Source organism: Garra rufa, chromosome 22, assembly GCF_049309525.1.
Source record: "Garra rufa chromosome 22, GarRuf1.0, whole genome shotgun sequence".
Classification (NCBI taxonomy): Eukaryota; Metazoa; Chordata; class Actinopteri; order Cypriniformes; family Cyprinidae; genus Garra; species Garra rufa.
Window position 1 is genome coordinate 21,175,473 of NC_133382.1, and position 125,200 is coordinate 21,300,672.

Consider the following 125,200-nt stretch of genomic DNA (forward strand, 5'->3'; position numbering starts at 1 on the left):
TCGTCTTATTATCTTTTGGAAGAAGCCTGTGTCATTTCTGGTCAAAAAAAACCTTGCTGGTTGAATAAAAGTAACTTTAAGTCAGAATTTGCCAGGAGTATGAATACTTTCGGGCTTGACTGTACCTTAAAAGAACTTATTCCATGGAATGTCAGGATACTGGATTCTGATTGGCTGGCAGGTGTGCAGTAAAACCGTTTAATGCACAGGTAGTTCCAAGTCAGTTTAATCACCGTTCTATATTAATGCGCTGCTTTAATTGATGCGCGCAAACGCAGAGAGAGAGAGAGAGACAGAGAGAGAGAGATCGGAGATCGCATTGTGCTGCGCACATACATAAACTTCTTGTCAGCACTTCCCCGCGATTCTTATTGTTAAAATATCCTAGATACTGGATCGCTACATTATATTCCTCAGCAATGAGGTGGTTAAACTGCGGTTTTTGAATGAATTCGTTGTTTGTAGAGAGAGACGCGCAGACGCACAGCAATGCACGCAGGTACGCACTCACACACCCACACACACACACACACACACACAAACACATAACTGTCATCTCTACCTCTCTCTCGGCCGATGGATAATTTACTGAAACCAATGCTAGAATTCATTCAAATAAATGTGATCTTACCGCACTATTTCATCTCTGTGTCTGATTTGAAGCGGGCAGAATGCTTCGCGGAGGCATTAGCCTCCACGTCATGCATTTAAAATCCTTTAATGCACGGCAAACCGTTGATTATCCCTTACATACTTAACTGTCAAGTGAATGTAATGTTTTTTGGACACTTAATTGCATGTTAATTGCAATTCTATCATGACAATTCTCTGAAAATGTTCACATGGTAATGGATTTGACAATGTTGATGTATTTGGTTTTGGCGGAATAGATCTAAACTGCTGCTGTTGGTTATTGCTGTTGTAGATTATTGCTGCTGCTGCTGCTGCTGCAAATCAAGTACAGGAACTTGCTACAACCACCACATGCTGATACGGTTCTGTGAGAATTTAAGACATACTGCTGCTGCACAAATAGCATATGTAATACTCTGTAGCGGATCTATACAGGTGGAGCTGGGGAGGTGAAGGGTTTCTGAGGAACTCTAAAAGCGAGCTGTGAAATACTCTGTTAACCAATACATTATATAATTACAGTTAATTTTAAATTACGTGTAATCAACAGAGCTTTAGGGGGTGTTTGGACAACACCTTTTTTTATTTTGGCTCTCTTTTTTTTAAGTTTTTGAAAATTACATGTTATCATCTTTGTGTAAAATACAAAAATGCAAGTAATATTCTAACTGATCTCATGATGAAAATGTACCAGTGGGAAATTTTTTCACAAGATGCGAAATACGTACCAATAAGTACATATCACTGCAGTTTCCAACAGAAATGTCCACTAGAGGCAATAAAACAGCAAGTACTTGTAATCGTTTTCGTATACAGTGCTCATATATATTTATTTGTATACGTGATTACAGCTCCATATGTTTCGCTTTTCGGATGAAACAAGCTTGCTCGGTAGCTCAGCGGGCACGGAATTGGACTTAGGTTGCAGAATCCTTGAGAAGGAATCCTTTGAAAAACATGAATCATGATGAAAGAGCTGAAAGATGAGAGATCGGAAAACTAGCTAAAGCGCCATTCAATGGACATTTCAAGTCAGAACTGCAGTGACACGTACAAAACCAACGTTACATAACATGTACCATATGTACGTTCATCTGTTCTGGGAAAAAAATCCGAACACTCTTTAAGCGCCACTCGGTGGACGACATTTCACAATCGAATATGTCACAGAACATATATGGCGGTATGTATTTTATATCTTTTTCCACAGTTATGTTTTCGTCATGAGATCAGGTTGTAATTGCCAAAACTTTAGGGAGTGTTTACACAACACCGTTTTTTAACTAAAAATGGAAAACTTTGTATGTGTTTTGCATAGTTGTGCATTTCCATTGAAACGTGTAGCAATTTGTAATTACACATTTGTAATGATGAGGTGCATCTGAACATATTAAAAACAAATTAAAGTAATATCAAATAACACACTACAAAATAAAAATCAAGTAATTTATATATAGTCAACACATCATAAATACACTTCTGTAAAAAGTATGACAAAAGATGATTAAAAAAAATGAATTACAAAACAATGATTGAGAAAATACTTTAAAGGGATAGTATACACAAAAATGAAAATCTGATGTTTATCTGCTTACCCCAGGGCATCCAAGATGTAGGTGACTTTGTTTCTACAGTAGAACACAAACAAAGATTTTTAACTCAAACTGTTGCAGTCATATAATGGCAGTCAATGGGACCCATGGCTTTGAGAGTCAATAAAACATACACAGACATGCAAACATGCAAGAAACTGAACACTATTTATACAATTTTTTACCTCTGATCCACCGCAATGTCCAACTGTCCTGAGTGCATTCAAAGCAGCCGGCGCATGACGAAAAGCAAGCCACCATAACTTTAGTCAATCAGGCTCAAAAGTTGGGAGTCGGTGAAAAGTCAACACGCTTGGATGAGTCTGCGCAAGCAAATGTAAAAAAATGTAAAAAAGAAAAGTAAAAAAAAAAATATATATATATATATATATATATATATACATATATATAAATACTGTTCAGTTTCTTGCACAGTCTGATTGTTTGGTGTCTTAAAGTACCGTCATGAGCCTCAGGGTTTAATTTGGCTTTGTCTGTGTATGTTTTTTTGACTCTCAAAGACATGGGTCTCAATGACTGCCATTATATGACTGACAAAGTGCAATGCTTTGGGTTAAAAATCTTTGTTTGTGTTCTACTGAAGAAACAAAGTCACCTACATTTTGGATGCCCTGGGGGTAAGCAGATAAACATCAAATTTTCATTTTTGGGTGAACTATACCATTATACCATTATACCATTATGCCATTATTACAAAGTGCATCTTATCATCTGCACACAGTTTTTAAAAGTATTCTATATTGATTGAAGTATACCACAATTGCACAAACGCACATTCTATACAACAAAGTGTGGGAAGGCTGAACCCCTACAGTAAAACATTGGTTTATTCCACCATTGTGCTCTAATCAGCAAAACTGTGGGGGTTTTCTGTTCGTCATGGTAGTTACTTGTCACACAGCATGGTGTGACCACAGCAAGAAAGAAAAGACAGACTGTGCGTCGTCAACCTTATTTTATGCCAGCCTATTTGAAATACATCTTAAGACTTTGGGTCATGATTAACAGCCTTGACTGGGTGGTCATTCATGTCACGTTGTGACACTCTAGACTGACATGTGAAATTGAAATAGCATGGCACAAACCCACAAGCTGAAAGTCAAGGGTTGAGATTGACTGTAAAGGCATAATAGCACAGTGAACTCCTATCGACTCCATTCAGTCCACTAGAGACGAGATAAACAATAGGACGTCATGTTTCTCATGTAGAGGAGTTCAGAATGCTGCCTTATCAAGAGACAGCAGGTAACCCAATTATGCAGCGCATGTTGTGTGTAACTCGACACATGCGTTTGACCGGGCACAGAGCCCAAAGTCACAGGGCATAATCTCATTACAGCAGCACACTGGTGACAACAATATTCTCATTTAAGGTCCAACATAAACAGATGATCTTTGAATGTTTTGCAAACATTGTTAATAGGAGGCAAACAACTTCAATATGGACAAGAGATGGAAAACTGACAGTGTAGAATTATGTCTGTCATAGAGTTAATTAAAAGTAATTAACAACCGATTAATCAACTTTTTGATTTATTGTATACTTTGTGTATTTCTGATTTAGTCTTTCGGATTTTAGTATTTAATGATTTACAAATGTTGTAACAACTGTTGAATAGACTAAATCCTTAAATCTAATTTAATAAAGTCCCTATTAAAAATAAAAATTAAAGTTTATTATGACGACACTATAAAGTCATTGAAGTCATTGAAGCTGCAGCTTAAATCGGTCGCTTGTTCACAGAGTTGCGAATGGCGCGTAGTTCACTATATAGGAGATAGGGAACAATTCAGACTTAAATGTGTAAATATGCTTTTCATTGGGGCGACAGAAGTCTTCGCACTGTGTGACTCGAACTGTGGCAGTACATTGGTGCAGACCACAAAACTTATCAGACCTATTTGAATTCTACACTGAATGCTATATTTTAAAGTGATATTAATGAGATTGTGGCTGCCATATGCATTCAAATGTGGCTTTAACGAGCTCAACGGCTCTGGCCCACACTGTGATATAAACAAAACTCTATTGGCTATTTATTAAAGGGGCAGGACTGCTTGATTTATCCTGCCCTGTATTCCTGTTTCAGTTGAAATTACGTCAACACATAAAATAATGCTTTAAAGGTCCACTAAAGTGCCTTGAAATGCAGTGTTATTTTATGTGGCTTTTTAAAACAGCCAATAGCATTTAATTTATATATGCTCGGGCCAGAGCCGTCAAGCTCTGTAAAGCCGCATTTGAAAGCTTATGACAGCCACAGTCAAAAGCATATTTACACTGTCTGAATCGTTCCCTTCAACGTTTATTTATAGTGTAGGAGGCGGGACAGATTGGACAGAAAGAATGCTGAGAAGCTGAAGTACAGGTTGATGTCATCAAAATCGTTGACGCATATTGGCAGAAGTGAGAGAGTGTAAATTTTGAATGCTTATATCCTGTAAATGTGAATTTTGTTGTTGTTTTGGAGCACACTAGCTCATAGATAACCTTAAGGCTAACATATTCATACTAAATGCCAAAAAAAATTTTTTGATTTCATGGGGACTTTAAGTAATCAAGACAACTGGTTCCAGCCAATCACAGAGAGGAGTTTAGAGAGATTTAGGGAAGAAAAAGAAACAAATCCCACTTTGACACGGGTGAGATTACAGAAAAAAATATGATTATAACTTGAATATCTTCTAAAAGACTATATCAACAGAGCATGTTGAAAAACAATGTGAACAAATGTGCATTTAAACAAAAACAAATAAAGGAATAGAGATAGAAATACCAGAAAGATTTCACAAGATTAAGACAGGCTGATTTTTCCCAAATGTGTTAACATGCTTGTGTGACACCCCTGGCTCCTTGAATAAGGCAAATTATTTCAGCATGAACTCATTAGTAATCCTAATCATTCATATGAAATGTGGATCTAGCTCATGTACATTTCAACATTTATGCATAGACACTGTAACATATTGATAGCACTTAAAGTGATAGTTCACCCAAAAATGAAAATTCTGCCATGAATTACTTACTGTAATGTCGTTCCAAACCCGCAAGACCTTTGTTTATCTGCGGAACACAAATTAAGATATTTTTGATGAAATCTGAAAGCTTTCTGAACCTGCATAAACAACAACACAACTGGCACGTTCAAGGCCCAGACAGGCGGTAAGGACTAGGGCTGCCCCCTAATAGTCAGCTAACTGTTAGTGGACGAGAAGAGGCTTGGTCGACCAAAATTTTATTAGTCGCTTAGTTGCAGAAAAAAAAATTCCACAGGAAGTAACGAAGTCACGCAGTCTTTGAAGGACATATCTGTAATGGCTGGTCTAAACCTGGTCTTACGGCTGGACATCTAAACGCTCACCTATCATTCATCGACCTCAAATATGGCTTATCATCTAAAATATGTAAGTAGTAGCAACTTTACATGGTCACTCAATCTAATGTTAACATGGAAAAACGTGCGCTAATGAAGTGTTTGTGCGGAGTGTGGAACCTGAATAGAAGTGCGCTCGCTGCATGACAGATGGAGGCGCTGTCATTAGAGATAAAAGTAATACATCTTTCAAATCTGTAAAGACTCTACATTTATTTGTGTGTGCTCAGAATAACAACAAAATGCTGCGCGTTTGTAAAATAATGAAAGCAAACCACATGCGCTTTCTGCTGTCTCGGTCTCTGTGAACTTAAGCACAAAACTTGTATACTTGCCTTACAGACATGAAAAATATATCTATAGAGAGTGAAATGTCTACTTTTAAATGAACCAATCCAAATAGAAAACAAATGTTCTCAGATTATGTAATTCATATGAAACATGCATACAGGTGCATCACTACGACAGAGATGACAAGTCAGTGTTGCCGAAAGCAAAGAAAGCACTAGTTTAGCAATAAATTGCTAAAACGTTAAAACCCTTGCTGTTTTTCCCTGACACATTTATAATTATTAAATCCGCTGGCGCACTGTGGCCATCTTTTTTTGCGTACACTTGAGCGCTTATTGGGCTATATAGACAATTAAAGACATTATTATTATGATTTGGTTCATTAATAAACGAGCGACTAATAGTGGACTAATGCTTAAAATGAACGACTACTAGCCAACTAGAAAAAACTTTAATTGAGGGCAGCCCTACACTCTTAAAAATAAAGGTGCTTTAAAAGGTTCTTCACAGCAATGCCATAGAACCATTTTTGGTTCCGCAAAGAACCATTCAGTCAAAGGTTCTTTAAATAACCATCTCTTTCTTACCTTTTTATAATCTGAAGAACATTCTTTTTTGCCACAAAGAACCTTTTGTGAATCAGAAAGGCTCTTCAGATGTTAAAGGTTCTTGATGGAACCATTTAGACAAAAAAGATTCTTCTATGGCACAGTGAAGCATCTTTATTTTTAGGAAGGACATCGTTAAAATAGTCCATGTGACATCAGTGGTTCAACCTCAATTTTATGAAGCTACGAGAATTTGTGCTCAATTTGTGCTCAAAGAAAACAAAAATAACTTTATTCAACTTATGTGTCTAATAAATAGGCTAATAAAAACATTTTTTCCCCAGGTACTCTAGAGTATACTGCATACTCTCCATTGCAGGGCTACTTTAGGTTACAACAGCATTGAAGTTGAACAGATTCCGCAAAATATTATATATGTAGTGATCAAGCAGTGACTGAATGCATTTGGGGGAGTCTGCAGACCAGACTTTATCAGAGACTATCATTTGCAGTGCGTTCGCTAAGTCTAACGGATGGCGTTTTGGTACAAGTTTAAGCTGATAAAATTAAATTTGTGTGTTTTTCCTGGAAGGAGCTGCATGTCGGAGGCAAGAGGTCAGCATGGGGTTGCATTAATGGATGTGCTTGTGTTTTCAGTACCATCTCCACTTTCATCAGCACTGCAGCACTTTACATAAACAACTCAGTAAATGTATTACACCTAATGTAGACACCATAAAGACAGAGAGTCACATTTTCTTCATCAGTGAGAAGAAAATAAATGTTTTCTGTTCATAATGTTATAAGTTCTGGTATGACGAAATAGCTAGTGGTGGAGTCTATTGAAATGTGTACATCATGTCATGTATTTAAAGCTATAGTTCACCAAAATGAAAATTCTGTCTTTAATTACTTACCTCTCGTCTTCCCAAATCTGTAAGACTGTTCATCTTCGAAACACAATTAAGCTATTTTTTGATGCAATCCGAGATCTTTCTGACCCTGCATAGACAGCAACGCAACTACTACATTCAAGGCCCTGAAAGATAGTAAAGACATTGTTAAAATAGTCCATGTGACATTAGTGGTTCAACCGTAATATTATGAAGCTATAAGAATACTTTTGTGTGCAAAGAAAACAAAAATAACGACTCATTCAACAATTTCTTCTTCTTCGTCAGTATTAAAATGTAAAACATTTAATTACTATTACAAAGTGCACTTAAAAGTGTACTTATGTGTGTTAAGAAACAGTCACGAAAGTTTACTACCTTTAAGTACACTTAAATGGCTTTTAACAGTATTTCATCAATGAATGAGCTGAGGAAGAGTGTTTAGACCCTCCTCATGAAACAAATTTGACTGCAGCAAATCAATAAGATGTAGACGGAGTCTAGAGGGAGGCAATAAAGAGGTCTGCGGTCAGGCCAAGTTCTCGTAAGACCAGGGCAATGAAAGAAGCACTATGCTGCTACTGAAGAACGGAGGAACAGAAAAAGAGCTAAAAGAAGTGATGGGGGGGCTGGAGGAATATTTACTGAAATCTACTTGGCTCCAGCTCCGTAATAATTCAACTCAACAAAGACAAATGCAAAACAACATCCAACAAAAGAAAATGGCTGCCAAGAGAACAAAAAAACAGAGACTTAAGAACAAATATATGCAGTGGGGAAAGACAAAGGGACACAATAAATAAACTGGATGAAAATATAAAAGACAGAAAGAGAAAGAGAGATTATTTGTTTATCTTTTGGCAAAGAACTGGTGCAGATAGATGTGGGATTCCAGAGGCACTAGTCTCACGAGGACGAGATGAGAATCTGCGGTTAAACACTTCACGGGGATGTTCTGTTTGTTATCAAAACCAGAACAAATACATGCTATTATGTGATAGTTTGAGGAATCTCTGGTTGTCATGTCAGATTGACTTTGGATGTGCTTCAAGTCCAAATTAGAGCACTATTTTGAACATTTCTTGAATGACCAGGCCCAAAATTCCCCTCAGTTACTCAACACCATCATCGATCATGACCTGTACAATAAGCATTGTACCATAAACACATGCCACTGACGCTCTACATCACGGTAATCCGGCACCGTCCTAAATGTAGCTTGAATCGTCTCCAAGATCAAGGCTGAGATATCCCTCAGCTTAAAGTACATTCGCTCAAATCAAAGACAGCCAGTGTTCGCTGCTTTGTCTTGCCTTCTTTCATTCTCTCTCTCACTCATCCCGCTAAATGAAGAACATATGTCCCCACCCCCCGCCCCGTCCCTCACGGAATAAAACTTTCTCTGCATGCCTTCATTACTTCCTCTTCTTCATCAGCCTCGCAGTCCATTCCCTCTCCACGCTTTCTGATCTGTTCATTCCTCTATGCTTTGATGCTACAGTAAAATCTAGAGAGAGGGAAAAATAGAGAAAGTTATGATCATGAGAGCAGTTGCTTCAGTTAATACTGCTTCTACGATTTCATTTTTAATTGCTACTTTAACAGTTTACTCTGCACTGCTACTTATTTGACTTTATTTCACACTGCTGATATTGTTATTACTGCTTATTTAATCACACAATACGCAATTTCTCATTTTACACGGCTATGCCTTTGTCTGTACAAGTGGATGGATTTGTCATGCCAATAATTTACACTGAATTGAAATAAAAATTGAAAGCGTGAGAGAGGGAGACAGAGAGACATCAGATAGCAGTGTTCTCATTATCAGGATGATTAGCTGCTCTGGAACAGTAACACAAAGGTACATCAGGAGATGTGAAACACTCAATCACTCACTCACTCACTCCTATAAATAAAGAGCTGAGCTGCACTCCTCATTAGCCAGAATACAGCTTACTGCAGTTCCTTGAGCTTGGTAATATAACACATGCATATAACAATATAACACAAAAATAAAATAGAACACAGAACTTCGACAATAAACCCATTGTTTTGTAAACACATACATGAGTGATTCTTCAGTTGATAAAGGTGATAATGGCCTTGAACATTTTTTTTATCCTCCTAAGCTTTTCGAAAAACTATCACACTCTGGTTGTTTGCGGCAATTATTGACTGGGGACAGATAAAACATTCATTTTCATAGGAGTAACAATAAAATTAGGATTTTAAGTCATTTAGATCTCATCTAAATCTTATTTATGTATAAATTTTCAGCTTTTTATTGTAATTGTATGTGTACATTTCACCGCCATTTGCATTAGCAAATTCACAAAGGTTTGGAACTTTAAAACAGTAAAAATCTATACTTTTATAAGATGAAAACACAAAGAAATCATCTGGGATCTGAGAAATCTGAGAAATCATCATGTATTTGGGCCAGATTGCTTTGTTTGTTTCATTTTTGTGTGTATATTTCACAATAATTTGCAGTTTAGTTTTGTTTTTTTTCTCAATTTTATGTGTATATTTCACCACCATTTGTATAAGCAAATACACAAAGGTTTAGAACTTCAAAACAGTAAAAATCTACACTTTTATAAGCTGAAAACACAAAGAAATCACCTGAGATCAGAGAAATCATTATGTACTTGTGCCAGATTGCATTTAGGATTTTAAGTCATTCAGATCTTATTTAAATCTTATGTATCAGTTTTCAGTTTATTGTTTTTTTTTTGTTTTTTGTTTTTTTTTGTTTGTTTTTGTTTTTCAATTCTATGTGTATATTTCACCATCATTTATAAGCAAATGCACAAAGGTTTGGAACTTTAAAACAGTAAAAATGTATGTTTTTTGAGGAAAACATTTCAGGATTTCTCTCCATATAGTGGACTTTAATGGTGCCTGTGAGTTTAAAATGCAGTTTAAATCCAGCTTCAAAGGGCTCTAAACAATCCCAGCCAAGGAATAAAGGTCTTATCTAGTGAAACAATCACAATTTTTATACTTTTTAACCTCAAATGCTGGTCTTGTCTAGCTCTGCGTGTACTCTGTATATTCCGGTTTAAAACAGTTAGGGTAAGTCGAAAACTCATCTAATTTTCTCCTCCAACTTCAAAATCACCCTACATCGCCTGTTTTACCTTTTTGTAAAGAGCATTTGATCTTCTTTGCATGTTCACATTGTAAACACTGGGTCGGAATTTCTGCAGCAATGTAGGATGATTTTGAAGTTGGAGGAGAAAATGAAATGGGTTTTTCGACCTACCCTAACTGTCTTATCAAATAAATAAATAAAAGTAATAAAATAAAATTGAATTAACTTACATAAAATGAATATAAAGTTTTAACTAATTCCAATAAAGTTATTGTTAAGTAATTATTTGGTAACAAAAAATTAAATTAATTCAGGAGACTGAAAAACTATTACAATCTGTTTTTTTTTTTATAACTTTTTCATTAAAATCATTGTAGTGGACAGAAAAGTTTTTCTAATTTAAGAATTGCCCACAAAATGATGATTCATGAGTTACTGGAACCACTATGATAGAATAATAATACAGTTAACAAGCCAGAAAACTGCAAGCATTAAAAAAAAAAAAAAAAAACACTCTGACGCATTTTGTTCACATTGTTGTGGCACTACTCACCCCCTGTGCAGCTCCTAAACGAAGAAAGCATGTGATGCTTTGCCGTTCTTATGGCAACCAGTGAGCAATAAAGGAAGCTGGAGAGAGGTCAAAGCAGAGTCAGACTGTCAGCTCTTCATCTTTTCTCTTCCCCTCGGGTCACGCTGTGACAACACTGATCTGACGGCAGAAAAAACACTCGGAGGTGTATAAAGCAAGTCTCTATGGGTTTCTCTTAGAAAAGCACCTGGATGTGTTTGCTTTAAAGCTTATTAGGTCAGAAACTGCTTGAATTATGTGTTCGATTTGTAACAGGGGTCCTGGACAGTCAGGGCCCTTAGGACAGCATGGGGCCATTCTGAAGCAACAATGTATTTAAAAAAGAGACTAATTTACAAAGTTTAATAAAAATGATTGAACAAGAAAACTAATATCTCATTATTGCATGTCAAATTTATCAGTACATCATATAACTAAACCAATAAGAAATAAAATAAAATTTAAATAAAGTTAACGCACACACTGACACAGCTAAGCCACTATTTTGCACATCTGACATAAAAAAAAATAATGTTTTATTAACAAAATATACACTACCAGTCAAAAGTTTTTGAACAGTAAGATTTTAAATGTTTTTAAAGAAGTCTCTTCGGCTCACAAAGCCTGTATTTATTTGATCCAAAGTACAGCAAAAACAGTACAATTTTGAAATATTTTTACTATTTTAAATAACTGTTTTTGATTTGAATATATTTTAAAATGTAATTTATTCCTGTGATTTCAAAACTGGATTTTAGCATTTTTACTCCAGTCATATGATCCTCCAGAAACCATTCTAATATTCTGGTTTGCTGCTCAAAAAACATGTATTATTATTATTATTATGATGAAAACAGCTGAGTAGAATTTTTTTCAGGTTTCTTTGATGAATAGAAAGTTCAAAAGAACAGCATTTTCTGAACTAGAATTTTTTTGTAACATTATAAATGTCTTTATCGTCACTTTCAATCAATTTAAAGCATCCATGCTAAATAAAAGTATTCATTTCTATAATTTCTTTCCCTAAAAAAATTAAGCTTTTAGTGTATAATGTTACAAAAGTTTTTTTTTTTTTTTTTTTCAGATAAATGCTGATCTTTGGATCTTATGAATTCATCAAAGAAACCTGAAAAAAAATGTATTCAACTGTTTTAAATATTGATAATAACAATAATAATAAATGTTTTTGAACAGCAAATCAGCATGACTTCTAGAGGATCGTGTGAGACTGAAGACTGGAGTTGTGATGCTGAAACTTTAGCTTTGATCACAGGAATAAATTAAAATTTAAAATATATTTAAATAGAAAGCAGTTCTTTTAAATAATAAAAATATTTCACAATATAACTGCTTTTACTGTACTTTGGATCAAATAAATACAGGCTTGCTGAGCAGAAGAGACTTCTTTAAAAAAATCAAAAATCTTACTGTTCAAAAACTTTTGACTGGTAGTGTAATTAAACACACAAAGCATTATTTTATATCTACTGTATAAAAGAGAAATGAGTTGCCAATTTCTGAAAAGGTCTGTCCATATATCAATAACTGTGCCAATAACTGTAGTTAATTAAAATTCATTTGTATTTGTTGCAAGAATTCAACTGGCAACTGATGGAAAACACTCCTGCTGTGATGAAAGACTTAAATTATAGATCAATTATGTAAATCAAGAAAGATTTTTTCTTTGTAATGGGAACAGATTCACAAACCACATACGAATGCAGAATGTCTGATGCACAAAAGAGAAAACAGCCTCTTTTTGTCCTCTGAATCAAAATTAACCTACTAATCTAAGAGCTCAGGGAAAAGAGTCTCTCATAAAGCCATGCTGAAGAGGGATTTTACAATCAGATCAATGATGCACTGCAGTTTTCCAGCCTAATATCTGCAAAGAGAGGAGAATATCAGGCCAAGAGCACAACCTGGAGCTCATTTTTGGCAGTTTACCTGAGGTAAAAGTGCAGCTCGGAAGAACACAGAACATTCAATCAAATGAAAACAGTGGGAGTGGGGTTGGGAAGGGTCTTCGTCCCATCAGTGGCTTGTCACCCTGCGTTCATCTTGTTAATGAACACAGGCAGAGACCAAAAAGAGCACATTCAAGACTTTGATGGAAGGATTAATGTTTAGAGATGAAGGGAGAGGGAAGAAAGGATAGAGGGAGCGAGGGAGAGAGAGAGAGAGAGGGAGATAACACAGTGCCAGCAGCGCATTGGGGCAGATTACTGAGGTATATGCGGTTCACGCAAATTCATAAAGCTAATATCAAAGCAACAGCTGCAGGAGATTCTCCCAGGCTGAGGGGAGAGAACATGTCAGGACAGAAGCTAAAAGCAAAAAGATAAATGTAATCATCTTAATGGCAACTAGAGGAGAGTATCATCGTCAGGAAAGTCAGGAAAGGTTGGTGTGATACACACATCCGCCATTTCCACCTCACTCACATGCTGAAATAATAATTTCCTGAGTAGCTCTTGGTGCTGCCTTGGGGGCTAATATTTTATACAGGAACTATCTAAAAACTCTAAATGAGTTCTGGGCCTCCCTCAGATTACTTTTCAAAAACATGTTAAAAAATGCAAAAACCTTCAAAGAGCCACATGGAGTGAGCACCAAAGTGACTTCCTCCCCTTATTTCAAAATCACTGTGATGATGGAGCAAAGGACTGGAATAATTAAGGCCTTGTCCTGGTCCCCTGACTAAACTATACATGCACTGGTCAGCCTGCACTTCTAAAATAGCAAATTCACATCCAAAATTCATCATAAGTCTGTTGAATCAGGCGCATTGCATAACTTGTATGAGACATGAGTTTTTAAAGGGATTCTGTCATCGTTTGACATTGGATGCCCATTCTTCACTATGGAGGACCAAACCTGCAGAAATTAAAAATAAATAAATAAATGAATAAATAAACAAATAACAGGAAAATAAATAAAGAAATAAATAACTTGAAATATATATTTAAAAACAATATATATTTAAAATATATATTTATAAAATATATTTAAATATATTTAAAAAATATTAAAAACTAAATAAATATATTTAAAAAATATATTTAAATTTATTTAAAAAAAGAAATAAGTAACTTGAAATATATATTTAAAAACAATATATATTTAAAAAATATATTTATAAAATATATTTAAATATATTTAAAAAATAAATATATTTAATAAATATTTTCTGTATTTATTTTAACTTTTTTTAATTAATTTTAACTTTGATCTACTTATTCTTTCATTTATTTTTATATTTATTTAATTATTTTATTTAGTATTTATTAGTTTATCTTCTATTTATTTATTTTTCTTTCATATTTTTTTATTAACTTATTTCTTTTTACTTTGCCGTGTGCAACATAGAAAAAATGGAGGCAGTCCTCGCAGAGCTCTGGTGAATCATTGGTTGAGAGCTCATACAGAAGCGTCCGATCAAACTAACGATAGAGATCACAAGTTTGTGGGATCAACTGGAGAGTTCTGAGATGTTTTCACAGATTCCCATTATTATGTTGAATTATTTTTTATAGCTACTAGAATTAGAGTTAATGGCTTCTCGGTGGAGGTGGATTGTGTTCATTTTGTATTCACAGAGAAGATACTGACTTCCAAAAGCATTGTGAGCATACGTTTATCGTAAACCAGTTGCACCAAAAGTCTCTATGGTCTACTCAGACTTACAATGCCTTCTGGAAACGCGGCTCACTGGCAGCTGATGTTAAAGCTTTATTCGCAAGTTTAGGAACCATCTCTAAAGTTAAACACGACATTGGTATACACATTTCTAACTTCAGTAGCATTTGAAGAGAATGACTTACAGTCACAAAACCACCTGTAAAGTGTTCATGTACAAGTCAGGTATATTTAGTATTTAGATATGACTTGACATATCCCAAATCTAACATGCATACCAAAACGTGTATACCAATATGTTGTATGTAAATTTAGAGATGGTCCCTAAACCTGTGAATATGAAAGTACCCGTTTTACTTCGCCAAAAACAGCTCTGTTCACAACAAGTCATTTTGGTGCATCTCTTTTTAAATGTTAATGAGCTCTTCTCACCCCGCCATTTTTTCCCTATTTGGTGGCGTGCTCCCATCAAAAACAAAACTAATCCACTGCAAACTCAGTGGCTCCGATGTCAGATGAAAATACTAGACTCTTTTGTTTACTTTTACATCCAACTACAAAACACCTGCATTGCTTACGAGACATTGTTGTCGCTAGTTAGAGACGCTAATAGTTGAGACTATTTAGGCTTTTTAGCAATTAAAAAGAAAGAAGTGAATAAATTGTTCTCATTGTAGGGCAGTTGTGTCCACAAACTGCTAAGACACATTACTGTATATCCAAACACCAAGTAAACAGTGAATTTTGCATCTGATGTACCATTTAAAATATCTTTATGTTCTACAGAATACAGAAACCCATACAAGTATAGAATGACATGAGGGTGAGTAAATGATGACAGAATTTTTTATTTCTGGGTAAATTATGCCTTTGTTTAAAGACAGAACTCTGTTTTTTTTTTTTTTTTACCTGATCTCATGATGAAAATATACCTGAGGTTTTTTTCACAAGAAGCAAAATACATACCTCCATTCCATGAAATATTTGAAGTAAAATGTGCACTGAGTGGTGCTAAAAGAGCGTACATTTTTTCCCCCGGAACAGATGAACGTACATATAGTATGTTTTATGTGACGTTGGTTTTCTATGTGCGCAGTTCTGACTTGAATTGTCTGTTGAGTGGCGCTATAACTCTAATGCTCTGTGACGTTTTAAAATAATGTACCATCTACATCTAAACCTACCCGATAGTATGAACAAAAGCGAATGTGATGTAAAAACGTAATCACAAGCATGCCGTTTTAGCTTGTTTCTCTCATCTTTCAGCTCTTTCATCGTGAGTCATGTTTTTCACGGGATTCGTATCCAAGGATTCCACATCCTAAGTCCAAATCCGTGCCCGCTGAGCTATCGAGCAAGCTTGTGTCTGGAAACATATGGAGCTGTAATCATAACTGTGTACGAAAACGATTACAAGTGCTCGCTGTTTTACATCATTAGTGTTCATTTCTGTTGGAAACTGCAATGATATGTACTTACTGGTATGTATTTCGCGTCTTGTGAAAAAAGTTTAAATGATTTCAAATCCTTTATGAATATCAGAAAAACAAATATCTTAAATCATGATTTATAATATCTTAAATTAAAAAAGTACGATATGACCCCTTTAGGTGTTAATTATTGGACCTAAAACCTCCGCATGTAATAACCTAAAACACAATCTATTACTCAATGACTGCTCTGTCAATTCGTCGTCATCAGTCAGGAACCTAGGTGTGCTATTCGATAGCAATCTTTCCTTCGAAAGCCACATTTCTAGCATTTGCAAAACCGCATTTTTTCATCTAAAAAATATATCGAAATTACGACCTATGCTCACGATGTCAAATGCAGAAACGTTAATCCATGCATTCATGACCTCAAGGATAGATTATTGTAATGCTTTATTGGGTGGTTGTTCTACATGCTTAATAAACAAACTCCAGCTGGTCCAAAATGCAGCAGCTAGAGTTCTTACTAGAACCAGAAAGTATGACCATATTAGCCCGGTTCTGTCAACACTGCACTGGCTCCCAATTAAACATTGTATAGATTTCAAAATCTTGCTAATAACTTATAAAGCCCTGAATGGTTTAGCTCCTCAGTACTTGAGCGAGCTCTTATCATATTATAGTCCCTCACGTCCGCTGCGTTCTCAAAATTCCGGCAATTTGATAGTACCTAGAATATCAAAATCAACTGCGGGCAGCAGATCTTTTTCACATTTAGCGCCCAAACTCTGTAACAATCTACCTAACACTGTTCAGGAGGCAGACAGTCAGTTTAAATCTAGATTAAAGACCCATTTCTTTAACCTGGCCTACACTTAATACATTTCATAATCCAAATCCGTTAAAGGATTGTTAGGCTGCATTATTTAGGTCAACCGGAACCAGGGACACTTCTTATAACACCTGATGTACTCGTTGCATCAGAAGAAGAATGGCATCTACGCTAATATTAGTATCTTTCCTTCTTATTCCGAGGTCACCGTAGCCACCTGTATCCAGATCAGACGGTCACTGCAGTCTCCCGGGTCTAGTCCGTACCCATCAGCACCCAGAGATATCCTCTACAGCCCTAAATGTCAGCAGAGACCACATCAAAGACAGATCATCAGTGAAGACCTCATCACCTGAGAAGGGTCTGGCTGCAGACATGCACCTCCACTGTCAGACCTGCACTCTCAGACCTGCACTCTCAGTCACCCAAACTTCCTCTGCAGGTGACGTCACTTGCAATCGACACCTGCACACTACGGTACCTGCTACGTCACTTGCAATTGACACAAAAAAAACGGAAATAAGTTTCCAGTCGTTCGTTCGCGTTGCCAAAGACGCTGTATTGAAGCGGTTATATAGTTTAAACTAAAGTACCCGTTGTTAGTAAAGACGCTGCTGTTAAATGGTTTAAAGTACTTTAGTAGTATAACCAGACAGAAACTTTGCCCCCAGTTATTTTTTGCTGCTTGTTTATCATAGGAGTATAATGTTGTACTTTATCATTCAAGTAGGCTACAACTATATTACATTACCAAACTATAACATTAACAAAAATTAAGCAGATGATATTTTTAATTTTAGTTTTTTTTTTATTGTAAGCTAGTTACAAAGAGACAGACTATTTACTATTATTTGGAAAACTAGCAATAGTTTTATAAAAAAGTAATATAAAAATAAGTAAAAGCTTAAAACACTTCCATAACAAACAAAAACAGAACAGAAAGAATGCAAAGAGGCAAATTATGTATTTTCTTTTATTTCTGCAAAGAAGCACATTATGCTATTCCTTCCTTTTCAGTTTGACAGAATACTTTCAGATTCATAACATCAACTACATGTTCAAGGAAAAAGTCCATGTCCTTCATCGCAGTAAAGATAAAGCTGAAAGGTTCCAGAGCAACAAGTCTGTCCTCTGAAAATTCAGCCTTCTGTAATTTGTCCCTGGCCTCATCAACATCTTCATCCTCCATGCAGAGTACTTTGGGCAGCTGAACAGAACCAAGCAGCACACTTGGCTGTTACAAACATATATATGTATACGTAGATACCCCATTGGCCCGCTCCAAGCACGTAGATGCGTCCGCCATATTACAGCGGTCCACTTGACGTCATTCACCATACTGTAGGTTTGCAGACCAACGGCTGTGAAGGACTGTTATATTTCGAATATTCAGTGATTACTATGGTGATTTACCTAGATCTATGGGTGAATGACGTCAAGTGGACCGCAGCAAAATGGCGGACGGCTTATGTATAAAGGCCCATAGAAACAGTCGCTAATGAGGCATCTACATATATATCAACGGTTCCAAACACCACTTGCTGGCTTTATTTAAATCTCCCATCAGTTGATTCTCTAAAATAACACAAAGAACAAGAGAGATACAAATGTAAGATACCAAAAACATTAATTCAGTATTGTGCAAAAAAGAAACAATTACTTGTGACCAGTCCTGTAACAAAATAATGTACCTCTTGTGATGATTCCATCAGTACACCTATACTTGCATCATCTGCCTAAGAGCAGGATAGAAGAAACCAGTTATACACACACATACATATATTTATAATATATAAAATGTCACTCAAATGAAGTAATCTGAATTGAGAAGAGTAGGAGCAGAACAAAACATCAAATGTGGTGCTTTACAATGTTTCATACTACCTGTTTTGCTAATAAAAACACCACATTTAATTGTCTCATTCTACTTATAATATCAGTAACACAACAATCACTTCCACTAAACTATACAGTAGTTTACGTGTAAGCTATATAATTAACTTACGAAAGCATATATACCATTCTGTTCAGTAGTTTAGCTTACTTTAGCTGTATTTAAGTCAGTGACGGAGTGGTTGACTAATTAGGCTATACAGCTTAGGGCTGCACGATTTCAGCAAAAATCATAATCACGATTATTTTGGTCAATATTGTAATCACGATTATTTAAACGATTATGACAGGGTCCAAAACTTTCTATAGTAATTAATTTAAATACAGCGAAAAAGATACCAAAAAATAAAATAAAAATAAAAATAACAGTGCTTAAAAAAATACTGAATACTTTTATGCAAGTCTAAAGTAGTCTAACAATACTACAGAAATTAAATGTAATTATTTAAATGTAAAATAAAACAGCATCTTCACTGTAATAGTTAAACATGCTTTGTTTCTTATTAAAACTACAAACGTCCTTCATTCAAAAGCAGTGACTGATTTTTCTTTTTGTATTTTTAAGTTTTATTCATATTAAACACAGACAGCAGAAGGAATCTTATGTGTTGCGCTTAACCACACGGACACAATATACTGTTACACACGTATTTTTATTCTCAACTGTTTATGGTCATTTAAGACATAACTGACAAGCGTTTACATGAATAATCAACAAGCGCCTCATTTTCAAATATTTTTGCGTGTATTTGACCGTTTAGGCGCGCACCTGGGTTAAAATATAACTTTACAAGTCCATGTTCGGCTCCGTCTTTGAGCGCATTCAAAAAACACCGCAACTTTTCCTACGCGCTATTAAAAACATAACATCAAAGAAACATGAATAAATCAAGCATGTCCCGTTTTATGAAGGTCACGTTACATGATTTTGCTGTTTTGCATGTGAAATTAGGCTTTTATGGAAGAGCGAAAGCGCACCACTGGAAAGGGGGTGGAGTGGGGAACAATAATCGTTTCATCTCGATTACTGCATTTTCATGATCGTTTGAAGCAGAAATCGAAATCGAATTTCGATTAATTGCACAGCCCTAGCTAATGCAACTTTTTAAACACAACCAGTGAGCAGCGAACACGTTGGCAAACATAATTTTGTATATCAGAATACAATCTAATAAAACGTATAATAAACACACACAGATACACATATGTACTTACAGCAATGATTCTTGAAAGAATTCAGAAGTTATTCTCAATCAAACACGTCTAGGGTGACCAGATGAGACTGGTTGAAATTCGGGACCGGGGGGGGGGGGGGGGGGGTTGCGGGGTAATGAATAATAAAGATAATGAATTTCAAACGAAAGTGACTGAACCAATCATGTTTTTATTAATATAAGTAGCCTAACTTTAGTTAAGTTGCGTTAGGCTATTTTTATACTTCAAACTGAAGTTAATGAAGCAATCATATTTTTATTAACAAGTACATATGCATATAAATTGATATAGCCTAATACGTAGGCTACAGAAGTATTATTTTGAACACGGTGCCTTCTTAAAGAAGGACGAGACCAACTTGTTGGTCTGTACTGTCGCGGTGTTGGTACAGTGTAATTTGCTGCTAGCAACATCTTAATTTTTATCGTTAAAAAATAAACAGTTATACTGTAAATGCAGTTAGATAACGTGAGAAACACCGTAATAGCGACCATAACCAGATACTAATTGTCATATTTTTACGTTTTTAGTTTTTCTGCAATCTTTCTCTCACTGTGGGAGATTGAATGAGTTTCAGTAAAGACTGCATTCAAGAAATACGATAAAAAAAAAATGTATGCTGAATGCAATTCGTTGCCTTGTGTTTTTTAAACACTATTTTCCTCTTTTCTATTATGTCAAATGCCATTTTTGCTTGCCTTTTATAATATTCAGTTATGTTGTATATTTGAATATCATAAAATAACACGAATAAATTACTTTTTTCTTATTTAACATTAAATCGTTAAATCAAAACATATAAAAAAAGAGTGTTTGATCATGTCCAAATACACATTCCAATATATTTTACCTTAAATATCAAACTAACTGTAATATAAATACTATATTAGAAAATGTTATCTTTTAAATGGTCAGGATCATTATTGCACATATTATTTAGTACAAAAAAAGCCTCCTCAAATATTAACTAAATAGAACTGAACTATATATTACAATTATTTAATTGAATAAAAGTTACGTGTTTGGTCACATTTGACTGCCAAAAAGTATGAGAACATATTAATTATGTCTCTTTATCACTGCCCAGAATAAAATGCGATTGTAAAGCGTATTCAGAGAAGTTATCAATACACAATCAATGCACATTATGTGTTAATAATTACTCGAAATTGATGCAAATATAGTAAAACTGCTGTCTATCCTACTTAAACCCATTCAAACACATTGGAGCGCGGAGTTGTTTGGAACTATTGGGCGCTCCACGAACCACGTGACCGCGCGGCGGCGAGATCAGAGCGTGTCGTAGCTCTCTTTCTCTATGGCTCTGGGTATATCTAAAAAAACAAAACAAAAAACAAGATGCTGCAGCCAATGAGCAGCCGGCGGATGACTCAACCTCGCTCCACGGACAGTTTTTTATGTTTTATCAGACAATAACTATTTAAGATATTGCTTCAGCATAATTTTCGGGACAATTAGAGCGGGATTCGGGATTCGGGACAGCAGCTTAGATTTCGGGACTGTCCCGAATTTTTCGGGACGTCTGGTCACCCTAAACACGTCCCACTAGCACTACACGCAGATTGCAAATAGCGCAGGTACCGTAGACTGCAGGTGTCGATTGCAAGTGACGTCACCTGCAGAGGAAGTTTGGGTGACTGAGAGTGCAGGTCTGAGAGTGCAGGTCTGACAGTGGAGGTGCATGTCTGCAGCCAGACCCTATTGCATCACCTAGATGCCATCGACGCAAGACAGCGAAAACCAGATGAGTCCTCTCCAATCTGATTTTGTGGCAACTTGGAACTCTTGCATCTACATTAATATTAGTCTGTTTGTTTCTTATTCCCAGGTCACCATAGCCACCAGATCCAGTCCGTATCCAGATCAGATGGTCACTGCAGTCCCCCGGATCCAGTCCAAACCTAGAGCAGATGGTGGATCAACACCTACAGCCGAATGTCAGCGGATAACGTGTCAACTAGATGAGCCCCAGAGACAGATCATCAAGAAAGAACTCCTACCCTTAACGGCCACCGGCACAAGGCCATGGGAACCAGATGAGTCCTCCCCAATTTGACTTTGTTGCAATATGGAACTCTTGCATAATTATTGACATTTTATTTTATTATTTTAATACTGTAAGGTTGCTTTGACACAACTTGTATTGTAAAAAGCGCTGTATAAATAATCTAGACTTGACTTGACTTGACCCTTTAAACCATCCATCTTTTATCAAGACAGTTCAGAGCTTTTCTCAAAGCCTTTTGAGCATGCCTAGTAACTTCTGCCCATCGGTACCATTATATGTCACTGTCACATATGTAGGACTGAGGGAGGAAAAGAGGGAGAGGGGTAGCTGTAATTTAAAGCATTAAATATGAATCATGGATGGTATTACAGGAACCAGCATGGCTCTTGGCCAGACCCTCCCTCATCCACCTGCAAGGACACGACACAAAAAGGTGCCATGTCCTCAGGATAGAAGACAATAAATTAAAAAAATGAGTGATATAGGGAGAAAGAGGTGGAGGAACGGTGTGCTGCATTCGATGTAGCATGAACTGATGTACTGAGAAGCTGAATGCAGAAGTATAGGAGAGGTTGCTTCAAGACAACACAGATGAAATGCCATTAGGTGCAGTAATGAGAAAAAAATAGGGGCGGCTAGGCAGAAACAAATAAGGAAAGGTACAAAGGGAGATAAAGTTAAAAAGAGAGGAAGAGAAATGATACTTGAGCACCAAATCAGCATATTAGACTGATTTCTGAATCATGTGACACTGAAGAATGGAATAATGGTTGCTGAAAACCAGTGTCGGGCAGTAGCGTCGCTACAAGTAGTGACGCTACTAGCTTAACTACATTTTTCAGTAGCGTGGTGGTAGCGTCGCTGTTTTCTGAATCAAATAGCTTTTCAGTAGCTAAGCTATTATTTTGATCAAGTAGCGCGGTAGCGTCAACAAAAGCTACAAGCTATATATTTTTCTATACTTTAAGCTCAAATCGTAAATATAACTGCTACGGATCACTGATCCTGGGTCAGTAAGCGACGCCACCGCCACTAAACCTCGTGACACCATTGGCTCCTCAAACTGTCAGTCAAACCGTATTAATCCTTCCGCCTCTCTCGTGAATGAAGTGCGGCGCGCAGTTTGAAGCATCTCAGCGTGTTTGCAGACTTGAGGTAAATAAAGAAGTGTTGATTGAAAAGTACATGTTTTCTGTATTTATAATACAGCACTGTATTTATAAAGGCTAATGGGTTTTTTTTTTTTTTGCATTCGAGGAGATGAGAAAAGTGTGTCTTAGTTTAGCATTTGTTGTCGACACAACCAAATTGCTTATGTGAAGCGCTGAATCTTTATATTTTAGCTAAATGTCAGAAAAAACTGAGCTCCCACATAGCAACAGAAAACTGTATAATCTGCAATGCAAAACGTAGTATTAGAACTAGTGATGGGCGCCTTGATTTTTGTCTTTGAAGCAGGCTAGTGCTCTGGGAAGATCTCAAACCTGGAGTACGAGATGGGGAGTGGGTGGGAGCGGGTGTCAAATTCATGGCGAAAGGCAAAATGTTTCGGTTCAGTCTTAGCAAAAACAAACAAATTATAATAATCTTTGCTAATATTCGTGATACTTCAAACTGCTTTGGACTTTGCAGTATCAAATTATGCCTTTACTATGACCAAAATGACAGAATATGCCATTCAGCTGTTTGATCGCGCCGGTGTCTTACGCACACACTATCACTGCAGCTGTTCATTTGAAAAATAAAACACAGTCACCCAAAAGTTACACTAGTCAATTTAAATAGTGTGTATTACATGCAGTTCAGCGTGACCACCGGTCCTGTGGCACATTTTTGCTCATCATGATATTTTCCGTCTACGTGCATGAAGTATAAAGCAATTTCGCTTCAAATAAATTGCAGAAATGGATCATTTGTATTTGTGGCAAAAGAGGTAGTCTATATAAACCCAACTTTACTTTCAGTTTCGCATTTAATTTGTTTTGGATTGTTTAGGCAAATTTATTTATTTATTTCATCATTGTTCTGTTCTGAATAAGGTTAAAGTTATAGGATTTGTTGTGGAGTGAGGGAAATAATTTACAATAAATTTACAATAGAATTTAGCTTTGCTTCCCAGATAGTAACAGGGTCTGGGCCAAATCTGGCTTACATTCCACACTTGCCTTTTATTCACAGTCTTGACTGCAAATGTTTGTGATTTGTTTTTATTTTTGTATTTGTTATGTACTATAGATTCTGACAATTAAAAAAAAAACAGGCTCCTGTATTCATGAAATCAGTCACTATCGGCAGTAAATTAGAGTGCTGTTTTTGTGTGTCATATTTTATTAGCTATATACAGCAAATCTACAGCGCTTCCATTAGGCTATTTTTTACGAAGCTGTCAACACTGTAAACTCTGACAACATGCAATCAGTTGACGAACACCCATTCATATATAGACTTATGTTATTCAATAATATGTATAAAATTATTTTATTTACAAATTTCATGTTTTCCCTGTTTTATTTGTTTAATATTCTGAAACTGGTGCCATTGTTTTTTTGTTTTTTGTTTTTTCAAGAAAGAATTCAACCCCCCATAAATGAGATAAATCCAGCCCTGTACATGATACTGATTTTTGTTGCCAAATTGGTTTGGAAGAGTGGTTGAATAAACAATTAAACTGAACTTGTATGACTGACAATTTAATTGATCACTGAGAGAGCATTGACTTGGTATGATGTTGGTTCAACAGAAAAATGACATTTTAAAAAATAGCTTAGATGTAGTGAACTACTTTTGCCATGATGCTGTAGCTTAGCTTGCTACATTACCCAAGGCTGTAGCTTTAGTGTAGTTAAGCTTCATTTAATGAAGAGTAACTGTTAGCTTAGCTCACTACATTTTCCAAGTAGCTTGCCCATCACTGCTGAAAACAAATAGCATATTTTATCCAATACATATATGATAGGAACCTAAATATGTAATAAACAGTAGGAACTACAAATTTTCATGCATTCAAACACATACTCAGATGAACTTCTTAGAGTCATAACATCACTAGAAAGGTAATGGTCCGAAGACTGCATAACAGTCTGGGCTCCACGACTCCTCTTATCTCCCTAGCCATTTATAGACACATCAAAGCGTCCAATGGCAATACCTTGAGGTCGCCAAACTGCTGATAACCCTTGCAAAAATGCAATGGAACATTAGACATCACCTGAATTGCAAATTAAATAGCGGATTTACATTCTGCAGATTAAGTTGCCTGTTGCTGTGGGCAAAGATAAATCACTGATAAAATATGACTTATGCAGCATTCATGAGATGCATCGACACAGCATGCTCGCAAGGTTCTGGGTGAGGGATACTTAAAAACCGCACATGTGCAAGACAGAATCAGATAAAATACTAATGAACAAAATCAGCATAGTTTAAATGTGAGTTTTTTTAGTTTTCCTCCAAATTTGTAAGCAAAGACTATAAAGAAAGCCATTTACAGTGCAAGTTCCATTAATAGTGTAAATGCTGTGACCCTGTGATGCTTTCAGAGCATTGCTATTTGTTTGAGTGGCCTACATGTGTCAAATTCTATGGCCATTCAACCAATGGTGTAAGTTTAGGGTGGGACTACCTATTCGATGGCACAGAAAATGCATCTTTAATGTGTTCACTGTGTCCTAAAATGTTTGGATCCACCTAAAGTGGTTTGCAACAGGTTTGCAGGGGCTCTAAATGGATTTCAAGGTGCTTCCCTTTTACTATTTTTTGCCTACTTTTGACCTACATGTCATCTCTGTGATTTCCACTGCAATCACCTTAAATGATGGCTGTGCTAAGAGCCTTGAGGTGAACTAGAAACCAAGCATGAAACTGTGCATCTATGCGTCATCTGTCAATCCCACCTATCTTTCACACACACACACACACACACACACACACACATGTTGGGTTTACATGTTTTATGGGGACATTCCATAGGCGTAATGGTTTTTATACTGTACAAACCGTACTTTCTATCGCCCTACACCTACCCTACACCTAAACCTAGCCCTCACAGGAGATTGTGCACACTTTTACTTCGTCAAAAAAACTCATTGTGCATGATTTATAAGCCTGTTTCCTCATGGGGACCTGAGAAATGTCCCCACAAGGTCAAAATCTACTGGTATTCCTATCCTTGTGGGGACATTTGGTCCCCACAACGTGATGAATACCAGGTGCACACATACACACACACACACACACACACACACACACACGTTCATAGCTCTTTTTGAAAGCCCTGAGGGTACATCTCTCTGAGTACCTGACACAGACAGCATGGATCGACTTTGAAGTCATCTAAAAAATTTACACACAACACCAGTGCCTTTACAAAAATGTTTTTTGACATGTGACATGATGTCTTCAACTTAGCTTAAATTTAAATAAAGTTATAAAGTGCTTTTCATCGTGCAGAATATTTTAACTGTGTTTTCATGATAAAAGGGTCTAAAACAACATTAGACACCATTGACTTCTTACTGTATGGACAAGAAAATTATTATTATTGTTATTATTGAGTTTATTTCAAAAGGGACCATGTACAATTTTAACATAAATGTTTCCATTTCATGCATTGTACCGAATTTAGCCAATGGCTAATTTTCATTCGCAGTCCCCTGGCAGGTAAACATAGGCAAACAACATAAAACACCATACACATACAAATACATTAATACTTATACATCTTCTATCAGGGCCACAAAGAACAATATAATGACATTCCGTTAAAAAGACAGTGTCAATGTTTACAGAGTTGAGTTGATTTTAAATAAGATTTCAGTTTAAGTTTAAAAATATCAGTTGACGTGCACATCCTTATGTCTTCTGGTAGAGTATTCCAGTGAGTAATAGCTTTCACAGAGAAAGACGATAATCCAAAGGCAGAGTGACGAAAAGGAACAACACAATCACTAATAGAAGATCTAGTAGATCTTACCAAGTGTGTAGAACGAAAATGCACAAAATCACTTAGTATGGAGGGGGCCAGACCATTTAGAATTTTATACACCATACACAAATTTGAGAAAAGTCTAAAGTTATCAAAACTCAAGAAGTTGTATTTCTCCAGATCCCTACAGTGATGATGTTGGTTATGCTTTTTATCTAAATTTTTTAGAGTCTGTTTATAAAGAGATTTAAAGGGAATCATCTTTATAGTTCTTTTCTCATTAAGACATATTTTTCTTGTTAAAATTACATCTTTTCTTGTAATACTGAGATGTTATGTTTTTTAAAATAACATTTTTCTTGTTAAAACAGCATATTTTCTCGTAGTAACATGGTTATGACGTTAATTTAAAGCATTAAATATGAATACATTTACACAACTTTTCTTGTTATAACCAGATGTTATGTAGTTTAATTGACCTATTTTCTTCTTAAAACTGCATCTTTTCTCATAATAATGAGATGTTGTCATTAAAACGACATTTTTTCTCGTTAAAACGACATCTTTTCTCATAATAACAAGATGTTATGTCATTAAAACGACATAATTGTGACCCGATCCAGCAAAATGAGTCACAGTGACCCAAATTTTAAAATTGAGATTTTGGTATCAGTGGAAAGAGGAGACCACTTTAAAATTGTATCCTATTTAAAGTCATACCTTGAATGGTTTTAAAGATATACCCATTTAAGTTATGGTCCTCTGCTCTCTTTTTCCAGTTGAAAACCTGTTTTTTGTTGATATCTTTCAAAATCCATTGCATTTAAAGGGATAAACTATTTATTTTACAGTTTAATTTGACCAAAGTCACAGAGAGAAAGCGTGCCTGTCATCAAATGACAGAAAACACGGCTCTCCATCGTTGAGTTTACAACCTTTACAGCAAAAGGCACTTATTTTGGCTAACTCGTCATCTCGATCCACTCTTTTCTCGGAAGGACTCAACTATGGATCAGCAAAGTAACCAATCAGAACACCAAAACAACCACATAGCTACATGCTAAAAACCACATAAAACAACTTAGTAACCACAAGCAGAACTGACTTTTGCACTGGCAAATGTGAATCTTACTTTCTTCAGAAAATGTAAAAATCTAGTTTTCTATTTAGCACAAGATGCTTTATACTGGATACACAATAGATTCATGTCAGTCATCAGAACTCAAACTCACTATTTGCTAAACATATTATGCGCCACCGAGGGAGTCATCACATTCAATTTCAAGCTACTGGAAGGACGTTTCCAAATCCACTGTGGCTACTGAGGTCACTGAAGACTAATCAAGCCCTGAGAACTCTTGTGAGAACCTTTCATCTGTTTGATTAATCATTCATGTTAAGTGTTTAGTGAGCATCTCTTTCTTTGTGCTGTGGCTTATACCTTATGTCCCCGGGGCTCATAAAACACCCCTCATAATACCATTGCACACACTCACACATATCACTTACTCCTCTGAGTGCAGACAGCACTTCCTCATGAATACTGCTCTCAGATTGAGCCTTTCAGATTTTCAATAATGAACTAGTGTTCATCAATAATACTCTTAGTTTAGTCTTAGTCATAGTGTCACATGCTCAGCTGGGACAGATGTGAAATTATGAAGGTTTTCAAAATGCACAAAAGCTTGTGTGATATTTTTGTGTGGCTGTTTACTGATGCAGAATGTGTGAACCCATGCATGTCCACTGATTGGAGCATGAGTAGGCGCTTTCAATTCATTCTCTATGGGAGATGAGCATCAGGCTTGGGAAAGCGAAGGATTGACAGCGGTGCACAGCAGAAAAAATTGCTGAACTTCATGCAAATGAGAAGCAAGAGTGCCAAACAACAGTCAATCACTGAGGCGAAGGCAAGCCAAGTTGGTGACGTCTGTCATGAGCATTTCAAAATCTGGTGCTGAAAGTGCTGGAGTTTCTGGTCGATTGAATTTAAATCAGATCTAATCAAAATCGTAAAGGGATAGTTCACCCAAAAATAACATTTCTGTCATTATTTACTCACCCTTATGTAGTTCCAAACCTGTAAGACTTTCATTCATCTTTGGAAGACCAATGAAGATGTTTTTAATTAAATCTGGGACATTTCTGTTCATTGAAAGCCTATGCAACTACCACCTGACACATCAAAACAAATCCATATGAAATACAACAAATGTTCTGAAGTAACTGTCAGAAAAGTTAGGCTTTTATTCACATATAAACATTAAACAACGCACATATCATTTATAGCAGACAGAAGCTTGTTCTCATGTGTCAAGCAAGTATGGTTGAGGTTCTGTTTATGTTTGCTGACCAATGCAAATCTGTGAATAAAAGTTTTATTAAATCTGTTCATCATATAAAGCTATCAAGTTTTTTCAGAAAATGTGGAATTAACCACTCATTTCATATGGATAAGTTTTATGATTTCTTTATGAACGTTGAAGCATCAAAGTGGCAGTTGCGCATCTTCATTTGTACTCCAAAGATGAACAAAAGTTTTACAGGTTTGGAACGACATGAGGGTGAGTAAATAATGACAGAATTTTTGGGTGAACTATTTATTTAAACTAAACTGTTTTAGGATTTAGAAAAAAAATCTAATTAACATTACAGTGTAATATGAATCAGATTCTGTGATATTTCTAGTTCACTAATTAAACCTGCGATGAAACTGAAGTAGTGTACGATCTTTTCTTCGATGTTGTGATGTACATCAGATGTACAACAAATTATCGAAAAGTAAAAAAAGTGGTTTGTGGGAGGGGGGTCTTGGTTCTATCAGTCACTTGTTGATTGGATGGAGGCAGATCTAAATGCAAGTTTGCAGCTGACTAAACTCATACATTTCTATGTTTGCATCACATAACTAAATCCAAATATATGGCTTTCTGACATGGTAAACTTGCTCGGTAGCTCACCTGGTACAGCACTGTAATTGTAATATAGAGCTTGACCACAAGTCCTTTGAAACACGAATCATGATTAGGAAAAAAGCTCAAAGACTTGTAGAAGCAAGCTAAAATGGCATGGTTGCTTCAGAAAATATATATATATTTTTTTTTTTAAGATTAAGTTTTTGGCATTTTTGCCTTTTATTTATAGGACAGTAGTGAGACAGGAAACGAAGTGGGAAAGAGAGGAGGGACGGGATCGGGAAAGGTCTGCGAGCCGGGACTTGAACACGAGACTCCTGAAGCGCAACAGCGCTACATGTTGACGCACTGCCCACGATGCTATCGGTGCTGATAGCTTGTATTTGAACACAATAGATCAGTGATTCTCACTTCCAGTCCTCACAACCTCACCTCTCTGCACATTTTGTATGTTTCTCTTATCATTTCAGAGTTTTGTTCCATTTGACCGTAAGTGCCGTGTGAATTGAGAAACCCAGAAATGTGAGAAATAGGGTTGGGCATCGTTTTGATTTGAACGATTCTGATTCCGATTCCGATTCTTCCTTTCGATTTCGGTTCTTTTCGATTCTCAATTCCGATTCTTTGTGGGCTGAGTCAAAACATGTCACAGGCTCATTTGATTTCACAGAGGATAATTTTGTTTTGATTCAATATGAGTTTTAGTTTTAGGAGCTGCAGCCCATGTAGGAGAAAATTAGGAATGCCTCTGCACCAGCCCAAAAACAGATTTATATATGCAGAACTTGCACCCTGGTCTGGACTCTCTGTGCATGACGAGACAGTGGACCTGCGCAGCACGTCAAACAGGCTACACCCCTTAATTTGTACATCATGCAGGCGTAGGTGTTTCGTTATATTCGTAGTGCATCCTCCCGTGCAAGATATCATTTTGTCACATGTGTTGCATGTAAAAACACAGGAAGAGCGCGCTCTCGCTGAACGCAATTTAGTCCATCGCTCTTTTACTTTGTGGATAGTAATTTTGAGTCGTTTGTTCCGCGGTTGTCCACAGCCTATCGTTAAACATGTCTATCGCATTTGTGGCACGAAAATTTTCGCGCAATCGTGCTGCTTGTATGAGGAGGTTTGCAAGGTACCAGCTGAAGTGCAGCAAGGACTTTGCAGCTTTGATTATGGACTATAAAAACGCTGATTACCTCGCAAAAACGCGACATCACGCGTCCTGTTCCGTGCTCCAGCACGGTTAGCGCTCACACTGCATGCTAACCGCGCCCGAGTCCAACTTTACCGTCCCACCTCTTCCAAGCGGGCCAGGGCCGGCTAAACGAGCCACGCCCGGGCACGGCTCGGAGCACTCACACTAGTCAAACGAACCGCGCTTTGGTGGTCAAACGCACTTGGGCACGGTTCAAACTGCCTAGTGTGAGTATACCCTTAGGGTGTACTCACACTAGGCACGGTTGCTGTGAACCGGGCTCGAGTGCGATTGTCCCCCCTCCCCACTCCTCCTCTGGCCTGCACTCACATAGGGTTTCAGCATTCGTGCCGGAGCACGTTTACGTCATTATGTTGCGATGGTTTCAGGAAGAGCAACGCTCTCGCTAAACGTGAAATAGTTTACTTTGTAGATAATTATTTTAAATCATTTGGTCCGCGTGGGTCCACAGCCCTCTCACAGCCTATTATTAAACAGGTCTTTCGCCTTTGTGGCACGAAAATTTTCACGCAATCGTGCTGTTCGTATGAGGAGGTTTTTAATTACCAGTTGAAGTGCAGCAAGGACTTTGCAGCTTTGATTATGGACTATAAAAACGCTGATTACCTCGCAAAAACGCGACATCACGCGTCCTGTTCCGTGCTCCAGCACAGTTAGCGCTCACACTGCATGCGAACCGCGCCCGAGTCCAACTGAACCGTGCTCTGGCCCACCTCTTCCAAGCGGGCCAGGGCCGGCTAAACGAGCCGCGCCCGGGCACGGTTCGGAGCACTCACACTAGTCAAACGAACCGCGCTTTGGTGGTCAAACGCACTCGGGCACGGTTCAAACTGCCTAGTGTGAGTACACCCTTAATGTGAAATAAAGCCACACTTTTGAGTGCCGCTTACCGTGCTCCATAGCTGCAACTGAACAAGCGCGCGGCAAGCATTTCCAGAAATACGGTGGCCACAATGGAAACCAAAACTTGCGTGTTTGGAACCGATGATCGGAATCGAAAACAAATTTTATAAACGATTCCAATGGCATCGTTATTTTTTAAACGGTTCCAAGTTGGAACCGGTTCTCGATGCCCAACCCTAGTGAGAAAGGTCCACTGGAGAAAGTGTCACCTTGGATCACGTGCACCTTGATAACCAATCACATTACAGATTTGACATCACTGAGTTGTGTGACACTCAATCGTCATTTACAGATACCTTAGGAATGAATGGGAAGTGCCGTAAGCTGAATTCCACCTGCCGTTCTAGTAACTTTACTGGTGATTTGAATCAGGTATGTTAAAGGGTTACTCCACCCCAAAATGAAAATCACTTACCCCCATGTTGTTCCAAACCTGTAAAAGCTTAATTCGTCGTTGGAACACAATCTAAGATATTTTGGATGAAAACTGGGAGATTCTAACTGTCCCATTGACTGGCAGGTAAATACCACTGTCAAGGCCCAGAAAAGTATGAAAGACCTCATCAAAATAGTCCATCTACCATCAGTGGTTCAATCACTTTCCAAAAGGATACTTTCCAAAATGGCACTACGATGACGTGACTAATTGTTAAATAAAGTCTTTATTTTTGTTTTCTGTGCATACAAAAAGTATTATTGTAGCTTTGTAAAATTATGGTTGAACCACTGATGGCAGATTAACTATTTTGATGACGTCTTTCATACTTTTCTGGGCCTTGACAGTAGTATTTACCTAGTAGTCAATGGGACAGCCACAAAGCTCCTGTTTTTCATCCAAAATGTCTTAAATTGTGTTCCAAAGACGAAAGAAGCTTTTACGGGATTGGAACGACATGGGAGTAAGTGATTAATGACAAAACTTTAATTTTGACGTGGAGTAACCCGTTAAATAAGAGAGACATGCAAAATATGCAGAGCTGGGGGTCACAGGACTGGAATTGAGAACCATTGCAATAGAGAATTAACCTTTTAGCCCCACTAACCAGACATTTATTTTCTGAAATGCTGTGATACATACAACAAAGTAATAAAACAAAAATAAAACAATAAAAAAAAAACACATGCCACGCACTGGACATTTCACTCTGAAATTGTCTCAAAATGTGCAAGAAGCAATGTAATATTTTGCAGAAATATCATGTTTTTCTAATGAGCCTGGGTTGGTTGTTTCAATGAAAGATTGCATTGGATTGCATTTTGATAATAAAATATAAAATATTATCACCTTTTTCCACTGAAGCACAAATGCCCTTTGAATCATTCTCAAATCATACTGGAGAACATGATCATCAGGTTCAAAACACTGAATAAATAAAAAGCAAACATACAAAATATGTGAAATTCATTGTAAAAATCAAATCAAAATAAAAGCCATGACATTAGAGGAAGGTATCATGAACATCAAATTCCCAGGCTACGTCTACATTAATTTATAAACAAGGATAAATTTAAAAATGCGGTTTTCATTTCAAATTGCTCTCTCGGCTACATCTACATTAATCCGGATACATTTAAAAATGGTATTGTCGCTTTAAAATGCTCACCATCCACACTAGCGTTTTCCAAAAGTTTCTCATCCACCTTGAAATGTCAAAAAATGTTGAATTCGCTTTACTGCACATGCGTACAGCCTCAAAAAAAGTTCACTGAGATGATACAGACGGAACAGACATGATACATTTTAATGCAATTCTTCTGGCAGGACAATTTTATTTATGAAAATATCTCACCATTCATTGACGCGTCCAGGTTACACTCACTCCCGTTTGCAAGTCTGGTCTAAAACACAACTGCCCTCATGTTTTGACACAAAAAGCAATTTTCGGTCACCTTTGCAGGACTGATATGAAGAGTGTAGAAAGTAACATATCTGTAGCAATAGTACGAAAGTGAACAGAACAGAACAAGCACAATACAGGGACAAACATAGATATCTATTGGTACAATATGTGTCACATGACTAAACATGAGTCATCATTTTTAAAAGCCTCCATTTTCACAGTCCACACAACAATGTTTTCAAATTTATCCACTTTGGAGAGCGTTTTCAAAAAGCTCAGTTTTACTTCATAAAAACCCTGTCTCAGTGTGGATGGAAGGCCACTAGTTTACATGCAATTCTTCTGGTAGGATCGAAAATATCTCATCATTCACTGACGCATCCAGATTGCGCTCACTCACTGTTATATGTTTGAGCTAAAACACAGCTGCCCTCATGCTTTGCTGCAGGAATACCACATAACAGGCACAATACCAGTATAAGCATGGATATCTCTTGGTATAACATGCGCCATCGTTTTCAAAAGCCTTTATTTTCAAAGTCCACACTACAACCCAAAAACGGCATTTTCATATTTATCCACTTTCAAGAGCATTTTCTATTCAATAAAGCTCATTTTTCCTTGACAAAAACACTGAGAGAAAAAGGTGCATTTTCAAAAGAAAACAGATTAGTGTGCACTACACAAGATCACTGAATAAAAAAGGACTGGGGAGCTTCTATTTCATGAACAAATGGACATCAAATGAATGGTTTAACCTAACAAAGCCAACCCAGAATTAAGATCATTCTCTCATTCTGTCAAACTGTTTCGCTTAGTACTGCAAATTCTCAATTTATCTTTAGAGTACGACATTACGATCTGACAGCGCCCTTTGAGAAATGCTCATAAGCTTTTAAAATCCCAGACCTAAGTCTGCCAGCTACCCTTCTCAAATACAGGGGCAGTGCCATGTCAGTGTGGATTCTGCCATGCAAATGGCACCACTTATATGAAGAGAGGGCTGTTAATGAGTCTGGAGATGAGGAACAATTTTGCGTGAACAGCTAATCGATGTAAGCCCTTGTGAGCATTACTTTTCAGCACTCATTTGAGAAGCACTTCTCTCTCGAGGCAGGTGCCCTCCGAAGCAAATGAGGAAAGAGCCCCCTAAAGTCTGACACACAGCCACACACATACGCACCTCCCGTCCACAGCCCTAATATGAGCTATCCATCCTCCTCTATGCCCTATGAAATATGCCTGTAAATTACCACTAATGGGACCGCAAATGCAAGCTAGGCTCCGACTGTCAGGGTGATGCATGCAGGAAGAACAGACGGACGACCCCTCTTATGACTTAGGGCTGCTCCTGTGGAGTTTTGTTGCAGGTATTGAATACCTTCATGCAAAGTCATTAACTTAGCTCTACTAATAGCGCACAGAACACAGTTTCCCTGTCACCACAGTTGGGAAAGCTGTTACATTCAAAAACTACCCATCTACACAGTTCGTTACCAAGTTAAAGAGGTATATATAATTTTTTAAAATACGAATGTCAGAAGATGCAATATTATTTACTCAAAGAAAATATCTTTATTAAAGGGATAGTTCACCCAAAAATTAAAATTACCCCATAATTTACTCACTCTCACGCCCTCCTAAGTATATATGATGTTCTTCTTTCAGACGAAAACAGTGGGAGTTATATTAAAAAATGTCCTGGTGCTTCAAAGCTTTATAATGGCAGTGAACAGCTGTTGATATTCAAAAGTTCAATAGAAGTCCAATAAAGTGCATCCATCCATCATAAAAAGTACATCCATAAAAAATTGCTCAACACAGCTCTGGGGGGTTTATAAAAGCTTATACTACAGGGCCGTTCAATACTTAAATCTGATTGGCTGACGAGCGTTCTAAGGGGCCGTTCACATGAAGCGTCTTTTGCGCGCGCAAGTTCGTTATTTCAAATGGAGACGCGCGGCTTGCGCGCGCATATTGGAAGCGACGCGCACGAGGTGCGACGCGCTCGTTTTTTCCAGGCACGTCCGCGCCGCATCGATTTAAAAACATCTCAACTTTTCAGAATGTCGCAAGCGCACCGCAGGTCATGTGACATGAACTAACCAATCAGCTTCCTCACGTTTTTCCGTTACATTGAAACCTCAGCAGAAACATGGAGGAGCAGCTCATCATTGTGGTCCAGGGATTTCCTGAACTTTATGATTTGTCAAGCCCCCATTATTTTGACGCTAATAGAAGAAACAATGCATGGAGACGCATAGGCTTGGAGCTAGAGCGCAGCTGATGGTTGCTTAGAAACGGCAGACGCTTCCGGAGCGCAAGCGACCGAGCGCTTTGTTGATAAGGAAGAAAGCGGCGCGCCTAGCGTTTTCCACGCGTTTTTAGGTGCGACATGTGAACGGCCCCTTAGGTGTGCATTATTTTTCAGGAAAAAACACAGCGAACATAGCTCCAGGCAGCTCTTGACCGCATTAAGCCCTGTTCACACTACAAGTGACATGCAGTGACAAAGCAATGTAACCCCATTCATTTCAATGTAGAGCTGGCGATTTCCGGCAACCAGAGCGACAGAGGCCGTTGGTGACGCGACAAAGTTCAGAATCCTTCAACTTTCTGCAAATGAAGCCAATAGGAAAGAAGGCAGTAGAGCTCATGTGATCATTCTCCTCTCAGTCGATTTAATTTATATTATATTTAGTCTTTTGCCTCCAAAATGATTGTATTCAGCAGCAGGAAACCTGATTTGCTGTCAAAGCAACTACTGTAGTACTACCCACTAGAAACCTCATCGCCAGCCTCTGGCGACAAAAGTCGCTGCTAGTGTGAACGCAGCTTTACATGTCTATATCACTTCGCCACATGATTTCAGTTGTTTCAAAGGTCCTAAAACAGCAAAATAACCAAAACCCACAATGACACTTTCCAAACAAATAAATACAGTAAACAGTATGATAAAAACAACAGATTATTGTCATGTTTTTGCCACAAAATGACGTTTTATTATGTAATAAATAAAGCACATACTGACATTTCTCACAAGAGAGGCAACAACGGCATGATCCTGAAGAAAATGAACTTAAAGTTTCTCTATTAGTAGAGACTGCTGCTGTCGATCACTTTTAAGAGAAGCACAGACTGAGTTCATTCTCTCTCGCCCTCTCTCTTTGTGCCTGCCTGTCGGTCGGTCTGACTAAACTTCATTATTAACTGCATTAGTTTGCTATCAATGGCTCAAGTGCCGTTACTAGGTCAAAAATGACATTTTGGAACTAGCAACGAAGGCGTTGGATGAGCTGTGAAAGAAATTAATATTACTCACATAGCGTTTTAAGGAAAAAAAATGGATGAATGTCTTAAAATATATCATCTGATCGATGTCTTGAGATGTGGTAACCGCAGTATAAGCGGAATAATTGATTTCGGTTTGTTGAATTCTTAGAAATTCTAAGAATTCAGCGGCCCTTTGTCAATTATTTCTTACTTATGCCTACATCATCCGCTGGAATGCCACTCTCTCGTACACGTGTGTACAGTTAACGGAAGATAGATATTACAGTTTATAAAGTTTTAAATATGAATTTAAACATTTCTAACAAAAACACATTGATTTACTTTAGGAGGCCTTTATTAACCCCCGGAGCCATGTGGAGCATTTTTTATGGATGGATATACTTTATTGTACCTCTGGACAACTGAATATCAACAGCCATTCACTGCTATTATAAAGCTTGGAAGAGCCAAGACAGCTTTTAATACAACTCGGACTGCATTTGTCTGTAAGAAGAAAGTCTTTTTTTCATCAATTACAGTGAGTTTTAAACTTCAATTGGTAAGTTTTTACTAGAACACTAAAACTAAACTATTAAATGAGTGTAATTCAGTTAAAATCATAGTGACAAACAGGGTTGTTTAAATAATTTTACTCCAAAAAATAAAAAAAACATATTTGTTGCATAAGATTTTTTTTTTTTTTTACGTGAATCATTTGAACAAATCAATTGCTTCAAATTGGGCTTTGATGTGCTATGAACTCTAAATCCATTAATTCAGTTCAAAACCCAATTCATTGATTGTTTTTTTTAACTAAATAGTTCATATGAAAGACAGAATAATCATATAATCAACAGACAGAAAGAATAGCGATTGGAAAATTGACATTAGGTGCTACTGTAAGTAAGTAACATTTATAAATGAATGACCTGAAAGCTACTAAACTCACTTAGTAGTGAACTGAACATAGGAAGCCGAAGCGATACCAAGTTGTGACATGAATTCATTCTGCCTTGTAAACTATAATCAACTAATGTAGTGCATCATTAGGTCTTCTACAATTTTGTAACAGCTATTAGCAACAAATTGAGAGCCTTAGTACACTGAGGCATATTAGTCACCCTCCAAGCAGAGACAAAGTATTTCTCCTGCTTAATGAGACGTGGCGGGCTGCCTATCTTTTCCATTGTTGCACATATAGACACCTAATGCATTGCACTGGCATCAGCTGATCTGAGATGGTTGAGATCTTATGGGAGACGGGGGAGGTTCATGTAACAGAGCATGCTGTGCTAATACAGGCCTGTTTGCACTGTATGATCTGCCATTCCTGAGCAAACACTGTCATTGTTCCTTAGCTCTGTATAAAGGGAGCCATCTGGAACCGTATTTGGAGCAACGGTCACGTGACTCCAATATCTAACAATCCTCACACTGACAGACATCATATCTGAACCTAGAGTAAAGGTGAGATTGAAGTCTTAGTCAAAACACCTTCTATAGTTCTCTCAAATTGAACGGCAAATAGATTTTCAGCAAAATGATGGGCAGATTGGTAAACGCAAGAGTGGATTTGTAGCTACAGCTCACTCCACTCGAGTCATCAGAGGCTGCTGGGTAATTCTGGTTAAGCATGAAATCAGACATGCAGTGGTGCATGGAAATGGAGTAAAAACACATTGTATAACTGTGCTGCTCACAGCGCATGATGTGCTGCTTCTCTAGAGACAGCCCATATAACACATCACTATCTCTATGTCTCTCGGTCCCACATAGCCTACTTCACCTTTTCATATGCCACCCTGGAGATGAAATAATGAAATTCTCTAATGTGCAGATGTAAAGGCATGAAGGGCATTAGAAGTGCCATGTTAACCCCAATAAAAAGCCCTGTGATCACCAGGTTTCCATTTGGGAGAGACAGCTTCATGTGCGCCAGAACCATTTCACAAATCACCCTTTGATTTTAATGAACGACTCACTGAAATCCCACAGCCCACATTCACCTTTACTTCAGCAGTACAAAGACTGTTTTAAGGCCTGTTACAATTGAAAAACCAACACAAATACTTATGAAAAATTGAATCAAACAGGCTTTTGATCAGGATGTGTCAAATTCATAGGCGGAGGGTAAGGCAAATCAATTAACTACAAACATCAAAAGCCTGACTTTTAGGCGAGTACCAGATATGGGTGTCATGTAGGTTAATACAATATGTTTAATATGACTAAATGTGTATTTAACATGATCACAGTTTTAAAAAAACACTGTAAGCTGGAGCCTGATCTCATGATGAAAACATACCTGTGGGAATGTCTTCTCAAGTTGCGAAATACATACTGCCATGTACATTTAGTGAAATACTCAATGTGAAATGTCCACTGAGTGGGACTAAAAGAGTGTTTGTTTTTTTCCCTGGAACAGAAAAAAACGTACATATGGTACGTTTTATTTGACGCTGGTTTTGCATGTTTCATCGAAAGTTCCGAAAAAGTGGCATGTCCAAAATTATTCATACTGTTCTCAATAATAAATAGAAAAGCCTTTATTGGCTATTACAGCAGTCAAACGCTTCCTATAATTGCTGACCAGCTTTTTGCATGTCTCCACTGGTATTTTTGCCCATTCATCTTTAGCGATGAGCTCCATCTCTTTCAGGTTGGAGGGTCTCCTTGCCATCACCCTGATCTTTAGCTCCCTCCACAGATTCTCAATTGGATTTAAGTCAGGACTCTGGCTTGGCCACTGCAAAACGTTAATGTTTTTGTCTGCTAACCATTTCTTCACCACTTTTGTCATTGTCGTGCTAAAATGTCCACTGGTGCCCAAGGCCAAGTTTCTCTGCAGACTGCCTGATGTTGTTGTTGAGAATTTTGATGTATTAGGTTCCCTGGTCCACCAGCTGAAAAACACCCCCAACCACCATGTTTGACAGTGGGGATGGTGTTCTTAGTGTTGAAGGCTTCTCCTTTTTTATGCCAAATGAAGGCTACATCATTGTGGCCAAACAAATCAGTTTTTGTTTCATCTCACCATAAAACAGAAGACCAGAAGTCTTCTTCTTTGTCCAGATGAGCATTTGCAAAGGCCAAGCAGGCTTTTGTGTGCCTTATCTGGAGAAGAGGTGTACTCCTTGGTCTGCATCTGTGGAACCCAGCCGTGTGCCGTGTCCGTTGGACTGTCTGCCTTGAGATGTTGCCACCAGCAGAGCCCAGATTCATCAGGATGGGCTTGGTGGTGTTTTTTTTTTTTTTTTTACTTACCTCTCTCACTATCCTCCTGGCCAGCACAGGTGTCACTTTTGGCTTCTGACCACGTCCTCTGAGATTTTTCACAGTGCGGAACGTCTTGTATTTTTTAATAATACTTTGCACTGTAGCCACTGGAACTTCTAAACATTTAGATATGGTCTTATAGCCCTTTCCTGACTTGTGAGCAGCCACAATGCGCAGCCGCAGGTCCCCAGTGAGCTCCTTTGTCTTAGCCATGACTGTCCACAAACCAACAGCAGACAGCTTCTGTTTTTCACCTGTTGAGTTGATTCCCAATGAATCAGGGTAATTAGGATGCTTTAGAACAGCTCGGACTATTTGGAATGGTATAGAACTTTGGATTTTCCCATAGACTGTGACAGTTTGGAAAGGGTATGAATAATTTTGGACATGCCACTTTTTGTTCAAACGTAAAGAAAAGCTGAGAAATATTTTTTTCCACAATGATGCCTCTTGTACATCGTCTTATTATCTTTTGGGAGAAGCCTTTGTCATTTCCGGTCAAAAAAAAACTTGCTGGTTGAATAAAAGTAACTTTAACTATATGGTATGAATAATTTCAGGTTTGACTGTACATACATACAACATAAAAACGTCAACATTATCATAACTTCGATCTATCGCAAGTTTAAGCACTCTCAAAAAAACAAAACTATACTAATAATCACTGAAGCTGTCTACATTGGGAAATCAATTTCTTACTTACATTGTACATACATCTCCGCTTTGTTGTTTATTATGACAGAATTTGTGAGGACTCATCTCAACGTCTCTGATTGGCCACTGTATTCCTAAGCTCAACAGAATCATGTGTGATTCGAAAAATAATAAATATGGAGCAACATGAGCAGATCAGAATTTAATGCTGCAATCAACACTTTCCATTTATTTTCACTTTGTTAGCAACAGGCGTAATAGATTTTATTTAATTGTGCAAGGGCATTTTTCACCCAAGTTCCCTTTACACATGCTCCACCTACAGTGGAATTTATAAGCAATTGATTCAATTTTTAAACAGATGCAAGCATTTCATGACACACATTAGCAATGTTTACACAAGTAGTAAAATATTTTATAACACAGAACAGTGGTAATTTATCTAATGGGTTAGTGAAACTCAGTCAGAATATATTGAAGTAGAGACTTCGACTCTAAAGGACTTTCTTTACCCGATTCAGTAAAGCAAAACGGGAATCAATTGGACCTACTGGCAGGGGTGAAACACACAAGACACGTCCCGGTATTGAAAACCCGTGCCTGTCATGCTTGTCTCATTCCAACGCTAAAAGCCTTGAAAATCAATCTAACTGTAAGTGAAGCTAATTGTGATCTCCTAAAGAGAGTACTACAGTCTTCCCTGAGAGTGATTATCAAGAGAACATGCAGTGAACATGTGTTTTAATTGCCTGTCTATACATGCGTGAATAAGGAGTTTGAGTTCACCGGGGGTACATAAGAGTACATTTTTCAAAAGAAAGACAACAATCAGCGGCAATTACCTTGAGAATCAATAAGTCAAAATGATCACTCTTAATTACCTGCCTTCAGCTCAAGATACTGGGATAGACTCCCTGCAACCCTATACAAACAGTAGGACAAACGGTCTGGAGAAAGCATTAGCTTAAAAAGGACACTGGATGCAAAATTCACTTTTACATGGAGTTTGCATATAAATGTGTCTTAGCAGTGTGTGGACACAACCACCCTACAGTGATAAACATCTAATCACTAGTTTTTTAATCCCCAAAAAACCTAAAAAATCTCAGTTATCAAGCTGTTTAATTTTTTAGCGCAATGTGGTGTCATATTGCTCAGGACGCCTTAATTTGTTTATGTCTGTGCAAATCATTTTACTCCAGACTGCTTTCTGAACGAGGGATATTTCAAGGCAGGTTTTGCTAAAAAGTTAAAACTCAAGGATGGATCAGTAACCCTTGTTCGTGATTCAGCTGCACCTCCAGAAGAAGTAAGTCTCACACTTTATATCTTTTATGATTATTTGCAAATTGCTTTTTCTCTTCCATGAAAGAGAGGGGTGGGGTGAACAGAGCTATTTAGCATTTAAAGAGCCATGCACCGAAACAGGTCACTGTGAACAGAGCTGTCTTTGACTAGGTAAAAAGGGTGCTGTTTTACACAATAAAAAAACGGAGGAATTTTAACCAAAGCATGTTGCAGCAATTTCATGAAGACCTTAAAGAATCATACCAATTTGTGGAAAATACAATCCAAATTCAATGTCCCCTTTAAAATACAATAAAACCATTTGTGTTTACTGCTTGAAAATGGATGTGGTAATACAATTAAATGCACATAAAATTAAAATGTATTAAAATAATAATAAAAAACATACTACTTCAAAATAACAGAACTCCACCAAGGACAAAAAGAGACCGTAAAGGAATAGTGAACATTTTCTGAAAAACACTTACCCACAGGCCATCCAAGATGTAGATGAGTTTGTTTCTTCATTGAAAGACATTTTCCTTGCATTGGATTCTCTGCAATAAATGTGTGCTGTCAGAATGAGAGTCCAAACAGCTAATAAAAACATAAGAATAATTCACAAGCAATCCACACGATCAGTTATCATCTTTTGAAACAAAAAGCTGTATGAAACGAATCCATTCAAGCAGTTTTAATGTTAAACTGTCACTTCTGGCCATAATAATCCATCCCGTGTTGTCCTCTCACATCAAAATCCACCGTAATATTTGTTTAAAACTGTTGTGGGGACTGTTTTCGCTTGAAATAATGCGTGATCTGTATCTAGTTTTCTTCAGACGAGATGACTTCTTTCATTTTATATTTACTGTCCTACTTATATAAATCAATTAATTAACAAAAAAATTTAATTTAGTCCAACTACATTAGGCACACCACAGTGCTACATAAACAAGCATACTGTGTGGGTGGGTGGGTGCTGAAGATTTAAAGTGGAAGTCTGCATTATCTCCTCTAATGGGCAGTGCCATTATTTATGACAAAGTGATTCTAAGCAGTCTGATTAAGCATTTGAGATGTCTGATAAACGTTTGACATGCTAATCCCTCGTGCTTGGGATGTAAATTTGCCCTTAATGTGTGCTTAATCAGAGCTCCTAATTGACTTATTTTTGCAGGGACTTACGCTTAATCCTGTAATAGTTTCTGTGAAAACACATCTTGGTTGCAAAACAGATGCACTATTAAAAAGTCTTTGAATGTTCATACATGACATGATTAATGTCTCATAATATAAAGTTATTAAAAGTAAACTTCAACATTTGTGCCAGTGATGACAACTGATATTAATGATATCCCTCAGATATTAAACAAATTCATCTTTGCCGTCTTTTTTTATTTAACCACCTGTCAAGCTTCACTGTGGTTAGCCTGAGGTAAAATGTGGTCAGTTGAGAGCTGCGAATAAAAGTCTAACTTGCGTAAAAAAACAGGTGTGCTTACATTTGAAGAAGTTATCAGGCCAACCGTATTAGGTGAAAACAGGCTGTGAAAAACATCCGCATCCAGCTAAATTTAGCTGTACAAAACAGCTTGTTTTGCTGCTTGATATAGCAAATTAGTCTGTCTTACCATATTATTTTAATGTATTATAGGCTTACTTCCACATTAAAGAAAAAAGGGGGATAGCCTATATCAATTATGGAAATTGGAAGATTTACCACTCATTTGTGACAACTGATGCCATGACTGCGTTTTTTGATAAACTGTGTAAAATAGATTATACAATGCAACAAGAGTGTTGAATGTTTTCATGTGGAGTTTCAATAACTCAACAGAGACAGAGAGTTAAACTGTGGTTTATATCTTAAGGTTTTAGATCTAGTCACTGTACAGAGCTGCTCCCATCAGAATATTGTCTTTTGTCAGTAGCACTGCTCACACAAAAATTACTTTCAAACAAAGCAGCATTCTGCTGGTCAGCGCAGTGTTTTTGCATGATCAGCTTTAAATGCACTTTAGCTCTGGATTTTATCTATAAAATGAATACAGTAACAGTAAAAAAAAAAAAAAGGTAGACACCATCACCCTGATATTTATTTTACCCACTCTGGCTATAGTTTATTACTAAAATAGGAAATTTATGTGCTATTTGTTCACATAGTTGTGGCTAAAATAGGCTACTGTATGTAAACAGTAAACAGAAATATGGAAGCCCATTTCTGCCACTGAATAAAAAATTTTAAAAAGATAACTGCAACTTTTTATCTCACAATTCTCAAACATTATTCTGATGTTTTCTCTCAAATGTGAGATAAAACTCACAAATGTGATTAATAAAGTCAACATTCTGAGACATAAACGAATTCTGAGAAATTAAGTCTGAATTTCAAGATATAAACTGGCAATTCTGACTTTGTAAGAATTGCATGATATAAACTCCTAATTGCCAGTTATAAAGACAGAATTATAAAATAAAAAATGCAATTCTGAGAAAAAAAAAGTCTTGAAGAATTGCAAGATATAAAAAAAATTGAGAAAAAAATATAGCTGCAAGCAGCGACTACTGGGGTTCAAGCACTTAAGGCATTTAAGCACATATGAAAAAACACATTACATATTATTTAGTAACCCTGTAACCACCTAAATCAATAATATGCTGTTTTAAATGTTTATGACAGTTATAGCGAAAGCTGTGGTCCGATGTCCATAAAACTTTGCATGCTTGTTTAGAATCACATGTGCTCACCAGGTTTTGTGAAGTTTTGAATTTTTAACCTTGTTCTAATAAGTGCTCATTTCATCTGCCAATGGCGGCAATGTTTTTCGAGTTACGCAAATGTACTTATAGACACTTGTGACTTTGAGACAAGAGCGTACCTTGCGTACCAATTCTCACATCGATAGGACAAAAGGTTGCATTGTTATGGCCATTTTTATGTTTTTTCTCTTATAGCGCCACCAAGTGGCCGAACTCTGTGACCTTTTCATGTGACCTCAGATTCAGCTCTTTTATATGCTTTTTGAGTTTGGCGAAGACATCTCATTACATTCAAAAATTATAGCCATTTTAGTAAAAGCAGCCCTGCCCCTTTCAAACGTTTTGGCGTTCCTTTGCGATGGAGAGTTGAAAATTCAACTTTTTTTGATAATTACTGATATTCACTCTCCAGAGAATCTTCCTGCACTAGTTTGGTTCCAATCGGGACTAGTTCACAAAAGTAGGTTTTTCAAAAAATGCAAAATACCCCAACATTTAGCCAAGGACTCCAACGACATTAGACACTTGAGCCTGCGATGAACGGTTTAGGAGTTGTGACTGATTTCATACTTTTGATCGCTGTACCGCCCTCGTCAGGCCGAATGGGGCAAGCCTTGGGGATGTTGTAGACTGTGGGAGTACTACCATCCCTCAAAGTTTCAAGTCTCTATGACTTACGGTTTGGTTTGCCCGATTACTGAGAGTTCTTCCCTACATTAAAACCAAGTTTTTAGGCCTTTCTCTATAGCAGTGCTTGTCCTCTCCATCAGACAGATCCTGGAGGAACCATTTTTTCATGTTTAATGCACCTAATCAGGGGCAACTCTATTTATATCTATAATTCAGTGCAACCTCCTCTTTAGAAGTTCTATTTTTTGGGTCCTGGGACGTGACCGTGATGTCCGAGTCTCCTGTGTGCCCTTACACACCGGGGGACACAATCCTCACATAGTCCTCATTTGTTGGGTTATTTAAATATGTGTAAATGTAATCCCCCTACCCAAGGTTCGGCTTCAGGGAAAAAAGCACTTCTACGCAAACACAAACAACTATAAGACACCACAGAGCATCTATATTTCACATCCTGAGCTTTGAAAGCTGATTTTTGTAATAAGCATGCACTTTCTTTCAAAGTTTCCTTTAAATCACAGAGATCACGTTTCCGTAGGAAGAGGAGTAACTTCAAGTGCCAACGCACTGTAGAGGAAAGTGAGGAATATTTTAAAACCCATGGGGTTCCCCGTGTTCCCAGTGCACAGATTTAAGCTATGTTCCCATCCAGCTGACTGAACTGATGGGTAGAACCTGACAGAGAGAGAGTTAGACGGAAAGAATGAAAGAAAGTCAAGGACATAGAGGATTTCAGGACAGAATAAAAGACAGAATGAAAGCTGTGGGTGGCAAAAGATAAAGCAGCCTTTGTGTATTTTCAAATGAAAGATCACAGAGGCTTGTGTTAGCCTCGATACGTTTCAAAATGTTAAATAGTAAACCGAGGTGACAAAATATCACTGTTAACAACAGCAATGAATTAAACATACTAAAACAAAATTCATTATGTCTGCTAAATATCTCGTCTAAAATAAAATAAATAAATGAGTCTTTACCCACAGGCAAATTCTATTTTTAGGTGGCAAATGCCACTTTGGATTAGCGTCAATTTGTGGCATGTACTGCCCCCTGCTGACTGAAACACACACTATACTATAAAACAAGTGTATTGAGCAGGAGACTTCAGCATTTTTTAAACAAGGACCCCTTGGTGAAGATGGAGCAGAGACCCCGTTACATATTTTATAAAACTGAGTGTTGCATAAATGGTACCATAATAAAGAGACAGTTCAGCAGTTCAGAAATTAAAATTCTGTCATTTACTCACCCATGTTCCTTTTTGCTGTTGAGCACCAAAGAAGGTATTTTGAATGAAGTAGGTAACCAAACAGTTACTAGTAGCCATTGACTTTCACAGTACTTTTTTTTTCTCTCATATGGAAGTCAGTGGGCTACTGTCAACTGTTTGGTCACCAACATTTTTCAATAAGAATGTGCCTGAATAGTGAATCAATATAGAGGGTTTGCACTCATGGTTAATGTAATACTGAATACGTTGTTCTGCTAGTTTATGCTGTCCAAACATGTGGAAGCTGCTAAATCATATAGAGAAGGACTTACTAAGCAGGAAAGGGCACAACATTTTGCAAACTGAAGTTAATAGGTGCTAAAGATATGTACGAGCAGTATTAATTAAGACACTAGCATAATATTTCACCTAATGCTACCTGACTGGAAATGATCAGAACAAACATGAGTACTGTCAAGATTTTTCCCCTGGAAATCTTGGTTCAGTTTGGCCAAGCACAAACGCCTTTTGTTCCTCAGTTGTTTGCACTCTTCTCCTTGATATGTTATAACTTTTGGCAGTCAGGCCTACTCCAAATTTTTTCCTGTTCCAACCAATTAAGTGACCAATAAAGTGATAATAATTGACAAATCCCAAATCATTAAAATAATTTTCAGCAGCAATAATCAGCTAAATATGCCAGTTTCCTAAAGTTCAGTGGCATTGTTTACATTCGTTGCCGCCAATATTGCACCACTGACTTTAAAATGTGTGGTACTGCCTCTCCTTAGTATAGACCTACACAGAGTTTTAATGTCATGCATAATAACAGCTGCTCTTGATTTACACAATTTACACTGTAATTACCCAAAGATATAATTGCAAGAAAAAAGCTTTGAAATATATTATTTCACCCTATCTCGTATTTATTCTCTTTAGGGGTTTCATAGTACACTTAATTTCCTTTCCAAACAGGTATTTGGATTTAGGTACATCCCAATTTTTCAGAGTAGGCTATCTTCTTTTGTGTTCAACAAAAACAGATTAAATGATGACAGAATTTAAATTTTTAGGTGAACTATTGACATACAATATTTGAAAATCTAAGGGTGCAAAAAAAATAAAAAATCTAAATACTGAGAAAATCGCCTTTAAATTTGTCAAAATTAAGCTCTTACTATTAATATTCAGATAGAGAAAGAAGGAAAAATCTTAACAATGCTCGAAACATGACTATGCCCAGATAATTCTGTCTCCATTGAATAGTTATCACTAAATGAACTTGTAAAAATGTAACACATAGCAGTAGCTGCGCTGACATCTAGTGGTCAACTCAGGTGTTTCAGATGTTTGCACATTATGCCAGCATGCTAAAAAGGATAAACAAAAATATTTTATTTTCAAATTCACTTTTATTTTCTGAACAGCTGCTATTTTAACATGTACCACATTCTGAGGAAAGTCTGTAAAAATTTGTTAATGTGAAAGAATTTTCTGCATTGATATTTCACAGGCATTTTACCCGTATTTTAAATTATGCATTGCATTGTATTTCAGGGTTGAAAGAAATGTCTGTAATCTTAACGGATAATATCCTGGCAGAAAAAAATACCAGCACCTTTTCCATTTTTACAGATTTTTTTTCTCCATACAGTGCAGTACAAATCAAAACTTCCTTCTGGTTAAAATGTAAATACTATCACTACTGTAATTACCGATACACCTGCTCTCAGTATCCGTGTTATCGTGTTTCACCATAAAATCAAACAATGGTTACCTACTCCATTTACACTACTATTCAAAAGTTTGGGGGCAGTTCAAGACTGGCTGCTTAAAACCCAGCCTTACCATCCCAGGAATAGACTACATTTTAAAATAAATAAAAACAAAAATGACTAGTTTTAAATTGTACTAATATTACTTTTACTGTATTTTTAATCTTTTAAAAACCTTACCAATGCAAACCTTTGAAAAGCAGTGTCTGTCTACAAATACTTCATACCACATTAATTGATTCTCTCTGTATTCACTACCAGTCAAAAGTTTTAAACAGTAAGATTTTTAATGTTTTTAAAGAAGTCTCTTCTGCTCACCAAGCTTGCATTTATGTGATTCAAATGTACAGCAAACAACAGAATATTTGTATTTAAAATTTGTATTTGTATTTAAAAAAAAACAGTTTTCTATTTGAATATATTTTAAAATGTAATTCATTCCTTTGATTTCAAAGTGAATTTTTTAGCATCATTACTCCAGTCACATGATCCTTCAGAAATCATTCTAATATTCTGATTTGCTGCTCAAGAACAATTAATATTATTATTATTATGTTGAAAACAGCTGAGTAGAAAAATCTTACAGTTCAAAAACTTTTGACTGGTAGTGTATAAAAGAAATTTCCATAAGTGTGCTAAATATTTTAACCTGCTCCAGGCTATAATTTGATGAACAGTCAGCTTTGTGTGCTACATTAATGTGACTTGGTCCTGTTGCCGATAGCCCTTTGTGCAAATACAAATATCATTGTATAACCTTAAATGCTACAGGTGCACACCTTTCAGGGCACAAAACCATGTTATACTGCATTTAAACACAAAACACATACCATCTGGGATGTCATACAAAATGAACAAAGATAAAAAGACCAGTAAACCACTGTTAAATGTGTGTAGAAGGAAGAAAACACCTCACATTTGGAACAGTCTTGCTCATTGTGGAGACAGACGTGTTGACAGGGTGATAGACAGCTTACACAGGCTGCAGCTAGTAATGGAGAACTTACACTGACACACGAGGCCTCACTCTCGCCCATTCTGACCTACTCTCACCCAGTCAATGTTTAAAAAGTTGCTGGCTTTGGGTAACAGCCCAAAGAGCATGGCCTTGGCTCACATTGCACACTGGAATACTAGCATGGTTCTTTCATGGTGCTTTTGTCCCTGTCTTTAAGGTACATTTTGTCATTTGTTAAACTAGAGTAAATCATCTTTGAAATGCCAGGTTCCTGGCTTGGTCTATGTTGAAGCTTTGGATCATCCAAAAATGAAAATTCTGCCATCATTTACTCACCCTCATGTCATTCCAAACCTGTATGACTTTTTTTTCTACATTAAAAACATTAAAGTTAATTGGGTCCAATGTTGTTATAAACAAAAAAAGTTGAAACACTCCTCAAAATATAATATATTGTGATTCACTTAAAAAAAAAATCTGCTTTGGAGCTGCCATGAAGGTTAATAAATGATTGAATTTCTATTTTTGCCTTTACTATCCCTTTAAATGTCTGCTTTCATTCATCTGGCTCATTGTAAAATGTCAGGTAGAGTTCATTCATTCATTTCTGCGCATTGTTTCACATTAACTAATGAATACGCTTCATCGGTCGCAGGATAAGATTATCCCTGCTGTTTAACCTTGCACAGCATCCCACCGTGCAGCTAGTGAATTGCTGATGGAGTTGCCTCACTGCTGCTGTCAGTCACAATCACTGTGAATGTAAAGAGGAGAAACTGCCAAATAGAGATGGCAGAACAGTACTACACTTGACAATTTGTCCAAGCGGCTCTGCTGCATCTAAAAGACATCGTACTATGCGAGAAAGAAAGGCTCTGATATTGCTCAGCATGAACCCTGACTTCCGCATCCTGGCAGCTGATAAGGCCAGATGCAGCACAGTACGCATCACCTCAGATTACCACACCACAACAACTTTTCAAGCCAGAGGTCTTGTTCTTACAGTTCCCAAACATAAAGATTCAATGCTTGCAGTATTAAAGGATTGGTTCACTTCCAAAATAAAAACTCCATGTCATCCAAGATGTTCATGTCTTTTTTTTTAGTCAAAAAGAAAGATTTCGAGGAAAACATTCCAGGATTTTTCTCCACATACTGAACTTTGGGGATCAAGTTGAAGGTCCAAATGGTAGTTTTAATGCAGCTTCAAAAGGCTCTACACAATCTCTACACTTACTAGAACCAAAAAGTATGACCATATTAGCCCGGTTCTGTCAACACTGCACTGGCTCCCTAACTACGGTAATATTGCTCTGTTTTGTTCTTATTCCGAGGTCACCATAGCCGCCAGATCCAGTCTGTATCAAGATCAGATGGTCACCGCAGTCCCCCGGATCCAGTCTGTACCCAGCCTAGATGGTGGATCAATAGAGACGACCTCTACAGCCCTGAATGTTAGCAGAGACCAAATCAACTAGATGAGCCCCAGAGATGGATCATCAGTAAAGAACTCGTATATGGCCGTTGGTGCAAGACCATGGGAACCAGATGAGTCCTTTGCAAATCTGACTTTGCTGCAACATAGACTTTTACACTGTAAAGTTGCTTCGACACAACCCGTATTGTTAAAAGCGCTGTATAAATAAAGGTGATTGATTGACAATCTAGTCAAGAAATAAGGGTATGATTGACCATTTTCTAAAAAAAAAAAAAAAAAAAAAAAAAAAAATGTATATACTTTTTAACCACAAATGCTCATCTTGCACTAGCTCTGCAATGTGCGTCTACAACTTAAAGCATTAAAGGATAACTATTGCCAAAATGCAACCTGGGCTGTTTTTTTTACTGTAAATGAGACAAACTTACATCTAAAAGCATAATTACAACAAACGAGCCATTTTTGAGATTGACCGTGATTTAGTTTTGTGGTCAATGGCCGGTGAATGGGAATACTAGGGGCACAAATTTGAGCGCATCAAAATCGATATTTTTACAACACTAAGAAGGCTCGACACACCATGAAACTTTGCTCGAAGTATCGCCTGGGTCTCTACACATGAACTCGAGCATTAAGAACATTGTGTACACAGAGTTTACTAAAAAGAAGGTTTTTGAACAACTCACTTTCACTGTTTGAGTTTCCGCTCGCCGTCTTGCCAGTCAAGAGGTGTCCATCTCCGATCGCGAGGATGGATAACTCCTAAAGCATATTTCCATATAAATGCATGGCTAATTCATTGTTTTGTCGCAAGTGAAAAACAATATTAACCTTCTAGTTGTAAAAAGAGCCTCATATAAGCCTAATATTTCGTCCTATGGAGTCCATTCATTCGCATTCGGAGATCGACACTTCTTGACTGGCAAGATGGCTGCGAGCGGAAACCCAAACAGTGTAAGTGAGTTGTTCAAAACCTTTTTTTTAGTAAACTCTGTGTACACAAACAATGTTCTCAATGCTCGAGTTCATGTGTAGAGACCCAGGCGATACTTTGAGCAAAGTTTCATGGTGTGTCGAGCCTTCTTAGTGTTATAAAAATATCGATTTTGAAGCACTTAAATTTATGCCCCTAGTATTCCCATTCACCGGCCATTGAAAACAAAACGAAATCACAGTCAATCTCAAAAACGGCTCGTTTGTCGTAATTATGCTTTTAGATATATGTTTGTCTCTTTTACAGTAAAAAAAAAAAACAGGCCAGGTTGCGTTTTGGCAATAGTTATCCTTTAAGTTATCACGTTGGAAAGGTCACGTGTGGTAAGTTAGTTGTGTACTCTGGTTCAAAAAGGCATGGTACAGAGAAAAACTCCATCTCATTTTCTCCTCTAACTTCAAAAATCGTGAACAATATCGTTGTTTTACCTTTTTAAAAGGCATTTGACCGTCTTTACACGTTTGTTTTGTAAAAATGTGTCTGTATTTCCGCCTATACGTGACCTTTCCAACATGATAACGTGATGCAAAGTCCAGCTAGTGCACATTTAATTTTTTTTTTTTTTTTTTAAAAATTGACAGATCGTTTCATTAGATAAGACCCTTATTCCTTGGCTGGGATTGTGTAGAGCCCTTTGAAGCTACACTGAAACTGCATTTTCGACCTTTAACCCCCATTGAAGGCCACCATTTGGAGAAAAATCCTGCCATGTTTTCCTCAAAAACCATAATTTCTTTTTGACTGAAGAAAGAAAGACAAGAACATCTTCGGCGACATGGGCAACATCTTGGTATGAGTTAATTATCAGGAAATTTGTATCCTGGAAGTGAACTAATCCTTTAACTAAAAGACTAGGCATGGTTATATATCAGTGTAAATGTAGCTAATACAGCATGGGCCAAAATTTTATTTCAGGGAACATACCATTAGTGACAACTGATGAAACCAGCTGAATGAGAGACACAACATCTGCAAATTATGAGAAATGAAGCCCCGCTGATAAACAAATGATCAACAGTAAAAATCATTTTCACATAGTATTAGCCCTGGCAATCATGCACGATTGCGAAATGTACCCTGTCAACACCTCAATTATGAAGCAATCATCGACTGTAATAAAGCTATTTGCAAAACACAGTTTATGTTGCAAATACTGATCATGTCAACAATCTGTCACAAAATGCTGAAAACACATAATATGACTTGCAAAGCAAACTAAGATAAGTACAAATATAGATCAAGGTCAACTGATCTGCTAAAAAGGCGTTGCTCCACGTCGGCAGAATTACTGGTTTCACAATCCATACCATTGAAGAGAGAGCAGCAATAAAACAAAGTCAAACTAAGCATATATGAGACACCAATATAATAAACTGCTGCTAAGAATGACAATGAAATGCTGTATAAGATAATAAACAAGCAATGTCATTTTCAAAGCAACCTTTTTTTTTTCGCTTGGTAAGTACTAGGAATATCTGTAGGGTTAGTCACAGACCATACATCATTCCAATATAACTTTTTGGTACAAAAATTAAGACAATAGAAATTATGCTCATAGTACTGTCATGCAAAATGCAAATCACAGGGCCCGTCATCAGTCAATACTGTTTAAAGACAAAATGCAGTAACAACATATGTTAGATTCACCTTGCAGAATGTGCAAAATGTTAATTATTTTACCAAAATAAGAGAGATTGTACAAAATGCATGTTATGTTTTATTTAGTACTGACCTGGATAAGATATTTTACATTAAAGATGGTTACCTACAGTCCACAAGAGAAAATATAAAGTTGAATTTATAAAAATGATGCTGTTCAAAAGTTTACATACTGTGTTGTTACCTGAATGATCCACAGCTGTGTTTTTTGTTTAGTAATAGTTGTTCATGAGTCCCTTGTTTGTCCTGAACAGCTAAATTGCCTGCTCTTCTTCTGAAAAATCCTTCCGGTCCCACAAATTCTTTGGTTTTCAGCATTTGAACCCTTCCCAACAATGACTGTATGATTTTGAGATCCATCTTTTCACACTAAGGACAACTGAGGGACTCATATGCAACTATTACAGAAGGTTCAAACGCTCACTGATGCTTCAAAAGGAAACACATGCATTAAGAGCCAGGGGTGTAAATCTTTGAACAGAGGGAAAATGTGTACAATTTTTTTATTTTGGTTAAATATATATTTTTTCCATTTAGTACTGCCTTTCAGAAGCTACAGAAGATACTTACATGTTTCCCAGAAGACAAAATAAGTAAAATTTACCCTGATCTTCAAATTATGATCATGTTTCCTTCTGAAGCATCAGTGGGTGTTTGAACCTTCTGTAATAGTTGCATTCAAATTCACAAAAATGCTAAAAAAAAAAAAAAAAAAAAAAAAAAAAAAAAAACTAAGAATTTATAGGACCGGAAAGATTTTTCTGAAGAACAGCAGGCAGTTTAACTGTTCAGGACAAACAAGGGACTTGTGAACAAGTATCACTAAACAAAACAGAAAAAAACAGCTGTGGATCATTTAGGTAACAAGAATCAAGCGTATGTAAACTTTTGAATGAGGTCATTTCTCTTGTGGACTATATGTAAACATCTTTTATGTGAAATTCTTATTCAGGACAGTACTAAATAAAAAATTAACATGCATTTTGTATAATCCCTTTTACTTTGGTAAAATCATTAACATTTTGCAAGGTGTATGTACACTTGACCTCAACTGTATTTGGTCAAAACTAAAATCAGATATTTTAGATCATGATCAAAATCAAGTTTGCTTTAAATTGCTCATTTAAAAAAAAAAAATCTGTTTCAGTTACTGCCTTTTTGAGACAATGATATGCACTTAGACATCTTATTCACATTCACACAGAAATATTCTGTACCTTAACAAACTGCATTAACATTTAATCTATTATCACTCAGACCTAGATATGAAATGCAAGAGCTGTGCACAAGAGTCCAACAAAATTACGGTCCAAAGGTCACATGCACAGTTAAACTGCAGTTTTTCTCTTGGCGAAAAAACTTTTCCAGTCCAATATTCCCTTGCAACTGTTCTCCCCATCTGAAGCCACTCTTACAGGTTTTTAATTACCATGCATCCGATTTGGTTATTCAATATTAAGTGCATGTTATAAAAGAGTGACTGTTAGGGTTCTGGAAAAAACACTAGATACTGTATGTAGCAATGGAACCGACATATGACATATAAAACATTTTAACAGGTTGAGCATATATAAAAATTCAACTAGTTGTGTTTTAAATCTAAAAATATGAAATACAGGTCTGGCAAAAGTTATCAGGACAGGGTGACATTGTCCAATTATGGGATTGAAGCCAGTCTTTTGCACCTGGGCTAAAAATAGCCTTGTACACTTTCTTCAGAAAACAAGTACCTTTTTCTCTTTCTAAACACCCTGTGCTGAACATAGGGGCGTGCTGACTCAGGCCCCCTAAACAGTTAAGAGAGATGATGAACCAGCCTATTTTGACCCATCTGATTCATCGCATCAATGCAGCAATTCTGCCAAAGTGACTGAAATCCAACACACGGGTCCAAATGACATACATAATGCTGTCTTAGCATCTCCAGAGACCCTCTTTTGCTGCATTCTGCTGGTGGTTCTACAAACGTGTTTGTTTCTACTAAATGTTATACAAAAAACATCAATAAAAGTGATACCGTAGCAGATTTTTTCGGCCACTTTGACCGCTAAGCAGCAGAGCAACTTCCCCCTTTTTTATTTCCACAGGGTAAGTGGCCACACATCCTCTTGTGCTGAAGATCAAAGCCTCGTCAGTACTTATTAATTCCAAAGAGACGGACCCCGTGGAACTGAGGCAGTTTGGGGATAAGCACGGTGAGCAGCGAAATGGTGTTGATGATGAAGTGAACCCTGTCATACTTTGTATAGAAACTGGTCAGGAAATACCTGTGGAGGGGAAGGACAAGGACAAGATCAAGTCAGATAGCAACATGAGATGCACAGATGCAGAGACGCCACAGAAGTTGCTCAAGCAAGCCCAGCATGAGACTGCATCTAATGGAAACACAGGATGTGGTTTCCTCATGCTGCAACAGAATGCTTTTCATACATGTATATAAAAAGATGATTATAATTAATATAAAATGAGAACATTTCTTAATGTACATTTCTAGTATGGTGCAGAAAGAACAGTTTATCTACAATATATAATATAATACAATATATTTATTTAATGAAAATCCTTTTTTTATACAACTCCAGGCTATTAGATAATGTTATTACAAAGCTCTCTGGAATACTTGATTCTGATTGGTCAGCCGCAACATTCTCAAGGTTTGTTATTCCCCAATAACAACTGTTTTCAGCAGTAATGGCAAATAACATACAGCTCATCCGGGTTTTTGAGGCCGAAGCTTTGCTTCAAGTCTTTCATATTACTCTCTCACACTCTCTCTCGTTTCATTCAAACGCAACTGTCATCATCTTGAACCTCAGTTAGAGACTGTATTTACTGCAAAATGAAACCAGCGGACTTCAGTATTAATAGTAGGCCTGTGGTAATATTGTAGAAGTGTTTGTCTCATTGCCAGAATGATTGTTTTGTAGGATGTAACGGATTTTACATAATGAACAGATACACTGTAAAACTTTTCCCTGTAAATTTACAGTATAATACTGGTAGCTTCGTTGCCAGCCACATTCTGTTTTTTTACAGAAGCACAACTGTAAACTACATATACAGTATCATGCTGTAATTTAATTTTTGTTTACAGAGTGTACTGACATAATTTTACAATATTACGTTACTTTTGCGTTAAATTGCATCAGGGCTGGGCTTGCTTGTTTGTTTTTAATTTAAAAAAAAGTTCTATTTTTTTGGAAAATTTTCACAACAAAAGTGAAATCAATAAGCCTCAGGCTGAAGGAAATGTAAATTCACAACTATACAATAGAGGCAATCAATAAATAGGAAAACAAAGTAACTGGCGCTACTTATTTTAAAAAGTAATGCATTACCTTACCAGTTAAAGTAAGGGGAAAACTTATTTGATCCCCTGCTGATTTTGTACATTTGCCCACTGACATAGAAATGATCAGTCTATAATTTCAATGGTCTATTTAAACAGTGGGAGACAGAATAACAACAAAACAATCCAGAAAATTGCATTTCGAAAAAAAGATATAAACTGATTTGCATTTTAATGAGTGAAAAACATGACTTAGTACTTGGTGGAAAAACCCTTGTTGGCTGTCAGACATTTTTTTGTAATTGGCCACCAGGTTTGCACACATCTCAGGAGGGATTTTATCCCACTCCTCTTTGCAGATCCTCTCTAAGTCATTAAGGTTTTGAGGCTGACGTTTGGCAATTGGATTAAGGTCTGGAGACTGGCTAGGCCACTTCAGGATCTTAATGTGCTTCTTCTTGAGCCACTCCTTTGTTGCCTTGGCCATGTATTTTGGGTCACTGTCATGCTGGAATACCCATCAACAACACATTTTCAATGGTTCTCAACCAAGATTTGACCGTACATGGCCCGTCCATAGTCCCTTTGATGCGGTGTAATTGTCCTGTCCCCTCAGAAGAAAAACTTTCCCTCAAAGCTTTCCACCTCCATGTTTTATGATGCCGTTCTTGGGGTAATAGGCAGCATTCCTCCTCCTCCAAATATAGCGAGTTGAGATGATGCCAAAGACCTCAAAAAATTTGTTCTCCTCAGAATCATTCAAATGTTCATTGGCAAACTTCAGACGGGCCTGTACATGTGCTTTCTTGAGCAGGGGGACCTTGCGGGTGCTGCAGAATTTCAGTCCTTCATGGCGTAGTGTGTTACCAATTGTTTTCTTGGTGAATATGGTCTGAGCTGCCTTGAGATCATTGACAAGATCCTCTCATTTAGTTCTGGACTGATTCCTCACTGTTCTCATGATCATTAAAATTGTACGAGGTGAGATCTTGCATTGAGCCCCAGACCGAAGGAGGTTGACATTTATTTTGTGTTTTTTCCATTTGCAAATAATCGCATCACCTGTTGTCACCTTCTCACCAAGCTGCTTGGTGATGTTCTAGAAGCCCATTCTAGCCTTGTGTAGCCTTGTCCCTGACATCCCTGGACAGCTCTTTGGTCTTGGCCATGGTGGAAAGTTTGGAATCTGATTGATTAATTGTTTCTGTGGACAGGTGTCTTTTATACCGGTAACAAGCTGAGATTAGGAGCACTCCCTTTAAGAAAGTGCTCCTATTCTCAGCTCATTACCTGTATAAAAGTGACTTGGGAGAAAGACATCTTGCCAACTGATAGGGGATTTAATTTGCATTTTTGTATTTTAATGATTAAAATAAGTATTTTAATCATTAAAATACAAAAATGCAAATCAACTTTTTTTTGTTTGTTTGTTTGTTTGGTTGTTATTCTGTCACTCACTGTTTAAATAAACCTACCATTAAAATTATAGGCTGATCATTTCTTTGTCAGTGGGCAAACGTACAAAATCAGCAGGGAATCAAATAATTTTTTCCTCACTGTACATTATAGATGCTTTTGTTTTGAGCTGGAATACATTGAAATGTTAATATTAAATGGAAAAACAAACTTGCTTTGGCAACTAATTTAAATTAGTAACTAATTAAAAGAAAAATAGAAAAGATGGCAAAATTTTGTTAGAAATATTAATAAACACTATAATAGTATATAAATAATAATAAAACAACACTGCTACTATGTAATGCCCACTTTTCACCACCCATGTCTCAAATGATCCCAGCTGAAAACAAATTTGTTTATTTCAACTGCCCTCTCAGACTGGTCAGGCTGGTCTGTTGGCTGTTTTTAGAGGGGTTTAAAGTTATTTTCTGTTGCTGGTCAGGCTGAACGACCATCTAAACTTAAACAAGCTAAGACCAGCAAACTAGGCTGGTTTCAGCAGGTTTTGTCAACAGGGAAGTCTCTCTCACTTTTTTTTTTGTCAAATATCTTGTGTCACTCTGAAATACATCGAATGGGTTTACAATAAAGCTAAGCACATTTTAAAATAAAAATTAAAGGTTTTTGAGTTCCTGTTTCATTTTACCAGTAAGAACAGCAATAAAATCAAGATAAATCCTCATCCCTCACTGTGACTGACAGATATACCCTTCCTAATATGAGAGAAGAAGACACAAGACAGAACAAAACAGTAGAGCAATGACCTGACTGACTGACTGACTAACTGTTTCTAAATCCGGCTCTCCTTGCCAGCAGACACCACAGGAAGTCAGCATCACTGCCTCTTGTTCATGGTCATGCAGAGCAAGCTGTGAAAGCCTTCCCAGTGCGTGTGCAGCACACAACTAAAAGGGACAAATTAGCGTGACAGGCAGAATGAAGCTTCTAACAGCACAGAGTAAAGGCAAACACTCTTACAGTATAATAGGGGTGATGGTGAGAAACTTTCGAGAGGCGGTGAACTGGACCCCATAGTCCATCTGTTCCCAGTGGGTCAGAAGCCGGGCCTTTCCTTGATCCGGAGTCTCGAACGGCGTTCCTTTTACCGTGTGTAGGAAGATATACATGCACTAAGGCAGAAAAGACAGTCACAGAACATCATGACCTTTGGTACAATTCTTCATAGCTCTATCAGCAGATGTTGTGAAACTCTTAGGACAACAGCAAGAGCTGATCCGTTTTGGGAGCAGGACGACTAAGAAAGGCGATACAGGAGGGCTCTGTTAGTCCAACACGGGCTGAAATTACAGAACCTGGAGTCAGCAACTGAACGGGCCAAAATTCAGCAAGAAAAATGTTGCCGTTTCAGAGTTTCTGCAGCTGGGGACTGTCACAAAACAAATGATTATTTTAAGCGTCTGCGTCTTATGAAGTTCTTAAGAAAGCATCTAAGCTACGTTTACACTATGAAACTACCACAATGGTTTTCTATTGGCAGACTGTGAGCCAAAACGGGTTGCAGATCTGTTACGGTTTGTGACAGCAGGAAATAACAATGCTACTGTTTACACTGTAGTCAAGGCCTGTTCACACCAAGATCTATTATTATAAAGCTATCTATAACAGTAACTATTTTAGCATTCACATTAATGCATGATAATGTTACATTTTTTTAATTAGTTATGTCACCTACCACTCTAAATGCTAAAGTCAGGTGGATTCTGGCTGGCTGTCAATGTCTTTATTGTTCATTAGCAGGAAGAAAAATTAAAGCGATTCAAAATATATTATATTATTCCTCTGTGTCATTATCATTATAGCTGTGGACTTCGCTATTCTCACAGAATTTTAAAAGTTAATCAAAACTTATAGTTATCATGAACAAAGAGCATAGGCCTTTATGAAAGCAAAACACACTACAAGTCAAAAGTTTTTGAACAGTAAGATTTTTAATGTTTTTTTAAAGAAGTCTCTTCTGCTCACCAAGCCTGCATTTTTTTGATCCAAAGTACAGCAAAAGCAGTAAAATTGTGAAATATTTTTACTATTTAAAATAACTGCTTTCTATTTAAATATTTTTTTAAATGTAATTTATTTCTGTGATCAAAGCTAAATTTTCAGCATCATTACTCCAGACTTCAGTGTCACATAATTCTTCAAAAATCATTCTAATATGCTGATTTGCTGATCAACAAATATTTATTATTATTATTATTATTATTATTATTATTATTAATAGTATTTAAAACAGTTGAGTCCATTTTTCAGCATTCTTTGATGAACAGAAAGATCCAAAGATCAGCATTTATCAAAAAAAAAAAAGCTTTTGAAACAATAATTCTACATACATATATTATTATTTTTTTGGAAAAGAAATTATAGAAATCAATAGTTTTGTTTGGCAAAGATGATTTAATTGATCAGAAATTATGATAAGACATTTATAATGTTACAAAACATTTCTATTTCAGATAAATGCTGTTCTTCTGAACTTTCTATTCATCAAGGAAACCTGAAAAAATTCTAATCAGCTGTTTTTAATATAATCATAATAATAAATGTTTTTTTGAGCAGCAAATCAGAATATTAGAATGATTTCTGAAGGATCATGTGACACTGAAGACTGGAGTAATGAGGCTAAAAATTCAGTCGAAATCACAGGAATAAATTACATTTTTAAACAGATTCAAAAATAAAGCAGCTGTTTTAAATCTTCCAAAAAGTTTTGCTGTACTTTGGATCAAATAAATGAAGAGACTTCTTTAAAAAAAAAAAAAAACATTAAAAATCTTTTGACTGTCAGTGTATATATGTGACCCTGGACCACAAAACCAGTCTTAAGTCGCTGGGGTATATTTGTAGCAATAGCCAAAAATACATTGTATGGGTCAAAATTATTGATTTTTCTTTTATGTCAAAAATCATTAGGAAATTAAGTAAAGATCATGTTACATTAAGATTTTTTGTAAAATTCCTACTGTAGACCTATCAAAATGTAATTTTTGATTAGTAATATGCATTGTTAAGAACTTAATTTGGACAACTTTAAAGGTGATTTTCTCAGTATTTTGAGTTTTTTGCACCCTTAGATTCCAGATTTTCAAATAGATGTATCTCGACCAAATATTGTCCTATCCTAACAAACCATACATCAATAGAAAGCTTATTTATTGAGCTTTCATATGATGTATATATCTCAGTTTTGTAAAAAATTTTACCTTATGACTGGTTTTGTGGTCCAGGGTCACATATGAATAACCAACTTGTAAACAGCAGGACAAACGCTTCACACATCTTTTGCTGGATGTACATATTAAAAAATATTATAAATTCAAAATACAAAGTCACTAGTCTAATTAGATAAATGGCAAACCATAAACAAGCTACATTAAAAGTATATAAAATAGTATTGAAAACTTATATAAAAGTATATCCAAACTATATAAAAATAGATTTACTTGTAGTGCAGACAGACGGTTTGAGCACAATTTGTTCTGTATAATGAATTACTGCATGAAACCATAGACATTTTCCTATTCAGTCAATATCCCATGTTGAGCCTATGAAGTTCAGTCATTTTAAATATATATTTAGAGCTTGATTTAAGGATAATTTTGGTAGTTTTTTTATTCTAAACAATTTTGGTACTGTGTTTGATCACTTAATTTAGCAAAACAACAACCACTAACCTAAATACGTAATATGGTGAACTACATTTATATTAGCACATGCACTTTCTAGCCTGATGTCATTTAGCAGCTCTTACCAAGTTGTGGATGAGGTTGGTGAGGGTCCAGACCACAGGCACGCTGACGAAGGGTATGCTGAGCAATATGATGTGTAGGAGGCCGATGCCAAGCACATAGGAGAGCCATATACCCCTGCTGTTCATCACTCGTGTGTTTGGGTTAACCTCACTGTGCGCCGTACCCACGTTCATCCTCTCTGAACTATTGCGCACTTACTGTCAGACACAAGAAACACGTGTAAATGAACATATGGATATGAAATTGCATTACGTTCACTGACATTAAGACGCATGGACTATAAAAAGTCCTAAAACAAAATCTAAAGATAAGCATCAGTATGCAGAGTGTGGAGATTCAACACAACTTCTGAAACTGCTCAATTGTTGTTATTTAAAATAATAAGCGGGACGCAGCATGGGTCACTTACTGTACACTATTGCGCAAGATAGAGTCTTCACGAATCACGCAGAAACTTCACAGCAAGTACTTACGAAAAAATAACAGCGCTATTTCCCCGTTTCGTGAACGTTATCGGTATATCTTCCGTTCTGGAGCCCTTATGTCATGCAGCCTTGCCGTTTTAAGAAACTTGACACGTCTGTTTATTTCATCATGTTTGCTTTGAAGCACTTTGTTCCTGTGCAAACAGATGGTGACAACACAGCAAGACTTCATCGTTTCACGTCATCATTTTTCAGAACTCACCTTTAGAAAGATGGAAATGTATTCATCGGGATTACCGCTGATTGGATGATATGAGTCACGTGGAGGATGTAGTCCAATCAGGGTTCGATGCGTTGATAATTTGCTGAAAAGGCTCACGCCCCCTTTAACGTCACAGAAAGTGCTAGTGAGAGAGATTAGACGATTATGCAAAAATACTGAGATTTGTGGGTATGGTAGTTTATTTAAACGAAATATTTATACTGTAGCAGTCCCAAATGTCTGTTTTTGTAATCAAGCTGAGCTGAGCTGAACTGTAACGTAATTTCACAACAACACTAGATACTTTGCATTCCGTTATTAAGGTTGCAATGCGTTCTTTGTATTAGTTCACCAAATGAAAACTCTGTCATCACTGACTCTCCCTTTTGTTGTTTCAAAACTGCATGACTCATTTTCTTCTCTCAGACACTAAATGATAACTTAGACAGAATGTTAGAAACTGAGTCACCATACAAGTTCACATTTTATAGTCTTTAACATTCTTCTTGATTTAAAGACATAAAGAAGTTGATATGAATAATTATGAGGATGAGTAAATAGTCGCAGGATTTTTATTTTCCTCAACTGTCTCTTTAAGTACAATTGCAATCGAAATTATTCAACCCCCCAGTGACTGCAATACTTTACAAACACAAGCTTTTGGGAAGATGCAGGACTTTATAAAATTTGCATCTATAACAGATTACTGGTAAATTAAAAGTGATAATGTCAATATATAATGTAATGTTTTTGAGTTATAGGATTTTTTAATAACACAACTATGTCATAATTATTCAACCCCTGTTCAACATTGCTGTTTTTTAGTCAGTTATTTTTTATGGTGGGGAACAAAATTGTCTTAAAACACAATAAAGCCTTTAGAAACACTATTTAAAAACAGAATGAGCTTGAGCTGTTACACATACATACAGTTAGTCCATGCATGTGCTGAAGTTGAGTAGCAAATATGGTAAAGTCAACAGAGCTCTCACAAAAGCTGTAGAGAAGAAATTTTTTATTATATTATAAAGTCTAAGGCTGAATGAAGATTCTCAAGACATTTAAAAGTTCCTAGACAATGCTGGCAGCATTATTCTTTAGTTTAAAGTGTGTTTTACCAGAAAACCTTTGAGGGTGTTGAACAAAAAAGCACAATATCATAAAATGTTTGAACAGAGAAACTGAGAAAAACCTGCAATGTACAGCCAAAGACTTGCAAGATGACCCAATGAAAGGAGGAAAAACATTTCAATGCAGAGTATAAGATGAACACAAGACAAGTATGGCCTTCATGTTGAGGCATCTTGCCAAATACCACTCTTGACCAAGAAGAACAAAAAGACCGACTTGAACATCCTAAAATTCATTTGGATAGACCTGTGGAGTTCTGCAAGAATGTTTCATAGAGAGATCTGACCAAACTGGAACTTTTTGGACCCATTGATCAGCAGTATGTCTAGTGCAAAAAAAGGCAAAACTTGTAAGCAGAAGAACACTGTCAGAGTTCTACCACAACCAGATCCACCAACCACGCCCACTGAAGTCACGTACACACGATCACAATCTCCTGACTTCTAGCGCACCTGATTTCAATTACCTCACCCCTTTAAATACCCGGACTGGTTCACTCCTCGTTGTCTGATCTACAGATCACATCCATGCGATCGCACGCTCTTGTTCCCACAGAGTTGGACTCTATGCCTGCTGTTTATCCTGTTGGATCGATTCAACTGAACACTGCCACTATTCAGATAAGCATACTTACAACGATATCTGCAACTGTCTTCTTACCAAACCTGTTAATAAACTTTCAACTTACATTTTATACTTACCTCCGTCTCTGTCTCCGTGTATGCTGTGACAGAAGATCAGAACTACAAAATAATGGACAACGAGGAATCACCCGCACCTAATCAGCTCATCGAACTCATCAAAGCCTTCAAAGCGGCGTTCACAACATCTCTCCCACCGCCATCTGCCTCAGGAAGTCCCATGGCTTTACCCAACACGTTTTCAGGTGAAGCGGCTGAGTGTAGCGGTTTTCTTCTTCAAATCCAACTGTACATCAAGATGCAACCACAACAATTCCCCACGGAGGAGTCTAAGGTAGCATTTATCATCTCATTACTTACCGGAAAGGCATTACAATGGGCCAAATCCATATGGAAGGCCAACACACCCTTAATTCAATCCTTTGAACAATTTACATGTCATTTTTCTGAGGTTTTCAGTACCACTACCGATACTCTCACCGTCTCTGATCAGCTGTTCCGACTACAACAAGGTTCTTCTTCCATCCATGAATACACTCTGCATTTCCGCACGCTGGCGGCGGCTAGTGGCTGGAACGAGACATCACTGCTGGGTGCCTATCATTATGGTCTCAATCCTGACATCCGCGTCGCCATGGCCATCTATGATGATAACATTGGATTGGAGACTTTCTTACAACGAGCCACACGGGTATCCCAGCGCCTAGCCGCCTGCCAGCACTCCGAAACCGCTCCTCAGCCCGCTGTGGTGGCAGCTTGCTCTCCAGTACCAGAACCCATGCAACTCGACACCACACGCCTCTCCTGGTCTGAACGCCAACGTCGCCTAAGGGATAAGCTTTGCCTATACTGTGGGAAAGTTGGCCATCTCTTACTCACCTGTCCCGTCAGACCCCCACGTCCAGTGGTGAGTACCATACAATCGGATATTGAAACTGCTCATCTGACACTCTTACCTGTTCAACTGCATACCGCTGATTAAGTTCTCTGTGTATCTGTTCTGGTTGACTCAGGCTCTTCGGGAAACTTCATCTCACAAGAATGCATAGATATCCTTCATCTACAACGTCGCCGCCATAACCCTGAACTATCAGTTAAAACCATCCAGGGAAAACCACTTGGACGTGGACGGATCCGGTTTTCATCACCATTCATCACTCTTCAAGTAGGATTATTTCATCAAGAACGGATCAAATTTCTGGTACTGGAGAACTCCACTGTGGACATCATTCTCGGTCGCCCTTGGCTACATCGTCACCATCCTGAACTCCGCTGGGATCCATGTGACATCATCAGGTGGAGTAACCACTGCCAGAAGAATTGTTTTACCAGAATACCAAACCCCGTTAGTGCTCCTCTCACCATCACAGCTACCAGGATTGAAAGTCCAGAATCAGTAAGCAGTGTGGAAATCCCAGCGGAGTATCAAGATTACGAGGACGTTTTCAGTAAGCAAGCTGCCACCCAACTTCCTCCTCACCGGCCATGGGACTGTGCTATCGACCTGCTACCTGGTGCTCAACTACCTAAAGGACGTATCTATCCCTTGTCCAACCCGGAGCGCCAGGCGATGGAGGAGTACATCCAGGAAGCATTGAAGCAAGGATTCATCCGTCAATCCACCTCACCAGCTGCTTCTAGCTTCTTCTTCGTGGGTAAGAAGGATGGAGGTCTCCGTCCCTGTATTGACTATCGTCTGCTTAATTCACACAGATCATCCAACAACCATACCCTCTTCCACTCGTACCTGCCACCCTCGAGGAACTCCGTGGGGCTCACATCTTCTCTAAGCTGGACCTGCGGAGTGCTTACAACCTCGTTCGTATTCGTGCGGGAGACGAGTAGAAAACAGCGTTTATAACACCTGCTGGCCACTACGAATATCTGGTTATGCCGTATGGTTTGTCCATCAGTCCCTCTGTCTTCCAAACGTTTATGAACGAGGTGTTCCGGGAATTTCTCCATAAGTTTGTAGTCTATATTGACGACATTTTGATCTATTCGCGGAACCAGGCCGAACATCGCCAGCACGTCCGTCAGGTCCTCCAGGTGCTCAGGCAACATCAACTCTACCTTAAGCTGGAGAAGTGTGAGTTCCACCAGAACAACATCCAGTTCCTAGGCTACAACATCAGTCCCGAGGGTGTGCAGATGAATCACGATAAGGTGCAGTCCATTCTGACATGGCCCAAACCCAGTACAGTCAAGGAACTCCAACGATTCCTGGGATTCTCAAACTTCTACCGCCGGTTTATCAAGGATTACAGCATCATTTCTGCACCCTTGACCTCCCTCCTTCGTGGTCGACCGAAACACCTGGTCTGGAACAACTCTGCCCACGAAGCCTTCCATCAGCTACAGAAGATCTTCAGCACTGCTCCACTAATCCATCATCCCAACCCGGATCTGCCATTTGTGGTAGAGGTAGATGCATCCACCATCGTCGTCGGAGCAGTGCTGTCACAAGCAGCTGGTGAGTCCACTCTGCTCCATCCCTGTGCTTATTATTTCAGAAAACTGTCTCCGGCGGAGCAAAACTATGATGTAGGAAATCGAGAGTTGCTTGCCATCAAACTCGCCTTGGAGGAGTGGCGCCACTGGCTGGAAGGGGCTAACCATCCGTTTACCATCATCACGGACCATAAAAACCTCCAGTACCTGCGAGAAGCTAAACGCCTCAACCCTCGCCAGGCCAGAAGGGCGCTATTCTTCACCCGTTTCCAGTTCAAAATCACCTACCGCCCCGGATCCAAGAACATACCGGCAGATGCGTTATCCCGACAATTCTCTCAGGATACAACCATGGAACCCGATAACATCATCCCCACGGATCTCATTGTTAGCCCCATCCAGTGGGACATCGACACCTGGATCCAAGAAGCCACCCTCCAAGAGCCTGCTCCGCCGGAGTGTCCAGAAGGTAAGATCTACGTGCCCAGCTCCCAGCGTCAACACCTTCTGGACACAGTTCATCAATCTCCGGGCTCTGGACACCCAGGTAGCAGGCGGACCCTCTCGCTCATTCAATCTCGGTACTGGTGGTCCAGTATGACTCGGGATGTCATCAGGTACGTCCAAGGTTGCTCAGTCTGTGCCACTTCTAACACTCCACGTCATCTGCCCACAGGAAAGCTGGTACCACTACCCATCCCGCAGAGACCCTGGTCCCACCTCGGGGTTGACTTCGTGACAGACCTACCCAACTCAGAAGGAAATACCTGCGTGCTGGTTGTAGTGGATCGTTTCTCTAAATCCTGCAAATTCATCCCCTTGGCAGGCCTCCCCACGGCTATGAACACCGCTGAGTTACTCTTCCAGCACGTGTTCCGTCACTTTGGTCTCCCCGAAGAGATTGTGTCGGACCGGGGTCCACAATTCATCTCTCATGTCTGGAAGGCCTTTTTCAAATCACTTGGTGTGTCTGTTCATCTCTCCTCAGGATACCACCCTCAGACCAACGGCCAGACTGAGAGAAAGATCCAGGAACTTGGACGTTACCTCCGGTCATACTGTTCTGCTGACCAACACAGCTGGAGCAGGTTCCTCCCGTGGGCCGAGTATGCACAAAACTCCTTACGTCAGGATACTACTGGATTGACCCCCTTTCAGTGCATACTCGGTTTTCAGCCACTGCTGTTTCCCTGGACGGAGGAACCCACGGATGTTCCAGCTGTCGACTACTGGTTCCGAGAGAGGTTTGGTTCCCAGATTTAATTCTCATTGAAAATATTTGGTTGAATTTGAAGAAAGCAGTAGCAATGTGAAACTAAAGATTATCAGTGGTCTAAAAGCTTTTTCGGGCGAGGAATGGGCCAAGATTGCAGTAGAGAGGTGACAGAAGCTTCTAAATACTTTCAAGCAGTGTTTATTGCTAGTTTTAAAGAATAAAAGATTCTGCACCAGGTTTTACTTTTGGGGTTGAATAATTTTGAACATGAACATTTAGAGCCAACTTAATTTTCTTTCATTAGTCATCAACTTACATTCTTAAAATTACTCAAATGTGTATGAATAAACTTTCTCTACTAGTGTACTGATGCCTTTGTTGAATTGTTTTCACAAAATTTTGTTCTCTGCAGCAAAACGTCTTGCAGGTCAAGGGGGTTGAATAATTTCGATTGCAACTGTACATCATATATTGCATTGCTTAACTATTTAAGATTAAACATGTGAGATTGATCAGTAAAGTGTCGGGAAGGGTATGGGATTAAATTATTATGTGTCAGGTTTTATATTCAGGGGTAATTCATAAATTATTTTTTTAATTTCTAATGTGTACGGGAAAATGTAATTTCATAGGTGTTTCTGGGTTTATTGCTATTAAAACAAACAGATTTTTTCTTCCTAACTTTTTTAGTTTGTTTTATGAAGGTTATGATCGGGTCACATTGGAAAGCTTTCATGACTTATTTTTGTAGTTTTTTTATTATTATTATTATTATTATTATTCATGTAAAGAGTTTACTCATTGTTTGAGAATATTTTCTAAATATTAAATATATATATATATATATATATATATATATATATATATATATATATATATATATATATATAAATGTAAATATATAAATATAAAATACATTTTTTTTATATAAATATAAAATATATATATATATATATATATATATATAAAAATGTAATATTAAATATATAAAATTTAATATTAAATATTTAAATATATAAAATTTAATATTAAATATTTAAATAGCTGGGTAGAATTTTTTTTAAGGTCAATAGAAAGTTAGGAAGAACAGCATTTATCTGAAATAGAAATCTTTTTTATCATTATAAATGTCTTTATCATCACTTTTGATTAATTTAAAGCATCCTTGCTAAATAAAAGCATTAATTTCTAGAATTTCATTCCTAAAAAGGCTTTTTATTTCAGATAAATGCTGATCTTTGGATCTTTCTATTCATCAAAGAAACCTGAAAAAAAAGTACTCAGCTGTACTCAACATTTTAAAATAAATAAAAATAAAAAAACAGTTATTTTAAACAGTAAAAATACTTTTAAAATGTTACTGTTTTTGCTGATAGATAAATAAATGCAGGCTTGGTGAGCAGAAGAGACTTCTTTAAAAAAAATCTTAGTGTTTAAAAAACTTTTGACTGGTAGTGTATATGAAAATAATTTATATCATTTCATTTTTATAAACTATGACTGATTTGTGAAGGTTAATTTAATTTGAAAACAGAATATTTTTGTCATGTATGATTACAATTTAATCTCTAATTTTGTAAAACCATCAATAAAAGTGTGCACTTCAGTATAGGGACCAATTCTCACTATTAACTAGTTGCTTATTAGCATGCCTATTATAAACATACTGGCTGTTTATTAGTACTTATAAAGCAGTTATTACACATGACCATATTCTACGTCCCTAATCCAATAACTAAACTTAACCACTACCTTACAAACTATTAATAACCAGCAAATTAAGAGGTTATTTGAGGAAAAAGTCATAGTTAATGGTTTGTTAATAGCGTGAATTGGACCCAAATAATAATAGTGGCCCTCTATAATATGTTCATTATTTTCAGAAGACAAAAAAGACAGACATCTGCTTTTAGACATAGTTACAAATTATCATTTTAAGGTCAAATGATGTTTTTCTAAAGCTTAAGATGTTACCACATCTCAGTCACCTAAAACAAGACAAACACTATGAAAAACTGAGGATGTTCTACAGTTGTTGCATAATTTAAAAGCTACTAGATTGACTTAAAACTGCTATATTTGAAGAACTTGTACCAAGTATCTTCATGTAGTCATCTTATTACTGTGATAGTCTTGTGATATGACCCCTTCCTCTTTCATGTTGCATAATGTGAAGCTAATGCTATAAGGGCACTAATAGGCTGTAGGGCCACTAATAGGCTTCTAAAAGAAGCTATTTAGTCTCTGGGCCAAAGATGTGTGAAATATCAGCTCTGCTACACAAACTCTGTCATTTTGCCCTGTAGGAACTGAAACCTGAGCCATGTGTCTGAATGACGTGGGAGCGCCTTCACTGATGATTAAACCGTAGCAAACGCACACAACTTCAAAGCACTGTGGTCTTCACTCCCTTGCTGTTACAATGCTCTTGGCGGGGAGCTACTACATTTTAAAAGCTGTTAAATTATATCTTGGAGCTCAGAACATGCTACTCTGATATTCTTTAACAATGCAACCCTTAGGCCCGAAGATTTATGTTTCGCAACGTGATGTGATTCCTTCAGCTGGATCTGAGCCTGTTGGAAGCTAAAGACAAGATTACATTTAGACTCCTATAGAATTGCAGCAGCATTGTGTCTTTCTGTCCCCCGAGGGACACATGCTTGTGACATTAATTAACCTTTAAATGATGACTTTATGCAGAGTAAATCGCTGCAGATGAGATCAAATTGCCATTTTGTTGAAAAAAAAAAGGCTAAACTGTGGCTATTTTCATTTTGTAATTCACTTATACTTTTAACAGATGCTGCTTTGAGGTTTTTGACAACTAGAATGAGTCTATGAAATTCATAAAGTGTATAGAAGCATGAAGCTTCCATAATTACTACTGTTCGTTTTACGGAAGACAACCGCTCAGGGAATATATAAGAGATTATACAAGACGAAAGTTACGCTGACTGTTCATGTTCTTACACACGTACGCATATTTGCCCCAGAGGTTTTTAACTAGAATTTGGAACATTCCTCAGCTGCATGCCTAAAATATTTCAAGCCAATCTCAACCTATTCCTGCTTTTAAAAACACGTTAGCATGCAGATTCCACTTTTCCCAAATAAATGTAACAAGATATTGAGGTTTAAGAAGCACAGCAGTTTCAACTCATTGTAATGAAATTATGTATGATACAACAAATGCTAATAAGACATGTAAGACGATCTGCAGTCTCTACATAGAGAATAATTTTAACAGCAATTTCTTAGATAAGTGTGTGACAGTACTGAGGGTAACCAGAAGATGTCAGTATGAACACATTGTTTATGTTTTTGTCTCACTAGAATAGATCGTTTATACTCACTGAATTGAGTCAGGTTTAATTTTGACTACATACTACATCCTTACTATATTCTACAGCTTTAATGTTTACTGCTTTATAAAAACTCATGCGTTTATTTTGTGTTGTTAGCAAATACATGTACCTTATATATTTTGAATTGTATATTTAAGTGATGAATTAGTACAAAAACAGGTTTGGGGATCCGTTGTAAAAAAGAGTAACTTGTACAGTAGTTAATGGCTGTCACCATGGACGTCAACACTTCCAAAAAACGTCCAAAAATAGGGTACAACAGTTTGTCACTGGGAAAGTTGCCTCAAAATGACCTTATTCACCACTAAATCATTCATAGTAATACTCTAAGGCAGTAATATGCACCTCAGGGCAGTGGTTATGAATCCTAGTCCTGAGAATCCCCAGCACTTCATTTTGGATGTCTCTCCAGGGGTGTCCAAACTCAGTTCTGGAGGGTCATTGTCCAGCAGAGTTTAGCTCCAAATTGCCTCAACATACTGGCCTGGAAGTTTCTAGAATCTAGTATGCCTAGTAAGACCTTGCTTAGCTGGTTCAGGTGTGTTTAATTAGGTCTGGAGCTAAATTTTGCAGGACAACAGCCCTCCAGGACCAAGTTTGGACCAAGTTACACGCTGTTGTACCCCTAAATTAGGGGTGTCAAACTGAGTTCTTGGAGGGACACTGTCCTGCAGAATTTAGCTCTAACCCCAATTAAACACACCTGATCCAGGTAATTAAGGTCTACCCTGTTAAAAAAAAAAAAGCATATGCTGGTTAGGTATATTTTGAAGCATGGCTGCTGGTTTGAGATGGTTTAAGCTGCTCCTTCGCTGGTCATGAGCTGGTTTAAGCTGGTCCTAAACCAGTCCTAAGCAACTAGCTCCTGCTCAGGACCATCTTAAACCAGCAGCCATGCTTCAAAACATACCTAACCAGCATATGCTGGTTTTTTCAACAAAGTAAAGGATTACTAGAAACTTGGAGCTGCACTCTGCAGAACAGTGGACCTCAAGGAGCAGAGTTTGACAAATGCGCCCGAAAAATACCTTTTTTTCTGACAGTAAAGGATTCTAATAAACCTCAAATTAAGAAGGATCTCACCATGGTTTCTTAATACTCAAGTGACAGTAGCTAGACATCTTAATGGGATAACGAATGAAAATACTGTCAGAATGTACTCACCCTTTTGACGTTCAAAACCTAATACTTCTATCCACCTTATAAGTGTCGGGCTTCCTGTGTCATCCGCTTCCAGTTGTTCTTAGCTGTGCAAAACAGCTCGTTTGGCTTCTTGATACCATATTGTTTTAATGTATTGTCTTAATTATGAACACAACGGTTTGTACAAACAGTTTTACCATTTACTGCACTTTGTTATTCTTCTTGCTATTTCCCTACAGAGGCTTATGAACCGGAAGTCTCACGCATTACCAGAAACAGCTTGCTTCCTCATTGAAAAATAAGGTAGACAGACAACAAGACAAAAACACACCATAAAAGAACCATAACAGCAGTTCATACAAACCATGCACTAAATTTCAAGTCTTCTAAAAAAATATATGATAGCTCTGTGTCAGAAATAGACTGAAATTTAAGAGGCAATGATATTTGCCATTGTTGGTGAAAAATTTGGAATTACATGTGCCATCTGAATCTACATAAATGCAAGAGCTACAGAATTTTTTTTTTCTGATATTAAACTACTGAATGGCTTCGGAATACTGAAACATATGGATTACTTTTATGCATTTGATGTTTATGATGTTGTGCTTTTTGGTGTATAAGACTAAGTAAATTACAGAATCTTAAATTTTAAGTTAATTATCCCTTATTATCAGATGAAAGCAGTCAAACATCTTAAAGGAATGGTTTACGTAAAATTGGAAATTCATTATTTACTCAACCTCATGTTGTTCATCTTTATTAAACAAATTAAGGTATTTTTTATTAGATTTCTGTCCCTCCAATTCCCTCCAAAGAGGTCCATTCTACCAAAACACTGATGTTTCAAAAAGTTTGAAGCTGCATAAAGACTTAATATAGGCTTTCATTCATACATAATGACCAGCACACATGTATAGCACATTAAATATGGTACACATGGATGCTGAACCATACTTGCTTGATGCACAAGAACAACCCTTTCAACCAACCATTTAAAGGGATAGTTCAGCCAAAAATGAAAATTCTGTCATTAATTACTCACCTTCATGTCGTTCCAAACCCATTAAAAACCATTGTTCATCTTTGGAACACAAGTTGAGATATTTTGTATGAAATCCGAGAGCTTTCTGACCCTGCATAGCAACCAAACTACCATGTTCAAGGCCCAGAGTTCTGTGACATATTGCGTTGCTGTCTATGCAGGGTCAGAAAGCTCTTGGATTCCATTCAAAATATCCTAATTCGTGTTCCGAAGATGAATGAAGGTCTTACGGATTTGGAACGACATGAAGGTAAGTACTTAATGACAGATTTTTCACTTTTAGGTGAACTAACCCTTTAAGAAAGCATGGTAAGAACCTTTTTTCAGTCTGAGGTATATTTGAATCCTGTGAAAACTTAGCTAAAAGACATTTTAAGACTGACATAGACAAACCTTCCATCCCCAAATGTCATATTTAACACATACAAGTGACATTATTTCCACTTCCCTTTTTCAAAATAAAATCCATTCATTCAAAACTCTAATATCATCATCTGGGGCCTGGGGTTTGGACTGTCACACTCTGAAAATAAATACGGTCTACGCTTCTCGCGTCTGATTTGATATTTGCTTAAGAATGCGTGCCAGGCGTCGTGCTTTGCAAGGATAACAGTACCCCGAAATATGCAATATGCCCTGGTAATGTATTCATTTTGGAGCTTCAATAACCCTGAGTCAAGAATAATTTCAAACCTGAGAGAAGAGGAAGAGAGGGCTTGTGACCCAAGCCGGTCTAATGATAGCCACACTGGAAAAAGCTAAAGTACTGACACTCCATTATTGTCCTATAGAGGAAGCTGAGGATTAGAACACCAAAGAATTTCAATAAAAGAAGTGTCTGTTGTGGGGCCGAGGGTCCTGGGGGGCTGCGGAGCTTTAGGCATTGTCCTGGAGGGTGATTGAGAGCGAGAGGAGGGGAGAGGAGAAGCATTGTGCAGGGACCGAGCCTTTCTAAAGGTGGTTATTAGGAGAGAAATGGCGTGGGGGTGGCTGTTGACTCTTCATCTTGTGTGAACAAAGTATCTGGCATATAGCTCTCTCTCTCGCGGCTTTCGCTTTACGACGGCCATGAATACTCTCGGCGGGCTCGCCCAGACCTGCGCGAAGGCTTATTGTCCGGCTTAAGTGCGGTTTAATTAAGCAAGCTCTGTGTCCTGAGAGAAGAGAGGCGCTTTAAAGTGCCCGAGTCCTGCGGAGATGCCGGGGATGATGCGTGGTATCAGGACTATTGAAGGGGAAAGTGTTTGCTGCTCTAATGAAAAAGGTTTGTTTGGGGGGGATGAGCGGGGAGGGCGGGAGGAGTGTCTCGGCTTTGTCCCCAGCTTACAAAGTAGGGACAAAAGCAGTGATATTATACAAATGCACCCATTTCCAGGACATGATGCGGGGACGGGGGCCCGGAGACGGGTCGGACTGCTCCATCTCAGCCCTGTTGGCACCTTACAAAATGATTTTTTCCCCCCACCACAAAGATACGCATTCTAGTTAAATCCCGAGAGCAGGGGCTTCTGGGTACCGCAAATTTGGGGGTTGCGGACTTAAGCGGATTTTCTCTGCAACTGTAAGAACAAGCTAATTCCTCAGACCTCCTTTATCTCTAACATGGTAATAACAAACAATGAAATGCTGAAGAGAAAGGGCCAAAGGAAGAGGAGGGTGGAGAGACGCAGACACAAAAGAACGAGAGATGGAGGGAATGAAAGAGAGGAGAGACATGTGTGAGGAGAGGGTGGGCTTGGGCGTGTTAAGAAACTTTCTCACTCTAGTGTTAAGTGTGAACGCTCCGCTAATCCAGGTTTTATTGCTTGCCTGTGTCCGGCCACACTGTCCGGATTGAGTGAGTGTGTGTGTGTGTGTGTGTGTGTGAGAGGGATAGTGGGGGTGTACACATGTCCCTCTTTGAGGGAAAGCCTGAGAAAGAGCCGGACCTGGTTACGGCCGTTTTCGGGTCGCCTTAGAAACCCGCACCACAGGGGTCCTCTGTGTATGTCTCTGCAGTCCCTACGCATGCTGCTAGCAAACACATACGGATAAAGCTAACGTTAAAGGTGCGGTCGCATTAGCGACTTTCGGTGAACGTTCGCAGGCAAAACAGGTACATAATGAAGAAGAAAGTCACTTTCCAATCAAGCATTTCTTTATGTTGGTCGAATCGAAAATTTACAGAACGCCATCCTTCCATCTTCCATCGACTCACAGGAAGCCAAAAGGGTCTCTTTCCCAGATTATAGGGGCTACTTTGTGGGTGTGTAGGGTGATGTATTAGCCTAGCCCTAATAAAAAGCAGGAGTGTCCACAAACATGACTTAATGAGGGAGGATGAGAGACTCCTGACCCAGAGGTCAAAGCTCCAGGCGAGTCTCTTTATTCCCATTGATCTGCTAGTGCACTTCATTTCCATGCTCTAGGGCCCACTTCAGTAAATTCATTAAGTGCGATTGATACGAGAATCAAGACTTCCTCCGAAGCACAATGGCTATGCTAGGAGGGAACGGTCTTGTTTGTACTGTAGCTGTGTCAAGCATCTCTGGCTTTTGTCCTGGCTTCACACCGTTGCGGTGCACGCTGGGGTTCGAGTCCTTGAGATTCTAATCGTAAGCTCATTTCCAGCCGGTCCGTTGTGTCGCGGCCTTACGGCCTTGACCTGGGAAATGTGGTTTCGCTGTTGTCGAGATGCCGACCACAGACCGTTCCTCGCCTCCGCTCGTAAATTACGCTCTGATCAGGTTTTCCCAGCCAATCCTGGCGAGCAGATCCGCGTCTGTCACTCTTTAAGAATGCAGAATCAAACCGCTGATCTAGGCAAAATGCAGCTGATGGAAAGCAGATCTTTTTCTCGATGTCGGGAACGCAACACATGCTAAACGTCTATGTAACCTGCGGTCTAACAGGTTCATATCTAATCAGATCAGGGATGGAGCATCCTGTTAGATGCAGTTTATGTCAGAATGACCCCTTCGAAGTGCAGTTGCAGCACAGCTCTGACCCTTTTGATGTGGGAGAATAAAGGCAAAGAACGGGGCAATGGAAATATGACCTCCAGACCACGGTCAGAGCTGTCAGTGTCTCTCTTCAGCTCCTGTGGTGGCTGCGCACAGTCCATGTCCCTGCTGTGAGTGAGACAGATAGATGCACTAGCAGATAAACAGAAACACAGGCGTCTGTCCTTGATCGCTGGATTCGAGGAGAGTTTTATCCAACCACAGCCAGGCAAGAGAATACCGGACAATAACACAAATTAAGCATTCCTGGAAAGAGGTGGGCACTTATGTGAAAATGTTTTTTTGATTGTGAACTGGAATTTGAAGTGAATTGGCCATCTATCTATGAAGTCCTATTAACCAACTCTAAAGCTTTTAAAACTTTTTAAAACTTTTAAAGAAACTATTTTTAAGTCACTTCACAGTTTAAATTTGAATTTAATCCTGCTTTGTTACATTTGCATTCTAACTCTCAATTCTCTCTTCAAAATTCGGATTTATTCTTAGTTTTGAGTGGAAATCCACACATTTGAATGCAATATTTACCCAAGTCTCCAGTATTTATACCTGAAACCATTGTAAGTTCAACTCTGTCCCGGCATTTTAGATCAGCCTAAAACAGAGGCTATATATGCATTGTCATCTTTTAGTGCTGTCTCTTTCTCAGTGGCGTCTGCCCTCATCCCATCCGAATGACAATAGTGTTTATGTAAAATGTGCTGCCTTTGGGCCACTGGGGCACAGAACACTGCATGCCTGGCCCTGCCACACCACCTTTTACGGCTTTTTATTGTGTTCCCTTTGTGTCCCATCGTCACAAGGGGAGGACGCGGCCATCAAAATTCTCCAAGACAAAATTCTTCCTAACGTGTGAATGCATGTGCACGCACACGCATCCGGAACAATTAGTTCGGGGCACGGCGTGCTAAAATACGGAGGCGACGTTCCCCGATGCCGTCAGCAGGCCCCGACTCTGGAACAGCTGGGTTTCCTTGATGTTAATACAGACAATGTAGATCTTAATAAGACAAATCTACCTCTCCGAAACTCAGTGGTGACACCCTTTCATTCTTATTCCCTCCCAGCCTCCTCTCTCTCTCTCTCTTTCTCTTTCTCTCCCTCTGTCTCTTTCTTTCTTTGCTACATTACCAGGGGGTGGTGCATGATTGACAGATGGGCAGGAATAATAATTTTTTTTTTTGCGTAACCTAAGGCCATGCTCTGTGATTGGCTTGCCAGCTGACATCTCCAAACCTCGCTTGTCGTTTTTTTCCCCTCTCTCTCTCACTCTCTCTCTCTCTAATATTGGCCCTGATGATCCTAAGGGGAAAAAAGTGGGGAGAGAAAAAGATATGTACCTTAGGGAAGAACCTCAGTGAGAGGGAGGGAATCAGAGGACGAGTAGGAGCGTGTGTGCGAGTGTGTGAAAGAGACACTTACTCTCCTAACTACTGGGACACACACACTTTCCTCACCCAACTCAAAGAAGCAGCAAACCCTGGAGAATTTTTTATTTTTACTTTTTTTTTTTGCCTTCATTTAAACCCCAATATTGCTAATTATTCTCTTAAGCATCCGTCTGCTGGGACTTAATTTTCAGCCCCTCTCTAGGAATTCTATGTACTGATCAATAGACATTTTCCATCCACACAAGACATACCTCATGGATTTGTACCTGGTTGGATATCTCATGTGCATGTGGTTGTCCAGCTCTCGGGTGCTTGGAGGCTATCCCATCTGGTGGTGAGTAGCAATGATCCCCACTTTCTGCATCACTTTCTCCAGTAGCACTGGGGGAGAATGGTGGTCAGTGATAATTTTTCAGAGGGCAGTAAATACAGAACACTTTCAGTTGACTGCGTGGAAAAAAGCTTCTCGGCTCAGTCCAAAGAATCTTAACCTCAGCCACTGGAGGGATGGAAAAGGCTAGCCTGTCTTTTTCCTCGCTGCCGCGTTTCGCCCGGCTCCATTTATTGTCAATGTTCGAACGAGGCTGTTTTTGAGGCTCCGAGTGTTGTGAAATAGATGCAGTGTGTTTGTCAGAGATAAGGTTAGGTTAAGGTGTCAGCCAGCAGCCTGCTGGATGGGGTATATTGTTGTCTTCGCTAATAGCCTCAGCACTCCAGCCGTGTTGGGAGTGTTAATTGGGGCATTAGTGTGGATGTCCCTTGGCTTGGGTCTCAATAAATTCATTGGGGTTTAACCCTAAGTATCATTACACCATAAACCTGACGTAGCATTGAACATTTATTTTTCTCTGAGTAAATGTGTATTTGTGATTTTCAAAATTTTGATTTGCTATACTAGGGATTCTCCAAATTACTGACTGTACAAATAAGAGCTTATTTGAGGTATATTTGTAGCAATAGCCAAAAATACATTTTATGGGTCAAAATTATCAATTTTTTTTCTGTGCCAAAAATCATTAGGATATTAAGTAAAGATTATGTTCCATGAAGATATTTTGTAAATGTCCTACTGTAAATATATCAAAACTTAATTTTTGATTAGTAATATGCATTACTAAGAACTTCATCTGGACAACTTTAAAGGCGATTATTTAGATTTTTTTTTTTTTTTTGGCACTCTAAGATTCCCAATATATATTCCAAATATTGTCCTATCCTAACAAAACATATATAATTTGAAAGCTTATTTATTTAGCTTTTCAGATAATGTATAATCTAAATTTAAAAAAAAAAATTGACCCTTATGACTTTTTTGTGGTCCAGGGTCACATTTTGCAGCATAATTAATCCTAAGTATATTGAAATGGGCCGCTAAACAGTTAAGGCAATAAAAATCAAGACAGGTTGAGTTTAGCCAATCTAAACAAATTAAATAATTAACTACTTTAATCTCACTAAAATATATTACAATTTTGAATAATATAACAAATACATGTAACATATAATTTAAAATGTTAACATACATGAAAGTTTTCCCATTTGTTCAAATTCTGTTATTCCGATTTGACTACTGTTAAAGCACTTATGTTCATTAGATTTCGCTCCATTCTGCAGAGATCATATTTACCTCCGACTGGTGCTGATATGTCATAGTTCCACTAATTACCCCATCCTCAAAATGCCACTGACCTCACAGGGTTCTCTTGTAACATGAGTCTTTTTGCGAAAATATTTGTGTAGGCGTACGACAAAAGCCCCCCTGGCTCATGATACAATACTTGTCAGAACTAATGTGCTTTAGTAGTCCCAGTTAGCATGTGGTCCCCGCTGCACTCTCGTTCCAAACCACCAGCATCTTCTGGTTTCGTTTATGAAGCGAGAGTTGCCAAACATGCAGTCGCACTCATAGACTTACACACACAAAGGCCACGGGGCTGAGGCATTATTATTTGCGTGGCTTTAGTCGTAGGTTGACATTTAGTGAACTGACAAAGAGCAAACGAGTCTTGAGTCATTGACCCGCAGCTGTTTTCTCTGACAACGGTGTAATATTCACCCACTGACAATGCATAACCTAATGGATTGGGATAAATTTAAAGTGGAGGGGAGAGAAAACGAGAGCGTGAGAAAGAAAGTGATACGAAAACATACATGGCTGCAGGTTAATGGTTCGATGCGTCATCATTTCTCATCTTCTACCTGAAGGAGTCCGAATGGCATCAGTGACCCTGCGATCATAAAAAATAACAAAAATAGGTGATTAGAAAACAACATGTATGTAGCAGGTGAAATAGACGATGATGATGAAGCAAATTGTGCTGTTATGTCTACACTCATCTCAAATTAAATGAAAAAAGTGATCTCATTTGTGACCCTGGACCACAAAACCAGTCTTAAGTAGCACAGGTATATTTGTAGCAATAGCCAAAACTACATTGTATGGGTCAAAATGATTGATTTTATGCCAAAAATCATTAGGATATAAAGTAAAGATTATGTTCCATGAAGATATTTTGTAAATTTCCTACCGTAAATATATCAAAACTTAATTTTTGATTAGTAATATGTGACCCTGGATCACAAAACCAGTCATAAGGGTAATTTCACTGATGTATGGATTGTTAAGATTTGGCCAAGATACAACTTTTTGAAAATCTGGAATCTGAAAATATTGAGAAAATCGCCTTTAAAGTTGTTCATATGAAGTTTACTAATCAAAATTTAAGTTTGGAATTATTTACAGTAGTACTTAATATGCTAATATTTTTTGCCATACAATGTATTTTTGGCTATTGCTACAAATGTAGTGCTACTTAAGACTGGTTTTGTGGTCCAGTGTCACATATGCATTGCAAAGAATTTCATTTGGACAACTTTAAAGGCAATATTCTCAGTATTTGGATTTTTTTGCACCCTCAGATTTCAGATTTTCAAATAGTTGTATCTCAGCCATATATTATTCTTCCCTAACAATATATAAATCTCAATTTTAAAAGATTGACCCTTATGACTGGTTTTGTGGTCCAGGGTCAAAAATAATAATGTGACTGAATGAAACTGACTTAAATAATAAATAAATAATAATAAAGGCTATAACAGAAAAGAATATAACAAATAGTAACAATAGTGTGTTTTCAGTTGTTTTAAATAACTAAATCAAATGTATTTGTGTCTTATATTGAGAATTTAATTCATCCTAGTCGATCCTCTCCTTTTAATCCCTTCACATCTGAATGGGCTTTAAATCTATGACGAACAGTGTTGCAATAATCAGGCCGATTTCTTCTCTAATCTGTTTCAACAGCTTACCAGGCCGCTAATATCTGACTTTATCCTCTCAAGATGAACTAATTAAGCTCGGTCTTAAGTAGTGAGAGCTCTTGAAAGCAATCAGCCTGTCTAGCTTTGTTCGATTTCACATGCATTACAGATGACGAGCAAGCTGAGACACAATCAGCAGTCACTCCGAATACCAGACAGAAAGGAACAAGGTATTTGTGGCTTCTTCCCACAACAGCACCGCAAAGCCACCATCCGTTCGGATCCAGCTGGCTGTTTCCACCACCGTTCATCTGTTATCTATCAAAACTTCAGCTCGGTTACAACACAACAGCTCAGAAGAGGCCTGACCTCAGATGATCAAGTCACGACTTGACCTGGAAACACTTTTCAGTAGCTTTTATTATCTGGAGTACCTGTCAAAACATTGGAAACTGTTTAAACCCATATACACTATTAAATATTAGAGATGTTATTAGAGAATGGTTACTGGAATTAAATTAAATAAATATTGCCTGAGAAGTCAATCAAATTTGGCATTCTGTGCACAGCCAACCTTTATAAGTACAAGCTAAAAAATGAGCTAAACTTGGTCATGCTAAGCTGCTCTTTTTGTTATCCCAACAATGTGGCTCGCAGTTAAGGATATATAGGCTTTTATTCTTATGTTCTCAATAGGAAAGAGCTCTTTCAGACGGAAACGTGCACAAACACTTAACGTAAAACTCTAATTCTGAATTGATTAAAATTCGGAAAACTCTTTTTCGGAGAGAATAGGCATGAAGGAGACAGCATCGGGAGGCCGGTAAGCATTCTGACCTGCTCTGGTCTCCTGCTGGCTTCAATGGGACTTGACTCATCTCTGCGAGAGAGGAATGTCATTATACACCCTTCATACCAAACCCCCCCTGCATGTCAGCCGGTGTCACTGCTTTAATGATACCGCAAGAAAATCCACCAGCTGCAATTCAGTGTGAAAAGATCAAGGATGTTCGGGGATAATGGGGGCCACTTAGGAAAAGGAGGGTGAAACAGATAGCCTGGTCAGAAGAGTATTAGTTTTCAGTGTATTGGTTCAGTATCAGTTGCAAACCAATCAATTGTATAGTTGGGATGATTTTGGTACACTGGAAAAAAGTAGTGGTTACTTTAACAATTCATTTTATAAACAATAAGTATAAATAAAACTGAACATATGCTCCAAAAATCTATTTTACTTACTACTTTAAATCAGTTTTTGTTTTTGACTTGTGGGCTCCGCCTACCATGAAATCTCATTGGTCCAAAATTCCAACCTGATCTCATGACGAAAACATAACTGTTGGAACTTTTTCGCAAGACATGAAATACGTACCACCATGTACGTTTCATTTAAAATGTCCAATGAGTGGGGCTAAAAGTGTTTTTTCCTCAGAACAGATGAACGCACATACACTGTAAAAAGTTTTCAACAGATTTAACTTAAAAACCTAAGTTCAGCAGTTGCCTTAAGTTTTTAAGTTAAATCCGCTTAAAACTACAAGTCATTTTAACTTATTACAATACAAATTAGTTGATTTAACTTGTGAGTTTAAATGACTTAACTTGATTTAACTTAACATTTTAAGGCAGCTGCTAAACTGAAGTTTTTACGTTGAAACTGGTGAAAACTTTTTAGTGTATGGTACGTTTTATGGGACGTTGGTTTTCACCGCAGTTCTGACTTGAAATGTCCGTTGAGTGGTGCTTTAACTCTAATGCACTGTGACGTTTTAAAATAACGTAGCATCTGTACTACACCTAAACCTACCTGATAGTATGAACAAAAGCGAATGTGATGTAAAAACGCAATCGCAAGCATGCCGTTTTAGCTTGTTTTTCAATCTCTTTCAGCTCTTTCATTGTGAGGCATGTTTTTTACTCAAGGATTCCGCATCCTAAGTCAAATTCCGTGCCAGCAGAGCTAATGAGTAAGCTTTTATTGTCCAGAAAGGGAAACATATAGAGCTGTAATCATAACTGTGTACGACAACGATTACAAGTGCTTGCTGTTTTACAGTTTCTAGTGTTTATTTCTGTTGAAAAATGCAGTGATATGTACTTATTGGTACATATTTTGCGTCTTGCAAAAAAGTTCTCATAGGTACGTTTTCGTCATGAGATCAGGTAGTGAAATCTCCACATAATTGTTTATTAAAGGGATAGTTCATCCAAAAATTAAAATTCTGTTATTGTCCAAACCTGTAAGACCTGTAAATTCATCTTCAGAACACAAATTTAGATATTTTTGTTTATGAGAGCACCAAGACATATGCGACTTTTGTTGCATCAAAGACTGACACGGAAAAGAAGAAATTGTTGTTATTTTGCACACAAAAAGTATTCTCGTAGCTTCATAACATTACGGTTGAACCACTGATGTCATATGGACTATTTTTATGATGCGTTGCTGTCTATGCAGGGTCAGAAAGCTCTCGGATTTCATCGAAAATATCTTAATTTGTGTTCTGAAGATGACAGAAGGTCTTACGGGTTTGAAACAACATGAGGGTTGTGAATTAATTACAGAATTTTCATTTTTGGGTAAACTATGGCTTTAAGTAGGCCTACTAACTATAACTTCTGATTGCCTGAGATTTTGTCACAGTGCAGTTTCGCATTCAGTCTAGAATGATTATTTGCTTGTTAGGACACAGAGGAAGGTTTAATACTCCAGTGTTTTGTCTGACTGGCACAAAGGTGCCTTATTGAATAAACTGGATTAAACAGAAGAATGCACAGTTACCCTCATTCAGGGTCCGATGATGAATAGGTACAGACTACACCTGTGCTCTCTGGATCATCCAGACAACCTGAGGTTATCTTTGAAGTCATCCTATCACACACACACTTTAAATAGTGACAGTGGATGAAACAGAGATGGCTGGTGTGTATCTAAAAAGAGTAAGAGAAAAAAGTCGGTTTATTTAAAGGGACAGTTCACTCAAACAAGAAAATTGTGTTATCATTTACTCACTCTCATGTCGTTCCAAATGACTTTCCTTTTTCCATAGAAGTGAAAGAATTTCTAAAACCTGAATCATTCAGACCAGTCTTGTGAATTGAATGAACAGATTCACTAACAAGATCTGATAAAAAAAAAGAAGGACTGGTTTGCTAAGCGTAATTCTCTCATTAAAGGTAAATCTGTGAAGTTTTAGAAGAAAAGCTACAAAATATTAATTATTTTCAAACACTGTAATAGCAATAAAAGTACAGTGTACACTGCACCATCTGTAGTTACCACATTTTGACATTTGGCTAATGTTTGGTCAGGCTTCCGAATGGAATTGGAAAAACCATTTTGGCTCTAGTGAAAACCAAACTTCTACGTCCATCTCAGTTCTCTCAGAAGGGCTTTAGGGAGTTGTGTAATACAGCACAATTTTAATCAAAAGTGTCAGGTCACTTACGTAGGGACTGCCGGCGCAGTCAAAGCTCTTTGACAGCTCCACTAGTCGAACAGTGACAGGCAGCAGCTCCCGCAGACAGAGCCACGGAGCCGTAACGTCACAGTAGTTTCCGTACTACAGCACCAGGCCAACAGTTTCAAGATTTAGGTCTAGGACAGAGCTAATGACAACAGAACTCATCATACTGTCCTTACGTCACTTGGAGCCTTGCAAAAATAGTAGCACCAAATATAAAACTCATTCCCCTGCTGGAAAATCAAGTATGGTAGTATTTTTGGCATGTGGTATCTGGTTTAGGCTTGTCATTAACCAGCTACTAGCTGATGTAACTGGCTTCAGGAAGTCTAGCTGAATTACCAGTAAGAAACCAGCTATTATGTTTCATAACACCAGCTTAAGACTGATTTTCAGGGCAATTTGGAGTGTGATATATTACACACACAAAATAACAATCTAAGCAGTTTTCCCAAATTATAAACTATAATCAACAGTACTAAATAATGAAGTCTTAACTAATAAATCTATGTCATTGTAAAATAATGTGTGTATTTTTTATATATATACACTACCAGTCAAAAGTTTTTGAACAGTAAGAATTTTAATGTTTTTTTTTAAAGAAGTCTCTTCTGCTCACCAAACCTGCATTTATTTGATCCAAAGTACAGCAAAAACTGTATTTTTTTTTTATTTGGTGCTCAGTCTTAAGTAGCATGGGGTATATTTGTAGCAAAGTTTGCATGGGTCAAAATTATCAGATATTATTGGACATTATTAGGATATTAAGCAAAGATCGTGTTCCATGAAGATATTTAGTAAATTTCCTACCTTAAATATATTAAAATGTAATTTTTGATTAGTATAATGCATTGCTAAGAACTTCATTTGGACAACTTTAAAGGCGATTTTCTCAATATTTAGATTTTTTTGCTCCCTCAGATTTCCAGATTTTCAAATAGTTGTATCTAGGGCCATATATTGTCTTATTCTAACAAACCATACCGTAATGGAAAGCTTATTTATTCACTTTTTATTTTATTTTATTACCTTTATGACTGGTTTTGTGGTCAAGGGACACATTTAATATTATTACTATGTTGAAAACAGCAGAGTAGAATTTTTTCAGGTTTCTTTGATGAATAGAAAGAAGAACATAACTTATCTTAAATATAAATCTTTTGTAACATTATAAATGCCTTTATCATCACTTTTAAACTTTTAAAGCAATCTCGTTAAATAAAGGTATTAATTTCTATAAGCTCTTTGCCAAAAAAAGTGTGTCAATATTGTATAATGTTACAAAAGCTTTTTATTTTAGGCATAGCTGATCTTTGGATCTTTCTATTCATTAAAGACTCCTGAAAAAAAGGTACTCAACTGTTTCAAATATTGATAATAATAATAATAATAATAATAAATGTTTCTTGAACAGAAAATCAGCATATTAGAATGATTTCTGAAGGATCAAGTGACAAGACTGTAGATATGATGCTAAAAATTTACCTTTGTTCGCAGGAATAAATTACATTTTTAAATATATTAAAAGCAGTTATTTTCAATAATAAAAATATTTCACAATATTACTGCTTCTGCTGTATTTTGGATCAAATAAATGCAGGCTTGATGAGATGATGAGAATTCTTAAAAAACAAAACAAAAAAAAAACATTAAAAATTTTACTGTTCAAAAACTTTTGACTAGCTTATTTTTCATGAAAATCCAGAGTTTTAGTCCTAACCGCATTTTAGGAACTAACCAAACTATCCAACTTGCCAAACCAAGCTGTAAACACATTATCCTCTGAGTAATATTCAATAGGCTACAACATGACAAAGAATATAAGCTTTATTAACAATAATGAAAAACATATCTAAAAAGTAAACTTTTAGCCATAGAGGAACTAAACTAAGTAAATGTCCATACTGAGAATGCTGGCCTAGATCTACTGTCTGGTCTCAATGACTTTAATATGGTTGCAACTACTACCTCTTGTCCTTTCAGTATGCTTCTTAAGCTAGGTAGCTAGCTAGCATTTGCATCTTGCATTTGATTCTGCCCACAAAATGTGCTGAAAACCATTTCTCACATTGAAATAAACAACATATTTTGGAACTACAGTTATTTCAGTCGTTATATCAGTGTGTGGGCACCTCCCACGAAAAATTCACAGAAAGCAGACACCCACAATGCACTAATCAATGACACATTTGGAGCAATGCGTTGTTGATTAGAATATGAATACTCTAGTGTAACTTCTTTCACTAGCAAGGGTACATGGGGTGTCATCAGGAACAGAACTGAGAGAACTGAGAGAGAAAAACAGGTTTGAACATTTTTCATGGATTCTGACTTTTATCTGATAAGCCCAGAGCGTTTGAAATGCCAGTCAAAAGTGTGGCGGGAAAAAACCTGAACTGTTGACGGAGCTTGTGTTCCTGTTCTGACAGAATGACTGGGGAAAAGCCCCATCCTCAGGCTAACAATCCTCTCTCGCTCTCTCCCAAAGTTGGTGGAAAATAAGCTCAAGTCATAATAAGGCAACTGACCAAAATTAAAGCAGCATATAATTAAACTGAAATGGATACAACTTGGAATGTTTGATAAAATTCCAAATATGATTTTGAAAATTCAAGTGATGCTTTCCATAAATACTGTAATGTACCACAAGACTCTGAAATGGAGAACATACTGTATTGCCTAGTGGGAAATTGTAAATTAATCAACTGTAGACCTGACATTTAAATTGGAGGCGTTTGTTCAATTGCGCAAATGTTCCATCATTCAATAGAGGAATTGATCATGACAAGGTGATTCTCTCTCTAATCCCTTTCTCCCTGGTTCTCTCTTTCTCTCTGAACCTCTTCTCAGTCATGCAGCCTAAGGCACACATGCTTTCCATACATTTGACACAAAAAGGTGTGTGTTATTTTCCAAAAATCTCTTAATACGTCAAGTATGAGTTGAGGGAAACCTAACAGTACAAAGATCTTTAAGCAGGCTGTCGATCTTGACCAACATTTGGGATTTGAATAAACCATGACTTTAATCCCTTTGCTGAGATGTCAAAGTTGTGACGGAGCGCACGCTGCTCAGACAGGCATGGGTGCATTATGGGAGTGCACTAAGTGCTAAAGTGTGATGAGACATGAGAGTACTTGATAAAGCTTTATATTTGAATGAGCGGCCTAAATGTTAAGATCTCTGGTTTAACGCACACCTCGGTGTATCTCCAAGCAGCTTTCAAATAAAGCAGAAGCTGGCCAGGAATGTGTGGTGAATGTTCCCTGACCTGTCTGGGGCCTGGGGTAGCAGGCCAAAGCTGTGGCCTTGTAATGAACTCAAACACAGCTTTAACAAGGCATCAACCTCAAAAGCTCCAGGGTTCGGATGTCACAAACTCACAAGTTCAAAGAGTTTCTTATTTCTTCTGCCTCTGGACAAAAACAGAACACTCAGCAGTGTGGTCATAGACAGGTGCCTCATCTCCAAAACTTTTTGGGAGAATTCATGAGAGCTGAAACAGTTGGAGAGTGATATTAAAATATGCTTTGTCTAGGGTTGTTTTATTTGGAGGGCAAGCCAAAACAGTAGCTTGAAGAGATCTTGCTAAGATAAAAATTATGATAGCATTTACTCACCCATGTCATTTTAAACATGTAGGACTCTGTTCCATACGTCTTTCATCTCTGAAACAGAAAAGGAGAAATTCTGGAAAAAAATGTACAAAATTAGACTTTACTTCATTTGCCCCCTGTATTTGACTTATTCCAAGACCATACTACTGTATGTTGTCTTTAATGTCAAATACTTAAATTATACATGTAAAAAAACAGGAGCTCATAGGGCTGCAATATTATGACAAAAATCATTATTGTAGATTATTGCTCTTTATATTGTAATAATGATTATTAATATTGATATAGAAAACAATATAAAACATTTTTGTTTCATCACATTCTGGCTTTACAAACATGTCCGTCCATGACGTTAGCCAAGTCTAGCCCAAGTTATGTACAAACTCCTGTTACAATCACTGAAGCTACGAAATTAATCTTTTTTTACATCTGTATCTGCAATTTTTTGTTGTTTATAATGAGGGAATTTGCGAATGTACGCACTCAACAACAGCTCCGGAGTTTTCAGCGCTGATCTAACTAATTACGAAAATGATTGGTGCATTTTCAGCGCTGACTAATCTAAGCGCCTCTGACTGTAATTGCAAGTTCAACAGAAACGCGTTTGACTGGTTATAAGGCTCAATGCTGCACAAAACGATCTAAATGTAATTTTGCGAATTGACACTTTTCATTCATTTTCTTACTTCATTTTAATTGCAACAGCCACAATACATTGTTTAATTGTGGGCTTTTTTTGCTCTTTTGTCTTGAATTTACGGAGCAGTTTTGTTCATTTTGTTGATTCATAAACGATCTGATTGGTGCATTTTCTTGACTAATCTAAGCACTTCTGATTGGTGCGTTTTCAGCACTGACTAATCTAAGCGCATCTGATTGGTGCACTTGATTGGTGCGTTTTCAGCGCTGACTAATCTAAGCGCATCTGATTGGTGCGTTTTCAGCACTGACTAATCTAAGCGCATCTGATTGGTGCATTTTCAGTGCTGACTAATCTAAGCGCATCTGATTGGTGCGTTTTCAGCATTGACTAATCTAAGCGCATCTGATTGGTGCATTTGATTGGTGCATTTTCAGTGCTGACTAATCTAAGCGCATCTGATTGGTGCGTTTTCAGCACTGACTAATCTAAGCGCATCTGATTGGTGCATTTGAGTGGTGCATTTTCAGTGCTGACTAATCTAAGCGCATCTGATTGGTGCGTTTTCAGCGCTGACTAATCTAAGCGCATCTGATTGGTGCATTTTCAGCGCTGACTAATCTAAGCGCATCTGATTGGTGCATTTTCAGCGCTGACTAATCTAAGCGCATCTGATTGGTGCGTTTTCAGCACTGACTAATCTAAGCGCATCTGATTGGTGCATTTGATTGGTGCATTTTCAGTGCTGACTAATCTAAGCGCATCTGATTGGTGCGTTTTCAGCACTGACTAATCTAAGCGCATCTGATTGGTGCATTTGATTGGTGCATTTTCAGTGCTGACTAATCTAAGCGCATCTGATTGGTGCGTTTTCAGCGCTGACTAATCTAAGCGCATCTGATTGGTGCGTTTTCAGCACTGACTAATCTAAGCGCATCTGATTGGTGCATTTTCAGCGCTGACTAATCTAAGCGCATCTGATTGGTGCATTTTCAGCGCTGACTAATCTAAGCGCATCTGATTGGTGCGTTTTCAGCACTGACTAATCTAAGCGCATCTGATTGGTGCATTTGATTGGTGCATTTTCAGTGCTGACTAATCTAAGCGCATCTGATTGGTGCGTTTTCAGCGCTGACTAATCTAAGCGCATCTGATTGGTGCATTTTCAGTGCTGACTATTCTAAGCACATCTGATTGGTGCGTTTTCAGCACTGATTAATCTAAGCGCATCTGATTGGTGCGTTTTCAGCACTGACTAATCTAAGCGCATCTGATTGGTGCGTTTTCAGCACTGACTAATCTAAGCTCATTTGATTGGCGCCTTTTCAGCGTTGACTAATCTAAGCACTTTTTATTGGTGCGTTTTCAGTGCTGACTAATCTAAGCACTTCTGATTGGTGCGTTTTCAGCGCTGACTAATCTAAGCGCATCTGATTGGTGCGTTTTCAGCGCTGACTAATCTAAGCGCATCTGATTGGTGCGTTTTCAGCGCTGACTAATCTAAGCGCATCTGATTGGCGCATTTTCAGTGCTGACTAATCTAAGCACTTCTGATTGGTGCGTTTTCAGCGCTGACTAATCTAAGCGCATCTGATTGGTGCGTTTTCAGCGCTGACTAATCTAAGCGCATCTGATTGGTGCGTTTTCAGCGCTGACTAATCTAAGCGCATCTGATTGGTGCATTTTCAGTGCTGACTAATCTAAGCGCATCTGATTGGTGCGTTTTCAGCACTGACTAATCTAAGCGCATCTGATTGGTGCATTTTCAGCGCTGACTAATATAAGCGCATCTGATTGGCGCCTTTTCAGCGTTGACTAATGTTAGCACTTTTTATTGGTGCGTTTTCAGTGCTGACTAATCTAAGCGCATCTGATTGGTGCGTTTTCAGTGCTGACTAATCTAAGCGCATCTGATTGGTGCGTTTTCAGTGCTGACTAATCTAAGCGCATCTGATTGGTGCGTTTTCAGTGCTGACTAATCTAAGCGCATCTGATTGGTGCATTTTCAGTGCTGACTAATCTAAGCGCATCTGATTGGTGCGTTTTCAGCGCTGACTAATCTAAGCGCATCTGATTGGTGCCTTTTCAGCGTTGACTAATGTTAGCACTTTTTATTGGTGCGTTTTCAGTGCTGACTAATCTAAGCGCATCTGATTGGTGCGTTTTCAGCGCTGACTAGTCTAAGCGCATCTGATTGGTGCATTTTCAGTGCTGACTAATCTAAGCGCATCTGATTGGTGCGTTTTCAGCGCTGACTAATCTAAGCGCATCTGATTGGTGCCTTTTCAGCGTTGACTAATGTTAGCACTTTTTATTGGTGCGTTTTCAGTGCTGACTAATCTAAGCGCATCTGATTGGTGCGTTTTCAGCGCTGACTAATCTAAGCGCATCTGATTGGCGCCTTTTCAGCGTTGACTAATGTTAGCACTTTTTATTGGTGCGTTTTCAGTGCTGACTAATCTAAGCGCATCTGATTGGTGCGTTTTCAGCGCTGACTAATTTAAGCGCATCTGATTGGTGCGTTTTCAGTGCTGACTAATCTAAGCGCATCTGATTGGTGCGTTTTCAGTGCTGACTAATCTAAGCGCATCTGATTGGTGCATTTTCAGTGCTGACTAATCTAAGCGCATCTGATTGGTGCGTTTTCAGCGCTGACTAATCTAAGCGCATCTGATTGGTGCCTTTTCAGCGTTGACTAATGTTAGCACTTTTTATTGGTGCGTTTTCAGTGCTGACTAATCTAAGCGCATCTGATTGGTGCGTTTTCAGCGCTGACTAGTCTAAGCGCATCTGATTGGCGCCTTTTCAGCGTTGACTAATGTTAGCACTTTTTATTGGTGCGTTTTCAGCGCTGACTAATCTAAGCGCATCTGATTGGCGCCTTTTCAACGTTGACTAATGTTAGCACTTTTTATTGGTGCGTTTTCAGTGCTGACTAATCTAAGCGCATCTGATTGGTGCGTTTTCAGTGCTGACTAAACTAAGCGCATCTGATTGGTGCGTTTTCAGTGCTGACTAAACTTAGCGCATCTGATTGGTGCGTTTTCAGTGCTGACTAATCTAAGCGCATCTGATTGGTGCATTTTCAGTGCTGACTAATCTAAGCGCATCTGATTGGTGCGTTTTCAGCGCTGACTAATCTAAGCGCATCTGATTGGTGCCTTTTCAGCGTTGACAAATGTTAGCACTTTTTATTGGTGCGTTTTCAGTGCTGACTAATCTAAGCGCATCTGATTGGCGCCTTTTCAGCGTTGACTAATGTTAGCACTTTTTATTGGTGCGTTTTCAGTGCTGACTAATCTAAGCGCATCTGATTGGTGAGTTTTCAGCGCTGACTAATTTAAGCGCATCTGATTGGTGCGTTTTCAGCGCTGACTAATCTAAGCGCATCTGATTGGTGCGTTTTCAGCGCTGACTAATGTTAGCACTTTTTATTGGTGCGTTTTCAGTGCTGACTAATCTAAGCGCATCTGATTGGTGCCTTTTCAGCGCTGACTAATGTTAGCACTTTTTATTGGTGCGTTTTCAGTGCTGACTAATCTAAGCGCATCTGATTGGCGCTTTTTCAGCGCTGACTCAATGCTGCACAAAACAGTGAGTAAAATGCAGTGTGAGCTATCTAAATGTAATTTCGCAAACTGACACTTTTCATTCATTTTCATATTTCAGTTTAATTGCGACAGCCGCAATACATTGTTTAATTGTGCAGGGGCATTTTTTGCCCCTTTGTCTTGAATTTATGGAGCAGTTTTGTTGATTTCTAGTTAATTTCCAACCCTGTATGTGCTATATAAATCTTTAGAGGACTTTTATGTAAGTCTGTCACCACATTACTTGAGTTCTTAAAAATCAAATCAGTCAGATTCATGAACGATCTGATTGGTGCGTTTTCTTGACTAATCTAAGCGCATCTGATTGGCGCGTTTTCAGCGCTACCTAATCTAGCACTTTTGATTGGCGCGTTTTCAGCGTTAACTAATCTAAGCGCTTCTGATTGGCGCGTTTTCAGCGCAGACTAATCAAAGCGCATCTGTTTGGCGCCTTTTTAGCAATGACTAATCTAAGCACTTTTGATTGGTGCATATTCAGTGCTGACTAATCTAAGCACTTCTGATTGGCGCCTTTTCAGCAATGATTAATTTAAGAGCATCTGATTGGTGCGTTTTCAGCGCTGACTAATCTAAGCGCATCTGATTGGTGCGTTTTCAGCGCTGACTAATGTTAGCACTTTTTATTGGTGCGTTTTCAGTGCTGACTAATCTAAGCGCATCTGATTGGTGCGTTTTCAGTGCTGACTAATCTAAGCGCATCTGATTGGTGCATTTTCAGTGCTGACTAATCTAAGCGCATCTGATTGGTGCGTTTTCAGCGCTGACTAATCTAAGCGCATCTGATTGGTGCCTTTTCAGCGTTGACTAATGTTAGCACTTTTTATTGGTGCGTTTTCAGTGCTGACTAATCTAAGCGCATCTGATTGGTGCGTTTTCAGCGCTGACTAGTCTAAGCGCATCTGATTGGCGCCTTTTCAGCGTTGACTAATGTTAGCACTTTTTATTGGTGCGTTTTCAGCGCTGACTAATCTAAGCGCATCTGATTGGTGCGTTTTCAGTGCTGACTAATCTAAGCGCATCTGATTGGTGCGTTTTCAACGTTGACTAATGTTAGCACTTTTTATTGGTGCGTTTTCAGTGCTGACTAATCTAAGCACATCTGATTGGTGCGTTTTCAGTGCTGACTAATCTAAGCGCATCTGATTGGTGCGTTTTCAGTGCTGACTAATCTAAGCGCATCTGATTGGTGCATTTTCAGTGCTGACTAATCTAAGCGCATCTGATTGGTGCATTTTCAGTGGTGACTAATCTAAGCGCATCTGATTGGTGCGTTTTCAGCGCTGACTAATCTAAGCGCATCTGATTGGCGCCTTTTCAGCGTTGACTAATGTTAGCACTTTTTATTGGTGCGTTTTCAGTGCTGACTAATCTAAGCGCATCTGATTGGTGCGTTTTCAGCGCTGACTAGTCTAAGCGCATCTGATTGGCGCCTTTTCAGCGTTGACTAATGTTAGCACTTTTTATTGGTGCGTTTTCAGCGCTGACTAATCTAAGCGCATCTGATTGGTGCGTTTTCAGTGCTGACTAATCTAAGCGCATCTGATTGGCGCCTTTTCAACGTTGACTAATGTTAGCACTTTTTATTGGTGCGTTTTCAGTGCTGACTAATCTTAGCGCATCTGATTGGTGCGTTTTCAGTGCTGACTAATCTAAGCGCATCTGATTGGTGCGTTTTCAGTGCTGACTAATCTAAGCGCATCTGATTGGTGCATTTTCAGTGCTGACTAATCTAAGCGCATCTGATTGGTGCATTTTCAGTGCTGACTAATCTAAGCGCATCTGATTGGTGCGTTTTCAGCGCTGACTAATCTAAGCGCATCTGATTGGCGCCTTTTCAGCGTTGACTAATGTTAGCACTTTTTATTGGTGCGTTTTCAGTGCTGACTAATCTAAGCGCATCTGATTGGTGCGTTTTCAGCGCTGACTAATTTAAGCGCATCTGATTGGTGCGTTTTCAGCGCTGACTAATCTAAGCGCATCTGATTGGTGCGTTTTCAGCGCTGACTAATGTTAGCACTTTTTATTGGTGCGTTTTCAGTGCTGACTAATCTAAGCGCATCTGATTGGTGCGTTTTCAGCGCTGACTAATGTTAGCACTTTTTATTGGTGCGTTTTCAGTGCTGACTAATCTAAGCGCATCTGATTGGCGCTTTTTCAGCGCTGACTCAATGCTGCACAAAACAGTGAGTAAAATGCAGTGTGAGCTATCTAAATGTAATTTCGCAAACTGACACTTTTCATTCATTTTCATATTTCAGTGTAATTGCGACAGCCGCAATACATTGTTTAATTGTGCAGGGGCATTTTTTGCCCCTTTGTCTTGAATTTATGGAGCAGTTTTGTTGATTTCTAGTTAATTTCCAACCCTGTATGTGCTATATAAATCTTTAGAGGATTTTTATGTAAGTCTGTCACCACATTACTTGAGTTCTTAAAAATCAAATCAGTCAGATTCATGAACGATCTGATTGGTGCGTTTTCTTGACTAATCTAAGCGCATCTGATTGGCGCGTTTTCAGCGCTACCTAATCTAGCACTTTTGATTGGCGCGTTTTCAGCGTTAACTAATCTAAGCACTTCTGATTGGCGCGTTTTCAGCGCAGACTAATCAAAGCGCATCTGTTTGGCGCCTTTTTAGCAATGACTAATCTAAGCACTTTTGATTGGTGCGTATTCAGTGCTGACTAATCTAAGCACTTCTGATTGGCGCCTTTTCAGCAATGATTAATTTAAGAGCTTCTGATTGGCGCCTTTTCAGCGCTGACTCAATGCTGCACAAAACAGTGAGTAAGATGCAGTGTGAGCTATCTAAATGTAATTTTGCGAACTGACACTTTTCATATTTCATTTTCATATTTCAGTTTAATTGCGACAGCCGCAATACATTGCTTAATTGTGCAGGGGCATTTTTTGCCCCTTTGTCTTAAATTTATGGAGCAGTTTTGTTGATTTCTAGTTAATTTCCAACCCTGTATGTGCTATATAAATCTTTAGAGGACTTTTATGTAAGTCTGTCACCACATTACTTGAGTTCTTAAAAATCAAATCAGTCAGATTCATGAACAATCTGATTGGTGCGTTTTCTTGACTAATCTAAGCGCATCTGATTTGCACGTTTTTAGCGCTGACTAATCTAAGCTCCTCTGATTGGTACATTTTTAGCACTGACTAATCTAAGCACATCTGATTGGCGCATTTTCAGAGCTGACTAATCTAAGCTCCACTGATTGGCACATTTTCAGTGCTGACTAATCTAATCTCATTTGATTGGTGCGTTTTTGGCGCTGACTAATCTAAGCGCTTCTGTTTGGCGTCTTTTCAGAACTAACTAATCTAATGGCTTCTTATTGGCGTCTTTTCAGCGCTAAGTAATCCAAGTGCTTCTGATTGGCGTCTTTTCAGCGCTAACTAATGTAAGTGCTTCTGATTGGCAATGCAAGTGCAACAGAAACGCATTTGATTGAGAGATCTGAATGTAATTTTGCGAACTGACACTTTTCATTCATTTTCATTTTTCATTTTCATATTTCAGTTTAATTGCGACAGCCACAATACATTGTTTAACTGTGCAGGGGCAATTTTTGCCCCTTTGTCTTGAATTTATGGATCAGTTAATGGAGCAGTTTTGTTGCTTTCCAGTTAATTTCCGACCCTGTATGTGCTATATACATCTTTAGAGAACTTTTATGTAAGTCTGTCACATTACTTAGTGAGTTCTTAAAAATCTAATTCATGAACGATTCATTTAGACCTGCTTTGTTAACTGGATCGACTGATTAACTGAAAACATTCATTACAAAAGAAAGCTTCATTTATGAATTAGGTATCTCTACTTCACTCATGAATATGTCAAGAAAAACCAGGATGAATGATTTTTAGTCAACAATGATTTACAGTTCAAAAGTTTACAGTCAAAAGTTTACATGCCCCTTTCAGAATCTGCACAATGTTAATTATTTTACCAAAAAAGGAGGGATCATCAAAATGTATGTTATTGTTTATTTAGTACTGACCTGAATAAGTTATTCCACATAAAATTAGTTTACATATAGTCCACAAGAGAAAAATGGGCCCGTTCAAAAGTTTACATCCCCCTGATTCTGAATGAGTTGTTACCTGAATGGTTCACAGCTGTGTTTTTTTGTTTAGTGATAGTTGTACATGAGTCCAATGAGTCTCATGCATTTTGTATGATCCCTCTTATTTTGGTAAAAGAACATTTTGCAGATTTTGAAAGGGGGGTGTAAACTTTTGACCTTAACTGCAAATTTAAATTTGTTTTTCACACAAACTCTTGTAGAGCTTCTAAAGACTTTGAATATAGTTAAAAGTGTATATGAAACACTTTTACTGTGCTTTTTGGGAAATTTTGGAGCTTGACAAACCCTTTTTGTCACTCTTGATTAACGATTTAATTTAGGTCTTCATGCAGATATAAACATTGATCAACGCACATACATAAAGCACATCAAATATGGTAAACATAAGCTCAAATGTATTTGCTTAAAGCAAGGAAACAAGGTTTGTTTTTGTGTTTAAAGCAAGTAAATTTGAGCTTACATTTACCAATTGCACTGTAAGAAAAATGTACTGGTGATATTCTGCAAGGACATTATCAATTAGGTTTTCCTCTCTAAAACACAAATCAAATGCAATGCGTAATTTGAAATATGGGGAAAACACTTTTATTTTACAGACTTTTTAGGATGTGTTATGTGAATAAAAGCCTACATTTATTATGTTTTTTTTTGGCCATTTTGGCCAGCTTGACAACCCCAGTTCTCATTCACTTTCATTATACTGAAAAGAGATTTTCAAGAGACTTAATGTTTGGGTGGGTATCCCTTTAATCTTTAGCCAATGGCAAAATAACATTTCTCTGTTTTGTGTAGAGAGGAATTCCCTCACTTCATAATCCTTGTAGCAGTGGTTTGCAATGGCTCATTAATGCTTGCGTCATTATTTTCATCTTGCACTGCAGTCACCACCCACCCAGCAGCACGGAAAGTGAGCGATAACACCTGAAGGCTAGAGGTGGCCCTAAACCTGCTCAGACAAGCACCTGCTAGACCCTAAAGCTTCACTATGTCTCCTTGCAGTAGCAGATTCCAGCAGACAAATTAGCAACCCCAATGTTTGTATTCCCCACTCGGTTGTGTCGCCACACCCATCTTTCCTCGAAACGGTTTTGGTGCGTATTTATGTGTTCACGATCCCCCCCACACTGACGCGTTCCTCTTCTTAACCACTTTAGAGTCAATGGTGCGGATCACAACCACAGATCACTGAGGACGCGAAGCGTGCAATGAAGGCACGCTCGGGACTGTATCAAAGTATGCGGTTTGGTAATTAACTTTATTAAAAACATCCATATCTAATTAGGAGCCTTCACCTCATACATAGACACTGTCAAGGGCAGAAAAAGGCTGATCCATAATTTAGCACAACACACACACACACACACACACACACACCAACACACTAATCATCCACATGGGTGAGAGATTAATGGACAGTTATGCTGCAAGCAGATGTGTAATTATGCCACTTACTCACTCAGCAAACATAGCAGAAAAACAGGCTCCACTTCCAGTAAGTTCCTACGTAAGGGGCCGGGGTTTCTGTCAGACAATCTGAAAATAATAATCCAAACTGATAGGAATAATACATGGTGGAGTAAATGAATGACACACTATAAAAATGTCATACTGTAACCATAGCTTCTTGGATGGAATTATGGTAATAAATACAGGCAAAGAAAAACAGGCACTCGTTTTACTGCTCCTGCTCTTCCTTTAAGGGAAAGTTCACCCAGAAAAAAATTCTGTCATAATTTATTTACTCTCATGTCATTCCAAATGTTTCTAATGTAGGACACAAACAATGTTTTTTTATTTACAATGGAAGTCTAGAGGGTCTTGTTGACTTTCATTGTGTGGGCAAAAACAGTTCTTCAAAATATCTAGAACATCTTCTTTTGTGTCCAAGAGATGAACCAAAATCATAATGGTCTGTAATTACTTTAGGGTGAGTAAACAATTGAACACAGAATTGTCTATTCTGGGTGAATTATCTCTTGTAGATAGTGGTTCATAACCAGGGGCCTGTGGCCCACTGGGGGCCATCAGCAAAATTCCTAGGGAACCACAGGATGACTTCAAATTATTTGAATATATGTGACCCTGGATAACAAAACCAGTCATAAGGGTCAGTTTTTTCTTTAATTGAGTTTTTTTTTTTTTTTTTAGGATAGGACAATATTTGGCTGAGATACAACTATTCTAAAATCTGGAATCCGAGGGTGCAAAAAAAATCTAAATACTGAGAAGATCGCCTTTAAAGTTGTCCAAATGAAGTTCTTAGCAATATTTTATACACAAAAGATTTTCCTAAATGCATCCGACTTTATAAACTGCAATTCATCTTAAATTAAAGTGCAATGCGAACAAGTTCTCTATCTCTTAATGCATATATATATGGGTTAAAGACAAAAAAGGCTTTAAACATAAAAACAACAAGTGTAATACTGCTTTAAAATGTTGTAGTTGTTTTTTTAATATATATTAAAATGTTTTCTGTTTAATTTAATTGCATTTTTGTTTTTATGAGCAAAAAATAAATATCATATATTTTCTTCTAATTTACAGAAGACACCCACTAAAATGTCCTTCAGTGTAACAGTCTTATCAGGCATATTTATAACAAAAATCAATTTATGACATAATAAAAGACTAAAATACTAATTAGTTGTATTTCTACATTTTTTAAATGTGCCACTATCCTAACTTTTGCCCATTTGTCAGTAAGAATTTTTTACTCATTTAAAACAAAAGAAAAATGTTTATGCTCCCTTAATCTTTTATATATTTTATATGTACAAGTCAGAATAAGCATGTTGTTTGATTTTTTACATAGATATTGTGTTACACTGAATGACAATGTAACATTATTTCAACCAAATTTTGGCATTTTATTCTTCAAAAAACAATTTGAAACTTTAAAAGTAGACACTTTACTTAGCCTATATTTAATGTGCTTTTTATGGACATAAAATCGCTTTTGTAAATTTGTCATATACATATTTGTACAGTATTTGAATTAATTTCTGTTACATAATTATCACAAGGCATTTGCTCATTTGGGCATATAATAATATTAATGCATATTGTGAGTGTCTTTTTGTTGGATTATTTTAATTAGTGTTATTTGAGCACAGAACGTTTGTACGCAATTCTCTTAAGTTGCCATACGAATAAGAACATTTGCATGTCAGTTTTTGTCTATAAAAATCCTCTCTTTCAAAGTAGGATGAAATCCATGTTTTGTTTTGTTTTTAAATGAGGCCCAGGGGCCTCATTTATAAAGACTTGCGTAGAAACCATCCTTGATTTTATCTAAGAACTTTTCTGATTTGATCGTAAGAGCGATTCAGAGAAACGAACGTACCACGAAATCCATTCGTACGCCAGTCGTTCGGTTATAAATCACAAATGATCGTGGAATTGTGTGCAGCTGAATGTTCCGCCGTCGAAACGCCGCTGCTTAATTAATTAACATTTAAAATGAGCTCATTCCTAAAGCAGAAACTCTGTGACAATGGCAAGTAAAAAGGAGCGCAAGAAATCAAATTATAGTGAGGCTGAACTATCTGCAATACCAGGCATTACCACAAGGAAACGGTCGTACGCCAAGCTGGAATCTGACGTGGAGATAAGTACTTTTCCACGTCAAAGACGGTTTTTATAAATCTGTACTTTGACGTGGATTTGATCGTACGAACACTCTAAGATCAAATCAGTGCGTAAGAAAGTTTTATAAATGAGGCCCCAGGTCTTTTTCCCCCTTGATAACTACTGCTTTTATTGGAAAAACAGACAGAATTAGAATCTTGACTCTTTTTTAATTAATTTAACATTTCAACACTTCCAGTTTCTGGCAGTGCACGCAGTGCTGTTATAACCACAACAGAAATACTGGAGAAAATATTTGAGGCCTTTAAATATGGTGTGGACACTGGAGGCCTTTGAGACAAAGGTTGGGAACTGCTGCTAAAAGGAAAATTCTGTCAATACTTACTCATCTTCATGTCGTTCCAAACCCCTAAGACCTTTGTTCATCTTTAGAACACAAAAAGAGCTTTCTGACCCTCCACAGACAGCAACGCAAGTGAAACGTTCAGAGGCTAAAAAAGTAGTAAGGACACTGATAAAATAGTCCATGTGACAACTGTGGTTTAACCTTACTTTTATAAAGCTAGAAGAATACTTTAGTCAAGAAACTGTTTTCTCGTAACTTGGTAAAATTAACCACTGATGTCACGTACTATTTTAACAATGGCCTTACTGCCTTTCCAGGCCTTGAACGTAGTAGTTGCGTTGCTCTCCATGCAGGGTCAGAAAGCTCTCGGATTTCATCAAGAATATTTTTATTTGTGTTCCAAAGATGAACAAAGGTCTTAAGCGTTTGAAATGACATGGGGGTGAGTAATTAATGACATAATTTTTTTATCTTTGGGTAAACTATCCCTTCACAGAATGTAGTATATAATTCTATATTATGGAGAGACGTGTAATGTTTACCTGTGCAGCTGTTTGACCGCATCCACTTTCACCTGCATACAGACACAAACATCAGTGTTATGACGTCAACTCCCTGACTAAGTTGACGGTGCGGTGACGCACCCATATGATGCATCAAAGGCATCAAACGCTCAAGTAATCTCGACATAAGACTCTCGGCACCTCTGATACAAAGACTCACCTCTCACACCTTCTCTGATACCTGGCAGCCCGTTAACATCTCCCAGCTCTGTGTTCACGGTTTCACACAAGATCAAACAGAGAGAATGTGCGACTGGAGCGAGAGAAGAGAGCAAAAGAGAAGCCGAGAAGCCTCTGAGGGGGATTTTTCTCTTCTGACTTCAATGCTAGGGCTTTTGTATGTGAGGGGTGCAGTAGTACACTCATCTGTCAGAGAGATTGGCGCTGTGATAGGGTTGCACCCCGCGGGGGGCCTGAGGTCATCGTGAGCGGCTGATCTCTAATAGGTGTGATCCTCCACTGATCCGAAGGGGGAACCAGGTAAACCTCTGGCCCACAAGACAGCATCTATGCCAGCGCTGTCAGGCAGCATATCTCATCATAAAAGCATGGAGTACTGTCTTTGCACAATCAGGGAAGCTGCTTGAATTTACAGGTTCTGAAAAAAGAAATCCCTTTTTCATATTATGTTCTTAAAGGGGCTATATGCAACTTTCTGAAATTTAAACTCGCGACTGGCGCCTGTGGCCAAAAAACGGAACTGCTCTTCCTTTCTGCTCGCTCTTCCAGCGCACGCTCCACTGCTAAGAAGTCATTATGTTTACAGAGGTAAAAACAGTCAAATACATATATTGTAGGCTAATTGCGGACTAGCGGTGATGGCAAGAGCGATCTGAAACGTTTAACATGAACACGCTTGACGTCACATCCGGAGACAGAGCGCGAAAAATCCGACCCGACAGAAAATAGGAAAAATAGGATACAGGCTTATAGGTGCACCCACTGTGAGCTGACAAGGTGTCAGTATGCTTATCAGGAGATGTTTGAGTCATAAATGGTCAAATAAAAAGGCTATTATTACGTTTATTTTGGGGAAAAAGTTACATATAGCCCCTTTAAAAGAGTTCACTTCCAGAACAAAAATTTACAGATAATTTACTCACCCCCTTGTCATCCAAGATGTTCATGTCTTTCTTTCTTCAGTCGTAAAGAAATTGTGTTTTTTTGAGAAAAAATTTCAGGATTTCTCTCCATATAGTGGACTTCTATGGTGCTCCCGAGTTTGAACTTCTAAAATTCTGTTTAAATACAGCTTTAAAGGGCTCTAAATGATCCCAGCTGACAAAGAAGGGTCTTATCTAGTGAAACAATTGGTTATTGTCTAAAAAATTAGCAATTTATGTACTATTTAACCTCAAAAGCTCATCCTGTCTAACTCTGCGTCAACTCTGTGTTCTGGTTCAAGACAGTTAGGGTAGGTCGAAAAACTCCCATCTTATTTTCTCTCAAAATCATCCTACATCGCTGCAGAAGCACTGACCCAGTGTTTACAAAGTCAACATGCAAAGAAGATCAGACGCCCTTACAAAAAAAGTTAAAGTTAAAACAGCGATGTAGGACGATTTTGAAGTTGGAGAAGAAAATGCGATGGGAGTTTTTTGACATACCCTAACTGTCGTGAACTGGAATACACAGAGTTCAGGCAGAGCTAGACAAGATGAGCATTTGAGGTTAAAAAGTATAGAAGTCCACTATATGGAGAGAAATCCTGAAATGTTTTCCTCAAAAAACATAAATTCTTTACAAATGAAGAAAGAAAGGCATGAAAATCTTGGATGACAAGGGGGTGAGTAAATTACCTGTAATTTTTTTTGGACATTCCAGAATTTTTCTCCATATAATGGATTTAAACACTGGCCAACAAGTTGAAGGTCCCAATTGCAGTTTCAATGCAGCTTCAAAGGGCTTTACAGTATCCCAGCCGAGAAATAAGGATCTTATCTAGTGAAACAATCAGTCATTTTCTTAAAGAATAAAAATGTATCTACTTTTTAACCAAAAATGCTCTGTGATGCGCGTCTACAACTTCACGTCTAGCGCAATCACGTTGAAAAGTCATGCATGGTTAGTTACTTTGTCTGTGCACTTTGGTTAAAAAAGGTAGGGTAAGGCATAAAACTCCTTCTCAATTTCATTCAAGTCCAATATTTGGAGAAAAATCCTGGAATGTTTTTCTCAAAAACCTTAATTTCTTTTTCTGTCTATCCATCAATCCATCCATCCATCCATTCATTCATCCTTGTAATTCTTAATCAAAATATCAAAACATGTTTTACCAAGGAAAAATCTGACTTCTTTCAATAATTTTGTCCGCTAAACATTGTGCTGTGTTAAAAATCCTTCACATAATTTGGTGTTCCTGGTATTTTAAAAAATGCTTGCAAATTTCTCATTACCAAATCTTGTGTCAACTTGTGAAGTTACAAAAACTGTGCTAATCGAAAGTTGATAAAAAAAAAGACTGAATCCAATATTTGGTAATGATACACAGTAGAATAACAAGATAAGCATATTTTGGTAGGCCAGTCATTTTGACTGGAACAACACAAATGTAACAAGGCGGGGAAAAGGTCTCTAAAAAATGTAAAGAAATTATCAAAAAAGAGAAAAACAGGTTGAAAAACTTGAGCAAAGTCAGCAAGTTTTAGACCAATGTGATAACATTAACTAGCATTTTTGTGACAGAAACAGAAAGTCCACTCCAGGTCAAAATGACTGGAAAACTACAAAAATCCGCAGATTTCTTACAACAGACTGTAAACTCCATCCAATCAGAACTATCACAATATGGAAGAAATTATCTGTCACTACTTCTGTTTTATTGTGACTTTAACCTAAAGCATATTGGTTTATAAAACGTCCGCTAGGCCAATATGATAAAAGACAGTTCAAAATAGTTCAAAATATAGTTTGATTTACTCCGAATAAACAATTCTTCTGCAAAATACTATCACTTGTTATCCAAACTGTAGGCTTTTTAATGCCTGGCAGGCTATATAGCAGCTTGCCGCATTATTACAGAATGTCAGAAGTTTGCACTTAATTGCATTTTCCAATGTCATTTCACATTGGCTCATCTGATCACAATTTAGAGTCTGAACTTTTGCTTTATAATTTTTTCAATGATTTTCACAGATTGCGACATTTACAGATTAAATGTCACTGGGTTCAGAGGTTCATGCATTTATGTTTTATAGCATCGGCTGTGAGAAAATGAGGACAGAACTGCTAATAGATTCCTCTGCTGTACAACTGAAACTTTTCCAAACATTTACAGGATTTATAACACAGGATATTTGACTTATTACAGCTCCAGACAGAGCGTGTGTGTTCTGCATATGTTATGGAAGAGACAATAACACACACACACACACACACACATAAAAAAAATGTAATTAACAGCAACGAGAGCTAAAATAGAGTAAGATTACACCTACAGTATTAATATAGTATGCATGTCAAAACAAGACATCATTAAAACAGTTTGATCTCCTAATTTTGATTTTGAACAGAGAAAGAAGGCAATAAAAATAATTACCAGTGTGAAAGTATCGTTTCTGGAATAACTAATAGATTGGGCCTGTTTCCATGAAGTGTTCATGAGGTACTCACTGTTTGGAAAAGATGTAAATCTGGGAGGAATCTGCTGTCAGCTCAGCTACTGCACACAACCACACACATGCATACACTTGCAAACAGCCAAATATCTAATGACACACAGAAACACACATACAAAAAAAGATTTGGGTTAAAAACCAGGTTAGCAAAGACATAAATATTCTAACACCCACATACTGTACAAAAAACCTCGCAGTGGATAGAAATGGTCATAAGTATAAGAGAAGTATATAATAACTATAATAACTGACTTTCAACACTAACATCCAATCTAACAATCCAATCTAATACTAAAGTAAACATGTAAACTATACAAACCATAATAATCGTGACAAAAATACACATTAAGTAAAAGATTATTTAATGTCATCGCTCTGAACAGAAGATCTCAGGTGTGCCCAGATTTGGCTTTAATCTTCACTCTTGTGTTTCAGGTCCCTGGCCCTTGGGCAGCAGTACTCATCCCTAGGCTCCCAGCCCATCTTGTGTGGCTCCATACCTGGTCTGGTGCCAAAACAACTGCGCTTCTGCCGCAATTACATCGAGATCATGCCCAGCGTAGCAGAGGGAGTCAAATTGGGAATCCAGGAGTGCCAGCACCAGTTCCGAGGCCGCAGGTGGAACTGCACCACTATCAAGGACAATCTTGCAATATTTGGACCTGTACTTGATAAAGGTATGGGTTAACAACACACAGCAGTCTAACAAATGTAAAGTATTTAAATTGCAATTAGAGAAAATAATGAAATTCTCCACATACTTAAACTGCTTTCGGTCTGTTTTTGCTTTGAGGTCAAATATATGCTAATATATTTTTATTTAAAGTTACACCAAGCTTGTGGCTTGGTGTCATGGTTTAAATCATGGTTGGAAGTGAACTATTTTAAAAAAGGTGAGCACTAATTCTGTAAGTTAATTTATTGACAATTAATAGCAATTAATAACAAATTAGTTTAAAAAAAAGCATGATGATAATTGAACTGCTCTAATTAAAAAATATTGTTGATGAAAATATATCAAGAAAAGTAAGACTGAAAAATATTAATTAATAAATGTTTTAATTACCTACTCAAACAGATCCCAGGCATATGAGATGAATCAGCGATATTCACAGAATAAATTTAACAGTACAATTTACTATACAACTAATTCACCGGTTGTATTTCTCTTTAATTAAATATATTTTGACATATTTATATTAATACATGTGTATGCTCTTTTAAAATGTTAAGTACCGGATATAAAGCTTTTTATTATTATTAAATTAAATAAATCAGACAAACTGATTTGCCACTTTAGTCAAAATGCAATGAACAAACATATAAAACAAACCAATAATTTTTTTTAAAAGGTAATTGCAAGTTTTTACACAATTCTACCTTTTTTAAATCGTAATTTTGACTTTTTCTTAGAATTCCATAATAGAAACGTGCAATTCAGATTTTTTTTTTTCAGAATTGCGTGATATAAACTCACAAATGTGAGTTATTAAGTCAGAACAGCAGGATATAAACTCACAATTTCAACAAATAAATTCACAATTATGAGATAAAAACTTTTGCAAATGCTTGATTTTTTTCTCACAAATGCTAGATTGAATTTCGCGATTCTGACTTTTTTCTTTTAGTTGCAAGTTTATATCTCACAATTCTTCTTTTCTCACAAATCTTCTTAATAGTCAGAATCGCAATGTAAACTTGCAATTGTAAGAAAAAAGTTCAAATTGCAAGATATAAACTTGCAAAAGTCAGAATTGTGAGTTCAAAAATTAAACTTCTCAAGCAATTTCACCTGTTCTTAAGAAAACAGATTATGTAGAAGTCTAACATTTTCTTCGCTTCCTAAAGAAAGGATGTGACAGAACATTGGTTCTCAGTCATGAAAGAACAGACCCTAATGGGTCTCTCCCTCACAAAATTCAAAAGTGTCTCAAATGCACCTTTTCTACTCTATCATCTAGTATATAGGGATTATAGAGTTTTATAGGGTTATTGTATCATACAACTTTGGAGTCTGATACCCCTTTCACAACATTAAGGAAAGCTATGAAAGTTGAGCGCACTAAGTCTCCAAATATATCATGTTTCATTTTTTTGGTAAATAGCACATCGTCCACGTATAAGCAGTACCCAAACTGGATACAGAAACTGGGACGCACCTATACATGCTGGATGGTTAAGATGCTAAAGCAGTTAGCCGCAGTGCAGGACCTGGGCAGGAACCGGCAGTGAGCGAGGGAGAGACAGAGAGAGAGAAAAAGAGAAGGGAGGCCAAATGAGATTACAAGCAATAGAAAAGGGCTAGAGGGTTCACTTCGACCCCTACTGTGCATGAAGGCCAGTATGAGCCATCCCTGTGTGCCTCTTACCGCCCGGCTCCCACGGACGCCCCATTCACACGCCCTTTTGACTGTGTCATGAAAGCAGACTGAAAGGGAATCTCCCATCCTTCCCCATCACGAAGGAAGAGAGGTGGAAGGCAGGGGGAACTCAAGAGGGGGATGAGGAGACGATGAAGGAGGTGAAGATAAGGAAGAAGCATTGGGATTGGCCCGATCGGTCCTGACTGGATTTTTTTAAACGCTTTGGAATATTTTGGCATAGTGGCTGGTATGAGATGTATGTGTGTTTTGTGTATGTGTGTCACAGGAGGTGGGGGGGTTGCTCCTTTTGGAAATGCCAGCCCCTGCTCTGGGCAGCGCTGAACTGGGCTATGGGGTGCGGGGTGCTGGGCCCTTTTGTGTGGGTAATACGGTGTGACAACACAGAGACAAAGGCGGATTCATGGACCCAGCAGGTAGCGGGAGCTGCGCTCTTTTTGGCCCTTGGCCAGGGCTCCTGGGGCCCAGAGCTCACAGTTCTCTGTTGTGGTGAACCCAGCTGGGCCTGCCAGAACCAACTGGGCCTCCTTCTGGCCGCAAACCCAGAGAGGTGCGCGCCCAAACACAACCTTTATTAAAAAGGACTGTTTGTCTATGTGTGCGGACATGAACTTCCTGCAAGAATAAAACAAGAATACCAGGGGCGAGATGAGTCTGCAAATTCATGAGAAACAGCTAGACTGCAACATGTGACATTTTCAAAGGGATTAGCCTCAAGAGCATACAGCTTTAGTTACGTCACACTCATGAACCATAATTTGCTACTTGGTGGGAGAGACATTCTCATTCTAGAGAGCATCTGATTGGACAAAAATCTGTGAAGTGCAGAATGAGTCATCACTATTTTCCTGAAAGAGATAGACTAAGTTTTATCATCTTGTTAGTTTTTCAGAACTACACTAGCATATACAGTAAAAAGAAGTATGTGCTATATAGTAGGGGTGTAACGGTACACAAACATAATCGGTCAACATGTTCTCACTTGGCGTTACTTTTTGATGCACAGGGTACCCCTTTACTGTCATTTTTCAACGTTCAGGGTCCTCCAATACTTTAAAGAAGAAACCCTTAGCATAATATGCCAACGCGAAAGGCACTTGGAATTTTATCGTCATGATTAATTTATATATTAGGTAATAATATTGCCATTACTGCATATATTTATATATTAGGGTGTGATTTTTCAATGCAAACAGTCACAACAGTTAATAAAACACAAGATATAACAGGCAGATAGAAATACAGTCACAAGTTTTTAAAAAGTAATAATATTTCAAGTCTTCCGAGGCAAAACGATTGATTTGTGGCGCATTGGTTGTGAAATACTATTGGTTCTTGTGTGTCTCGTGACTGATTGCGTCATGATACGAGAGTATCTTTTTGAATGAGATGTGAGCGTGTTACTGGAACGGGATCATTTTCAGCGATTAAAACCTTGTGTTTTATTCTCTTCTTTGCATATGGCTTCAGAAGACTCGGAATGCAACAGGACTTGTTTGTAATGTTTTTATACTGCTTGTTTATGGTCAGTTTTTGCTTTAAATACTTGTGATTGTACTTATATTTGCCTGCATGTTTTATTTTGTTTAGAAGTGGGTAGGTTTAGGGTAGGGGTGCTCCAATGAAAGTATACAATTATATATAATTATTTAAAAATTTTTGACAAATGCATGCAAACCATTAAATTAAGACAAACAACTGAAAACAATGAAGGACCCCGTGTGTCGAAAAATGATGCTAATGGGGTACCTTGAGCGTCAAAATGCGACGCCAAGGGGTCCTGACCAAGCGTCAAATTGTAACAAGTTGGGGGTGAGAATGTGTTTTGGATTTGATGTCATGGTTTCGGTACATCATAATTATCATAATTAAACTTTTTTTAGGGAAAAAATCTACCTCAGCTCATCTTATGCTCTGAACTACAAACATGTAAACTGCACATAATGCAGTTTTTAATTAACTTCTAAATTATGCAATTTCTATTTGTTGTTGAAATATATTAATTTACACAGTGACTGGCATGACTTGTTTCATAACAGATCTATTTAAACGTTCATTCAAAAATACAGACATCACTAACAGGTAAAACAAAATATAAAGAGAATATAGTTTAATGATTAAGGTCTAGAGCTCTAGACTTACTTTCTCTAGCAAACTAACTAGCTGTGTACACTGATGACTTGATGAGCTGAATGAAATGCTATGTGACATTTTGTTTATAAGCTATTATAATGTAATATTTAATATTTATTGACGTCTTTCCACTGTTGAATCACTGATTGAGTGATTACATGAGGCCTAAGATGTTCATTCATTTTTATTTTTGTGTTATAAGTAGTAGTAAAGAGGAAGAGATGATCACGCTCACTTGCACTTTTTGTCACTTGTGCGAATTTAACTTATGTGCAATATTAGAGTATTGCATAAAACATTTGCGCATATGCACCGTTTCCATCCAACAAGTCAAAGAAAACTAAATTGTCACTTCCTGATAAACTGGCACTAAATACCACCAAGAAATGTAGGAGAAGCCACTGAATATTATAATTTTCATGTATAATAAATTACTTAGTGAGCAGACAATACACAATAAATGCAGTCGTTGCTTTCAGAGGTGGATACCTGCCTTTTTGAAACGCAGTTGTGTAAGACAGTTCAGAAATATTTTGACAATTCAGTTTCCATCTCCAAATATTCCATTAACTCTTTTTTGCACAAGTCCAAAACCACCTCAAGCAAGCGTAAAAACTTTTTGCTAATTAATAATAAAAAAAATCCCAAATTTGGCATTTCCTTCACTTGTTTTTGAAGTGATACTTAAAAATCTGCCTGGTTTAAATGTTTGAAAATGATTAACAGTTGAAAACATTTGTTAGAAAAAGTAATCAAATGTAATCAGTTACATTACATTAATAAGAAATTAAAATATTTTACACTACTTATATTTTAAATACGGTAACTTGTAATCTGTAACCTGCAACATTTCCAAAGTAACGTTCCCAACACTGGTATTGGATGATATTTACAATAAAACTTTTTCTTGCCTTATCCACCATTATGCATTTCTTTTTTTTTCACTATACTTGTTGCAGTGTATTATGGGCTTTAAAGTAATAGTTCATCTAAAAATTCTGTCATCATTTACTCATGTCGTTCCAAACGTATGTGCCTTTCTTTCTTCTGTGGAATAGAAAAGGCATTTTTGGAAGGGAAAAAAAACTTCTATATATATTTTTTGTCCACACACTTAGCCAGTGGTGTCCAGTGTTATTTTGGACACCAATAACTTTTACTGCATGAGCAAAAACAGCTGAAACATCAAAATACATCCAAGATTTTGCAGGAGGACATGCTGGACAGAATTACAAAATTATTGTACTAGAATGATGTGCATCATCTAAACACAACATAGCGAACAGACGCTGTGTTTTGTTCGCATTTCACATTACCCACAATTCACCAGCATATTCCATGTGTGTGGGCGCTCTTTTAGATAATCTTACACCATTATAGGCCTTACTGATCCCTGACAAACTCGGTCTGAGAACCACTGTCATTAGAGGCACTTAAATGTTTGGGGTGATGAAGCCGTACGGGTTGGTTGGGTTGAAGTTTTTCCTGTGGGGACCAGGAGAACTGGTGAGCCACAGTAAGTGTGCTGCGATTGTGAAACGACGGTGTCTGGTTACATAATAATCTGTTGCATTCAAAAGGGGCGTAACTCCATCTCTCAGCACATGCCTTCAGAAACCAAACACGCAGACTTATTGCTGGCTTTCACACACGTGGCCGCGGGGGTCGGACTGGTGGGAGAATGAGGGGGGCTACCGAAACATTATCCAGAGAGAAACCAGCACACCTTTGAGATGACACAGCATCAGTGAAACCTCGGGCTGCATTAGCCACAAGTGACATGATCAACAATCGTCCCGGTGCTGTCAGAGACGTTTACAGCGCTGCACTCAAACACCTCGTCAGTATATTCCAGAGCTCATCACAGAAAATGATCCATGCCCTGAAGACACAGCACAGATAGATGAGAGACTTTTGGGAGGGACACAGTTAAAGAGGCAGGGATCTCCTTCAAACCTTTTACAAGAGCCTCAGGATAGACTCAGCTCCAAAACGGAGTGGACTGTCTCGCTGTCTATACACAGGCTTCCTAACTGTCATGGAACCAAAAATGACTGATTTGGAATGCTCTAGATATGCAGCAACTCCATGTGCAATGAGTACAGCATTACAGAATTTGCATTTAGCACAAATACAGCTGAAGTCAAAAGTTTACATACACCTTGCAGAATCTGCTAAATGTTAATTATTTTAACAGGAGGGGGCATATTCAGTACTGACCTGAATAATTTCACATAAAAGACACAAGAGAAAATAATAGTTGAATTTATAAAAATTACCCTGTTCAAAAGTTTACATACACTTGATTCTTAATACTTTGTTGTTACCTGAATGATCCACAACTGTGTGGTTTTTTTTTTTTTTTTTTTTTAGTGAGTCCTTTGTTTGTCCTGAACAGTTAAACTGCCCGATGTTCTTCAGAAAAATTCTTCAGGTCCCACAAATTCTGTGGTTTTTCAGCATTTCTGTGTGTTTGAATCCTTTCCAATAGTAACTGTATGATTTTGAGATCCATCTTTTTACACTGAGGACAACTGAGGGACTCATATGCTACTATTACAGAAGGTTCAAACACTCACTGATGCTCCAGAAGAAAAAACAATGCATTAAGAGCCGGGGGTGTAAACTTTTGAACAAAATAAAGATGTGTAAATTTTTCTTATTTTGCCTAAATATCTTTTTTTTTATTTAGTACTGTCCTTCAGAAGCTACAGAACATACATACATGTTTCCCAGAAGACAAAATAAGTTACATTTACCCTGATCTTCAAAAAGTTTTCACCCCCAGCTCTTAATGCATTGTTTTTTCCTTCTGGAGCATCAGAGAGCGTTTGAACCTTCTGTAGTAGTTGCATATGAGTCCCTCAGTTGTCCTCAGTGAGAAAAGATGGATCTTAAAATCATACAGGCATTGTTGAAAAGGGTTCAAATACACAAAAATGCAGAAAAACCAAAGAATTTAACTGTTCAGGATAATTAAGGGACTCAGGAACAACTATCACTAAACAAAATAACAAAAAAAAAAAAAAAAAAACACGGCTGTGGATCATTTAGGTAACAACACAGCATTAAGAATCAAATGTATGTAAACCCTTGAACGGTTATTTTTATAAATTTGACTATTAATTTCTCTTGTGGGCTATATGTAAACATTTTATGTTAAAAATCTTATTAAGGTCAGTACTAAATTAAAACTAACATTTTGTATGGTCTCTCTTATTTTGGTCAAATAATCTATTTTTAGTAAAAAAAAAAATAACTATTTTTATACTACATGAGTGTAGAATGCTTGAATCTGATTGGCTGACAATCTTTAAGGAAAATGCACGGCTAAGGTAGTTCCAGGCAGGTCTTAACTGCTTCACATGTCCATATAACATTTCGCCAAACAATTAAGTAGTTAACAATTAAGTCCTTACAGCAAAATAACCAAAACCCACAATGACCAGGCAAATAAATATAGTAAAAAAATAATAAAAATGACATATTTCCATGTTTTTGCTACAAAATTACGTTTTATTATATACGAAAAGCACATCTCTATTTCTTCAGCTCTCTATCCCTTATAAATGGACAGATATTTGCACACACAGAAACATATTTGCGCACAGAAACGAGTTGTTAGCGCTACTCTGATGACTTTTTCAATAAAATAGTTTAGCGATTTAAAAGCTACATTTATCAATAGCGAGGTAACAGTTCTGTTTTTGGAGCAGATGAACTTAGTTTTGCTATTAACAGAGATGCTGCTGCCAAACACTGTTGAAAGAAACAAAAGAAATGAGAAATTAATCCTAATCCTAATCCTACTCACAAGAACTGGATGAATGTCTTAAAATACATCATCTGAATAATGTGTGATCTTCAACAAGGTGTGGTAACCATGGTATAAGCGGAATAATTGACTCCGTTTTTATTTATTATTGGAAAAAAATGCACACCCAAGGTGGTCATCACAGAGCATTCTGGCATGTATTCACAAATGTCATAAAAAAAATCTCTTTCTTCTTTCTAGCTACAAGAGAGTCTGCATTTGTTCATGCAATTGCCTCAGCTGGAGTGGCGTTTGCAGTGACCCGTTCATGTGCTGAGGGGACCTCCACAATGTGCGGCTGTGACTCCCATCATAAAGGACCGCCGGGAGAGGGATGGAAGTGGGGTGGCTGCAGTGAAGATGCAGAGTTTGGGGTTTTGGTGTCTCGAGAGTTTGCAGACGCTCGCGAGAACCGACCAGATGCACGGAGTGCCATGAACAGACACAATAATGAGGCAGGACGGATGGTAAGACACTTATGATATTTCTAACAGATTTTAAAAATAATGTTGACAACATATTTTACAGTATTACTGTTTTTGAACAAATTGCAGACCTGGTGAACGTAAGTACGAAAGCCTGTTTCTGCCACTGAATTAAAAAATAAAAATAAAAGGTTATTGCAATTTATCTCACAATTCAGAAATATGATAAAAACTTGCAATTCTGACTTTTTTCTCAGAAATACATGATAAAAACTTGCAATTCGGACTTTTTTTCTCAGAAATACATGATACAATCCTACAATTCGGACTTTTTTCTCAGAATTGTGAGATATAATATCACAATTTCTAGTTATAAAGTCAGAACTGCAAGATATAAACTTGCAATTCTGTGAAATAAAGTCAGAATTGTGGGATATAAACTTGCAATTGCAAGAAAACAAGAATTGTGAGTTTGTATCACGCATTTCCGAGTAAAAAATAGAATTGCACAATATAAACGTACAATTGCCAGCTATAAACTGCGAGTTATATAAACTCTTAATTCTGAGAACCTTCAGTAATAGTTGCATATGAGTCCCTCGATTGTCCTCAGTGTGAAAAGATGGATCTCAAAATCATACAGTCATTGTTAGAAAGGGTTCAAATACACAAAAATGCCGTAAAATCAAATAATTTGTGGGACCTGAAGGATTTTTCTGAAGAACAGCGGGCAGTTAAACTGTTCAGGACAAACAAGGGACTCAGTAACAACTATCACTAAAAAAAGTGGCTGTGGATCATTCGGGTAACAACACAGTATTAAGAATCAAGTGTATGTGTCATTTTTATAAATTCAACTATTATTTTCAGAATGAAGTCAGAATTGTGTGATATAAACACGCAATTGCGAGTTAAGACAGAGCTGTGAGATGAACTCGCAATTCTCTGAACTTTTTTATCTTCAGAAATGGACTTTATAACTCACAATTGCAAGTTTATATCTCACAATTCTGACTTTATTTCTCACAATTTGTGAGTTTATATCTCACAATTCTGACTTTATTTCTCACAATTGTGAGTTTATATCCCGCAATTCTGACTTTATTTCTTACAATTGTGAGTTTATATCCCAAAATTCTGACTTTATTTCTCGCATTTACCTTTTTTTTATTCAGTGGCAGAAACAGGCTTCCATACATAAGCGACTTCTTTCAAAATAATAGTAATAATAAAATTTAAATAAAATAAAAAAATTGACTACTTTTTGTAGTTAGGATTGCAAGCATTAGAGATGGCATGTTAAAGGGGTGTTTTATCATTTTTGGGGAACAAATTAAGCTATTTTGGATGTAATATGAGAGCTTTCTGACCCTGCATAGACAGCAACACATCTACCATGTCAAGGCCCAGAAAGGTAGTAAGGACATTGCTAAAATAGTACGTGACATTAGTGGTTTATCCGTAATTATATGAAGCCACAAGAATACTTTTTGTGCTCAAAGAAAACAAAAATAACAACTTTATTCTACAATTTCTTCTCTTCCGCGTCAGTCTTTGACGCACATTCACAAGAGTACCACAACATATGCGTGTGGTGCTGCTGATGCAGGAGCCAGTGTCTCTCCTTAAAACTATGTCTGCTCTTTACATGACGAACGGAGACGTATGTAACGTGAAAAGAGAAAAGCTGAGAAAACACCCTATTTGTAAAATCACTCTAGGCAAAGTGTGTAATTTGTGCACCACACCGAACAGAAATGCAAAATAATTACTGCTTTCAAATACTCCATTTGTCATTGCTTGGACAAACAGGTAGTTCCGCCCCTAAACTCACACGATTGGCTGAGCAAAATGTTGTTTTTGTCCCGGTCGGGCCACTGAAACAGATTGTGATTCCGGTAGTACCACCGAAATTACACACTTCACCTTTAAGCAGGCAGGTTCATGATAACCAAACAATGAACAAAGCTGTACTTGTGCCGCTTCTGGGTGGGTCTTACCCTACAGTTCACAAAGGTGTTAATGCACCGCAGATCTGTCAAATATCTCCTGATCCCTTTTCCGAGAGACTTTCAACTTTAAAACTGGTATTTTCATGAGAAATTACTGGGTAATTACCTCTCTTATCCTTTCATGCCTCTCATAACTTGCATCTGTACTGAATCCGTGACACTCAGTTGGTGGTTTGCAGAAGGCAGGGAGGGAAGAATAACACTGGGGTTCAGGGTTTAGCCCGTCACTGCTGCTGTCATGACTCAGAATTGGAGTCTTTTGCGCTAAAGGTGCTTAAGGGGCAATAGGCGAGACCACACTGCAACAGAACGTCGCTTTGATCAGCGAGGGACCACAGGAGCAGGCGGCCCTGTCAGGACCCTTGCATACTCCATTGTTTCCACGCAGCCTCAGGGACCCGCCCAGGGTCCAAGGAGTTCAGGACATGATGTCAGCGGCCCCAACTAGACCCCCAGGGACCTGCAAACACCTGCCTTCCGCCGCAGCTGGGGAATTCTGCAGCTAAATATAGCGAGTGAATTAAGGCAAACAAACCAAAACAAAGACATATAGCGCCGGTGGCGAACTCCATTAAGCGGGACTTCAGAAGAGAATTAGCCGAGAAATGCAAGGGCCTGTCTGCACGCTCAGCACCTGAACAACACCTGTGGCCTGAGCCTGGGAGCATGCAAAAAGTTGCAGCCCAGGTTGTTGAAGTCTCATGTAGATCCTGATTTAAAAATCTGGTTTAGAAAGGGCAGGGTGACAATACAGGCAATATTTAGGCAATATCTGACCCGATCTCATGGCAATTTGTACATATTACAAGGTGGAAAATTATAGGAATTCACACAAATGACCATTCCTAAACCTACCCCTCACAGAAATCATACAAGAGGTTTTGTGAAATACATACAAATTGGTTGTGCGAGTTGTGCAATATCACATATGCTAAATATTGCTGTCCGGATGTAATCTAGAAGTTTAATATAGCAGGTAATCAGAGCAATGATATTCAGAAATATAGCAGCAATTACCAGGGTTCAAGCGCTTTAACGCATTTAAGCACATATGAAAAAATACATTATTTAGCAAGCATGTAACCACCTAAATCAATTATTTAAAAGAATTTTTGGCAAATCCAGGTAATTTTTTTATAGAAATATTTTTTTTTTACATTTATGACTGTTACAGCACCAGCTGTGTTCCAATCTCCTTAAAACTTTGCATGCTTGTTTCGAATCATCTGTCGCTTGTGCTTACCAGGTTTCGTGAAGTTTTGAATTTTCATTTAGGCTTTATAGGATTTTGGGTAAATTTGGACAGGCCCCCCCTTGTAAACCACCTCGTTATAGCTTCTCAAAGGGTATGTTACGGTAGTGTGCTGGACGAACGAGACGTGAGACGAGATACAAAACAAACAATATATTTAATATAAATCTTCAAGATGAAACAGGCAGGAACAGGCAGGAACACAGAGAACTTCCACAGACGTTGTGATAACATTAAGGACCGACCAGAGACTGAAAACAAAGACTGACTTATAAAGGGTGAGAACTGATTACAGACAGGTGAAGGGAATAACACTAACGAGGGCTAAACCAAATTACACAGATCAACAGGGGGAAACAACGGGAGAAACCAATGACAAAACAGACGTGAATGTAACAGGGTAAATGTCCATTTTTGTTTTGATAATTATTGACCTAGAGAGTCCAGAGAATTGGTACTGCATGGTTTTTTCCAGACTGAGCGAAAAACCTATGACCAGTTCACAAAAGTATTTTTTTACATCTTCTCTATAATTTAACAAAGAATTTGACAGCAATGGTTCTAAAAGCAAAGTTGTCCAGAACGAGGAGCTCATATGATATGAATATCATGCGTATGTGCAAAAAAACATCCAATGTACAATCGTTTATGCCCTTGAAAAATGCGATATCACTCCCAGTGACCTTTTCGGTTTTGTTCCGATCGGTCTCTGTTAACATTGTCTTATAGGTGCTTTTTTTAGATACGCAAATGTCCTTATAGATACTTGTGGCATTTTGGACCAAGACCATGCTCAGCGATTTTTATGTTGATAGGACAAATGGTTGCGTAGGTATAGACATTTTTATGTTTTTTTCCAAATTGATAATTATTGATATTCACTCTCTGGAGAATCTTTCTGCACTGGTTTGGTTCCCATCTGGTGAAAAACCAAGGACTAGACTGCAAAAATAGGTTTTCAAAATATCCAAAATACCCCAAAATTTGGGGTATTTCAAAATTTACATTGTCAGCGGTGTGAGTCCTACCATCCCTCCAAGTTTCAAGTCTCTACGACTTATGGTTTGGTCTGCATGATCAGTTTTACGTGGAGATTGCTGATCCTTGGCCATTCTAACAATTACAATAGGGTTTCAGTGGTATGTGGTTGAATCCCTAACAATGTGCAGCACGACTGCAATTGTGAAACGGCTTTAATGCTGCATGTTTTCCAAACAGAAAGTAAGCCACTTCCAAACAGCATACTCTGGTCTGGAAAAAACTTCCCAGCTGTTTTTAAGATAAATCCCAGTTTTTAATAAAATATAAAGGAATTAATTGAGTCTATTTAATAATTCAAAACTAAAAATTTTATTTAAATTGATTTTAAAAATGTACTAAAATGTTTGTAAAATGACAGTAGACGTGATAGCAGCTGTGATTGTAATTTTGATTTGCTATTGATGCAACCTGACACTCACATTCAGCATAAGTAGGCTATTCGTTGATGTCTTGCTCTGGAGGCAGTGTTTATGCAAATGTTTGTGCCACTGTGATGTCATCTGCCACCTCATATCTAAACAAGTCGTTTCTGAAGCTTGCTAAAATAAATACTTTGTTTATAATGAGGACGACGTTTAAGCTATGAAACTTGCAGGATGTTTTAACGGCAAAGACATAATTTCTCATTGTCATGGCCTCCTTTAAATAGTCTTTGATAGATAACTAATAACAATTTCCAATGTTTTCTCTTTTCAAGACCATCCTGGAAAACATGCACCTGCGTTGTAAGTGCCATGGACTGTCAGGCAGCTGCGAAGTTAAGACCTGTTGGTGGGCTCAGCCTGACTTCAGACTGTTGGGGGACTACCTGAAAGACAAGTACGACAGTGCTTCCGAGATGATGGTGGAAAAACACCGGGAATCCAGAGGCTGGGTGGAAACACTACGAGCCAAATACGCCTTCTTCAAGCACCCCACAGAACGAGACCTGGTGTACTACGAGGGATCACCCAACTTCTGTGAGCCGAACCCGGAGACGGGCTCGTTTGGCACCCGCGACCGCGTCTGCAACGTGTCGTCGCACGGCATCGAGGGCTGCGATTTGTTATGCTGTGGCCGTGGCCATAACACACGGACAGAAAAGCGCAAAGAGAAATGCCACTGCATCTTCCACTGGTGCTGCTATGTCAGCTGCCAAGAGTGTGTGAGGGTCTACGACGTGCACACGTGTAAATAAAGGGACTAGTGGACATTAAAGGATGGAAAGAGAGAGAAGGAGAGGGAGAGACTGAGAACACACACAAGATAGTGGCACTTCTGTGGTAGAACCCTTTACTAATGTGCCCTTTTTGATCTACATGCCCCAAAAGGTGCCCTTCGTGAGCATCATGGTTACTACTGCCATTCCTCTCACTTTTTTTTGTGGCACGCATTACTTTTCCAAAATGCATTGTTATCATTCAGTCGTCTTTATCTGTAACACCATCTCTCTGATCATCTCGCCCCACTGCCCAGGGGCCGAAACAGGATATGTTCAAATACAACCAATGACACTAGGCACGCATTAAAGAACAAGAGGAGGGGGGAGAGGACGACAAGAAGCTCTCGGTTAACTACTGAACACTGGGTCTCGAAATATGCCCTGCTATACTACTGAATCCAATGGAATGCCCATGGTTTTCCAACCCAAGGACATATTGTACACTCCTACCACGTTCCCTATAATCACCTATGTTCAAATCATGGAACATATTGCTGTTTGCTACATAAAAACTCTTAATTTGCTTTATACAGCAGTTTGGAGGGATGCAATTGATATATTAGCTTAGAATGCTGTGGGCGGTGCAAACAGGAAAAGGCATTATGGGTAGCTTCCGAATTAAATATGGATTTTTGCAGAACATGTACATGCAAAGCCATCGGTGACTCTCCTGGATGAAATGGTGAAATGCATGGCGGCAGAATGCAACGACACACACTGGGCTCACGTGCACCCGACCAGTAAAATTTGCACTTACAAAACTACTAATGAATATACTAATTTTAGAGATTATGGTGATTATTTTTTAACATATTCTTTTTGATAAAGCTCCTCGTATATGACTGTGAAGGCTCCGTTTCAACACTTCCCTGATGAGAAGTTTGCGTAGAGGAAGGAGAACAAGTGAGCAGGAGGAGTATAGTTAGAGATAGTTCACCCAAAAATTTAAATTCTGTTATTAATTACTGACCCTCATGTCGTTCCAAACCTGTAAGACCTTCGTTCATCTTCAGAACAGATATTTTTGATGAAATCTGAGAGCTTTCTGACCCTGCCTAGACAGCAACGCAACTGAAACATTCAGGGCCCAGAAAGGTAGTAAGGACATTGTTAAAATAGTCCATGTGACATCAGTGGCTCAACCAAAATAACTTCATTCAGCAATATCTTCTCTTCTGTGTCAGTTTTCCATGAGCGTTCACAAGAGTATTTGTGTTCAAGAAGGTCTTACAGGTTTAGAGCGACATGAGGCTAAGTAATTAATGACAGAATTTTCATTTTGCAGGGTGAACTATCCCTTTAAGGAAAGAAATAGGACGGTAAATATAAGAGGGAAGTGGCAACCCAGTTTCATGAAAAAGCGCAATTCTTTTACAAGGTGGCGATTTCATATGAATTCATATGATCTAATACATAGAAAAATATACGATTTATTTTTTTAAATAAAATAAGCATGCACTCTAAAAAAAATTCTGGGTTAAAATCAACCCAACTTTGGTTATTTGGCAACCCAGTGCTGGGTAAATATTGGACAAAACACATGCTGGGTTATTTTGACCCAGCTTTTTGGGTTAAATGTTTTTACCATTTGGCTTAAAATGGGCTGGAAATTAGAATTATAGAGGCAACAGCAATAATCAAATGATGAATATTTATTATTAAGCAAGAACACCCACGGACATAAAAATAAGACAAATTGAATTTATTTGGGTAAATGCAGCATAGTTTACAATGTTACATACATTTAAACTTGTTTAACAAGCATTTTAAAAATAAAAAAAGTAACATTTAAAAGAAGCACTTTAATTTAAGTGTATTTAACCTTTCTTTGTAATTCTTTTCACCGAAATAGTGCTGTTTGTCGTGCTGGTGTGTCGTCAAAATCTGAGTCGATGATGGGCTGCTGTTCGCCGGGGGAAGTACGAACCTCAGACCACCTTGCGTTTCTGCCGTGACTGACTCCATAACCTGCCCAAAAACAAACAGTACTGAGATTAGAGAACATATTTTAAGATCAATTTCGATTTAATTCAGTATTATAATGAATAAAATCAGTTTACTTGTTATGCAAGGCAAAATTATCATGCAAAACGACCGCTGCTGAAAATATCATTTACAGCACAGTTAAGACTTATAAATGAAATCAAATGTATACAAACCTTTATTTTGTTGAAGAAGTGCACCAAATCAGGTCTCTCCTGTAGAGAATGCAAAAAGCCTGCGTTTTGGCTGTAACTCAGCAGCTGGGTTGTTTCGTAGGAGACATGCTCATCCCAGCGACTGGATAGATAAAACGACCCAGCAGCTTAGTTACAGAAAAACTACCCAGCACCTGGGCAAAAATATTAAAAACAACCCAATGAAAAGAACCAACAAGCTGAACCCAGCATTTGGGTTAAAAAAATAACCCAGCATTTTTTAGAGTGCAAAAAAACTACTAAGCACCTGGGTAAAAATATTAAAAACAACCCAATGAAATGACCCAACTGGCTGAACCCAGTATTTTTAAGAGTGTGAGGGTCCATCCCTCAACGTAATTGTTGGTAGGGCATAAGCAAACGTACAAAGATCATACAAATTTATAAGAAGTAGCCACCAATTCGCGAATTGTCATGAGAGTGTGTTGCAAGTGGAGGACTGCTGTGGGTTCGAGTGTGTTATAAATGGAAGAAAGACTGGCTTCACAAAGCTGCAGCAGACTAGCGGAGGTTTCCATAGGACAAGTTCTGACAGTCCCATACGCTTCCCATTAATTAAGTTTAACTACGCAACGCTAGTTTCTCATTCACACCGATCCCTGAGGAGCCCTCTCACCAGTCACATCTACGCTTCCTTTCCCATTTCTCCTTCCGCTATATCCAAAGTTTTGTACAAAGCCTTTGAAAAGTTCATAATTCCCTTTTTATTTTATAATCTGAAAATGTTATGTTTTTATAAATATTATTTATTACACAATGTATATATCTGTATGACTGAACTAAGATTATATATTTGAAGAACAAAACGGTCTCATGATTTTGCTTTTTAATATAAGACTGACTCTTGCTCTGCTGATATATTCTGCTGTGAGTGTGTGTAGCCTCATTTATATTAATATATAATGTGGATAACAACACTTTACATATGACAACAGATTATTAAGCATAAAAATACTGTGTGACACTGGCACGCAGCTAAATAAAGGGTTCGATCTACCTGGTCACAATCATCTGATCCTCACGTCTGCATCTACTCTGTCATTCCAGCGCTGACATCATCTTGCAGGTTTGCAGGCGGACCTCTGTTGTCTCCACTACAGTAGCTCTACTTAATGACAGAGTAAAGCATGACACAATGCACATTACAAATATTGACTGAAATAAAGCTCACTTCTTTTACCTGTTCATGCAGATATTACTGAATGGGCTCCTGACTGCTGTATGCGCAGGTCAATTTGAGAGTCACGGGCCTGGTTGCAGAATCAAATCACTGAGGATGCTCTAGCCTTAATCCACATCTATTGTTATTGTTACAGTGTTAAGAAAAGTTACTTTTTGCATTACAATATTGCGTTACTCCCTTAAAAAGTGACTAATTACATTACTTAGTTACTTTTTATGAGAAGTAATGCGTTACATTACTTTTGCGTTACTTTTTAAATCTGGGCAGGGCTTGCTTGTTCGTTTTTAATGTAAAAAGTTCTATTTTTGGCAAATGTAAAAGCCCTTTTACACCAAAAGCCTTAGGCTGAAGGAAAAGTAAATTCACGTCTGTACAGAATGGAAATAATAAAGTTCAACACTCTTTAGCAATAAAAAAAAGAACATTTGTTAGTTTATCTTGAGTAATTTTGGCTTATTACTTGAAAATTAGTATTCAAAGCAGCAGCAGAGACATTGGTTAATAAAATGGGATTAAATTAGTGGTGGGCCGTTATCGGCGTTAACGTGCTGCGTTAACGTGAGACTTATCGGGCGATAAAAAAAATATCGCCGTTAATCTATTCTCAAAGTTGGGTTGGGAGCTGGGTCTAAACTACGCAAGATATGATGACTTTCACCTTGATATTTTAGCGCGGATGACGTATATCTAGTTGAATTGCACTGTAGGAGGTGAGAACGAGTCTTCAACTTCTGTGAAATTACCACATCAAATGAGACGTGCAAACATGGATGCAGCTATGAAGCCGCTTCAGGGCAGGTGCGTTGCTAGACCCTTTTTACTGGGGCACGTGAGTTATAATTTACTTTGATAATCCCGAAATAAAGACATTAAACTATATGCAACAACGGAATTGACGCTTCTAAAAGCAACGCAGTTTAATGGAAGACTATGCACGCAGAAATCCATGCCCGTGCGCGTCTGTGTATTTAACGGCAACGCGCACGTCGTGCAGCCTTTTGCGCAGAAGTACTTGGTTACACAAGTTTGTATAGGTAATTATGTTGTAAATGCAATTGTAAAGCAGTTTGTGATGCATTTTGGAAACAGGAGATGAGCGCCTGATCTAATGCGCCACCTGGCCCGTTCTCGAAGACTTACTTTTAGTCATTATTTGGGTAGCACACATATTCTGAATGCCTTCATCAGAATTCAAATTAGCCATTTTAATCTAGATTAATTCCAAGATTTAATCTAGATTAATCTAGATTAAAAAAAATAATCTATGCCCACCCCTAGATTAAATACATAAAGGATATTTTTATTATTTGACATTTAATTATTGCAGGTTTGCGTCATATTCTGAGTTGAATTTCACTGTTAGTCATTTTGACAAATACTGAATCATAGTTCTAGAATAAAAAACTTATCCTGGACTAAGGTAACTCCCGATTTCTCTCAACATGGGGGGAGGAGAGCTTTCAATAAATAAATGGGGGGAAAAGTAACCGGCGTTACTTATTTGAAAAAATATCTCATATTTTATTGCAAATTAAAAATTAATGCGTTACTTCATTATACTTAAGAAAGTAATCTGGTTAACAGCGTGTATGTGGCTGTTTGTCCTCTTGGCGGCATGAAAAAACATTCTATTCAAATTCTAAATGGATCATATAGAGCTGTACAAGAATGCGCTCAGTACACTTTGTTTGTTATGATGAGGATTCGCGCCATGCATAATTTACCACTGATACCTGATACCTAATACCGGCGTTTTGAGCAGTGAGTGGATTCTGACCAAATCTATAGTGTTTGATTCTGACACCCTGACTACACTGGACGCGACAAAGCGACCGTTGCAAATCATTTGAACTTTGTGTCAGTATGTCATATGTAGAACGAGGCACTTGTCGCGCCGCGCCCGCGCGCACCACATCCAGTGTAACGTTAGAAAGCATCACTGATTATAATAGGTTCTACTGTCTTGTCGCGTCTGGTGTAACTTAAAAACTTTTCTGATTGGACATTGCGTTCAAGAAATCACCAGTTATGTCTGTGATTGGCTACATTGCTGAACGCTGCAAAAACACGTTGTAAATAGAATCCATTGACGCTCTCCTGAGTGCAAACGCAAAAACGCATAACACATTGTACAATGTACAATATCTGAGTTACTTTTTTCAAATAGGTAATGCAAGTTACATTGTTTCCCTATTTATTCACTTACATCAGAGGCATTTTCTTGCTGTAAAAGGGCCTGTATAGTTGCCAAAATACAACTTTTGGGCTTTATGTTATTATAAGTAAGCAAGCCCAGCTCAGGTGACAAAAAGTAATTTAAAAAGTAACATGGGCATAGATTAATTTTTTTAAACTAGATTAATCTAGATTAAATCTTGGAATTAATC

The 125,200-nt window shown here is 37.8% G+C and overlaps 2 protein-coding genes and 1 long non-coding RNA gene across 4 annotated transcripts; 1 reads left to right on the forward strand and 2 right to left on the reverse strand.

The window, feature by feature from the left end:
- Positions 1–17,883: 17,883 nt before the first annotated feature.
- On the reverse strand, positions 17,884–20,072 carry LOC141298476 (uncharacterized). The gene is made up of 3 exons (XR_012341594.1): positions 20,033–20,072; positions 18,616–18,660; positions 17,884–18,499 (listed from the first exon to the last, which is right to left on the reverse strand). It is a non-coding gene; the product is annotated as an uncharacterized lncRNA (long non-coding RNA).
- A 32,276-nt stretch (positions 20,073–52,348) lies between these two features.
- ormdl3 (ORMDL sphingolipid biosynthesis regulator 3) lies at positions 52,349–63,076 on the reverse strand. Of its 2 annotated transcripts, none has more exons than XM_073828544.1 (4): positions 62,701–63,076; positions 62,291–62,488; positions 59,503–59,654; positions 52,349–56,044 (listed from the first exon to the last, which is right to left on the reverse strand). In XM_073828544.1, the coding sequence occupies exons 2-4, from the start codon at positions 62,462–62,464 to the stop codon at positions 55,909–55,911; spliced, it is 462 nt and encodes a 153-aa protein (XP_073684645.1). In that variant the 5' UTR covers positions 62,465–62,488; positions 62,701–63,076; the 3' UTR covers positions 52,349–55,908. The 2 variants fall into 2 exon arrangements, with proteins under 2 accessions (XP_073684645.1, XP_073684644.1); XM_073828543.1 differs by having other exon boundaries at positions 52,350–56,044; positions 62,765–63,070.
- Positions 63,077–78,617: 15,541 nt separating this feature from the next.
- On the forward strand, positions 78,618–120,616 carry wnt3 (wingless-type MMTV integration site family, member 3). The gene is made up of 4 exons (XM_073827853.1): positions 78,618–78,697; positions 105,609–105,850; positions 113,703–113,968; positions 118,929–120,616. Exons 1-4 carry the CDS (start codon positions 78,618–78,620, stop codon positions 119,406–119,408), a joined length of 1,068 nt encoding a protein of 355 aa, XP_073683954.1. The 3' UTR covers positions 119,409–120,616.
- Positions 120,617–125,200: the final 4,584 nt, after the last annotated feature.

What these genes read in the sequence shown, in the direction of transcription:
- wnt3 (XM_073827853.1), top strand. Translation starts at nt 78,618, where the DNA reads ATGGATTTGTACCTGGTTGGATATCTCATGTGCATGTGGTTGTCCAGC. An exon ending in GGAGGCTATCCCATCTGGTG is followed by an intron (nt 78,698 to 105,608) that starts GTGAGTAGCAAT and finishes CTTGTGTTTCAG; the next exon opens with GTCCCTGGCCCTTGGGCAGC. An exon ending in ATAATGAGGCAGGACGGATG is followed by an intron (nt 113,969 to 118,928) that starts GTAAGACACTTA and finishes TCTCTTTTCAAG; the next exon opens with ACCATCCTGGAAAACATGCA.
- ormdl3 (XM_073828544.1), bottom strand. Translation starts at nt 62,464, where the DNA reads ATGAACGTGGGTACGGCGCACAGTGAGGTTAACCCAAACACACGAGTG. An exon ending in CCAACCTCATCCACAACTTG is followed by an intron (nt 59,655 to 62,290) that starts GTAAGAGCTGCT and finishes TTTCTGCCTTAG; the next exon opens with TGCATGTATATCTTCCTACA. An exon ending in ACCATCACCCCTATTATACT is followed by an intron (nt 56,045 to 59,502) that starts GTAAGAGTGTTT and finishes TCCCCTCCACAG; the next exon opens with GTATTTCCTGACCAGTTTCT.